Genomic DNA, 105,743 nt, shown 5'->3' with positions numbered 1-105,743 from the left:
TCGGAGGAACTGTCTTAGTGAATCGCCGGAGGACCCGAATCCGCTGGATCGCGAAGGGACCGGGTAAGTACATCTGACCCAATGAATCTGAAATTAACCCTCAGGTTACCAGACATAAAGTGCAATATTGGAAAGTTGTATAAGTATTAAACTACTTAAGTGATTCGGAAAATATGAATAATTTGGGTTCTTAATTGACCCAAAACAGGAAATATTTATTCTGATTTCATGAAAATAAAAACATCTTCTGTGCTTTTATACAGTGGACAAAAACTTTTGGTTTCAGGTGTATAAGAAAAATAAGATTTTGATACAATAGAAAAAAAGAACTTAATATTTGGTCCATTTCCCTTTGTTTGCGGTTCCAGAGGTCGGACATGTCCTGTAGATCTTGCAGTTTGCGGCAGGAATTTTGCTCCACTCTTCTATAATAATCTTCTCTAGATCTTTCAGGTTTCAGGGCCGTTTTAGCTTCTCCATAGATTTTGGATTGGGTTCAGGTCTGGAGATAGGCGAGCTCACTCCAGAACTATGAAGTGCTCTTTACAGGGCTGCTCCCTGGTAGTCCTGACTCTATTATTCAAGTCATTGTCCTGCTGGGAGACCCAGTCACGACTCCACTTCATGCCGGAAGACCCTGCCACGATCCCCTCTTCATGGGGAAAACCCAGCCACCACCACCTTCATGGTGGAGTCACAACCCATCTTAATGATGGAAGACCGAGTCTCGACCCATCTTCATGGGGGAAGACCCAGCCACGATCCCTTCTTCATGGTGAAAGAGGAAGCCACGATCGCCTCTTCATAGGGAAAGACCCAGCCACGATCCCCTCTTCATGCTGGAAGACCCAGCCACCACCCATCTTCATGCCGGAAGATCCACCTACAACCTATCTTCATGGGGGAAGAGCCAGCCACCACCCATCTTCATGGTGGAAGACCACGATCCCCTCTTCATGGTGGAAGAGCCAGCCACGATCGCCTCTTCATGGGGGAAGACCCCGCCACGATCCCCTCTTCATGGGAGAAGACCCCGCCACGATCCCCTCTTCATGAGGGAAGACCCAGCCACCAACCATTTTCATGGTAGAAGACCCAGCCACGATTCAAAACCCAGTCACGACCCATCGTCATGGGGGAAGACCAAGCCACAACTCACATTCATGTTCGAAAATCCACCTATGACCCATCCTGATGGGGGAAGAGCCAGCCACGATCAACTCTTCATGGGGGAAGACCCAGCCACCAACCATCTTCATGGTAGAAGACCCAGCCACAACCCAAAACCCAGTCACGACCCATCTTCATGGGGGAAGACCCAGCCACAACTCATCTTCATGTCGGGAAGATCCACCTACGACCCATCTTCATCATGGAAGAGCCAGCCACCACCCATCTTCATGGGGGAAGACCCAGCCACGATCCCCTCTTCATGGTGGAAGACCCAGTCACGATCCCCTCTTCATGGTGGAAGACCCAGTCACGATCCCCTCTTCATGGTGGAAGACCCAGTCACGATCCCCTCTTCATGGTGGAAGACCCAGTCACGATCCCCTCTTCATGGTGGAAGACCCAGGCACAACTCATATTCATGTCGGAAGATCCAACTACGACCCATCTTCATGGTGGAAGAGCCAGCCATGATCCCCTCTTCATGGGGAAAGACCCAACCACGATCCCCTCTTCATGGGGGAAGACCCAGCCACGTTCCCCTCTTCTTGGGGAAAGACCCAGCCATGACCCAAAACCCAGTCAGGACCCATTTTCATGCCAGAAGATCTACCAATGACCCATCTTCATGGTGGAAGAGCCAGCCACGATCCCTTCTTCATGGAGGAAGAGCCAGCCATGATCCCTTCTTCATGGTGGAAGAGCCAGCCACGATCCCTTCTTCATGGAGGAAGAGCCAGCCATGATCCCTTCTTCATGGTGGAAGAGCCAGCCACGATCCCTTCTTCATGGTGGAAGAGCCAGCCACGATCCCTTCTTCATGGTGGAAGAGCCAGCCACGATCCCTTCTTCATGGTGGAAGAGCCAGCCACGATCCCTTCTTCATGGGGAAAGACCCAGCCACGACCCAAAACCCAGTCAGGACCCATTTTCATACAGGAAGATGTACCAATGACCCATCTTCATGGGGGAAGAGCCAGACACCACCCATCTTCATGGTGGAAGAGCCAGCCACGATCCCCTCTTCATGGTGGAAGAGCCAGCCACAATCCCCTCTTCATGGAGGAAGAGCCAGCCATGATCCCTTCTTCATGGTGGAAGAGCCAGCCACGATCCCTTCTTCATGGTGGAAGAGCCAGCCACGTTCACCTCTTCATGGGGAAAGACGCAGCCACGACCCAAAACCCAGTCACGACCCATTTTCATGGGGGAAGACCCAGCCACGATCCCCTCTTCATGGTGGAAGACCCAGCCACAACTCATATTCATGCCGGAAGATCCAACTACGACCCATCTTCACCATGGAAGAGCCAGGCACCACCCATCTTCATGGTGGAAGAGCCAGCCACGTTCCCCTCTTCATGGGGAAGACCCAACCACAATCCCCTCTTCATGGTGGAACACCCAACCAAAATCCCCTCTTCATGGGGGAAGACCCAGCCACGTTCACCTCCTCATGGGGAAAGACGCAGCCACGACCCAAAACCCAGTCACGACCCATCTTCATGGGGGAAGACCCAGCCACGATCCCCTCTTCATGGGGAAAGACGCAGCCATGACCCAAAACCCAGTCACGACCCATCTTCATGGAGGAAGACACAGCCACAACTCATTTTCATGCCGGAAGATCCACCTACGACCCATTTTCATGGGGGAAGAGCCAGCCACGATCCCCTCTTCATGGGGGAAGACCCAACCATGATCCCCTCTTCATGGGGGAAGACCCAGCCATGATCCCTTCTTCATGGGGGAAAAGCCAGCCACGATCCCCTCTTCATGGTGGAAGAGCCAGCCACGATCCCCTATTCATGGTGGAAGAGCCAGCCACGATCCCCTATTCATGGTGGAAGAGCCAGCCACGATCCCCTATTCATAGAGGAAGAGCCAGCCATGATCCCTTGTTCATGGGGGAAAAGCCAGCCACGATCCCCTCTTCATGGTGGAAGAGCCAGCCACGATCCCCTCTTCATGGTGGAAGAGCCAGCCACGATCCCCTCTTCATGGTGGAAGAGCCAGCCACGATCCCCTCTTCATGGTGGAAGAGCCAGCCATGATCCCCTCTTCATGGTGGAAGAGCCAGCCACGATCCCCTCTTCATGTGGGAAGACCCAGCCACCAACTATTTTCATGGTAGAAGCCCCAGCCACGATCCAAAACCCAGTCATGACCCATCTTCATGGGGGAAGACCCAGTCACAACTCATATTCATGTCGGAAGATCCACCTATGACCCATCTTGATGGGGGAAGAGCCATCCACGATCCCCTCTTCATGGAGGAAGACCCTGCCACAATCCCCTCTTCATGTAGGAAGACCCAGCCACGATCCCCTCTTCATGTAGGAAGACCTAGCCACGATCCCCTCTTCATGGGGGAAGACCCAGCCACGATCCCCTCTTCATGGGGGAAGACCCAGCCACGATCCCCTCTTCATGGGGGAAGACCCAGCCATCAACTATCTTCATGATAGAAGACCCAGCCACGACCCAAAACCCAGTCACGACACATCTTCATGGGGGAAGACCCAGCCACAACTCATCTTCATCCCGGAAGATCCACCTACGACCCATCTTCATCATGGAAGAGCCAGCCACCACCCCTCTTCATGGTGGAAGACCCAGCCACATTCCCCTCTTCTTGGGGAAAGACGCAGCCACGACCCAAAACCCAGTCACGACCCATCTTTATGGGGGAAGACGCAGCCACGATCCCCTCTTCATGGTGGAAGAGCCAGCCACGATCCCCTCTTCATGGTGGAAGAGCCAGCCACGATCCCCTCTTCATGGTGGAAGAGCCAGCCACGATCCCCTCTTCATGGTGGAAGAGCCAGCCACGATCCCCTCTTCATGGTGGAAGAGCCAGCCACGATCCCCTCTTCATGGTGGAAGAGCCAGCCACGATCCCCTCTTCATGGTGGAAGAGCCAGCCACGATCCCCTCTTCATGGGGGAAGACCCCGCCACGATCCCCTCTTCATGGGGGAAGACCCCGCTACGATCCCCTCTTCATGGGGGAAGACCCCGCCACGATCCCCTCTTCATGGGGGAAGACCCCGCTACGATCCCCTCTTCATGGGGGAAGACCCCGCCTTGATCCTCTCTTCATGGGGGAAGACCCAGCCACCAACCATTTTCATGGTAGAAGACCCAGCCACGATCCAAAACCCAGTCACAACCCATCTTCATGGGGGAAGACCCAGCCACAACTCATATTCATGTCAGAAGATCCACCAATGACCCATCTTCAAGGAGGAAGACCCAGCTCCAATCCCCTCTTCATGGTAAAATACTCAGCCACGATCCCCTCTTCATGTAGGAAGACCCAGCCACGATCCCCTCTTCATGGGGGAAGACCCAGCCACGATCCCCTCTTCATGGGGGAAGACCCAGCCATGGTCCCCTCTTCGTGGGGGAAGACGCAGCCACGATCCCCTCTTGATGGTGGAAGACCCAGCCATGACCCAAAACCCAGTAACGACCCATCTTCATGGTGGAAGAGCCAGCCACGATCCCCTCTTCATGGTGGAAGAGCCAGCTACGATCCCCTCTTCATGGTGGAAGAGCCAGCCACGATCCCCTCTTCATGGTGGAAGAGCCAGCCACGATCCCCTCTTCATGGGGGAAGACCCCGCCTTGATCCTGTCTTCATGGGGGAAGACCCAGCCACCAACCATTTTCATGGTAGAAGACCCAGCCACGATCCAAAACCCAGTCACAACCCATCTTCATGGGGGAAGACCCAGCCACAACTCATATTCATGTCAGCAGATCCACCAATGACCCATCTTCATGGAGGAAGACCCAGCTCCAATCCCCTCTTCATGGTAAAATACCCAGCCACGATCCCCTCTTCATGTAGGAAGACCCAGCCACGATCCCCTCTTCATGGGGGAAGACCCAGCTACCAACTATCGTCATGATAGAAGACCCAGCCACGACACATCTTCATGGGGGAAGACCAAGCCACAACTCATTTTCATGCTGGAAGATCCACCTACGACCCATCTTCATCATGGAAGAGCCAGCCACCACCCCTTTTCATGGTGGAAGACTCAGCCACATTCCTCTCTTCATGGGGAACCCGTAGCCAGGACCCAAAACCCAGTCACAACCCATCTTCATGGGGGGAGATCCAGCCACAACTCATCTTCATGGGGGAAGACCCAGCCACGATCCCCTCTTCATGGGAGAAGACCCAGCCACGATCCCCTCTTCATGGGGGAAGACCCAGCCACGATCCCCTCTTCATGGGGGAAGACCCAGCCACGATCCCCTCTTCATGGGGAAAGACGCAGCCACGACCCAAAACGCAGTCACGACCCATCTTCATGGGGGAAGACCCAGCCACAACTCATCTTCATGCCGGAAGATCTACCTACGACCCATCTTCATTATGGAAGAGCCAGCCACCACCCCTTTTCATGGTGGAAGACCCAGCCACATTCCTCTCTTCAGGGGGAAAGACGTAGCCACGACCCAAAGCCCAGTCACAACCCCTCTTCTTGGGGGAAGAACCAGCCACAACTCATTTTCATGGGGGAAGACCCAGCCACGATCCCCTCTCCATGGGGGGGAAGACCCAGCCACGATCCCCTCTCCATGGGGGGAAGACCCAGCCACGATCCCCTCTTCAAGGGCGGAAGACCCAGCCACGGTCCCCTCTTCATGGGGGAAGACCCAGCCACGATTCCCTCTTCATGCGGGAAGACCCAGCCACGATCCCCTCTTCATGGGGGAAGACCCAGCCACAACCCAAAACGAAGTCACAACCCATCTATAATGCATTTACTAAAGGGGAAAAGTCTCCCCCCACAGTACGTTTGCATGGTTGGGATGGTGTTCATGGGGGTCATCCTCATCCTTCTTCCTCCAAACACGGCGAGTGGCGTTGATCCCACAAAGTTCTTTTTTTGTCTCATCTAACCCCATGACCTTCTCCGAATCATCCAGATGGTCATAGGGTCAGGACATGTTCTGGTGTGATCAGGGAGAACTTGTGTTACTAGCGTTAATCTAGGAGACTGTGGGCCCAGATCTTTTTGGGTCACTTGGGTGGTTCTGGGCTGATTCCTGACCTCTCAGATTCATCATGACCCCACGAGGCGAGATCTTACATGAAGGCCCAGGAAGATGGAGATCTTGTGCAACAACAATTCCCAGTTGTTTCTTCTCACCAAGCTGTGGCCTATTGTCCTGTAGCCCATCCCAGCCTCGTGTCCGTGGTGTCCTGATATGTGGTCTTGCCCATGGAGGAGAGGATGGAGTGTGATTGATGAGTGTGTGAACGGGGGCTGATCTTCCAGCTAATGAGCGCAGAGCGGGAGGAGCTACAGGTAATGAGAGCAGAGGAGGAGGGGCTACAGGCAAAGTCTGGAGAGTAGGAGGGGCTTCTACAGGATTGTCGCTGGTTGGTTGATTAGACAATCACTGATTTCCCGTCTGTCGGAGTCTCATTATTTCAGGATAATAACCCTCAGCCTCCGCTAGTAACAGGGAGAAGACGCAGAGCATCGCACCCCCTGCACCCGCAGACTATTTATATTAATATCACGGTTCTGGCGCCGTCATTACCTCAGGGAGAAATAATGGGGAGGGGCAGCGCAGAGAAATATGGGGGGGCCGGGGAGTCACTGCAGGGCGGAGGTGGAGAAGACGAGATACATGACCAGCAGAGGCTGCAGCTGAAATCCTCTGTGCTGCTGGTTCTCCCCTCTAAGCAGCTGCTGGAGGAAAGAGACTGATGACATCATCTCTGCACATTATATTATTATTATTACTATGTAGGAAGATAAAAAGGGAGGAGCATCAGGATTAGCCCCGCCTCTTATTTCATTAAGGTTCCCTGGCTCCTCCCACACGTGCAAAAGTCACAAAAATTCATATAATTAATCCTGTTATGACTTCAAGTAATTTCCTTCCAGGATTCGGCCGGGTGCAGGGGTCAGGGGTCTCCTTTACAGGTCAAAGTCCTGGAGGTCGCCCCAGCTGGGCCCAAACTTCACTTTTACCTTCAGCGTCACCGAGAGCGGAACCGCGTTCTCCATCTCACGTTTTATAATCTGCGCCACCTGCAGGAAGGACGGAGAAACGGCAGTATAGTCACGTGACCTCCGCAAAACAGACCCCCAGTGGGTTCAGTCACGTGACCCTCAGCACCCCCCCAGTCGGTTTAGTCACATGACCCCCTCAATCCCCCAGCAGGTTTAGTCACGTAACCCCTAGCCCCTCCCATCACCTGGATGACGTCGTCCTCTGCCGCCTCGTACAGGAGCTCGTCGTGCAGCTGCAAAATAAAGAAGCCGCCGCCCCTGGGAGGATTCTCTCTTCTAATTGGTTGTTCTAAATGTCAAGGACAGCAAAGGGTTACACCAACCCCCCGATAATACACCCCCCCCCAAGGTGATGCACTGCAGGGGGGGGGGGTGTATTATCCAGGCTTTAGTCACATGACCTGTGAGCACCCACCTGCTGAGTCCCGGTGCAGCAGTCGGTGTCCGTGTGACTTGGGTGCGGAGGGGAAGGCCTCCTCCAGCCGCTCCTGGATCCTCACGGTGGCGGTCTTGACGATGTCGGCAGCGGATCCCTGCACCGTCGTGTTCACCGCCTGACGCTCGGCCTGGACACAAGAACAAAGTTACTGGAATTCAGATCTGACATTTCTGAGGGTTTGCTACAATGTATCGGTGCAGGTAGAAGCCGCCAGCCCTGACTGACACATTGTAGCAGGTTAATCCTCTGCACTCACGTGCGCCCTGGCGTGGGGGTTGGCGTCCTTGATGGCGGGCAGATAGCGGCGCCGGCCCAGCAGCGTCTGCACGAAGCCCCTGGCGGTGCAGCTCTTCACTGTGTCCCGCAGGAAGCGCTGAATACCTGGAAGGTGGAAACATACAATGACCTCTCCACCCACTGACCCCTGACCTCATGACCCCAGAGGCACGTCTCTCACCGCTGTAACGAGCCTTGAAGGATTCTATGTAGCGAGCGGCGTCCTCCTCCTCGATCCCCATCTGCTCCCCCAGGGATTTCGCTCCCATTCCATAAATTATTCCGTAACAAATCTAAAGACGAAGAGAGAGAACAATGTGACAGCGCGACGGCCCCCGCCATGGCTGCGCGGTTCTGTGGTTACTGTGACTAGCGCCCCCTGCTGTCAGATCTGGTGCCACACTACACGTCCCTACGACTTTATGCACATCCCGGGCCTAGAGCTGAAGTTTTGTTACAATGTAACAGCCGGTGGATCACGTCCATGTCCTGCACCTCCCCGAGTATTTGGGGGTCACCTGCTTCGCCTGCTGCCTCGTATCATCCGTCACAGCGTCCGGCTCTATCATCTTCCACTCGGCGGCGATGCTCCGGAAGACGTCGGAGCCGCTGTTCAGCACCTGGATGAGGCGGCGATCCCCGGATAAGTGGGCGAGGATCCGCAGCTCCAGCTGGGAATAATCTGCCGCCAGGATCATCCCCCCTGCAGGACAGAGATAAGTCAGAGCCCGGGACCCCCAGAGACCCCCATCCCCCCTGTGACCGATAACCAAACCTGCAAACGGGATGAAGGCGTGGCGCATGCTGACCGAGAACGACATCCCCTTCCCCTGCGGGATCTGATCCACCGGAACCAGCGGCGGCTTCTGACCCCTGGAAAGCAAAGTACAGGGAGGTCAAAGACCGTGAACCCTGACCCCAATACACAGCAAAGCATCCTTCCACTCGCTATCAACAGTCTCCGTTACCAGATCTCTGCTGGTTGTCAGTGAATAGAAGTAATAACAATCCATCAGCTGTGTGAGCAGGACAAGGTGAGGGAGAAGGGTCACTGTCCCTTGTCTGTAGGTGATGAGGGTCACTTACCTGTGTTTTAGGTTTGTGGCCTGGGACGGGGGACTCTCTCCCACCAGACGCGGCATCTCAATCTCAAAGTCTTTGGGAACATTCTGGATATTCGGCTCGGTGAAGCTCACACGACCTGGAGGACAAGGCGTCTCCAATAAGATGCAGAGATTTCCCCGACCTCCCCCTCTGTCCCCTCAAAGACACCATCATCGCCGACCCCCCAGAATAACGACCACTATCCTCCTCGTCCAAGCATCTCCACCACCTCCAACCTTCCCCACCGTCTCCTTGGGGAGTTCCCCCCCCCCCCCCAGATGCCCCTGCCGCCTCCGCCCCCGACCCCCCCAGATGCCCCTGCCGCCCCCGACCCCCCCAGATGCCCCTGCCGCCCCCAACCCCCCCAGATGCCCCTGCCGCCTCCGACCCCCCCAGATGTCCCTGCCGCCTCCGATCCCCCCCAGATGTCCCTGCCGCCTCCACCTCTGACCCCCCCCCCAGATGTCCCTGCCGCCTCCGACCCCCCCAGATGTCCCTGCCGCCTCCGATCCCCCCCAGATGTCCCTGCCGCCTCCACCTCTGACCCCCCCCCAGATGTCCCTGCCGCCTCCACCTCTGACCCCCCCCCAGATGTCCCTGCCGCCTCCCACCTCCGACCCCCCCTAGATGTACCTGCCGCCTCCACCTCTGACCCCCCCCCCCAGATGTCCCTGCCGCCTCCCACCTCCGACCCCCCCTAGATGTACCTGCCGCCTCCACCTCTGACCCCCAGATGCAAACCTCCTTCTCCACTCCAGACATCTGTATTCCACCATGTCCGGTAGTGATGGGAAGTCCGGCTCCTGAACAGCTCCATATTACAGCCAGCCCCCTGCTCCACTACTTATAACCCGATTCAGGGGGTGGGGTGAGCCGGTTAGGGGTGTGGTTAAGTGATCCATCCATCCACTTACTACAGGGAGCAGACTGACTCCTCCCAAACTTTCAGCCTGGAGACTCCCCAGCGCTCGGCGCTGCTGTCAGGTTCCCCCTCGGTACCTGTGGCCGTGTGCGTCTGGGACACCGGGTAGATCCGCTCCATCTCCAGGGACCGGCAGAAGCTTTTCTCCCGCTGCAGCGGGAACACGACCTTAGTCACAGCGTTAGAGATTCTCTTCCATTCCAGGATCAGTCCCGGGAGAGGATGAAGCGGCTTCAGCTTCTCCAACACATCCTGAGAAGAGACAGTCACAGGGCGACAGCTACAGAGACAGCCACAGGGCGACAGCTACAGAGACAGAGACAGCCACAGGGCGACAGCTACAGAGACAGAGACAGCCACAGGGCGACAGCTACAGAGACAGAGACAGCCACAGGGCGACAGCTACAGAGACAGCCACAGGGCGACAGCTACAGAGACAGAGACAGCCACAGGGCGACAGCTACAGAGACAGAGACAGCCACAGGGCGACAGCTACAGAGACAGCCACAGGGCGACAGCTACAGAGACAGCCACAGGGGCGACAGCTACAGAGACAGCCACAGGGGCGACAGCTACAGAGACAGCCACAGGGGCGACAGCTACAGAGACAGCCACAGGGGCGACAGCTACAGAGACAGCCACAGGGGCGACAGCTACAGAGACAGCCACAGGGGCGACAGCTACAGAGACAGCCACAGGGGCGACAGCTACAGAGACAGCCACAGGGGCGACAGCTACAGAGACAGCCACAGGGGCGACAGCTACAGAGACAGCCACAGGGGCGACAGCTACAGAGACAGCCACAGGGGCGACAGCTACAGAGACAGCCACAGGGGCGACAGCTACAGAGACAGCCACAGGGGCGACAGCTACAGAGACAGCCACAGGGGCGACAGCTACAGAGACAGCCACAGGGGCGACAGCTACAGAGACAGCCACAGGGGCGACAGCTACAGAGACAGCCACAGGGGCGACAGCTACAGAGACAGCCACAGGGGCGACAGCTACAGAGACAGCCACAGGGGCGACAGCTACAGAGACAGCCACAGGGGCGACAGCTACAGAGACAGCCACAGGGGCGACAGCTACAGAGACAGCCACAGGGGCGACAGCTACAGAGACAGCCACAGGGGTGACGGCTACAGAGACAGCCACAAGGTGACGGCTACAGAGACAGCCACAAGATGACAACCAGAGAGACAGCCAGAGAGACAGCCAGAGAGACAGCCACAAGGCGGCTCCCAGACAGAGCTGAGTATGTGGCCCCTGGCCCTAGGAGATGATGGGAGTGCTGGTACCTTGGTGGTGCTGAACTGTTTGCTCAGTCGGACCCTGTTCCCGTTCAGCGCCGGCCTCCGGGTGTAGCCCAGCGTCTTCTTGTTTGCAGATCCCTTTAGGTCTCCATTAGGCGGCAGCTTAAGCTCAAGGAACAAAACCTGAGAACCGAGACCGGGAGAAACTGTAACGACACCTCAGCTCTTCTACTGCAGTCACATCCAGAGCTGCATCATAATATCTCAGTATGAGCTTAAATAGGACAACTATGAATGCAGCTCTGGAGGTGACTGGAGGACGGCACCAGGGGGAGGCAGCTCTGGAGGTGACTGGAGGACGGCACCAGGGGGAGGCAGCTCTGGAGGTGACTGGAGGACGGCACCAGGGGGAGGCAGCTCTGGAGGTGACTGGAGGACGGCACCAGGGGGAGGCAGCTCTGGAGGTGACTGGAGGATGGCACCAGGGGAGGCAGCTTTAGAGGTGACTGGAGGACATGGACACTATACCTGGGCGACGTCGTCGGGGCTGGTGAGGGAGAAGCGGTGTCCGGCCAGCTGGTAGGCCTGGGCCTCGATCTGGCTCAGCTTGGCCTGCATGATGTGTTTCTGGGTCTCGCACTCCTCTGTGCTGAAGCCGATGCCATTGAGCTCCAGCAGTGCCAGGCAGTAGTGTGTGGGCATCTCCACCCGGCTGAAGACCCCTGCAGGACATGAAGAACATGATGATGGTGCCCATCCCTCACCTGCCGCCCCGGGGGGCTCTGACCTCTCACCTCGCAGCTTCTCCTTCTCCAGGATTCCATGTAATGAGGTCATGACACCGAGGACCAGCACGGACTCTATGGCGGCGCGGTACCGGCCAGACTGGTCACCGGCGCTGAGGCCCAGACTCTGCACCCCCTGCCCGCTACCAATCCCATCCAGCAGGGGGAGCTCTTGTGGGAGGAAGTTGGTGACCATATTGTGCAGCGTCCGCTCCTTGGAGCTGGGATCCAGTAACCAGCAGGCGACCTACAAGACAAGACCCAGACGTCACTGCTCCAATCACAGCCCAAGCTGCATTCAGAATTCTGCTGGTACCAGTTACTGAGACAATGGGGGGCGATGTTACACCCGCCGGATTATCGCAGCAGGTCTGGATGAGATTATCAATATGTTATTGTTATTGGTGATTCCCGGATGAGATTATCAGGTTTCTTCCTTTAATTCATCTCCAGATTATGGCGGCCGATCGCTCCGAGCCCTCAGATCCATCGCCTCAGACATGGATGCAGCCAATTATATCCCCAGCGCGGGCACCGGGATTACCGATAATCCAATCACAGATAAGCAGCTCAGGCATAATCCAGAAATTAAGACAGAGACGCAGCGATCATCATCATCCATCATCATCACTGGGAGGTAACAAAAGATAAGACCCCCTCATTCTGTCCACACCGCAGCGGCGGCCCCTCGCCCGATGAGTACGCGACGCAGCTGCCCCTCGCCCCCTCTACCTTTGGGTCCTGGAAGTGTCCTGTTATTGAGGCTCCACAGCCGAGGACCAGAGCCTTGTACTGCTCAATGAAGTTATACATGATGACCTCCGGGGGGCGCATCTTCTGCAATGTGGACTGCAGATACCACAGCCGCTCCTTCACCGTCAGGTTCTGGTCCAGTGGGGGAGGTGCCAGGCTGGAGCTTATATCTACAAGACAGGACACGGATGTGGTGGAGACTACATTGTCTGCGATGTCCGGGTGATTGAGACGCTACGACCGATCTCTTACCCGACTGGTCCTGCTCTCGCTGTAGGGAAAGGTAATAGGCGTCCTTCCCTCCCCAGCACACGGCCAGGCCCACCAGCAGCACGTCGTCCCACCCCGGGATAACGAGGCCGTCATCGTCCTTGACCTGACCTTGTGGTGATCGCACTATGGAGAGAAGGAGGTGACATCACTAGTGAACACATCCCCTTGTGGTCCTACACGTCATTAGACGATTATAATACCTTGTTTAAACCTCCCCCCAATGCAGGACCTGGAGGAGGATCCCCGGGTCCTCCTCTCACAGGCCAAGGACAAGGAAAACTTCTTCTGGTTCTTCCATTCCTTCAGAAATGTGTGGAATAAGGTCAGGTCGCTGGCCACATCGATGATACTGAATCCCTGCGAGCTGGATGGAGGAAGAGGTGAGGACGAGTCCTGAGACAACTGCAAGGAGAAGTCCTTGGCTATAACCGAGGCGTCTGGAATATCTTCCACAACATCCACCACCTCCGCCTTGTTGTCTAGAACCTCACTCTGCGACTCAAACAAGTCTTCTCCATCTTGGGACAGGAAGCTCAGGCTGCTCAGGGATTCTAGTCTTGGTTTCTTGATGGAAGATCTCATGGAGGACATGCTGACCACCCGTGAGGTAGAAGCACTAGAAGGTGTAGGGGGAATGAGCTCTCTGCTCTCTGGCCTGGAGTTGGGTTGTCCATCAGGTGCAGGGTTCGGAGTGGAGTTGCGGTTGGTAGCATCTACAGAACGTCTGGCAGCAGCGGGAGTGTGCAGAAGATCCTCAGGCGCCGGGCAATAAGACCTCTTCATCTCTCGGTGCTGGTCTGGAGCTCCAGGGTCAACGTTCATGGTCACTTCTGGCCACTGATCTAAAATATCTTGCATCCCTTGAGTCAAGCTAAATGAGAGGTCACCCAAATCTGTCCCAACCTTCTCCATCTCAATATTTCCTACCATATCCTTATGGTCTACATTCTCCACTGCTGCGCATGGGAATTCAGGACTTGTGTGTCCTCCTAGCTCTAAGCTGGGAGGATGTTCTACATGATCTAGAACTTCAACCATCTGGAAGGAATCCAGCTGTGAGAACATGATGGAGCCTTCATTGTCTCTCAAGGGTTGGCTCTTATGTTCTGGGGTTATATGAATGGAATCTGGTGGCTTCTCCTGAGGAGGCTCAGTTTTTTTTGGAGAACCAATATTGGTCTCTTCTAGTTTAGAGCAGAAACCAAGGTCATCGTTGAAGCTATCAAATAGGAAGCTGTCGCTCATGTTCAGGCTGGTGTCTCGCTTCTCATTACTTCCCGGGTCATGGTCTTGCTTTGGTGGAGATGATAGATTAGTCATAGGGTCTGGACTCGCCTCGTCAATCTTCACCTGCGTGTGGTAGGACTGGAACAACACCTGAAGTTGTGTATCTGTCAGAGATAGTTCACTCCCTTTGGGCCATGAACCTCCTTCAGTGACTTGAGCTTCTGGCTTCTTGATGGGTGACTCCGGTAACTTTACAGAGTTGTCCACCTGCTGTGGTGGAGGAGTCATGTGGAGATCCCCACCGTCTGCAGGTTTTAGTCCAGTTCTGATGGGACTCGCTCCACCTGCCGGGGTGACTTCTGCCCCATTCTGCTGTCCCGGCATCTCCTGCTGCAGAATTAACCTCTCAGTTTGTGTGTCAAATTGGAAGCTTTCCTCGAAGGTCCTTGAGCCGACGTACAAGTCTGGAGAGTGGATCCCCCCGGGAGAGGGGCCCGCAGAGAGCTGCTTGTTCTCTATAGAATCTCCTTCACCTTTAGGATTAAGGACAACCTCAGGATCGGGGCTCCGCACTATTTGCTCATTGATCGGTTGTGCTGCCGTTTCAAGCACCGGGGCGGCGGGAGGCGGAAGCGCCGTCTGATCACTGACCATCTGTGCACCCGAGCTTCCCCCCACTACTCCTCCGGACCCCTCACTGATCACAGGGGCCGATGCTCCAGCGTTCTCCGCTCTCGCTGGTGGATCCACCACAACAAGTAGCGGGTCACCTGGAACCGGCCCCGTCTCTTGGTCGTTACATTCAGCCGGCAGTAGATTAGTGTTAGAGATGGGGCCAGGAGGACGTCCACCATCACTGCTCAGTGATGCGGGGTTTACAGATGGACCCCCACTTCTCTTATAATTGGTCTCTTGGTTATGAACGTCCTTCGTCTCAAGAACTTTTTCTAAGGAATTTTCTAGGATTTTTTCTCCGCCTCTCGGTCTAATGCTTTCGGTTCTTGGCTTAGGATGAGAGGAACATGGACCTTCAGCAGCCTTAGGAGGATTCCCAGGGTCTGCACTCTCCCCATTAGGGAAAGGGTTAATCCCAGAGGCTCTGGTGGGTGTAGAGGTGGATTCGGAGCTGGTGTTCAGAGATGTGGCGGGTTCTAGGCTGGTATCAGGATTCCAGCGGATGCCCATCAGGGCCAGGTCCTCCTTCAGCAGCCTCCGCGCCTCCTCCACTATCAGCTCCGCCGCCTCCCGCTCGGTAAGTCCCTTCTTCCCAGAGATCCAGATACATCGTGCAGATCTTCTCTCCTGGGCGGCCTCCTCGTCTTCATCTACAGCTCTCCGAGTGCTGAGGAGACAAAGAAACAGGATGAGGAAGGAAACCTAAAAATCCCAAAAACTGAGAATTTCTGTTCTTCCAACCTCTTAAAGGGCACCGCGTTCTTCAGAGCCGTCTCCACGTCACTGACGTTTCCTCTCGCCAGTTCGCTGACGGTGATGAATCCGGCGTTGTACAGCGCTCGCGCCCGCTGTGCGTTCAGCAGATCCAGGCGGACCAGGTCACACAGTTCTCGCTGGACACCGAATGTGAGACGGCTCTGGAACTGGGACAGGAGAAGCTCCATGTTGTGCCAGCCCAGGCGATTGCTGAACACCGTCACCATACCTGAAAGACCCAGGACGACACACTGTAACAGAACACACTGCACACAGCTGTGTAACATCTGCTCATCAAGCCTCATCCCGCACAGTATCTCACCTGCATAGGTAGCGGCCGACTGCTGCAGGGACTGGAGCTGACCCCGGCTGCAGCCATACTTTTTGGTAAGTTCTGACATGGGGACCTCACTGATCAGATCCAGCAGCACCAAACTCGTGTAGAACCTGGACGATAAAAAATAAATAAAAAAAACAAACAAATAACCACCCATGAAGAATCACCCCTGGAAAAGGGGAGGAGGAGCCCCCCCCATACACTCGGGGTCAGAGGAGGAGGAGCCCCCCCATACACTCGGGGTCAGAGGAGGAGGAGCCCCCCCCATACACTCGGGGTCAGAGGAGGAGGAGCCCCCCCCATACACTCGGGGTCAGAGGAGGAGGAGCCCCCCCCATACACTCGGGGTCAGAGGAGGAGGAGCCCCCCCCATACACTCGGGGTCAGAGGAGGAGGAGCCCCCCCAATACACTCGGGGTCAGAGGAGGAGGAGCCCCCCCAATACACTCGGGGTCAGAGGAGGAGGAGCCCCCCCAATACACTCGGGGTCAGAGGAGGAGGAGCCCCCCCCATACACTCGGGGTCAGGGGAGGAGGAGCCCCCCCATACACTCGGGGTCAGGGGAGGAGGAGCCCCCCCATACACTCGGGGTCAGGGGAGGAGGAGCCCCCCCATACACTCGGGGCCAGGGGAGGAGGAGCCCCCCCCCATACACTCGGGGCCAGGGGAGGAGGAGCCCCCCCCCATACACTCGGGGCCAGGGGAGGAGGAGCCCCCCCCCCATACACTCGGGGCCAGGGGAGGAGGAGCCCCCCCCCATACACTCGGGGCCAGGGGAGGAGGAGCCCCCCCCCCCCCCATACACTCGGGGCCAGGGGAGGAGGAGCCCCCCCCCCATACACTCGGGGCCAGGGGAGGAGGAGCCCCCCCCCCATACACTCGGGGCCAGGGGAGGAGGAGCCCCCCCCCATACACTCGGGGCCAGGGGAGGAGGAGCCCCCCCCCCCCATACACTCGGGGCCAGGGGAGGAGGAGCCCCCCCCATACACTCGGGGTCAGGGAAGGAGGAGCCCCCCCCATACACTCGGGGTCAGGGAAGGAGGAGCCCCCCATACACTCGGGGTCAGGGAAGGAGGAGCCCCCCATACACTCGGGGTCAGGGGGGGAGGAGCGCCCCATACACTCGGGGTCAGGGGGGGAGGAGCGCCCCATACACTCGGGGTCAGGGGGGGAGGAGCGCCCCATACACTCGGGGTCAGGGGGGGAGGAGCCCCCCATACACTCGGGGTCAGGGGGGGAGGAGCCCCCCATACACTCGGGGTCAGGGGGGGAGGAGCCCCCCATACACTCGGGGTCAGGGGGGAGGAGCCCCCCATACACTCGGGGTCAGGGGGGGAGGAGCGCCCCATACACTCGGGGTCAGGGGGGGAGGAGCGCCCCATACACTCGGGGTCAGGGAAGGAGGAGCGCCCCATACACTCGGGATCAAGGGGGGGGGAGCGCCCCATACACTCGGGATCAGGGGGGGGGAGCGCCCCATACACTCGGGATCAGGGGGGGAGGAGCCCCATACACTCGGGGTAGTCAGGGGAGGAGGGGGTGTCCGTGCAGCACACATGCAGTCACCTCTTGTGGATGGCGATCTGGCGCTGCTGCCGATCATTCCTGGCGATGATCTTCCCCTTCACGGATCGGGCCAGGAATCCTTCCTCTATCCCCACCAGCTCCGCCACGCGCTTCATGGACACAGAGAGCTTCTCCCACAGACAGAAGAACTGGTACCAGTCGATGGTGGCCCACTCCTCGTACACGGGGGTGACCTGGAGGGACAAGGCGGCTCAGTGACACGTGGTGCGGATAGCCGCGGTCATGTGACCACTCACCAGGTACAGGATGTGCAGGTCGTTCTCCAGGACAAAGCCCTTCATCGCCCTCTGAAGATCCGCAAAAATCCCCAGGGCCTCGGAGGGCGACAGCGAGGAGGAGAGGGTGGCGGAGCCCAGCTTAGAGGGGCGATAAACCTCCGCTGCCAGGAGAAGAGGAGATGTCAGAGAACTGGGTGTCCGCGCTCACATGGAGGTCACATGACCCCGCAGGGGGTGACCGGACAGCGATTACCTCTTGTTCCGTCCCGCTCCTCCTCCACCACTTGTATGAACTCATTCCGCAGCAGCCAGTCCACGCACACCTCTATAGCGCCCCCATCCTTCCGCTCAGGATCCCCGTCCTCCGCTCCGAGGCTCGCGGCCAACAGGGTGCAAGAGGCGTAAACCCGGACATCATCCGGCGTGTCTGCCACCCCTCCAACTATGATCTGGGGTACAATACAAAGAGTCCTCACACTGCTGTGCTCTCTCTGCATGGAGCTTCCTCAGTCATTTAGACCAGAGGTGGAACAGCTCAATGTATAGAGCACAGAGCAAAGCAGTGAGAGGACAATCCTGAAATATAGATCCACAGTCCTGCTGCTACTAACAACATATACAAACGTCTCACCAGAACACCATGAACCAGGAGGCTCAGGATGATAAGGGGGAGTCTGCATTATACATTATTGTGGGGGGAGAGAGGAAGATGATGATGTGGAGTACAATGTGGGGACATTATCACCCACCTCTAGGATGGCGCGGATCATGCTGCCTGTCACCCCGGTCCCCTCTTTCCTCAGGAGGCAACTCTGGACGGGCTTCAGGGAGCCCTGGAGGAGACTGATCCCCTTTGACCTCTCCACCGGCTTACAGACCAGGATACTCTCCCCTACGGAGGACACAAATCGCACGTCAGACCCTGCAGTCACTGCTCCTGTGTGAACGAGGCTCAATCTCTGTGTAATAAGACGTCCTGCAGCTTTGCATTTGCGAGATCTCTGCTTGCTGTCAGTGAAGCCTGAACACTCACCTTCAGTGTCCACCCCTTTGCGTCCGGCTCTTCCCGCCATCTGTTTATAGGTCAGGATGTCCAGGAGACGCCCATTAAATAACGGGGTCCTGATGATGACCCGCCGGGCCGGGAGGTTGACCCCGGAGGACAAGGTGGAGGTCGCAGCGAGGACGCGGACGATCCCCTGCCGGAAGGCGCCTTCTATCACATCCCGCTCATCGAAGGTCAGACCTAGGGGGGCACATACAGGTTGTGGGGTGACGGCTGTGACCGGGAGGGGCATGGGATGGGGGTCACCACATAGGAAAGGTAAGTACCAGCATGATGGAAGGCCACGCCCCAGGGAACGGTGCGTCCCAGGATGGAGTCCAGACCGGCCGGACATCGCTTCAGCTGCCCCATCACATCCTGAATCCCGTCCTTGTCCAGGACCACCGGAGAGACGCTCGGCTCCGACCTGCCCTCTAAGGAAACAGACAAGTAAGGAGCATGACCCGGTCACAGGCGCACAGCACCCGGGTGTAGCCCACCCAGGACACGGGAGACACAGAGTCTGAAAATAAAACTTTACTTTTATTGGAACATTTTAGAGCTAATTTTTGAATGAATCAAAGTGAACTTATTACAAGCGTCTTAAAGGGGTCCTCCAGCCACATCCCCAGGAGAGGCCCTAACCTCCGGATCGTGGGGGTCTCCTGATGGGTAAAGGTGACCCCCGGCTGCTCCGATCATGTGCATTGCAGCCCTGTTGTGCTGGAGCACCATCCCGAGATGCGTGGGACCCCACCAATCAGCAGGTTAGACCCTATACTACAGCAGGAGAACCCCTTTAATATGGCCGCACCCCAGAGGAAGCCGAGTCTCTGGGTGAAATGTAAGTCGGGCGTTTGTCTCCTCTCCAGTACAGGGAGGGTTAGCGACGCCACGGGCTCTTATCCTCCTTGTATCAGGCTGCACCTATCTCGCAGGATTGTGAGTACAGCCAAGATTTTCCCCTTCCTGGGCGCAGTACAGGAGACAAGAGGGAAAGCTGGGAATAGCAACGCAACAGCTCACTCACCCCCAGCGTGCCCGCAGCATTCACATCCGCAGGCTGCACCCTGTAGTGCCGACTCCCTCCTGCCGGCGTGCATTATCACATTATCCGGGGTCAGAGAGGAACCAGCACAGCGCTGCATCCGGGACTGGAGGGACAGGAATCCGGGAAACTCCCCAGGGGACAGGGAGAGACGCGACCTCACACAACATTTTTAAACAGTTTTTGCTTTTACATGTTTCAATAAAAGTAAAGTCTTATTTTGCACATTCACATTAGTCCCATTTCTCCTCCTTCCTGCGCTGACACAGTGTAACGCACCAGAAGGAGGCGCCGCTTATACTCTGCTGCCATCTAGTGGACACAACACAGAAGTGACAGATACGGGATTTTTGGGGCTTTTATACATCGCAATGTATAGATTTTTAACCCTTTAATCTCACACAGGTCCCAATCACAGAATAGAAATACAATCAGGATCGGGGAGATTACAGATTACAGAAAGAAGTCACTTTATTCTGGGAGTTGGAATTATTTTATTTTTCCAATGAAATTATATTAGGGGCAGACTGGGGGGGGGGTCATTGCTGCCAATTTGGAGAATTTATGACATTTTTATCTTTTTTTTTTTTAGAGGTTCTTTTGCTTAACCGAAAACCTTCACATATTACCGGTCAAAGTCGCCCCGTGTCTCGTGTCCTGGGGTAGCGCCCACCTCTCCTGCTGCTGCGCTGCTTTCTTTAGTATTATATATTTTGGCGCCAGGGTCACAGAGCATTGTGCAGTGCGGTCCTACAGGCAGGACATTGGGGTAACAGAGGGACAAGACCCCACAGTGCCGACTCCTCCTGGACTAGTCCCATGGACCCAGTCCTGATCTTACCCGCCGCCTCCTGCAGCGCCCGGTGATACAGGGCATAGAACTCGCGGGCGATGGTGTCCGCCAACTTCTCACACCAGTTCTTGGATGGACAGAAGATGAGGATGGCATGGCCGCCCCGCACCGTCTCATAGCACAGGCTGACAATGTGGTCGTCGTCCCCCTGAGGAGGAACATCGTGGGGGGGAGATCAAGTCCACAACCACCGTAGCTACAATTATTTGCCCCCCCCCCAATAGTCACCCCCATATGACCCCCCCCCAATAGTCACCCCCATATGGACCCCCCCCCAATAGTCACCCCCATATGACCCCCCCCCAATAGTCACCCCCATATGACCCCCCCCCAATAGTCACCCCCATATGTACCCCCCCCCAATAGTCACCCCCATATGACCCCCCCAATAGTCACCCCCATATGACCCCCCCCAATAGTCACCCCCATATGTACCCCCCCCCAATAGTCACCCCCATATGACCCCCCCAATAGTCACCCCCATATGACCCCCCCAATAGTCACCCCCATATGTACCCCCCCCCAATAGTCACCCCCATATGGACCCCCCCCAATAGTCACCCCCATATGTACCCCCCCCAATAGTCACCCCCATATGACCCCCCCCAATAGTCACCCCCATATCACCCCCCCAATAGTCACCCCCATATCACCCCCCCAATAGTCACCCCCATATGACCCCGCCCCAATAGTCACCCCATATCAGCCCCCCCAATAGTCACCCCATATCACCACCCCCCAATAGTCACCCCATATCAGCCCCCCCAATAGTCACCCCATATCACCACCCCCCAATAGTCACCCCCATATCACCCCCCCCAATAGTCACCCCCATATCACCCCCCCCAATAGTCACCCCCATATCACCCCCCCCAATAGTCACCCCCATATCACCACCCCCCAATAGTCACCCCCATATCACCACCCCCCAATAGTCACCCCCATATCACCACCCCCCAATAGTCACCCCCATATCACCCCCCCAATAGTCACCCCCATATCACCCCCCAATAGTCACCAGCCCCAATAGTCACCCCCATATCACCCCCCCATAGTCACCCCCATATCACCCCCCCCAATAGTCACCCCCATATCACCCCCCCCAATAGTCACCCCCATATCACCCCCCCAATAGTCACCCCCATATCACCCCCCCCAATAGTCACCCCCATATCAGCCCCAATAGTCACCCCCATATCACCCCCCCAATAGTCACCCCCATATCACCCCCCCAATAGTCACCCCCATATCACACACCCCCAATAGTCATCCCCATATCACACACCCCCAATAGTCACCCCCATATCACACCACCCCCCAATAGTCACCCCCATATCACACCACCCCCCAAAAGTCACCCCCATATCACACCACCCCCCAATAGTCACCCCCATATCACACACCCCCAATAGTCACCCCCATATCACACCCCCCCCCCAACAGTCACCCCCATATCACACCCTCCCCCATCATTATAACCCATTTCTTACCTTCACATGTAGCAGCGGCTCGACCTCCCGCACTGGGATCATGGAGGAGTCGTAGAGGGTTTTGCTGATCTTGAGCTGCTCCCGGAGGGGCACGGGCCTGTAGTCCGTGTGGTAGAGCTCGGCCTGGAGCCAGGATGCCAGGAGGCTGAGGTTGGGCAGGGTGGCGCTCATACCCACTATCTGCACCTCATTCCTGGGGGCTCCGGGGGCTTTCTTCCTGCAAAGCGAGAAAAACCAAAATACCAAGAATGTACAGAAGCGACACCAGACGCACCATGGAGACGGCAGAGCACAGGGGGTCATGGTGGGGGCCCCGGGGGTCATCACCCGGGGGCTGCACTCACCTGGCAGATGTTTTCTGAGTCACATATCGAATCTTAGTGAGAAGGAGCTCAAGCAGATACCCGCGGTGCGAATCCCCCAACATGTGCAGCTCATCCACCACCATCATCCCTGCAGGAGGAAAGAGCGGCACCCATCATCATCATCAGACATAGCGCGGCACCCATCATCATCGCCCAGCACAGAGCGGCACCCATCATCATCATCGCCCAGCACAGAGCGGCACCCATCATCATCATCGCCCAGCACAGAGCGGCACCCATCATCATCATCGCCCAGCACAGAGCGACACCCACCATCATCATCCAGCACAGAGCGGCACCCATCATCATCATCGCCCAGCACAGAGCGGCACCCATCATCGCCCAGCACAGAGCGGCACCCATTATCATCATCCAGCACAGAGCGGCACCCATCATCATCATCCAGCACAGAGCGGCACCCATCATCATCATCCAGCACAGAGCGGCACCCATCATCATCATCGCCCAGCACAGAGCGGCACCCATCATCATCATCGCCCAGCACAGAGCGGCACCCATCATCATCATCGCCCAGCACAGAGCGGCACCCATTATCATCATCCAGCACAGAGCGGCACCCATTATCATCATCCAGCACAGAGCGGCACCCATCATCATCATCGCCCAGCACAGAGCGGCACCCATCATCATCATCGCCCAGCACAGAGCGGCACCCATTATCATCATCCAGCACAGAGCGGCACCCATCATCATCATCCAGCACAGAGCGGCACCCATCATCATCATCCAGCACAGAGCGGCACCCATCATCATCATCGCCCAGCACAGAGCGGCACCCATCATCATCATCGCCCAGCACAGAGCGGCACCCATTATCATCATCCAGCACAGAGCGGCACCCATTATCATCATCCAGCACAGAGCGGCACCCATCATCATCATCATCCAGCACAGAGCGGCACCCATCATCATCATCGCCCAGCACAGAGCGGCACCCATCATCATCATCGCCCAGCACAGAGCGGCACCCATTATCATCATCATCATCATCCAGCACAGAGCGGCACCCATCATCATCACCATCAGACACAGCGCGGCACCCCTCATCATCATTGCCCAGCACAGAGCAGTACCCATCATCATCATCAGACATATCGCGGCACCCATCATCATCATCTTCTAACACGGCGCGGCACCCATCATCATCGCCCAGCACAGAGCAGCACCCATCATCATCATCTTCTAACACAGCGCGGCACCCATCATCATCGCCCACCCTAGTGCGGCACCCATCATCGCCATCGCCCGGCAGCCATCGTCATGGCTGCGCCCATCAATGTCAGACAAGCAAGACCCCAATAACATCGTCATTATGATCAATACCAGAGATCAGTTCCAGGGAGACTCCTCGTATGGATGAACAGTAACAGATTCTCCACTGCTCACGTGTGAGAAGACCCTCAGCCCACCAGGACTCACCCAGCAGATCCATCCTGTTCTCCTCGATCAGTCGGTTCACCAGTCCATTGGCTTTCTCAATGGTGCAGACAGCGACGTCCAGAGAAGTGAAGCCCCCGGCCGGAGCGGAGCTGCCCATGTATCCCCCGACCCGGACCCCGACATCCTGAAAGAGGTTCTGCAAGACAAGACAATGCGGACCCCTTACATGCCCGGTCTATCCAAGGGGCCAGCATCCCCCCATCCCCCGCCTCCTGTTCCCCAACGTGAGCCCCCCACGCCTTTTGCTCCCCAACCGAACCCCCTTGCTCCCCTACGTGGCCCCTTCCCCCCCTGCTGCCTCCTGCCCTCTATGGGCCCCAAACCTCCTGCTCCCCAGGGTCCCCGCCACAGCCTCCTGCCCTCTAGGGGCCCCACACCTCCTGCTCCCCGGCGTCCCCCTGCCGCCTCCTGCCCCTGCTGCTTGGACCTTCTGGGGGGGATGTGGCAGCTTTGTATTTTGGGGTAACATTACCTGCAGGTAAAAAGTCTTTTCCTTGGCGACGGAGACGAAGGGCAGGATGAATACGGCTTTCTTGCGCGTCTCCAGGACTCTCTTGAGGATGAGCAGTTCGGCCACCAGGGTCTTGCCGGCGCTTGTAGGGGCTGGTGGGAGAGGGGGGGACATTAGGCCTGTGCCGGGGGTCACACAGCTCTCTGCTGGCGGACTACACTTACCAGAATACACCAGGTTCCTGCCCCCCAGCACCTGCCCCTGCATCAGACACTCCGCCTGCCACTCAAACATGTGCCGCACCCCCAGGCCGGCGTATCGGTCCAGGACGGCTCGGGGGAGCCCCCAGCTCTGCAGCAGCAGCTTGTCCGCCAGCTCTGCCGGCGCCGCCACGTGGTGTCCTGCGGGAACATCAGACACGTGAGGAGGTAAGTACTGAGCTCCCCCCGGGTCAGTGTCTCTATACTCACCGGTGGCGGACAGACTCCCGTCCAGCAGGGACTGGTCCAGGCCAGGAGGGGGCGCCAGCACGGACAGGGAGAGGTTGGCGCTGTGCGGGTGTCTGCTGCGTTTCTCCAGGATGGAGGCCTGCTGCGCCGGGCTGAACAGGATGTAGTCTTGCTGGGTGCTGGTCTCTGCCGCCTCTCTGTTGCCCCCGGTTACAGCGCCTCGCAGTCGTGGGGAGGTCCTGCAGTTGGCCGGTCGGGGCTTGCGGTGTGTTTGGAGAGCAGCTTTCTTAGAACGCGAGGGGCTTGCGGAGTCCTCGGAGCCGGGGCTGGACAGGGAGCGTGGACGGATGCGTTTACGGCTGTTGTGGGGCCCCAGGGCCCCCTTGGAGCTCAGTGCCGGGATCTTGGGATCATTTTCTTTAGCCGCCAATCCTCCAAACAAGATGGCGGCCAGGGTGGCCTTGGTAACCGGCGCCTTCTGCGGTTTCTGCATCGCGGCGGTTACGTGAGCGCAATGCGGGCGTCTGCAGGTCACATCCGTGCCCAGAATCTGCAGTTATGAGGCGCAACGTCAGACATTGTCCCTGCCGAGGACATTGTGACCGGACGTGGGGACCTGGAGCCGAACCTGAGGAGAAGACGAGAATAATTCAAAGTTACACAGCGGCCGCTATCGCCGGCCCCAATCACAGGAACCGCAGGCGCCAATCACTGGGGAAAAGGCTATAAATAAGTTATTAACTCCATGAAACTCTCCAACTGCTGCAGAACTACAACTCCCAGCATGCCCTGACTGCCTGCATAGGTGACGTCATCAGAGGACCGTACCACCACCCTTGCCGGGGGATCCCCCTCCCCTGATGCTACAGTAGTGCCTCACATCTCCTCCGTCCGGTGCACGGATCTCCTCACAGCACAGCAGCCGCCGCTGGACAGGTTCAAACTCCGCGCGTGACCGCCCCCCGCCGCCTGACGTCATCACCGCTGCGCCCGGCTGACCCCGCGGCCGCCATCTTTGTTGCGGGCAGCTGCCCTGCAGCACAGAGTTTAGTTTAGTGGCTACAGGAGGAGGATGCGGGGTCTACCAGAAGCGACAGGGTTAATTGTATCAGTCTATGAAGATCCATAATATGAGGAAAACAACAAGAAAGAGGAGGAGGAGCATGAAAGCCTGCAAAGGGTTAACCTGTAATGAGGTCACCTGATCCCTATCTTATAAGTAGGGAGTGAGAGGTCAGACCGGGGTCCAGGGCGCAGGTGAGGAGAGGGGTGGTTGCAAGTGTGTAATCTATGGCTGCTCCAGGAGCCCAAATCCTCATACACAGATATCACACCCAGGATTACACTAGGGTTACTCACTATCCTTCTGCTGGTGCAGTCACTGTGTAGATAGTGAGTGCAGCTCTGGGGTATAATACAGGATGTAACTCAGGATAAGTAATGTCATGTATGTACACAGTGACTGCACCAGCAGCAGAATAGTGAGTGCAGCTCTGGAGTATAATACAGGATGTAACTCAGGATCAGTACAGGATAAGTAATGTCATGTATGTACACAGTGACTGCACCAGCAGCAGAATAGTGAGTGCAGCTCTGGGGTATAATACAGGATGTAACTCAGGATCAGTACAGGATAAGTAATGTCATGTATGTACACAGTGACTGCACCAGCAGCAGAATAGTGAGTGCAGCTCTGGGGTATAATACAGGATGTAACTCAGGATCAGTACAGGATAAGTAATGTCATGTATGTACACAGTGACTGCATCAGCAGCAGAATAGTGAGTGCAGCTCTGGGGTATAATACAGGATGTAACTCAGGATCAGTACAGGATAAGTCATGTCATGTATGTACACAGTGACTGCACCAGCAGCAGAATAGTGAGTGCAGCTCTGGGGTATAATACAGGATGTAACTCAGGATCAGTACAGGATAAGTAATGTCATGTATGTACACAGTGACTGCACCAGCAGCAGAATAGTGAGTGCAGCTCTGGGGTATAATACAGGATGTAACTCAGGATCAGTACAGGATAAGTAATGTCATGTATGTACACAGTGACTGCACCAGCAGCAGAATAGTGAGTGCAGCTCTGGGGTATAATACAGGATGTAACTCAGGATCAGTACAGGATAAGTAATGTCATGTATGTACAGTGACTGCACCAGCAGCAGAATAGTGAGTGCAGCTCTAGGGTATAATACAGGATGTAACTCAGGATCAGTACAGGATAAGTAATGTCATGTATGTACACAGTGACTGCACCAGCAGCAGAATAGTGAGTGCAGCTCTGGGGTATAATACAGGATGTAACTCAGGATCAGTACAGGATAAGTAATGTCATGTATGTACACAGTGACTGCACCAGCAGCAGAATAGTGAGTGCAGCTCTGGGGTATAATACAGGATGTAACTCAGGATCAGTACAGGATAAGTAATGTCATGTATGTACACAGTGACTGCACCAGCAGCAGAATAGTGAGTGCAGCTCTGGGGTATAGTATATGAGTTGTATATTCTGTGATGTCTTTGCTCTGGATTTCGGGGGTAAAGGATTTTGTGTTATTGAGCTCATGTATTGGATACGGGGATTTGCAAGCGAATGAAGTTGTAATATTGTATTTTTAGCATCAATAATGGAGAAGAAATTCCACAACAAATATTCCCGGTTTCCAGCCAAAGACAAGATGGAGAAGAACTCTCACAGGTAAGTACGGGAATATTCCTGCAGTTTTTGCTGCTTTCTTTTCCTCCATTGTTATACATCCCCCCCCCCCCGGTCATGTGATCATTGTTCTGCATTAATCACATGACCAGGACTGACTTATTGCCCCTGGGGGTGAGTATGAAGGGTCCTGAGGATGATGGGTCCTTGTGTCTCCCTCAGACATGGCTGCGGTGACCTGCGGCGGATCAGGCGGACGCAGGGCCTGGACTATCCCCCAGACAGAGCGTCCGTCCATGACTGTATGAAGCTGCTGGAAGAGGTAACTGCCCCTTCTTACCCCGGGGGAGGGGGGGCACGGGATGACCCTGATGGCGCCCCCTATCTCAGCTTCTTGCAGATGGCGGCCGCGCTGGGGATTGTCCTGGATCCTGTAGATGTCGGGAATCTCCGTGTCTTCCGGATTCCCTTGCTCTGGTCTTCTCCAGACGCCACGACAAGGAGCACAGACATCGAGTCGCCCTGAAGTGAGTGTGTGACCCCACGGGGCGTAGTATGGGGGTCCAGTGATGTCGTGTACCCCAATGTCCCCCCCGCCATCCTTCTACACACAGGTCTCCATACCAGCTGTTACGCGGGTTGTTCCTGCATTTGGATGCGATACGACGATGGAATAAGATGGTGATGGCGGCGCCTTTGCTTCATGATCTGCTGGAGGTAAGTCCTGGGGGGAAGACCCCTGAGTCGGAGGACCCCTGGGATAAAGGGGGAAGCATTTACCCCCCCCTCCCACCCCCCATACTATCCTGCCATGGTCCTAGTGGGCCGTGCAGTGTCCTGGTCCTCACCCCTCTGAGATTGGGTAGAGCGGCCTCTCGGCTGATCTGTGTAGGTCAGTGCGTGTCCTGGTGAGGCTCCGCAGGATCTGCAGGACGGTACGGCGAATTTTCTGGTCACTTCTTGATGGAGTCTAATGTGTAACGGCCATTTTTTCTGTTCATTGAATATTTGGCTTCCCAGGTGATTGGACCTGGAGACACTAATGTGTGGTCATCACCATCGCCCTAATCATCCACCATTGCCCTAATCATCCACCATCGCCCTACTGACGGTTTCCCTTGCAGATGTGCTGTACAGTGCTGATTCCTAAGCCGCCGCGGGGGATGTGCCTGTCCTGCAGGGAGCGCCGTGCTGTGGTCCCTGAGGTGAGGACACCATGTCTTATCTTTGGGTTCTGGTTCTGCTTTGCTGTAATATTCCATGTACTGAGTTCTGGTGTTCTGGTTCCTCATCAGGTTTGTGCGTCCCGAAGTCACACATGCGGCAATTGTCATCCTGATAGCTGGAGGTCAGAGGAGCGCGCTATGGACGGATATGGTGAGTGCTGGGGCAGGTCTGGGGTCCATCTATTACACTACTTTCACATCTTGGGTTTTTGGTTCCTTCTAAGCTCCAGGAGCGCTCCCCATGTACATGGACGTGTCCATAGCCGTGTACCGGCAGTGGGGGCATCCAGATTTATTACATTGCATCGAGCAGGAAACGCTGGATAGAGAATCGCAGCAGACTGTTATGTCATCCGGCTTTTTCCTGCTGAGTGGTGGACGTGCTCAGCGGAGGCTTTGAGGGGGACGGATGCCACTGTATGGCCTCCATCCCCAGCTTCTGCTGAGTGTATGCTGAGGGAGGGTCCTAGTGATGTAATTATGCAGATAAGGTCAGTGGCAGCAGCCAATTGGTGCCTGCTCCCAATATTTACTCCTCCCACTCTCTCAGGGGGTGGAGCCATACTACAGTGTATCTTGGTGTATTGGCACAGAGTGGGATATGTTGAGGATCTGCCCGATTTATCCTGACAATGGAGGGTAAAACAATGTGGTGTGAATGAAGCCTTGGTGGTTCAGGGGCTCGGACCTCCAGGGGCTTCATGCAGATCCAATAACATTGTTCTGATAAGTGTCTCCTCCAGGATGTCTGTGTGATCCGGAGCCGACTGCTGACCTATCGGGGAAGGACGAGCGATCTGATCCGAGGCTGGACCCGGTGAGTGACGGCCCCTCTACCCCCTGCTGTAGTCTAGGTGGTCTCCATAGCTCTGTCCCCTCTTCCCGCACCCCCAGGGTCTCCTGCCCTCCATCCAGCAGCTGAAGAACTCTCTGAAGAAGGATTTGGAGACTCATCAGCTTTACCTCCGGGCGATAGAGACCCGGCTGAGCGGCCTGGAGCGTCGGACGCGGGACGTCACCGAACACCTGGAGAGGGCCAGTAAGTGCGGAGTGCACTACTCCCCCCATCATCCTCCACTCTGTAATGTCTGTCTTGCTGTAACCCAGATCTGGAGCTGGAGGCCATCAAACAAGGAAGTGTCACCCTGAAGACCCTGGTGCACGAGCAGATCTCCTCTCCGGGTACAGAAGACTTGGAGGATCTATGGAAGGACAAGGCATGGAGGACCAGGCCTGCGAGGAGCGCGCCCCCTGTACGGCCTCTGCCTGGACGGATACTCAGCATCACAATGTATCCGGCTGCACTCCATATTCTCATCTTCTATTTCTTACAGGAATTCCCTAGGAGCAGCGGCAGTGAGTGTCCAGCAGGGGGCAGTAGGTATTGGCGCGATGATCTGCAGAGCGGACTCTCCACACTCCATGTAGATGTGAGTGTCCGTCCAGGGCAAGGACCTTTATGCTGCTGTGACTTGTAGTCCTCCTGTGCCCAGGCCTCTGGGGTCACTCCCTGATCTCTCATGTGTTTCCTCGCCCTCCAGGTCCTCATACACCAGATAACGCGGCAGATTAACCAGATGGAGAGCGACATACAGAACACCATGAAGCTGCGGCATAATACAAGATAACAAGGAGGCGGGGCTCCAGAAGAGGCGGAGCTCCCATTGTCTGCTCAGTGTGTTCCCGAAATCTCTAATTTAATAAATGTATTTAATAAACTTATTTATAAACTGCAGGAGATGTTTGTTCTGTTCCTATACAATGTGGAGGAGACTCCTCCCATATCGGTGGGAGCTGTATCACCCGGTGCCATCTAGTGGTGACGCATAGAAATCAGAATTTTGAAATGAGTAAAATTTTAGTTCCTGAAGTTTACATGATTCTTAAAGAGAAATCCTGGGGAGGACCGTACCCCGGCCCCATGGATGTTATGATCTTCCGGTGCACAACCCAAGTGCTACTAGAAATGGTGAGACGCGGCCCACGACTGCCGGAGCTGCAGCCAATCACAAAGTGCTCTGCACATTCATAAGGAAAAAAGACAACCCTTTCAATGACATTGGGGCAGATTTACTTACCCGGTCCTGTCGCGATCCAGCGGCGCATACTCCATCGAGGATTCGGGTCTTCTGGCAATTCACTAAAGTCGTGCGCCCGATGCCCACCAGGTGTCGCTGCTGCGCCAAGGTTTGCTGGAGTTCACCATCCTTTTCCTGGGCGTGAGCCAAAAACCCAGGGCATTTCAGGGAAATTCCATAATAAAAAAAAGGCGCAAATCCATAATATTCAGGAATCCCAACGAAAAATAGAGATTCGGCCCCTTAGTAAATGACCCACACTATGTCTATACAAACCTATGGTATAGTGTAAGGAAAGTATGGTGTGGACTCCTATTCCATGCTGGTTCTGATGCTAGTCCCTGCTGCTCTGTCGTGGTTCTGAGGCTAGTCCCTGATGCTCTATACTAGTAGTGGTGCTGGTCCCTGCTGCTCTGTGCTGGTTCTGGTGCTGGTCCCTGCTGCTCTGTACTGGTTCTGGTGCTGGTCCCGGTCCCTACTGCTCTGTACTGGTGCTGGTTCCGGTCCCTGCTGCTCTGTACTGGTGCTGGTTCCGGTCCCTGCTGCTCTGTACTGGTGCTGGTTCCGGTCCCTGCTGCTCTGTGCTGGTTCCGGTCCCTGCTGCTCTGTACTGGTGCTGGTCCTGGTCCCTGCTGCTCTGTACTGGTGCTGGTTCCGGTCCCTGCTGCTCTGTACTGGTGCTGGTTCCAGTCCCTGCTGCTCTGTGCTGGTTCCGGTCCCTGCTGCTCTGTACTGGTGCTGGTTCCGGTCCCTGCTGCTCTGTACTGGTACTGGTTCCGGTCACTGCTGCTCTGTACTGGTTCCGGTCACTGCTGCTCTATACAGGTTACATGGTATTATAGTTAAATGGGTAATGATGTAATAAGCTGCTGTAACGGATACATTGTAACGGCGCAGCTGGGAGGCAGGGGGTTAATATGGGCAGGGGGTGTAAGTGGAGATAGTCGCACGCTGCCCATGGCTATTTATAAATGTCCACATGACCCCCGCGCTGCCTGCACAGGACAATGCGTGCAAACTAGAGACCGCACTCAGGACTGCAGGTGAGGAGACCCCCAGAGACCCCAAGGGAGAGGGGCTAGGGGCAGAGGAGGGGGCTCAGGGGTCACAGAATAAACTCTGAATGTGAGATACTAAAGGGCAAGAGCTACCGATGGACGAGGGGTAACATGGGCACATGGGGGGTACACTATGAGGGGCACAGCATGGGGGTGGGTGTACACTATGAGGGGCACAGCATGGGGAGGGTGTATACAGTATGACCCCTGTAACCCTTCATAGTGTCTGTGCTATGACCCCTACACCCCCTCATAGTGTCTGTGCTATGACCCCTGCGCCCCCTCATAGTGTCTGTGCTATGACCCCTGCGCCCCCTCATAGTGTCTGTGCTATGACCCCTGCACCCCCTCATAGTGTCTGTGCTATGACCCCTGCGCCCCCTCATAGTGTCTGTGCTATGACCCCTGCGCCCCCTCATAGTGTCTGTGCTATGACCCCTGCGCCCCCTCATAGTGTCTGTGCTATGACCCCTGCGCCCCCTCATAGTGTCTGTGCTATGACCCCTGCGCCCCCTCATAGTGTCTGTGCTATGACCCCTGCGCCCCCTCATAGTGTCTGTGCTATGACCCCTGCGCCCCCTCATAGTGTCTGTGCTATGACCCCTGCGCCCCCTCATAGTGTCTGTGCTATGACCCCTGCGCCCCCTCATAGTGTAGGTGCTATGACCCCTGCGCCCCCTCATAGTGTCTGTGCTATGACCCCTGTACCCCCTCATAGTGTCTGTGCTATGACCCCTGTACCCCCCTCATAGTGTCTGTGCTATGACCCCTGGACCCCTCATAGTGTCTGTGCTATGACCCCTGCGCCCCCTCATAGTGTCTGTGCTATGACCCCTGCGCCCCCTCATAGTGTCTGTGCTATGACCCCTGAACCCCTCATAGTGTCTGTGCTATGACCCCTGCGCCCCCTCATAGTGTCTGTGCTATGACCCCTGTGCCCCCTCATAGTGTCTCTACTGTACCTTATTCCCCTTCCCCTGTGACCTTGGGTCTTATTTACAGCACGGATTTGTTAAATACCTTTCTCTGTTCACAGCTGGATGACATCTGAATAATATCACGGGGAGACTGACCATGGTGAGTACACGGCCGTCACCCGCCATGAGAGACACAGCTTCTTATAGGCTAAATCTTCATAGAAAATTGTTCCTACACAAATTTGCACTTATCCCATACAGAACCAGACACATAGAGTAACACACATAATTTGGTGACGAAGGGATGAGCACATAATATGGTGATGAAGTGATGAGCACATAATATGGTGATGAAGTGATGAGCACATAATATGGTGATGAAGGGATGAGCACATAATATGGTGAAGAAGGGATGAGCACATAATTTGGTGATGAAGTGATGAGCACATAATATGGTGAAGAAGGGATGAGCACATAATTTGGTGACGAAGGGATGAGCACATAATATGGTGATGAAGTGATGAGCGTATAACATGGTGATACAGTGATGAGCACATAATATGGTGAAGAAGGGATGAGCACATAATATGGTGATGAAGCGATGAGCGCATAATATGGTGATGAAGTGATGAGCACATAATATGGTGATGAAGTGATGAGCACATAATATGGTGAAGAAGGGATGAGCACATAATATGGTGAAGAAGGGATGAGCACATAATATGGTGATGAAGGGATGAGCACATAATATGGTGAAGAAGGGATGAGCACATAATTTGGTGACGAAGGGATGAGCACATAATATGGTGATGAAGTGATGAGCGTATAACATGGTGATACAGTGATGAGCACATAATATGGTGAAGAAGGGATGAGCTCATAATATGGTGATGAAGTGATGAGCACATAATATGGTGAAGAAGGGATGAGCACATAATATGGTGATGAAGTGATGAGCACATAATATGGTGACGAAGGGATGAGCACATAATATGGTGAAGAAGGGATGAGCACATAATATGGTGATGAAGTGATGAGCACATAATATGGTGAAGAAGGGATGAGCACATAATATGGTGATGAAGCGATGAGCGCATAATATGGTGATGAAGTGATGAGCACATAATATGGTGATGAAGTGATGAGCACATAATATGGTGAAGAAGGGATGAGCACATAATATGGTGATGAAGTGATGAGCACATAATATGGTGAAGAAGGGATGAGCACATAATTTGGTGACGAAGGGATGAGCACATAATATGGTGATGAAGTGATGAGCGTATAACATGGTGATACAGTGATGAGCACATAATATGGTGAAGAAGGGATGAGCACATAATATGGTGATGAAGTGATGAGCACATAATATGGTAAAGAAGGGATGAGCACATAATATGGTGATGAAGCGATGAGCGCATAATATGGTGATGAAGTGATGAGCACATAATATGGTGATGAAGTGATGAGCACATAATATGGTGAAGAAGGGATGAGCACATAATATGGTGATGAAGTGATGAGCACATAATATGGTGAAGAAGGGATGAGCACATAATTTGGTGACGAAGGGATGAGCACATAATATGGTGATGAAGTGATGAGCGTATAACATGGTGATACAGTGATGAGCACATAATATGGTGAAGAAGGGATGAGCACATAATATGGTGATGAAGCGATGAGCACATAATATGGTGATGAAGTGATGAGCACATAATATGGTGATGAAGTGATGAGCACATAATATGGTGAAGAAGGGATGAGCTCATAATATGGTGATGAAGTGATGAGCACATAATATGGTGAAGAAGGGATGAGCACATAATATGGTGAAGAAGGGATGAGCACATAATATGGTGAAGAAGGGATGAGCACATAATATGGTGATGAAGCGATGAGCGCATAATATGGTGATGAAGCGATGAGCGCATAACTTGGTGATGAAGGGATGAGCACATAATATGGTGAAGAAGGGATGAGCACATAATATGGTGATGAAGCGATGAGCGCATAACATGGTGATGAAGTGATGAGCACATAATATGGTGAAGAAGGGATGAGCACATAATATGGTGATGAAGTGATGAGCACATAATATGGTGAAGAAGGGATGAGAGCATAATATGGTGATGAAGTGATGAGCGCATAATATGTTGATGAAGTGATGAGCGCATAACATGGGGATGAAGTGATGAGCGCATAACATGGGGATGAAGTGATGAGCTCATAATATGGTGATACAGTGATGAGCACATAACATGGGGATGAAGTGATGAGCGCATAACATGGGGATGAAGTGATGAGCGCATAACATGGGGATGAAGTGATGAGCGCATAACATGGGGATGAAGTGATGAGCGTATAACATGGTGATACAGTGATGAGCACATAATATGGTGATACAGTGATGAGCACATAATATGGTGATACAGTGATGAGCACATAATATGGTGATGAAGTGATGAGCACATAATTTGGTGATGAAGTAATGTTTATTATATAGTTTTTAAACTTTGGTTATTTTTCTTTCAGGGGAGGACCCAGCGGCCTCCGGTAGGACAGCACAGGCACTGCCAGAACTGCTTCAACAAGCGCTGCAGTGCCCCTGTCAACACTGGCATCTCCTGTGTCGTGATCAACTGCAGACTGCACTGTGGCGCCACTTTCCACCTGTGTAAGGAAGAAGAGCACCGACTGCTGTGCCCCAACGAGTGGGTGCCCTGTCTGAACTCTGTCTTTGGATGCCCTTTCTCAATGTCCCGATGCAAGCAGGCAAGGCACCTGAAGCACTGTCCGGCCAGCGTGGTCTGCTGCTCCATGGAGTGGAACCGGTTTCCAACTATTGACAAGGACCAGACACTCTTTAAGAATCTCCTACAGGAAGACGGTGGAGAGGAAAGTCTGGACGTGGCTCTAACCCTGAGAGACCAGAAGGTCCTGTTCAGTTCCCTCAAAATGGCTGAACTGTATCCTGAGCTCTCTGAGGATCCAAAAGACACAATCACTTCAGGTCTTTTGGAATTGGAGCAGGAGGTTGGTGCAATAGGGGGGACAGATCCGGAGAACGTGGAGAATGTAGACATAAGCAATGGGGAGATTGTTGGACTGACTCAGTACGAAAGAGAGGCCCTGGCTCGGGGACAGGATGATTTGGATTTGGACAAATTTAAAATGTGGGACACTATATTTAGCAAAGAGATGAAGGCGTCCAAGACACTGCAGTCCAATACTGGGCAGGCCAACAGCAGCAGCAGCAAGCCGCCTGACACAAGCAAACAGGCTGGCAACAAACCCAAAGAAGAAGCTGTGGAAAGTCAAGAACCAGATGATGCCAAAGAGTCAGAAGAAGCGCGAAAGCTGGAGATGATCAATCTGGAGAAGACCGGATTCGCTCCATGGCAAGAGGGTGTCCTCGAAAGACTGAAAGCTGAGGTGGATTGTGGGAGTTACAACATGTATCTAGTACATCACGGCAGCATGCTGATACGATTTGGACAAATGGCTGCCTGTACCCCTAGAGATAAAGACTTTGTCTACGGCAATCTGGAGGCCCAGACTGTAAAGACTGTCTGCACCTTCAAAGTACCAACAAGCTACTGCGGCAGAAGAGCCAAACTTGCAGATGATAACATCAAGAAAGAAAAAGCTCAGAAACTGGTGGACACCTCTGACCTTGGGGTCCCAGTGGACAAGTTGCCATTGACCGACACCATTAACACTACTTTGCTGGTGGCCCTCGAGAGAGAACTGAAGGGCCACGCTGTCTCTCAGATGAAGGCCCTTGATGGCTTACTCATTGACTTTGGGACTCAGACCTATGATTTTGGAGCAGATCCTTTTACTAAAAAGTCAGTTTTATTGGACCTTCTGCCGGAGAAGAACATGAGAAGATTAGGTCTATACTTGGACGTAGAGAGTGAGTGTGTGAGCTCAAGACACAACAAATCCAACTCCTCCTTCACGTTCTCCTGTAATCTCTTCTTCCGCCGGGATGAATTTGCTTCACACTTTAAGAATGTCCACTCTGACATGCAGACCTGCCTGGGGGGCTGGTTCCAGCAGCGTTGCCCTCTTTCTTACTTGGGTTGCACCTTTTTACAAAACAGATTTGGGACTGCGGGACAAAGGTCTCAGGTCATCTACTGCAAACACATGAAGACATTTGCCATAAAACCACTGGTGGATGATACTTTATATGAAGGTGTAAGACCCAATCTGTCAAGAAGTCATCGGGGGAAGAGCAAGGACTCTCTGAGCACCCTGCCGTTGGAGGTCCTTCAACATATTGCTGGGTTCCTGGACAGCTTCAGTCTGTGTCAACTCTCACAGGTGTCTTCACTCATGAGAGATATCTGTGCCTTGCTGTTACAGGAGAGGGGGATGGTCCATCTGTACTGGGAGAAGAAGACCTATTCACATGGTGGAACATCATGGAGATGTCGGAAAAAGGTAGGTGCACTTACCAGGGCGTTCATAGAGGAAGACTATGATTCTGCATTCCCATGTTCAGGTCTATGTATCTCAAGTGACTATTACTCCATTATTATGTCTCCCAGTGGACCTTCTAAGTCAATATCACTTTGTCCCTTACTAGTCTCAGGTGAAGACCCTACCAGTGACTAAACTATTGCGGTTATAAGGACCTACCTCTCATATAAATGGCCACTCGAGAACAGTAAAGCAACTTTGCAAGTGGTTGTACAGCAGTCTATCAATTGGGTCCCAGCGCAGTTGGTGATTCCACCCTGGGGCACATTGTACCATCTCAGGTTCTGGTCCTATTATCTGAGCAATAGTGTTTCTGGTGGTGGCATTGTTCTTTTCATGACTTTGTAACCAGCCAAGGATCACCAGGTTCCTACCACAGGATGGTCAATCCACTGTTGTCAGCACCTTCACCCATCAGCTGATCATATGAAGTCTGCCCCCGATAAGAATAAAGGTGGGGGACTCAATCTCTTCCAGTTTATCTTGAGAAGGGGCAGTGCAGATTCTATTGGCTTGTGGGTATTAGTGTCCGTAGTGTAGTGTCTTTAGATCACTGCCAGATTTACGTTAGAATGACTCGTTTTTGTTCCGTTTTGAAAACGCATCCATTTTTGACCAGTTTTAATTAAGATAATTGGTAAAACCTGTCAAAAACACATGCGTTTTTGGACGGACTTCTTAAAAACGGACCAAAAACGGGTTCAAAACGCCATGTATGGCATCACCCTTAGGCTATAGTGCACCTCACCACTTAATGCAGATAAGACCCTGAACACTATGTTCCCAAGTGGAACTCTAGAAGCCGCTCAGTCAAAAGTCTTTTTAGCTCCTGCAACATCTCATCTTCCATTTCACAGCCTTCTCTTTGGTTCCTCAGGACTGTCTCCATTCGGTTTGGCTTTAGCTGGTCCTTTGTCACAACGTCTAGCTGGCAAAATGCTCCTCAAATCCACAGGTCATGGTTGACATTCAATAAGGGTTTGTTGCTGGACTCGTAGACCCTCTCCACTCTGTAGTGTGGCCCCTCTAGCCTCGTACTTTCACCCCCATGTAGCCTTTCTCTGGCTTGGCATTTCTCTCTGCTCTTAGGAGCTTACTTTCTACGGGAGTCGAAGAGCATGACTCTCCTGTAAGGTGACGAGGCTGTATGTTACTCTTCCCTAGGTAGGTTTCGGTCCAGTCCTTTTACATCTGTGAGCTCATGACCCAATGTCACGGAGTTGCATGTGATGTTCTGTGTCCCTTCTCCTGCTCTTCAGACTCTGACTGAGCTGCTGTGAAATATTGGGACTAACTGTCCAGGCCGAGGCCGGGGCCGCCCTAATATCAGCCTCGGACCTTCCTCCTTCTATACTATTACACAATATAACAATAAAACAGAATAAATAGATCCAAACCCATGACGGCCAAGTAGATCTTCTCCGGGCTCCACTCACTACCTGAAAGGTTCAGGGAAACTGAAAGTGGATCTGTCATGGGAATATGGGGTTATAAACTCTGACCTTAATATAATTATCACCTGACCAGAGTCAACGACTTACCCCTCATAACTTATACAGAGGACATTAGAGAAGAGACAAAGCATTGCCTCAATCCAGGAGCTCGGTGGACTTGGTGGCCTCTTCTTCAGGATCTCTAGAAATATCTGGTCGATCACCTGATTTTACCAGTCCAATGACCTTCCTGTCACTGGGTGAAGTAACCACTTTCTCTCCCACTACAGCTTCCTATTAGTCACACAGCTCCACCAATCAGTGGCTGTTGCTAACCCCAGAGAACTTCCCCCTGAAACCACCTATATTGTGAATGGAAAATTTCTCTCTAAAATTTGAAACAATCCAGTAAAGGGGGTCCATATGTTCTAAATGTTATTCCCTTATCTATACAGAGGACAATAAACAAACACCCGGGGGCAGGTTCTGGATGACCAGGGACTATCCTGCGGCCAGTGACCTGCCGGAGGCCATTTTATAGGAGACCAGTAGTGACCCCCGGGAGTCATGGATGCTCCAGTGATTCTCCAGATGTGGACATTATGTATCTGGAGATTCCCAATGTCTTCACAGGACAGAGGCCATTGGCTGTAGGATATTACACCCTCCATTATACACCTACATATATCGGACATTTAGGGGGTCCTGTAATCTGTGGACAGGGTCTAATATCCCACCTGATGTGCCACATGTGACGTCAATGGGGTCTAATGATCTTATTGACCCGTCACGTTATAATTAGCCTCTCTGGATATAGAAGCCACCATGACATTTCACCCCTTGTTGTCTTCCAGGTCTGGAATTTTAGCAGCCTCTTCTCTCCGGTGCGGCAGTGGACGCTCCATGACATCTCCTCCATGTCTCAGCACCTCAAGGTTTGTCCCTTTAACATCCCAGAGCTGAAGATGGATCCGTTCCAACTCCCCAGCGTGTACGACCATGAGAAGGGGCAGAAGGAGAGTCTACTAAACCTGAGGAAGAGGCTGTGACCACAAAGGCCGAGACGGCCCGCACCCACACCGCAAGGGGCGGGGCTTCAGAAAGTCCACGACTGAGGAATCCCAGAGCCCCACCCCTTACCCGCCAGAAGAATTTACTACAAAGAAAATTCATACAAAAGTCTAATAAAAATGCATTCAAATTTGACAAATTTCTGCTATAATATGTGTTTTTATTAAATACAAAATGTCTTCCTGGAATGAGAACATTCTTGTTTACACCCAAATATTAATACATCTCACAGCTGATGGATTTTTACCGTGTATCCACTCTAAACAATTAGAGATGGGCGAATTTGTTAAAATTCGGTTTGTCCCAAATCGCCAAATCTTTCGGAAAAATTTGATTCATTCAGAATCGAATCATGACGAATAGCGAATCACGCAGCAGCAGGAGCCCACAGAGTGGCACAATGATATAGTGTGACAATTTCAGTCCCTGGTAAAGATGGTAGGAGACAGATGGAGCAACTGGCAGCAGATGTGTGGCATCAGGCGGGTGGCAGCATCAGAATAGTGGCTGAGGCAGGTAGTTAGAATCCAGACTCATTTCTCAATGTTTGGAGGAGGCGTCATGGCTGATCTAATCTGATGCATTAGGCATTGGTGATTGGTGAGTTGAAATCCCGGCCGATCCAAGCCTGATTCATCTTGACAAAGGTCAGTCTCTTCACATTACGGGTGGACAAGCGGGTTCTCCTGGGGGTAACGATGGCCCCCGCCGCACTGTAGGCCGTTCTGACGCTGCAACTAGAGGAGGCTGTGCTTGGTTTTGTAAGAATGGCTGAAGTGCGTGCACAGTGTCCTGGCCATTTTTAGAATGTCTTGCAGATGGGTGGAAGACTTCAGGAACTCGTTGACAACATTGTCTGTCACCATGGTTCCGATTTTCAGTTGTCGCAGAGAAAGCCACACATTGATTTCTTCTTGCATGACGCAGAGCAGTTCCTCCCCTGTGTGACTTTGTTCGCCCAGGCAAACCAGGTGTAGAACTGCGTGACACCGCTGCGCCCTGCACATGTGGTATGATGGGGCAGCACTTGTGGAGGCTGAGGTGGTGGTGGAGAAGGAGGCGGACACTGGCGCAGGAGCAGCAGTTTGACAACATGGAGGAGATAGCGCCGTCTCCTGTTGAAGTTGTTGGTATGGCTGGGCGGGAAGCACATTCACCCAGTGGGCCGTAAAGGACATATACTGGCCCTGACCATAATTACAGCTCCACACGTCCGCGCTGCCGTGCACCTTGAAAGAAACTGATAAGCTCAAGGACTGGTCCACCTTCTGTTGTACATATTGGTGAAGGGCTGGCACTGCCTTTTTAGAAAAAAAATGGTGGCTTGGAACTCTTCACCTCAGTTAGGCACAAGCCATTAGTTCTCTGCACGGTGCAGAGTCCACGACTTGGAAAGGGAGAGACTGCAGTACCAACAACTTTGACAAGAGCACGATCAGCTTCTGCACCTTAGGATGGCTGGACGCATAGAGTTGTCTCTTTGTAATCGCCTCTTTCAAAGACTGCATAGGTATTGGAGCCTTGACAGGCTGAAATGGCATATGTGCCACTAGGTTCTGCTGCTGCTGCGGTGGCAAGATGGACCTCCACATCTGTTCCACGTTTCTTCCAGGCCATAGGATGGTGACGCTGCACGTGTTGACGCAGGGCTGTGGTGCCAACGTTAGTTCCCTGGCCACGCTTTACTTTCAGCCCGCAGACACGACATATACCCACGCTCGGCTCCTCTGGTGTCTTAAGAAAAAACCTGCCACACCGCCGAGGTGGTAATTTTACCGCCAACACTCTGCACTGAGAGACTACTACCGCCACTGCCTCGCTGAGCCCCTGTGCCACTGCTTACTTGGACATGCAAATCAGGATTTGTACCCGGCAGACGTTTGGCTCTCATCCTCGCACTGCTGCCACCCTTCTGACTCACGGCAAAAGTAGCGACTTGCAACGCGCAATCTGACACTCTTTTCGCCTGATATGATGATGAATCCCCTGCTACACCCAGCTCCCAAGTGCGATCGGCTACATCATCGTCAATTTGCGTTTCCCGGTCACTGCTACTCTCCTCACCGGTGTCAGTATGCACAGCCTGCCTACTGCAGGAAGCAGCGGATTTCTGCCCCACCTCTTCACTGCCAAGCAGCTGCTCACTGTCCCCAATCACTTCGTCCTCGCTGAATAGTGGCGCGGAGCCCAAACCACCTAGTAGCTCTCTGGCTGCGGGAAAGGAACAGGACAGAGCCTGGTTGAGGACAGGTGAGGGCCGCTGACCTGCCCGTGGGCCATGCCAACTAATTGTTGTATCTGAGGAACCCACGGACTCTTGGCTGAGGTTGTCAGATGTTATATTTGAGGAATTGGATGACCTAGTGAAACTGATTCGCCCATCTCTAGTGAGGAGTGAAAAATGGAAACGCAAAAACAATAAATTGGTTTGAGGCGAAGGGGTTAAAAAGATGTCACATATTTTTTATTGTCTTTTTATCCAGTTATCTTTTCTATCACATGTGGATATGAATCTCCGGCCGTCTTTCTTCTCTTTTCTATGTTTCTCTTCTCCCTCTTCCCTTATTTCTTCTTCTTTGTAACTTTTTGTGCACATTTTCCTATAATTGTTTCTCTCTGTATATTATATTATATTATATCCTGTTCTTTGCTCCTATAAATGGACTTGTTGTGAAGCCTCTGACTGTTTGCGGTGAATGAGTTGAGTCTTTCCTCGTGTTATCTGTAGGATGAGATTATTGGGGAGTGTAAATAACGTTCAGTATTTTCATTATACTCTGCAGTAAAACCGGATTCATTCAGATATTGTACAAATCGCATGATCATTACCTCCGCAGTAGCAACACGTCGCCCACATATCTTAAAGGGGCGGGTCACTTCACCTCATGTTTCTTGTAATGTCTGTGTAAGTGTTGGGGGGGAGGGAGCAGGATATGAGGTGATTTACCTATATCCATCTATTACTAGTCCTGATTCGCTTTCCTGATATGTAAAGTGAAGCCTTCGGTCTTTCACCTCATCAGCCGGAGATTCCTGACCATAAAATGGCCGCAGATGGAGGGTCATGTGATCTCTATCTGTCCATGAGCAATCGCGGGCAGGGCGATTGCTGATGGACAGGTCCGGGCAGGGCGATTGCTGATGGACAGATAGAGATCACATGACCCTCCATTTTATGGTCAGGAATCTCTGGCTAAAAGAGGTAAAAGACAGGAGAAGTCACTTTACATATCAGGAAAGCGAAATATTAATAGATGTATATTGGTAATTATTACCTCATATCCTTCTTTCATCTTACCCTTTTGTTTGATAACTCATTCTGGTTGGAAGCGCTGCCCTTTTTGATATTAAATTATTAAACTTATGCATTCTAATGACTCCATAACTCCGTTACCTGAAGTGATTGCTGAACTAGTGAGTGTAATATTGTATTTGGGCCGAATCTATGCAAAGTGTCTCGACGCCCTTATACATGGCGAGTGGTGGAAGGTAAAATCACTCAGGTTCTGGAGGGCGGGGAGCTGTCAGAGGAAGATCCAGTGTGACCCGATATCTCCCGTCCTGAACCTAATTCTGTGATCCTGACAATCCCACATACACTTGAACCATAGAGGCCTATGGGAGCTGTGCACCTGGAGTCATAGTATCTATAGGGGGAATACAGGCAGTCCCCGACTTACAGCGTTCCGAGATACGAACAACCAAGGTAACTAAGGAAGCGTGAGATCGCACCAGCTAATACTTCCTTAGTTACCAGCAACCCGTGGGCTCTTCTAAATATCTTATCCTATGCCATACAAAACTAAAAAAATTCAACTTAAGTACAAGCCTCCGGTCCCTATCTTGCACGTAACCCGGGGACTGCCTACAGCCCCCTATTAATCCTGGGAGATCTCCTCCAAAATATCAAGAATCTGCAAAATCTGCAAAAAAAAAAAAACGGCCAGGAAATCCGGATCACACATTAAGCACAGAGATAGACTCAGAGCACATTTATGAGACAGGAGGGATCTAGAGCATGTACATGATGCATGGGCAGAGTTCTAGAGCATGAAGATGGTGTATGGGCAGGGTTCTAGAGCATGCAGACGATGCCCATACATGTAGGCATGTATGGGCAGGGTTCTAGAGCATGAAGAGGATGTACGGGCAGGGTTCTAGAGCATCTAGATGATGTATGGCCAGGGTTCTAAAGCATGTAGAGGATGTATGGTCAGGGTTCTAGAGCTTGTAGAGGATGTATGGCCAAGGTTCTAGAGCATGCAGAGGATGTATGGCCAGGGTTCTAGAGCATGCAGAGGATGTATGGCCAGGGTTCTAGAGCATGCAGAGGATGTATGGCCAGGGTTCTAGAGCATGCAGAGGATGTATGGGCAGGGTTCTAGAGCATGTAAATGATGTATGAGCAGAGTTCTAGAGCATGTAGATGATGTATGGGCAGGGTTCTAGAGCATGTAAATGTTGTATGGGCAGGGTTCTAGAGCATGTAGATGATGTATGGGCAGGGTTCTAGAGCATGTAGATGATGCATGGTCAGGGTTCTAGAGCATGTAGATGATGTATGGGCAGGGTTCTAGAGCATGTAGAGGATGTATGGGCAGGGTTCTAGAGCATGTAGATGATGTATGGGCAGGGTTCTAGAGCATTTAGATGATGCATGGTCAGGGTTCTAGAGCATGTAGATGATGTATGGGCAGGGTTTAGCACACATAACGCACAGGGTTAGCTTCAGATCACATACATGTACACAAAATAGAACTTATAACATGCAGATCCCGTGAACTGTGCCCTATGCCCAGTCTTGTGCCAGTATACCCGGGCCGCTGTGCCCATTCTCACGGCTTACACTGGACTCTGCAGGTGATAAAGAGCTGGTCTTATATTACAATGAGTAGTTTTTTTTAGGAGTCATTTTTAATTTCTGGGTGTTGGTCTCTACTGAGGGTCAGTTTTCTGTTTGTGCTTCACGTATCACCAGGGCCGGATTATAGCGGGGGCACCCTGGGTGCGTGCCCCGGAGCCCCCACCACTTGGTACTTAAAGAAGCCCCCACCAAATGTGGGTGATTCAGGTGACTGCATGGCCGCCGGAATCGCCCACAGTATACGTAGGTCCGTCTCCCCGGCCGGTACCCCATAGACTTTAATCTATGAAGTGGAACAATAATTTCCCTGCTCTGCCATAGACCATCGGACCTGTACCAAGACAGTGGTGCCCTGCCGCTGCGCCACTAGTGCCAAAAGGAGGAAGTCACGCGCATCAGGAGAACAGAGGAAGGTGAGTTCAATTTGATTAATTTGCCTAGGGCTGTATATAGTTACTAAGGAGGCTGTATATAGTTATTATGGGGGGGTGTATATAGTTATTATAGGGTGGCTGTATATATTATAGGGGGACTGGATATTTTTATTACTAGCAACAATTGTGGGGAGGGCCACCACCAGTTTGCGCCCAGGGGCCTCCACCACCCATAATACGGCCCTGCGTGTCACCACCACAGCCCCCCCACCACTGTGTCCCTGGTCTGATTGTCACCTCTACCTTGTGTCTGCACCTTGGTGTAATGCCACCAACCACATACAGAGACGTTTCCCATCACCACGGCATGAGCAAACGGGTGACTGTCCTCTCCTCCACCACAACAAGACACCGACGAAGCTCTTCTTCTCCTCAGCATCAGGGACTTACCTCCACCACATTCCCTCCTCCAGGTCAGTGCATGGGGCGGCCCCAGACAACAGATAGAAACATGTGAGGACAGTGAGAGAACATGCAGAATACACAGAGCAGAGAGGTGGCCTCCTACATCAGTGGTGGCCTCCTATATCAGTGGTGGCCTCCTGCATCAGTGGTGGCCTCCTGCATCAGTGGTGGCCTCCTGCATCAGTGGTGGCCTCCTGCATCAGTGGTGGCCTCCTGCATCAGTGGTGGCCTCCTGCATCAGTGGTGGCCTCCTACATCAGTGGTGGCCTCCTACATCAGTGGTGGCCTCCTACATCAGTGGTGGCCTCCTACATCAGTGGTGGCCTCCTACATCAGTGGTGGCCTCCTACATCAGTGGTGGCCTCCTACATCAGTGGTGGCTTCCTACATCAGTGGTGGCCTCCTACATCAGTGGTGGCCTCCTGCATCAGTGGTGGCCTCCTACATCAGTGGTGGCCTCCTACATCAGTGGTGGCTTCCTACATCAGTGGTGGCCTCCTACATCAGTGGTGGCCTCCTACATCAGTGGTGGCCTCCTACATCAGTGGTGGCTTCCTACATCAGTGGTGGCCTCCTGCATCAGTGGTGGCTTCCTACATCAGTGGTGGCCTCCTGCATCAGTGGTGGCTTCCTACCTCCAGCAGTGGCCTCCATTAGGCCCCTCGCTCTTCACGTTGTCTGTACCCGCTCTTCCTGATCCGGCGTTGCCACCATTGCTGGAGACATGAAATATACAGATTGTGTGAAGACCCTGCAGACCATGGGGGAAGGAGATAATGTCTGGGGTATGACAGACATGTCCAGACTGCGGTGCACATAACACCCAGAGTATCTCCAAGATCCGGACCTGAGCACCAAGGAACAGTGACAAATGGTAAAACCAAGGCGAGAGCTTCACCAACCTCCAGATGATGGCCCCAGGAGCTCTCTGATATCAGGGGGCCTACTGCAGAGCCCGATGCAGGCCCCTTCTCCTCGAGGGCGAATGTAGGAAATGTAATTGTATGACTGGTGATGGGGGGCGCTCTAACACCAATATACAGGGTGGGGTCTGTACCTCTGTGTGGAGGGCTCAGGATGATAACCAGGGGATCCCTAAGATGCCACATTTACCCCCTGACCCCATGTTTCTAGCACAGGACAGAGTTGTTATTGTGAGGAGCCTCAGGATGACGGTCTGTGGAGGCTTCTCCTTTCCTCTTCTATCTGTTCAGTAGGAAGTTCTGGAGAACATCTGGAGAACATCCTAGAAGATGGGACTAGATCCAGGCACCAGGAGAGGGAAGGACACTCAGCAGCCATAGCCGGGATCTTCTCCAGTGATGGGAGAACCTGATAGCAAGAGGAAGCTCAACCGAGAGAGGATCAGAGGGAACCCAAAGGAGGAAGAATATTACTCACCAGGAACAAGAGGAAAATAACCTTCACTGCAAGAACAGGAAGAGCAACATAAACCAAGAACTGGAGAGAAGATCCGGAGGCTGCAAGAAGACAGAGACAACGAGGAGATGTACAATATATATATATACCCCAGTAATACCCCTCTTACCTGTAATACCACTACATGGGGTATAACACCCAGTAATACCCCTCTTACCTGTAATCTCCAGTACATGGGGTATAATACCCAGTAATACCCCTCTTACCTGTAATCTCCACTACATGGGGTATAACACCCAGTAATACCCCTCTTACCTGTAATCTCCACTACATGGGGTATAATACCCAGTAATACCCCTCTTACCTGTAATCTCCAGTACATGGGGTATAATACCCAGTAATATCCCTCTTACCTGTAATCTCCAGTACATGGGGTATAATACCCAGTAATATCCCTCTTACCTGTAATCTCCACTACATGGGGTATAATACCCAGTAATACCCCTCTTACCTGTAATCTCCAGTACATGGGGTATAATACCCAGTAATATCCCTCTTACCTGTAATCTCCACTACATGGGGTATAATACCCAGTAATACCCCTCTTACCTGTAACTACCACTACATGGGGTATAATACCCAGTAATACCCCTCTTACCTGTAATCTCCAGTACATGGGGTATAATACCCAGTAATATCCCTCTTACCTGTAATCTCCACTACATGGGGTATAATACCCAGTAATACCCCTCTTACCTGTAACTACCACTACATGGGGTATAATACCCAGTAATACCCCTCTTACCTGTAATCTCCAGTACATGGGGTATAATACCCAGTAATATCCCTCTTACCTGTAATCTCCACTACATGGGGTATAATACCCAGTAATACCCCTCTTACCTGTAACTACCACTACATGGGGTATAATACCCAGTAATACCCCTCTTACCTGTAATCTCCAGTACATGGGGTATAATACCCAGTAATACCCCTCTTACCTGTAATCTCCAGTACGTGGGGTATAATACCCAGTAATACCCCTCTTACCTGTAATCTCCACTACATGGGGTATAAGACCCAGTAATACCCCTCTTACCTGTAATCTCCAGTACGTGGGGTATAATACCCAGTAATACCCCTCTTACCTGTAATCTCCAGTACAAGGGGTATAATACCCAGTAATACCCCTCTTACCTGTAATCTCCACTACATGGGGTATAATACCCAGTAATACCCCTCTTACCTGTAATCTCCAATACATGGGGTGTAACACCCAGTACTACCCATCTTACCTGTAATCTCCACTACATGGGGTATAATGCCCAGCAATACCCCTCTTACCTGTAATCTCCAGTACATGGGGTATAATACCCAGTAATACCCCTCTTACCTGTAATCTCCACTACATGGGGTATAATACCCAGTAATACCCCTCTTACCTGTAATCTCCAGTACATGGGGTATAATACCCAGTAATACCCCTCTTACCTGTAATCTCCAGTACATGGGGTATAATACCCAGTAATACCCCTCTTACCTGTAATCTCCAGTACATGGGGTATAATACCCAGTAATACCCCTCTTACCTGTAATCTCCAGTACATGGGGTATAATACCCAGTAATACCCCTCTTACTTGTAATCTCCAGTACATGGGAAATAATCCCCAGTAATACCCCTCCTACCTGTAATCTCCACTACATGGGGTATAACACCCAGTAATACCCCTCTTACCTGTAATCTCCAGTACATGGGGTATAACACCCAGTAATACCCCTCTTACCTGTAATCTCCAGTACATGGGGTATAAAACCCAGTAATACCCCTGTTACCTGTAATCTCCACTACATGGGGTATAACACCCAGTAATACCCCTGTTACCTGTAATCTCCACTACATGGGGTATAATACCCAGTAATACCCCTCTTACCTGTAATCTCCAGTACATGGGGTATAATACCCAGTAATACCCCTCTTACCTGTAATCTCCACTACATGGGGTATAATACCCAGTAATACCCCTCTTACCTGTAATCAGAAGTACATGGGGTATAATACCCAGTAATACCCCTCTTACCTGTAATCTCCAGTACATGGGGTATAATACCCAGTAATACCCCTCTTACCTGTAATCTCCAGTACATGGGGTATAATACCCAGTAATACCCCTCTTACCTGTAATCTCCACTACATGGGGTATAATACCCAGTAATACCCCTCTTACCTGTAATCTCCAGTACATGGGGTATAATACCCAGTAATACCCCTCTTACCTGTTATCTCCAGTACATGGGGTATAATACCCAGTAATACCCCTCTTACCTGTAATCTCCACTACATGGGGTATAACACCCAGTAATACCCCTCTTACCTGTAATCTCCACTACATGGGGTATAACACCCAGTAATACCCCTCTTACCTGTAATCTCCAGTACATGGGGTATAACACCCAGTAATACCCCTCTTACCTGTAATCTCCAGTACATGGGGTATAACACCCAGTAATACCCCTCTTACCTGTAATCGCCAGTACATGGGGTATAACACCCAGTAATACCCCTCTTACCTGTAATCTCCACAACATGGTATATAACACCCAGTAATACCCCTCTTACCTGTAACTACCACTACATGGGGTATAATACCCAGTAATACCCCTCTTACCTGTAATCTCCAGTACGTGGGGTATAATACCCAGTAATACCCTTCTTACCTGTAATCTCCACTACATGGGGTATAACACCCAGTAATACCCCTCTTACCTGTAATCTCCAGTACGTGGGGTATAATACCCAGTAATACCCCTCTTACCTGTAATCTCCAGTACATGGGGTATAATACCCAGTAATACCCCTCTAACGTGTAATCTCCACTACATGGGGTATAATACCCAGTAATACCCCTCTTACCTGTAATCTCCACTACATGGGGTATAACACCCAGTAATACCCCTGTTACCTGTAATCTCCACTACATGGAATATAACACCCAGTAATACCCCTCTTACCTATAATCTCCACTACATGGGGTATAATACCCAGTAATACCCCTCTTTCCTGTAATCTCCAGTACATGGGGTATAATACCCAGTAATACCCCTCTTACCTGTAATCTCCAGTACATGGGGTATAATACCCAGTAATACCCCTCTTACCTGTAATCTCCAGTACATGGGGTATAATACCCAGTAATACCCCTCTTACCTGTAATCAGAAGTACATGGGGTATAATACCCAGTAATACCCCTCTTACCTGTAATCTCCAGTACATGGGGTATAACACCCAGTAATACCCCTCTTACCTGTAATCTCCACTACATGGGGTATAATACCCAGTAATACCCCTCTTACCTGTAATCTCCAGTACATGGGGTATAACACCCAGTAATACCCCTCTTACCTGTAATACCACTACATGGGGTATATTACCCAGTAATACCCCTCTTACCTGTAATCTCCACTACATGGGGTATAACACCCAGTAATACCCCTGTTACCTGTAATCTCCACTACATGGGGTATAATACCCAGTAATACCCCTCTTACCTGTAATCTCCAGTACATGGGGTATAATACCCAGTAATACCCCTCTTACCTGTAATCTCCACTACATGGGGTATAATACCCAGTAATACCCCTCTTACCTGTAATCAGAAGTACATGGGGTATAATACCCAGTAATACCCCTCTACCTGTAATCTCCAGTACATGGGGTATAATACCCAGTAATACCCCTCTTACCTGTAATCTCCACTACATGGGGTATAATACCCAGTAATACACCTCTTACCTGTAATCTCCAGTACATGGGGTATAATACCCAGTAATACCCCTCTTACCTGTTACTACCACTACACGGGGTATAATACCCAGTAATACCCCTCTTACCTGTAATCTCCAGTACATGGGGTATAATACCCAGTAATACCCCTCTTACCTGTAATCTCCACTACATGGGGTATAACACCCAGTAATACCCCTCTTACCTGTAATCTCCAGTACATGGGGTATAACACCCAGTAAAACCACTCTTACCTGTAATCTCCAGTACATGGGGTATAATACCCAGTAATACCCCTCTTACCTGTAATCTCCAGTACATGGGGTATAACACCCAGTAAAACCACTCTTACCTGTAATCTCCAGTACATGGGGTATAATACCCAGTAATACCCCTCTTACCTGTAATCTCCACTACATGGGGTACAATCCCCAGTAATACTCCTCTTACCTGTAATCTCCACTACATGGGGTATAATACCCAGTAATACCCCTCTTACCTGTAATCTCCAGTACATGGGGTATAACACCCAGTAATACCCCTCTTACCTGTAATCTCCACTACATGGAATATAACACCCAGTAATACCCCTCTTACCTATAATCTCCACTACATGGGGTATAATACCCAGTAATACCCCTCTTACCTGTAATCTCCAGTACATGGGGTATAATACCCAGTAATACCCCTCTTACCTGTAATCTCCACTACATGGGGTATAACACCCAGTAATACCCCTCTTACCTGTAATCTCCACTACATGGGGTATAATACCCAGTAATACCCCTCTTACCTGTAATCTCCAGTACATGGGGTATAATACCCAGTAATACCCCTCTTACCTGTTATCTCCAGTACATGGGGTATAATACCCAGTAATACCCCTCTTACCTGTAATCTCCACTACATGGGGTATAACACCCAGTAATACCCCTCTTACCTGTAATCTCCACTACATGGGGTATAACACCCAGTAATACCCCTCTTACCTGTAATCTCCAGTACATGGGGTATAACACCCAGTAATACCCCTCTTACCTGTAATCTCCAGTACATGGGGTATAACACCCAGTAATACCCCTCTTACCTGTAATCGCCAGTACATGGGGTATAACACCCAGTAATACCCCTCTTACCTGTAATCTCCACAACATGGTATATAACACCCAGTAATACCCCTCTTACCTGTAACTACCACTACATGGGGTATAATACCCAGTAATACCCCTCTTACCTGTAATCTCCAGTACGTGGGGTATAATACCCAGTAATACCCTTCTTACCTGTAATCTCCACTACATGGGGTATAACACCCAGTAATACCCCTCTTACCTGTAATCTCCAGTACGTGGGGTATAATACCCAGTAATACCCCTCTTACCTGTAATCTCCAGTACAAGGGGTATAATACCCAGTAATACCCCTCTAACGTGTAATCTCCACTACATGGGGTATAATACCCAGTAATACCCCTCTTACCTGTAATCTCCACTACATGGGGTATAACACCCAGTAATACCCCTGTTACCTGTAATCTCCACTACATGGAATATAACACCCAGTAATACCCCTCTTACCTATAATCTCCACTACATGGGGTATAATACCCAGTAATACCCCTCTTTCCTGTAATCTCCAGTACATGGGGTATAATACCCAGTAATACCCCTCTTACCTGTAATCTCCAGTACAAGGGGTATAATACCCAGTAATACCCCTCTTACCTGTAATCTCCAGTACATGGGGTATAACACCCAGTAATAACCCTCTTACCTGTAATCTCCAGTACATGGGGTATAACACCCAGTAATACCCCTCTTACCTGTAATCTCCACTACATGGGGTATAATACCCAGTAATACCCCTCTTACCTGTAATCTCCAGTACATGGGGTATAATACCCAGTAATACCCCTCTTACCTGTAATCTCCACTACATGGGGTACAATACCCAGTAATACCCCTCTGACCTGTAATCAGAAGTACATGGGGTATAATACCCAGTAATACCCCTCTTACCTGTAATCTCCAGTACATGGGGTATAATACCCAGTAATACCCCTCTTACCTGTAATCTCCACTACATGGGGTATAATACCCAGTAATACCCCTCTTACCTGTAATCTCCAGTACATGGGGTATAATACCCAGTAATACCCCTCTTACCTGTAATCTCCACTACATGGGGTATAATACCCAGTAATACCCCTCTGACCTGTAATCAGAAGTACATGGGGTATAATACCCAGTAATACCCCTCTTACCTGTAATCTCCAGTACATGGGGTATAATACCCAGTAATACCCCTCTTACCTGTAATCTCCAGTACATGGGGTATAACACCCAGTAATACCCCTCTTACCTGTAATCTCCAGTACATGGGGTATTACACCCAGTAATACCCCTCTTACCTGTAATCTCCAGTACATGGGGTATAACACCCAGTAATACCCCTCTTACCTGTAATCTCCACTACATGGGGTATAATACCCAGTAATACCCCTCTTACCTGTAATCTCCAGTACATGGGGTATAATACCCAGTAATACCCCTCTTACCTGTAATCTCCACTACATGGGGTATAATACCCAGTGATACCCCTCTGACCTGTCATCAGAAGTACATGGGGTATAATACCCAGTAATACCCCTCTTACCTGTAATCTCCAGTACATGGGGTATAATACCCAGTAATACCCCTCTTACCTGTAATCTCCACTACAAGGGGTATAATACCCAGTAATACCCCTCTTACCTGTAATCTCCAGTACATGGGGTATAATACCCAGTAATACCCCTCTTACCTGTAATCTCCAGTACATGGGGTATAATACCCAGTAATACCCCTCTTACCTGTAATCTCCACTACATGGGGTATAACACCCAGTAATACCCCTCTTACCTGTAATCTCCAGTACATGGGGTATAACACCCAGTAATACCCCTCTTACCTGTAATCTCCACTACATGGGGTATAACACCCAGTAATACCCCTGTTACCTGTAATCTCCACTACATGGGGTATAATACCCAGTAATACCCCTCTTACCTGTAATCTCCAGTACATGGGGTATAATACCCAGTAATACCCCTCTTACCTGTAATCTCCACTACATGGGGTATAATACCCAGTAATACCCCTCTGACCTGTAATCAGAAGTACATGGGGTATAATACCCAGTAATACCCCTCTTACCTGTAATCTCCAGTACATGGGGTATAATACCCAGTAATACCCCTCTTACCTGTAATCTCCACTACATGGGGTATAACACCCAGTAATACCCCTCTTACCTGTAATCTCCAGTACATGGGGTATAACACCCAGTAATACCCCTCTTACCTGTAATCTACACTACATGGGGTATAATCCCCAGTAATACTCCTCTTACCTGTAATCTCCACTACATGGGGTATAATACCCAGTAATACCCCTCTTACCTGTAATCTCCACTACATGGGGTATAATACCCAGTAATACCCCTCTTACCTGTAATCTCCAGTACATGGGGTATAATACCCAGCAATACCCCTCTTACCTGTAATCTCCACTACATGGGGTATAATACCCAGTAATACCCCTCTTACCTATAATCTCCACTACATGGAATATAACACCCAGTAATACCCCTCTTACCTGTAATCTCCACTACATGGGGTATAATACCCAGTAATACCCCTCTTACCTGTAATCTCCAGTACATGGGGTATAATACCCAGTAATACCCCTCTTACCTGTAATCTCCAGTACATGGGGTATAATACCCAGTAATACCCCTCTTACCTGTAATCTCCAGTACATGGGGTATAACACCCAGTAATACCCCTCTTACCTGTAATCACCACTACATGGGGTATAATACCCAGTAATACCCCTCTTACCTGTAATCTCCACTACGTGGGGTATAATACCCAGTAATACCCCTCTTACCTGTAATCTCCAGTACATGGGGTATAATACCCAGTAATACCCCTCTTACCTGTAATCTCCAGTACATGGGGTATAATACCCAGTAATACCCCTCTTACCTGTTATCTCCAGTACATGGGGTATAATACCCAGTAATACCCCTCTTACCTGTAATCTCCACTACATGGGGTATAACACCCAGTAATACCCCTCTTACCTGTAATCTCCACTACATGGGGTATAACACCCAGTAATACCCCTCTTACCTGTAATCTCCAGTACATGGGGTATAACACCCAGTAATACCCCTCTTACCTGTAATCTCCAGTACATGGGGTATAACACCCAGTAATACCCCTCTTACCTGTAATCGCCAGTACATGGGGTATAACACCCAGTAATACCCCTCTTACCTGTAATCTCCACAACATGGTATATAACACCCAGTAATACCCCTCTTACCTGTAACTACCACTACATGGGGTATAATACCCAGTAATACCCCTCTTACCTGTAATCTCCAGTACATGGGGTATAACACCCAGTAATACCCCTCTTACCTGTAATCGCCAGTACATGGGGTATAACACCCAGTAATACCCCTCTTACCTGTAATCTCCACAACATGGTATATAACACCCAGTAATACCCCTCTTACCTGTAACTACCACTACATGGGGTATAATACCCAGTAATACCCCTCTTACCTGTTATCTCCAGTACATGGGGTATAATACCCAGTAATACCCCTCTTACCTGTAACTACCACTACATGGGGTATAATACCCAGTAATACCCCTGTTACCTGTAATCTCCACTACATGGGGTATAACACCCAGTAATACCCCTCTTACCTGTAATCTCCAGTACATGGGGTATAATACCCAGTAATACCCCTCTTACCTGTAATCTCCAGTACATGGGGTATAATACCCAGCAATACCCCTCTTACCTGTAATCTCCACTACATGGGGTATAATACCCAGTAATACCCCTCTTACCTATAATCTCCACTACATGGAATATAACACCCAGTAATACCCCTCTTACCTGTAATCTCCACTACATGGGGTATAATACCCAGTAATACCCCTCTTACCTGTAATCTCCAGTACATGGGGTATAATACCCAGTAATACCCCTCTTACCTGTAATCTCCAGTACATGGGGTATAATACCCAGTAATACCCCTCTTACCTGTAATCTCCAGTACATGGGGTATAACACCCAGTAATACCCCTCTTACCTGTAATCACCACTACATGGGGTATAATACCCAGTAATACCCCTCTTACCTGTAATCTCCACTACGTGGGGTATAATACCCAGTAATACCCCTCTTACCTGTAATCTCCAGTACATGGGGTATAATACCCAGTAATACCCCTCTTACCTGTAATCTCCAGTACATGGGGTATAATACCCAGTAATACCCCTCTTACCTGTTATCTCCAGTACATGGGGTATAATACCCAGTAATACCCCTCTTACCTGTAATCTCCACTACATGGGGTATAACACCCAGTAATACCCCTCTTACCTGTAATCTCCACTACATGGGGTATAACACCCAGTAATACCCCTCTTACCTGTAATCTCCAGTACATGGGGTATAACACCCAGTAATACCCCTCTTACCTGTAATCTCCAGTACATGGGGTATAACACCCAGTAATACCCCTCTTACCTGTAATCGCCAGTACATGGGGTATAACACCCAGTAATACCCCTCTTACCTGTAATCTCCACAACATGGTATATAACACCCAGTAATACCCCTCTTACCTGTAACTACCACTACATGGGGTATAATACCCAGTAATACCCCTCTTACCTGTAATCTCCAGTACATGGGGTATAACACCCAGTAATACCCCTCTTACCTGTAATCGCCAGTACATGGGGTATAACACCCAGTAATACCCCTCTTACCTGTAATCTCCACAACATGGTATATAACACCCAGTAATACCCCTCTTACCTGTAACTACCACTACATGGGGTATAATACCCAGTAATACCCCTCTTACCTGTTATCTCCAGTACATGGGGTATAATACCCAGTAATACCCCTCTTACCTGTAACTACCACTACATGGGGTATAATACCCAGTAATACCCCTGTTACCTGTAATCTCCACTACATGGGGTATAACACCCAGTAATACCCCTCTTACCTGTAATCTCCAGTACATGGGGTATAACACCCAGTAATACCCCTCTTACCTGTAACTACCACTACATGGGGTATAATACCCAGTAATACCCCTCTTACCTGTAATACCACTACATGGGGTATAACACCCAGTAATACCCCTCTTACCTGTAATCTCCATTACATGGGGTATAATACCCAGTAATACCCCTCTTACATGTAATCTCCACTACATGGGGTATAACACCCAGTAATACCCCTCTTACCTGTAATCTCCACTACATGGGGTATAACACCCAGTAAAACCCCTCTTACCTGTAATCTCCAGTACATGGGGTATAACACCCAGTAATACCCCTCTTACCTGTAACCACCACTACATGGGGTATAATACCCCGTAATACCCCTCTTACCTGTAATCACCACTACATGGGGTATAATACCCAGTAATACCCCTCTTACCTGTAATCTCCACAACATGGGGTATAACACCCAGTAATACCCCTCTTACCTGTCATCTCCACTACATGGGGTATAATACCCAGTAATACCCCTATTACCTCTTATCACCAGAACATGGAGTTTAATACCCAGTAATACCCCTCTTACCTGTAATCTCCATTACATGGGGTATAATACCCAGTAATACCCCTATTACCTCTTATCACCAGAACATGGAGTATAATACCCAGTAATACCCCTCTTACCTGTAATCTCCACTACATGGGGTATAAAACCCAGTAATACCCCTCTTACCTGTAATCTCCACTACATGGGGTATAATACCCAGTAATACCCCTCTTACCTGTAATCTCCACTACATGGGGTATAATACCCAGTAATACCCCTCTTACCTGTAATCTCCAATACATGGGGTATAATACCCAGTAATACTCCTCTTACCTGTAATCGCCACTACATGGGGTATAATACCCAGTAATACCCCTTTTACCTGTAATCTCCAGTACATGGGGTATAACACCCAGTAATACCACTCTTACCTGTAATCTCCACTACATGGGGTATAATACCCAGTAATACCCCTCTTACCTGTAATACCACTACATGGGGTATAATACCCAGTAATACCCCTCTTACCTGTAATCTCCAGTACATGGGGTATAAAACCCAGTTAAACCCCTCTTACCTATAATCTCTACTACATGGGATATAATACCCAGTAATACCCCTCTTACCTGTAATCTCCACTACATGGGGTATAACACCCAGTAATACCCCTCTTACCTGTAATCTCCAGTACATGGGGTATAATACCCAGTAATACCCCTCTTACCTGTAATCTCCACTACATGGGGTATAATACCCAGTAATACCACTCTTACCTGTAATCTCCACAACATGGGGTATAACACCCAGTAATACCCCTCTTACCTGTAATCTCCAGTACATGGGGTATAATACCCAGTAATACCCATCTTACCTGTAATCTACACTACATGGGGTATAATACCCAGTAATACCCCTCTTACCTGTAATCTCCACTACATGGGGTATAACACCCAGTAATACCCCTCTTACCTGTAATCTCCAGTACATGGGGTATAATACCCAGTAATACCCCTCTTACCTGTAATCTCCACAACATGGGGTATAACACCCAGTAATACCCCTCTTACCTGTCATCTCCACTACATGGGGTATAATACCCAGTAATACCCCTCTTACCTGTAATCTCCACAACATGGGGTATAACACCCAGTAATACCCCTCTTACCTGTCATCTCCACTACATGGGGTATAATACCCAGTAATACCCCTCTTACCTGTAATACCACTACATGGGGTATAATACCCAGTAATACCCCTCTTACCTGTAATCTCCAGTACATGGGGTATAAAACCCAGTTAAACCCCTCTTACCTATAATCTCCACTACATAGGGTATAATACCCAGTAATACCCCTCTTACCTATAATCTCCACTACATGGGGTATAACACCCAGTAATACCCCTCTTACCTGTAATCTCCACTACATGGGGTATAACACCCAGTAATACCCCTCTTACCTGTAATCTCCACTACATGGGGTATAATACCCAGTAATACCCCTCTTACCTGTCATCTCCACTACATGGGGTATAATACCCAGTAATACCCCTCTTACCTGTAATACCACTACATGGGGTATAATACCCAGTAATACCCCTCTTACCTGTAATCTCCAGTACATGGGGTATAAAACCCAGTTAAACCCCTCTTACCTATAATCTCCACTACATAGGGTATAATACCCAGTAATACCCCTCTTACCTATAATCTCCACTACATGGGGTATAACACCCAGTAATACCCCTCTTACCTGTAATCTCCACTACATGGGGTATAACACCCAGTAATACCCCTCTTTCCTGTAATCTCCAGTACATGGGGTATAATACCCAGTAATACCCCTCTTACCTGTAATCTTCAGTAAATGTGGTATATTACCCAGTAATACCCCTCTTACCTGTAATCTCCAGTACATGGGGTATAACACCCAGTAATACCCCTCTTACCTGTAATCTCCACTACATGGGGTATAATACCCAGTAATACCCCTCTTACCTGTAATCTCCAGTACATGGGGTATAATACCCAGTAATACCCCTCTTACCTGTAATCTCCAATACATGGGGTATAATACCCAGTAATACCCCTCTTACCTGTAATCTCCAGTACATGGGGTATAATACCCAGTAATACCCCTCTTACCTGTAATCTCCACTACATGGGGTATAATACCCAGTAATACCCCTCTTACCTGTAATCTCCAGTACATGGGGTATAACACCCAGTAATACCCCTCTTACCTGTAATCTCCAGTACATGGGGTATAATACCCAGTAATACCCCTCTTACCTGTAATCTCCACTACATGGGGTATAACACCCAGTAATACCCCTATTACCTGTAATCTCCACTACATGGGGTATAACACCCAGTAATACCCCTCTTACCTGTAATCTCCAGTACATGGGGTATAATACCCAGTAATACCCCTCTAACCTGTATTCTCCACTACTTGGGGTATAACACCCAGTAATACCCCTCTTACCTGTAATCTCCACTACATGGGGTATAACACCCAGTAATACCCCTCTTACCTGTAATCTCCAGTACATGGGGTATAATAACCAGTAATACCCCTCTTACCTGTAATCTCCACTACATGGGGTATAATGCCCAGCAATACGCCTCTTACCTGTAATCTCCAGTACATGGGGTATAATCCCCAGTAATACCCCTCTTACCTGTAATCTCCAGTACATGGGGTATAACAATCAGTAATACCCCTCTTACCTGTAATCTCCAGTACATGGGGTATAATACCCAGTAATACCCCTTTTACCTGTAATCTCCACTACATGGGGTATAGTACACAGTAATACCCCTCTTACCTGTAATCTCCACTACATGGGGTATAGTACACAGTAATACCCCTCTTACCTGTAATCTCCACTACATGGGGTATAACACCCAGTAATACCCCTCTTACCTGTAATCTCCAGTACATGGGGTATAACACCCAGTAATACCCCTCTTACCTGTAATCTCCAGTACATGGGGTATAATACCCAGTAATACCCCTCTTACCTGTAATCTCCACTACATGGGGTATAATGCCCAGTAATACCCCTCTTACCTGTAATCTCCACTACATGGGGTATAACACCCAGTAATACCCCTCTTACCTGTAATCTTCAGTACATGTGGTAAAATACCCAGTAATACCCCTCTTACCTGTAATCTCCAATACATGGGGTATAATACCCAGTAATACCCCTCTTACCTGTAATCTCCAGTACATGGGGTATAACACCCAGTAATACCCCTCTTACCTGTAATCTCCACTACATGGGGTATAATACCCAGTAATACCCCTCTTACCTGTAATCTCCATTACATGGGGTACAAAACCCAGTAATTCCCCTCTTACTTGTAATTGTGGTATTACTGGGTGTTATACCCCATGTAGTGGAGATTACAGGTAAGAGGGGTATTACTGGGTTTTATACCCCATGAAATGGAGATTACAGGTAAGAGGGGTATTACTGAGTACTATACCCCATGTACTGGAGATTACAGGTAAGAGGGGTATTACTGGGTGTTATACCCAATGTAGTGGAGATTACAGGTAAGAGGGGTATTACTGGGTATTATACCCCATGTAGTGGAGATTACAGGTAAGAGGGGTATTACTGGGTATTATACCCCATGTAGTGGTGATTACAGGTAAGAGGGGTATTACTGGGTATTATACCCCATGTACTGGAGATTACAGGTAAGAGGGGTATTACTGGGTATTATACCCCATGTACTGGAGATTACAGGTAAGAGGGGTATTACTGGGTGTTATATCCCATGTAGTGGAGATTACAGGTAAAAGGGTATTGCTGGGTGTTATACCTCATTTGGTGGAGATTACAGGTAAGAGGGGTATTACTGGGTGTTATACCCCATGTAGTGGTGATTACAGGTAAGAGGGGTATTACTGGGTATTATACCCCATGTAGTGGAAATTACAGGTAAGAGGGGTATTACTGGGTGTTATACCCCATGTAGTGGAGATTACAGGTAAGAGGGGTATTACTGGGTGTTATACCCAATGTAGTGGAGATTACAGGTAAGAGGGGTATTACTGGGTATTATACCCCATGTAGTGGAGATTACAGGTAAGAGGGGTATTACTGGGTATTATACCCCATGTAGTGGTGATTACAGGTAAGAGGGGTATTACTGGGTATTATACCCCATGTACTGGAGATTACAGGTAAGAGGGGTATTACTGGGTATTATACCCCATGTACTGGAGATTACAGGTAAGAGGGGTATTACTGGGTGTTATACCTCATTTGGTGGAGATTACAGGTAAGAGGGGTATTACTGGGTGTTATACCCCATGTAGTGGTGATTACAGGTAAGAGGGGTATTACTGGGTATTATACCCCATGTAGTGGAAATTACAGGTAAGAGGGGTATTACTGGGTGTTATACCTCATTTGGTGGAGATTACAGGTAAGAGGGGTATTACTGGGTATTATACCCCATGTAGTGGTATTACAGGTAAGACAGGTATTACTGGGTACTATACCCCATGTAGTGGAGATTACAGGTAAGACGGGTATTACTGGGTGTTATACCCCATGGACTTGAGATTACAGGTAAGAGGGGTATTACTGGGTGTTATACCCCATGTAGTGGAGATTACAGGTAAGAGGGGTATTACTGGGTATTATACCCCATGTACTGGAGATTACAGGTAAGAGGGGTATTACTGGGTATTATACCCCATGTACTGGAGATTAAAGGTAAGAGGGGTATTACTGGGTATTATACCCCATGTACTGGAGATTACAGGTAAGAGGGGTATTACTGGGTATTATACCCCATGTAGTGGAGATTACAGGTAAGAGGGGTATTACTGGGTATTATACCCCATGTATTGGAGATTACAGGTAAGAGGGGTATTACTGGGTGTTATACCCCATGTAGTGGAGATTACAGGTAAGAGGGATATTACTGGGTATTATACCCCATGTAGTGGAGATTACAGGTAAGAGGGGTATTACTGGGTGTTATACCCCATGTAGTGGAGATTACAGGTAAGATGGGTATTACTGGGTGTTATACCCCATGTAGTGGAGATTACAGGTAAGAGGGGTATTACTGGGTATTATACCCCATGTAGTGGAGATTACAGGTAAGAGGGGTATTACTGGGTATTATACCCCATGTAGTGGTATTACAGGTAAGAGGGGTATTACTGGGTATTATACCCCATGTACTGGAGATTACAGGTAAGAGGGGTATTACTGCGTATTATACCCCATGTAGTGGAGATTACAGGTAAGAGGGGTATTACTGGGTGTTATACCCCATGTAGTGGAGATTACAGGTAAGAGGGGTATTACTGGTTGTTATACCCAATTTAGTGGAGATTACAGGTAAGAGGGGTATTACTGGGTATTATACCCCATGTAGTGGTGATTACAGGTTAGAGGGGTATTACTGGGTGTTATACCCCATGTAGTGGAGATTACAGGTAAGAGGGGTATTACTGGGTATTATACCCCATGTTGTGGTGATTACAGGTAAGAGGGGTATTACTGGGTATTATACCCCATGTACTGGAGATTACAGGTAAGAGGGGTATTACTGGTTGTTATACCTAATTTAGTGGAGATTACAGGTAAGAGGGGTATTACTGGGTATTATACCCCATGTAGTGGTGATTACAGGTTAGAGGGGTATTACTGGGTGTTATACCCCATGTAGTGGAGATTACAGGTAAAAGGGGTATTACTGGGTATTATACCCCATGTAGTGGTATTACAGGTAAGAGGGGTATTACTGGGTGTTATACCCTATGTACTGGAGATTACAGGTAAGAGGGTTATTACTGGGTATTATACCCCATGTAGTGGTGATTACAGGTAAGAGGGGTATTACTGGGCGTTATACCCCATGTACTGGAGATTACAGGTAAGAGGGGTATTACTGGGTATTATACCCCATGTAGTGGTATTACAGGTAAGAGGGGTATTACTGGGTATTATACCCCATGTAGTGGAGATTACAGGTAAGAGGGGCATTACTGGGTATTATACCCCATGTACTGGAGATTACAGGTAAGAGGGGTATTACTGGGTATTATACCCCATGTAGTGGTGATTACAGGTAAGAGGGGTATTACTGGGCAATATACCCCATGAACTGGAGATTACAGGTAAGAGGGGTATTACTGGGTATTATACCCCATGTACTGGAGATTACAGGTAAGAGGGGTATTACTGGGTGTTATACCCCTTTTAGTGGAGGTTACAGGTAAGAGGGGTATTACTGGGTATTATACCCCATGTACTGGAGATTACAGGGGTATTACTGGGTATTATACCTCATGTACTGGAGATTTCAGGTAAGAGGGGTATTACTGGGTATTATACCCCATGTAGTGGAGATTACAGGTAAGAGGGGTATTACTGGGTGTTATACACCATGTACTGGAGATTACAGGTAACAGGGGTATTACTGGGTATTATACCCCATGTACTGGAGATTACAGGTAAGAGGGGTATTACTGGGTATTATACCCCATGTAGTGGAGATTACAGGTAAGAGAGGTATTACTGGGTATTATACCCCATGTGGTGGAGATTACAGGTAAGAGGGGTATTACTGGGTATTATACCCCATGTATTGGTTTTACAGGTAAGAGGGGTATTACTGGGTATTATACCCCATGTAGTGGTTTTACAGGTAAGAGGGGTATTACTGGGTATTATACCCCATGTAGTGGTAGTTACAGGTAAGAGGGGTATTACTGGGTGTTATACCCCATGTACTGGAGATTACAGGTAAGAGGGGTATTACTGGGTATTATACCCCATGTAGTGTTAGTTACAGGTAAGAGGGGTATTACTGGGTGTTATACCCCATGTACAGGTAAGAGGGGTATTACTGGGTATTATACCCTATGTACTGGAGATTACAGGTAAGAGGGGTATTACTGGGTATTATACCCCATGTAGTGGAGATTACAGGTAACAGGGGTATTACTGGGTATTATACCCCATGTACTGGAGATTACAGGTAAGAGGGGTATTACTGGGTATTATACTCCATGTAGTGGTAGTTACAGGTAAGAGGGGTATTACTGGGTATTATACCCCATGTACTGGAGATTACAGGTAAGAGGGGTATTACTGGGTGTTATTCCCCATGTACTGGAGATTACAGGTAAGAGGGGTGTTACTGGGTATTATACCCCATGTAGTGGAGATTACAGGTAAGAGGGGTATTACTGGGTATTATACTCCATGTAGTGGAGATTACAGGTAAGAGGGGTATTACTGGGTGTTATACCCCATGTAGTGGAGATTACAGGTAAGAGGGGTATTACTGGGTGTTATACCCCATGTATTGGAGATTACAGGTAAGAGGGGTATTGCTGGGCATTATACCCCATGTAGTGGAGATTACAGGTAAGAGGGGTATTACTGGGTATTATACCCCATGTAGTGGAGATTACAGGAAGGAGGGGTATTACTGGGCATTATACCCCATGTATTGGAGATTACAGGTAAGAGGGGTATTACTGGGTATTATACCCCATGTAGTGGAGATTACAGGTAAGAGGGATATTACTGGGTATTATACCCCATGTAGTGGAGATTACAGGTAAGAGGGGTATTACTGGGTATTATACCCCATGTAGTGGTAGTTACAGGTAAGAGGGCTATTACTGGGTATTATACCCCATGTACTGGAGATTACAGGTAAGAGGGGTATTACTGGGTATTATACCCCATGTATTGGAGATTACAGGTAAGAGGGGTATAGCTGGGTATTATACCCCGTGTACTGGAGATTTCCGGTAAGAGGGGTATTACTGGGTGTTATACCCCATGTAGTGGAGATTACAAGAAAGAGGGGTATTACTGGGCATTATAGCCCATGTAGTGGAGATTACAGGTAAGAGGGGTATTACTGGGTATTATACCCCATGTAGTGGTAGTTACAGGTAAGAGGGGTATTACTGGGTGTTATACCCCATGTACTGGAGATTACAGGTAAGAGGGGTATTACTGGGTATTATACCCCATGTAGTGGTAGTTACAGGTAAGAGGGGTATTACTGGGTGTTATACCCCATGTACAGGTAAGAGGGGTATTACTGGGTATTATACCCTAGGTACTGGAGATTACAGGTAAGAGGGGTATTACTGGGTATTATACCCCATGTAGTGGAGATTACAGGTAAGAGGGGTATTACTGGGTATTATACCCCATGTACTGGAGATTACAGGTAAGAGGGGTATTACTGGGTGTTATACCCCATGTAGTGGAGATTACAGGTAAGAGGGGTATTACTGGGTATTATAGCCCATGTAGTGGAGATTACAGGTAAGAGGGTTATTACTGGGTGTTATACCCCATGTAGTGGTAGTTACAGGTAAGAGGGGTATTACTGGGTGTTATACCCCATGTACTGGAGATTACAGGTAAGAGAGGTATTACAGGATATTATACCCCATGTAGTGGTAGTTACAGGTAAGAGGGGTATTACTGGGTATTATACCCCATGTACTGGAGATTACAGGTAAGAGGGGTATTACTGGGTGTTATACCCCATGTAGTGGAGATTACAGGTAAGAGGGGGATTACAGGGTATTATACCCCATGTAGTGGTATTACAGGTAAGAGGGGTATTCCTGGGTTTTATACCCCATGAAGTGGTAGTTACAGGTAAGAGGGGTATTACTGGGTGTTATACCCCATGTACTGGAGATTACAGGTAAGAGGGGTATTACTGGGTGTTATACCCCATGTACTGGAGATTACAGGTAAGAGGGGTATTACTGGGTGTTATACCCCGTGTAGTGGTAGTAACAGGTAAGAGGGGTATTACTGGGTATTATACCCCATGTAGTGGTGATTACAGGTAAGAGGGGTATTACTGGGTGTTATACCCCATGTAGTGGAGATTACAGGTAAGAGGGGTATTACTGGGTGTTATACCCCATGTACTGGAGATTACAGGTAAGAGGGGTATTACTGGGTGTTATACCCCATGTAGTGGTGATTACAGGTAAGAGGGGTATTACTGGGTATTATACCCCATGTACTGGAGATTACAGGTAAGAGGGGTATTGCTGGGTATTATACCCCGTGTACTGGAGATTACCGGTAAGAGGGGTATTACTGGGTATTATACCCCATGTAGTGGAGATTACAGGTAAGAGGGGTATTACTGGGTATTATACCCCATGTACTGGAGATTACAGGTAAGAGGGGTATTACTGGGTGTTATACCCCATGTAGTGGAGATTACAGGTAAGAGGGGTATTACTGGGTATTATACACCATGTAGTGGAGATTACAGGTAAGAGGGGTATTACTGGGTGTTATACCCCATGTAGTGGAGATTACAAGAAAGAGGGGTATTACTGGGCATTATAGCCCATGTAGTGGAGATTACAGGTAAGAGGGGTATTACTGGGTATTATACCCCATGTAGTGGTAGTTACAGGTAAGAGGGGTATTACTGGGTGTTATACCCCATGTACTGGAGATTACAGGTAAGAGGGGTATTACTGGGTATTATACCCCATGTAGTGGTAGTTACAGGTAAGAGGGGTATTACTGGGTGTTATACCCCATGTACAGGTAAGAGGGGTATTACTGGGTATTATACCCTAGGTACTGGAGATTACAGGTAAGAGGGGTATTACTGGGTATTATACCCCATGTAGTGGAGATTACAGGTAAGAGGGGTATTACTGGGTATTATACCCCATGTACTGGAGATTACAGGTAAGAGGGGTATTACTGGGTGTTATACCCCATGTAGTGGAGATTACACGTAAGAGGGGTATTACTGGGTGTTATACCCCATGTATTGGAGATTACAGGTAAGAGGGGTATTGCTGGGCATTATACCCCATGTAGTGGAGATTACAGGTAAGAGGGGTATTACTGGGTATTATACCCCATGTATTGGAGATTACAGGTAAGAAGGGTATTACTGGGTATTATACCCCATGTAGTGGAGATTACAAGTAAGAGGGATATTACTGGGTATTATACCCCATGTAGTGGAGATTACAGGTAAGAGGGGTATTACTGGGTATTATACCCCATGTAGTGGTAGTTACAGGTAAGAGGGGTATTACTGGGTATTATACCCCATGTACTGGAGATTACAGGTAAGAGGGGTATTGCTGGGTATTATACCCCGTGTACTGGAGATTACCGGTAAGAGTGGTATTAATGGGTATTACACCCCATGTAGTGGAGATTACAGGTAAGAGGGGTATTACTGGGTATTATAGCCCATGTAGTGGAGATTACAGGTAAGAGGGTTATTACTGGGTGTTATACCCCATGTAGTGGTAGTTACAGGTAAGAGGGGTATTACTGGGTGTTATACCCCATGTACTGGAGATTACAGGTAAGAGAGGTATTACAGGATATTATACCCCATGTAGTGGTAGTTACAGGTAAGAGGGGTATTACTGGGTGTTATACCCCATGTACTGGAGATTACAGGTAAGAGGGGTATTACTGGGTGTTATACCCCATGTACTGGAGATTACAGGTAAGAGGGGTATTACTGGGTGTTATACCCCGTGTAGTGGTAGTAACAGGTAAGAGGGGTATTACTGGGTATTATACCCCATGTAGTGGTGATTACAGGTAAGAGGGGTATTACTGGGTGTTATACCCCATGTAGTGGAGATTACAGGTAAGAGGGGTATTACTGGGTGTTATACCCCATGTACTGGAGATTACAGGTAAGAGGGGTATTACTGGGTGTTATACCCCATGTAGTGGTGATTACAGGTAAGAGGGGTATTACTGGGTATTATACCCCATGTACTGGAGATTACAGGTAAGAGGGGTATTGCTGGGTATTATACCCCGTGTACTGGAGATTACCGGTAAGAGGGGTATTACTGGGTATTATACCCCATGTAGTGGAGATTACAGGTAAGAGGGGTATTACTGGGTGTTATACCCCATGTACTGGAGATTACAGGTAAGAGGGGTATTACTGGGTGTTATATCCCATGTAGTGGAGATTACAGGTAAGAGGGGTATTACTGGGTATTATACCCCATGTACTGGAGATTACAGGTAAGAGGGGTATTACTGGGTGTTATACCCCATGTAGTGGAGATTACAGGTAAGAGGGGTATTACTGGGTATTATACACCATGTAGTGGAGATTACAGGTAAGAGGGGTATTACTGGGTATTATACCCCATGTACTGGAGATTACAGGTAAGAGGGGTATTACTGGGTATTATACCCCATGTACTGGAGATTACAGGTAAGAGGGGTATTACTGGGTATTATACCCCATGTAGTGGTAGTTACAGGTAAGAGGGGTAGTACTGGGTGTTATACCCCATGTACTGGAGATTACAGGTAAGAGGGGTATTACTGGGTATTATACCCCATGTACTGGAGATTACAGGTAAGAGGGGTATTACTGGGTATTATTCCCCATGCAGTGGAGATTACAGGAAGGAGGGGTATTACTGGGCATTATACCCCATGTAGTGGAGATTACAGGTAAGAGGGGTATTACTGGGTATTATACCCCATGTAGTGGAGATTACAGGTAAGAGGGGTATTACTGGGTATTATACCCCAGGTACTGGAGATTACAGGTAAGAGGGGTATTACTGGGTATTATACCCCACGTACTGGAGATTACAGGTAAGAGGGGTATTACTGGGTATTATACCCCACGTACTGGAGATTACAGGTAAGAGGGCTATTACTGGGTATTATACTCCATGTACTGAAGATTACAGGTAAGAGGGGTATTACTGGGTATTATACCCCATGTACTGGAGATTACAGGTAAGAGGGGTATTACTGGGTATTATACCCCATGTACTGGAGATTACAGGTAAGAGGGGTATTCCTGTGTATTATTCCCCATGTAGTGGTAGTTACAGGTAAGAGGGGTATTACTGGGTGTTATACCCCATGTACTGGAGATTACAGGTAAGAGGCGTATTACTGGGTATTATACCCCATGTAGTGGTATTACAGGTAAGAGGGGTATTACTGGGTATTATACCCCATGTAGAGGAGATTACAGGTAAGAGGGGTATTACTGGGTATTATACCCCATGTACTGGAGATAACAGATAAGAGGGGTATTACTGGGTATTATACCCCACGTACTGGAGATTACAGGTAAGAGGGGTATTACTGGGTATTATACCCCATGTAGTGGATATTACAAGTATGAGGGGTATTACTGGGTATTATACCCCATGTAGTGGTGATTACAGGCAAGAGGGGTAATAGTAGGTGTTATACCCCATGTAGTGGAGATTACAGGTAAGAGGGGTATTACTGGGTATTATACCCCATGTAGTGGAGATTACAGGTAAGAGGGGTATTACTGGGTATTATACCCCATGTAGTGGTGATTACAGGTAAGAGGGGTATTACTGGGTGTTATACCCCATGTAGTGGTATTACAGGTAAGAGGGGTATTACTGGGTATTATACCCTTTGTAGTGGAGATTACAGGTAAGAGGGGTATTACTGGGTATTATACCCCGTGTAGTGGTAGTAACAGGTAAGAGGGGTATTTCTGGGTATTATACCCCATGTAGTGGTGATTACAGGTAAGAGGGGTATTACTGGGTGTTATACCCCATGTAGTGGAGATTACAGGTAAGAGGGGTATTACTGGGTGTTATACCCCATGTACTGGAGATTACAGGTAAGAGGGGTATTACTGGGTGTTATACCCCATGTAGTGGTGATTACAGTTAAGAGGGGTATTACTGGGTATTATACCCCATGTAGTGGAGATTATAGGTAAGAGGGGTATTACTGGGTGTTATACCCCATGTAGTGGAGATTACAGGGAAGAGGGGTATTACTGGGTGTTATACCCCATGTACTGGAGATTACAGGTAAGAGGGGTATTACTGGGTGTTATATCCCATGTAGTGGAGATTACAGGTAAGAGGGGTATTACTGGGTATTATACCCCATGTACTGGAGATTACAGGTAAGAGGGGTATTACTGGGTGTTATATCCCATGTAGTGGAGATTACAGGTAAGAGGGGTATTACTGGGTATTATACCCCATGTACTGGAGATTACAGGTAAGAGGGGTATTACTGGGTGTTAAACCCCATGTAGTAAAGATTACAGGTAAGAGGGGTATTACTGGGTATTATACCCCATGTTGTGGTGATTACAGGTAAGAGGGGTATTACTGGGTATTATACCCCATGTACTGGAGATTACAGGTAAGAGGGGTATTACTGGGTATTATACCCCATGTAGTGGTAGTTACAGGTAAGAGGGGTAGTACTGGGTGTTATACCCCATGTACTGGAGATTACAGGTAAGAGGGGTATTACTGGGTATTATACACCATGTACTGGAGATTACAGGTAAGAGGGGTATTACTGGGTATTATACCCCATGTAGTGGAGATTACAGGTAAGAGGGGTATTACTGGGTATTATACCCCATGTAGTGGAGATTACAGGTAAGAGGGGTATTACTGGGTATTATACCCCATGTAGTGGAGATTACAGGAAGGAGGGGTATTACTGGGCATTATACCCCATGTAGTGGAGATTACAGGTAAGAGGGGTATTACTGGGTATTATACCCCATGTAGTGGAGATTACAGGTAAGAGGGGTATTACTGGGTATTATACCCCACGTACTGGAGATTACAGGTAAGACGGGTATTACTGGGTGTTATACCCCATGGACTTGAGATTACAGGTAAGAGGGCTATTACTGGGTATTATACCCCATGTACTGGAGATTACAGGTAACAGGGGTATTACTGGGTATTATACCCCATGTAGTGGAGATTACAGGTAAGAGGGGTATTACTGGGTATTATACCCCATGTAGTGGAGATTACAGGTAACAGGGGTATTACTGGGTATTATACCCCATGTAGTGGTAGTTACAGGTAAGAGGGGTATTACTGGGTGTTATACCCCATGTACTGGAGATTACAGGTAAGAGGCGTATTACTGGGTATTATACCCCATGTAGTGGTATTACAGGTAAGAGGGGTATTACTGGGTATTATACCCCATGTAGTGGAGATTACAGGTAAGAGGGGTATTACTGGGTATTATACCCCATGTAGTGGTGATTACAGGTAAGAGGGGTATTACTGGGTGTTATACCCCATGTAGTGGTATTACAGGTAAGAGGGGTATTACTGGGTATTATACCCCTTGTAGTGGAGATTACAGGTAAGTGGGGTATTACTGGGTATTATACCCCATTTACTGGAGATTACAGGTAAGAGGGGTATTACTGGGTGTTATACCCCATGTACTGGAGATTACAGGTAAGAGGGGTTTTACTGGGTATTATACCCCGTGTAGTGGTAGTAACAGGTAAAAGGGGTATTTCTGGGTATTATACCCCATGTAGTGGTGATTACAGGTAAGAGGGGTATTACTGGGTGTTATACCCCATGTAGTGGAGATTACAGGTAAGAGGGGTATTACTGGGTGTTATACCCCATGTACTGGAGATTACAGGTAAGAGGGGTATTACTGGGTGTTATACCCCATGTAGTGGTGATTACAGGTAAGAGGGGTATTACTGGGTATTATACCCCATGTAGTGGAGATTATAGGTAAGAGGGGTATTACTGGGTGTTATATCCCATGTAGTGGAGATTACAGGTAAGAGGGGTATTACTGGGTATTATACCCCATGTACTGGAGATTACAGGAAGGAGGGGTATTACTGGGCATTATACCCCATGTAGTGGAGATTACAGGTAAGAGGGGTATTACTGGGTATTATACCCCATGTAGTGGAGATTACAGGTAAGCGGGGTATTACTGGGTATTATACCCCATGTACTGGAGATTACAGGTAAGAGGGGTATTACTGGGTATTATACCCCACGTACTGGAGATTACAGGTAAGAGGGGTATTACTGGGTATTATACCCCACGTACTGGAGATTACAGGTAAGAGGGCTATTACTGGGTATTATACCCCATGTAGTGGAGATTACAGGTAAGAGGGGTATTACTGGGTATTATACCCCATGTACTGGAGATTACAGGTAAGAGGCGTATTACTGGGTATTATACCCCATGTAGTGGTATTACAGGTAAGAGGGGTATTACTGGGTATTATACCCCATGTAGTGGAGATTACAGGTAAGAGGGGTATTACTGGGTATTATACCCCATGTACTGGAGATAACAGATAAGAGGGGTATTACTGGGTATTATACCCCATGTAGTGGAGATTACAGGTAAGAGGGGTATTACTGGGTATTATACCCCATGTAGTGGATATTACAGGTATGAGGGGTATTACTGGGTATTATACCCCATGTAGTGGTGATTACAGGTAAGAGGGGTAATAGTAGGTGTTATACCCCATGTAGTGGAGATTACAGGTAAGAGGGCTATTACTGGGTATTATACCCCATGTAGTGGAGATTACAGGTAAGAGGGGTATTACTGGGTATTATACTCCATGTACTGAAGATTACAGGTAAGAGGGGTATTACTGGGTATTATACCCCATGTACTGGAGATTACAGGTAACAGGGGTATTACTGGGTATTATACCCCATGCAGTGGTATTACAGGTAAGAGGGGTATTCCTGGGTATTATACCCCATGTAGTGGTAGTTACAGGTAAGAGGGGCATTACTGGGTGTTATACCCCATGTACTGGAGATTACAGGTAAGAGGCGTATTACTGGGTATTATACCCCATGTAGTGGTATTACAGGTAAGAGGGGTATTACTGGGTATTATACCCCATGTAGTGGAGATTACAGGTAAGAGGGGTATTACTGGGTATTATACCCCATGTAGTGGAGATTACAGGTAAGAGGGGTATTACTGGGTATTATACCCCATGTAGTGGTAGTTACAGGTAAGAGGGGTATTACTGGGTATTATACCCCGTATACTGGAGATAACAGATAAGAGGGGTATTACTGGGTATTATACCCCATGTAGTGGAGATTACAGGTAAGAGGGGTATTACTGGGTATTATACCCCATGTAGTGGATATTACAGGTATGAGGGGTATTACTGGGTATTATACCCCATGTAGTGGTGATTACAGGTAAGAGGGGTAATAGTAGGTATTATACCCCATGTAGTGGAGATTACAGGTAAGAGGGGTATTACTGGGTATTATACTCCATGTACTGAAGATTACAGGTAAGAGGGGTATTACTGGGTATTATACCCCATGTACTGGAGATTACAGGTAAGAGGGGTATTACTGGGTGTTATACCCCATGTACTGGAGATTACAGGTAAGAGGGGTATTACTGGGTATTATACCCCATGTACTGGAGATTACAGGTAAGAGGCGTATTACTGGGTATTATACCCCATGTAGTGGTATTACAGGTAAGAGGGGTATTACTGGGTATTATACCCCATGTAGTGGTAGTTACAGGTAAGAGGGGTATTACTGGGTGTTATACCCCATGTACTGGAGATTACAGGTAAGAGGCGTATTACTGGGTATTATACCCCATGTAGTGGTATTACAGGTAAGAGGGGTATTACTGGGTATTATACCCCATGTAGTGGAGATTACAGGTAAGAGGGGTTTTACTGGGTTTTGTACCCCATGTAATGGAGATTACAGGTAAGAGGGGTATTACTGGGTATTATACCCCATGTAGTGGAGATTACAGGTAAGAGGGGTATTACTGGGTATTATACCCCATGTACTGGAGATAACAGATAAGAGGGGTATTACTGGGTATTATACTCCATGTAGTGGAGATTACAGGTAAGAGGGGTATTACTGGGTATTATACCCCATGTAGTGGATATTACAGGTATGAGGGGTATTACTGGGTATTATACCCCATGTAGTGGTGATTACAGGTAAGAGGGGTAATAGTAGGTGTTATACCCCATGTAGTGGAGATTACAGGTAAGAGGGGTATTACTGGGTATTATACCCCATGTAGTGGAGATTACAGGTAAGAGGGGTATTACTGGGTATTATACCCCATGTAGTGGTGATTACAGGTAAGAGGGGTATTACTGGGTGTTATACCCCATGTAGTGGTATTACAGGTAAGAGGGGTATTACTGGGTATTATACCCCATGTAGTGGAGATTACAGGTAAGCGGGGTATTACTGGGTATTATACCCCATGTAGTGGAGATTACAGGTAAGAGGGGTATTACTGGGTATTACACCCCATGTAGTGGAGATTACAGGTAAGAGGGGTATTACTGGGTATTATACCCCATGTAGTGGAGATTACAGGTAAGAGGGGTATTACTGGGTATTATACCCCACGTACTGGAGATTACAGGTAAGAGGGGTATTACTGGGTGTTATACCCCATGTACTGGAGATTACAGGTAAGAGGGGTATTACTGGGTGTTATACCCCATGTAGTGGTAGTTACAGGTAAGATGGGTAGTACTGGGTGTTATACCCCATGTACTGGAGATTACTGGTAAGAGGGGTATTACTGGGTATTATACCCCATGTAGTGGAGATTACAGGTAAGGGGGGTATTACTGGGTGTTATACCCCATATAGTGGAGATTATAGGTAAGAGGGGTATTACTGGGTATTATACCCCATGTACTGGAGATTACAGGTAAGAGGGGTATTACTGGGTATTATACCCCATGTACTGGAGATTACAGGTAAGAGGGGTATTACTGGGTGTTATACCCCATGTACTGGAGACTACAGGTAAGAGGGGTATTACTGGGTATTATACCCCATGTACTGGAGATTACAGGTAAGAGGGGTATTACTGGGTATTATACCCCATGTAGTGGAGATTACAGGTAAGAGGGGTATTACTAGGTGTTATACCCCATGTAGTGGAGATTACAGGTAAGAGGGGTATTACTAGGTGTTATACCCCATGTAGTGGAGATTACAGGTAAGAGGGGTATTACTGGGTGTTATACCCCATGTACTGGATATTACAGGTAAGAGGGGTATTACTGGGTATTATACCCCATGTACTGGAGATTACAGGTAAGAGGGGTATTACTGGGTATTATACCCCATGTAGTGGATATTACAGGTATGAGGGGTATTACTGGGTATTATACCCCATGTAGTGGTGATTACAGGTAAGAGGGGTATTACTGGGTATTATACCCCATGTAGTGGAGATTACAGGTAAGAGGGGTATTACTGGGTATTATACCCCATGTAGTGGAGATTACAGGTAAGAGGGGTATTACTGGGTGTTATACCCCATGTAGTGGTATTACAGGTAAGAGGGGTATTACTGGGTGTTATACCCCATGTAGTGGTATTACAGGTAAGAGGGGTATTACTGGGTATTATACCCCATGTAGTGGAGATTACAGGTAAGCGGGGTATTACTGGGTATTATACCCCATGTAGTGGAGATTACAGGTAAGAGGGGTATTACTGGGTATTATACCCCATGTAGTGGAGATTACAGGTAAGAGGGGTATTACTGGGTATTATACCCCATGTAGTGGAGATTACAGGTAAGAGGGGTATTACTGGGTATTATACCCCACGTACTGGAGATTACAGGTAAGAGGGGTATTACTGGGTGTTATACCCCATGTACTGGAGATTACAGGTAAGAGGGGTATTACTGGGTGTTATACCCCATGTAGTGGTAGTTACAGGTAAGATGGGTAGTACTGGGTGTTATACCCCATGTACTGGAGATTACTGGTAAGAGGGGTATTACTGGGTATTATACCCCATGTAGTGGAGATTACAGGTAAGGGGGGTATTACTGGGTGTTATACCCCATGTAGTGGAGATTACAGGTAAGAGGGGTATTACTGGGTATTATACCCCATGTACTGGAGATTACAGGTAAGAGGGGTATTACTGGGTATTATACCCCATGTAGTGGAGATTACAGGTAAGAGGGGTATTACTAGGTGTTATACCCCATGTAGTGGAGATTACAGGTAAGAGGGGTATTTTTAGGTGTTATACCCCATGTAGTGGAGATTACAGGTAAGAGGGGTATTACTAGGTGTTATACCCCATGTACTGGAGATTAGAGGTAAGAGGGGTATTACTGGGTATTATACCCCATGTACTGGAGATTACAGGTAAGAGGGGTATTACTGGGTGTTATACCCCATGTACTGGAGATTACAGGTAAGAGGGGTATTACTGGGTATTATACCCCATGTACTGGAGATTACAGGTAAGAGGGGTATTACTGGGTGTTATACCCCATGTACTGGAGATTACAGGTAAGAGGGGTATTACTGGGTATTATACCCCATGTACTGGAGATTACAGGTAAGAGGGGTATTACTGGGTATTATACCCCACGTACTGGAGATTACAGGTAAGAGGGCTATTACTGGGTATTATACCCCATGTAGTGGAGATTACAGGTAAGAGGGGTATTACTGGGTATTATACTCCATGTACTGAAGATTACAGGTAAGAGGGGTATTACTGGGTATTATACCCCATGTACTGGAGATTACAGGTAAGAGGGGTATTACTGGGTGTTATACCCTATGTACTGGAGATTACAGGTAAGAGGGGTATTACTGGGTGTTATACCCCATGTACTGGAGATTACAGGTAAGAGGGGTATTACTGGGTATTATACCCCATGTAGTGGAGATTACAGGTAAGAGGGGTATTACTGGGTATTATACCCCATGTACTGGAGATTACAGGTAAGAGGGGTATTACTGGGTATTATACCCCACGTACTGGAGATTACAGGTAAGAGGGGTATTACTGGGTGTTATACCCCATGTACTGGAGATTACAGGTAAGAGGGGTATTACTAGGTGTTATACCCCATGTAGTGGAGATTACAGGTAAGAGGGGTATTACTAGGTGTTATACCCCATGTACTGGAGATTACAGGTAAGAGGGGTATTACTGGGTATTATACCCCATGTACTGGAGATTACAGGTAAGAGGGGTATTACTGGGTGTTATACCCCATGTACTGGAGATTACAGGTAAGAGGGGTATTACTGGGTATTATACCCCATGTAGTGGAGATTACAGGTAAGAGGGGTATTACTGGGTATTATACCCCATGTACTGGAGATTACAGGTAAGAGGGGTATTACTGGGTATTATACCCCACGTACTGGAGATTACAGGTAAGAGGGGTATTACTGGGTGTTATACCCCATGTACTGGAGATTACAGGTAAGAGGGGTATTACTGGGTGTTATACCCCATGTAGTGGTAGTTACAGGTAAGATGGGTAGTACTGGGTGTTATACCCCATGTAGTGGAGATTACAGGTAAGAGGGGTATTACTGGGTGTTATACCCCATGTACTGGTGATTACAGGTAAGAGGGGTATTACTGGGTGTTATACCCCATGTAGTGGAGATTACAGGTAAGAGGGGTATTACTGGGTATTATACTCCATGTAGTGGTAGTTACAGGTAAGAGGGGTATTACTGGGTATTATACCCCATGTACTGGAGATTACAGGTAAGAGGGGTATTACTGGGTATTATACCCCATGTAGTGGAGATTACAGGTAAGAGGGGTATTACTGGGTGTTATACACCATGTAGTGGAGATTACAGGTAAGAGGGGTATTACTGTGTATTATACCCCATGTAGTGGTATTACAGGTAAGAGGGGTATTACTGGGTATTATACCCCATGTAGTGGTGATTACAGGTAAGAGGGGTATTACTGGGTATTATACCCCATGTACTGGAGATTACAGGTAAGAGGGGTATTACTGGGTATTATACCCCATGTACTGGAGATTACAGGTAAGAGGGGTATTACTGGGTGTTATACCCCATGTACTGGAGATTACAGGTAAGAGGGGTATTACTGGGTGTTATACCCCATGTACTAAGTTCTCTAATGGCGCATTCCTATGATGCGTTGCGTTACGTTTTTTTTATACACATTCCAATCGCTTCAGCCTGGATCACGCGCTGAGGTTACATTACGTTTTAGCTGATGCTGTGGAAACGTATTGTAACCTTATCATGTGATCAGGTCTGAAGCCTATGTAATGCATCAAAAACGCAACAAAAAACGTGACGCAACGCATCATATGAATGCGCCCTTAGAGAACTTAGTCACTGCAGCTGTAGCCACTGCCTGGTAAGGGCAAGAGTCAGGTCGCGGTTACACGGGGCATTTTGGCTTTATTTGTGTTTGCAAACGCAGACCAAACCACACCCACCGGTGCGGGCCTGCGTTTTCGTTGAGTTGGATACGCATTACAACAGCTGAGGAGAGGTGATTTGCCTAATTACTTTACAGTTAACATTTCCGTTTACAAAAAGCATTGTAAACGCAATGTTTAAACAATGCTTTAACGCATGCGTTTTGTTAACGTGCATGTTAACATTGCGTTAACAAGCGCAAACAAGCTCTGCTCAGCTGTTTCAAACGCAATAAAAACGCAAGCAAAACATAACGTGTGAACGCGCCCCAAGACTTTGAGACTTCCTAGAGAGGGGATCAGTCTCCCTAGCAGCTCCTGACATGGAGGGGGCGCTATTCACCGTGCCTGTGCATTGGCCGGGGTGTTGCACATTTTGGACATGTATAATGTTCTCACTGTTATCACAGATTATTAAGCAGCAGATTGTGGAATATTATAACTGTACATATAATTTATGATACATTATACGTCTCCAGTGGAGGTTCCATTAGTCATCAGTCCCTGTGACATCATAAAACATGACAGATACTCTGAGCAGAACTGTTCTAGAACCCCACGGCAACCAATCAGAGCTCAGCTTTAACTTTTACAGCCGTGGGAAAATGAAAGCTGAGCTCTGATTGGCTGCCGTGGGGTTCTAGAACAGTTCTGTTTTATGATGTCACAGGGGCTGATGACTAATAGGACCTCCACTAATACGCCCTCCACTATGATGGATGACATGACATCACAGTGTGCAGCCGGCCAATCAGAAGCCAGATAGAGGCGACCACACCCATCCGCTTGGCTATGAATGTGGGCACCCGGTGCCCGTGCGGCACATGCGTCAGTATGGAGATAGCGAGTAGTATGACGTGTGCTGCTATGGCCATCCCTGACCTGGATGAAGATCCGTGGGAGACTGTTGACAGCTCAGCTCCCCTGCTGCCCCCGGACAGCCATGGACACTCCAGAGGGAAGACCCCTATGCGAAGACTTCGATTATTGTTTGCGCGGCTGCGCAAGCCATTTAAATGGATAGCTAGTATCCACCACAGAGGGACCTACTACCTCAACGAGGACCCTGAGGACACTGAGACCCCAGCACGCAGCGGTAAGAGAACCTTCACCATTGTGAGGTGCCAAATTGTGTTATTTAGCACTATAATATGCCATGTCCGGTCACTGACATTATATGTATTTGCTTCTCCATAGGCGATGCTGCAGAGCAGTGCCCAGTGCCAAGCACCAGCCCGATGCCAGGATCCCCTGCTCCAGGAGCCTCCTCCTCTACAGACCCTGAGGACACTGAGACCCCAGCACCCAGCGGTAAGAGAACCTTCACCATTGTGAGGTGCCAAATTGTGTTATTTAGCCCTATAATATGCCATGTCTGGTCACTGACATTATATGTATTTGCTTCTCCATAGGCGATGCTGCAGAGCAGTACCCAGTGCCAAGCACCAGCCCGATGCCAGGACCCCCTGCTCCAGGAGCCTCCTCCTCTACAGACCCTAAGGACACTGAGATCCCAGCACCCAGCGGTAAGAGAACCTTCACCATTGTGAGGTGCCAAATTGTGTTATTTAGCCCTATAATATGCCATGTCTGGTCACTGACATTATATGTATTTGCTTCTCCATAGGCGATGCTGCAGAGCAGTACCCAGTGCCAAGCACCAGCCCGATGCCAGGACCCCCTGCTCCAGGAGCCTCCTCCTCTACAGACCCTAAGGACACTGAGATCCCAGCACCCAGCGGTAAGAGAACCTTCACCATTGTGAGGTGCCAAATTGTGTTATTTAGCCCTATAATATGCCATGTCTGGTCACTGACATTATATGTATTTGCTTCTCCATAGGCGATGCTGCAGAGCAGTACCCAGTGCCAAGCACCAGCCCGATGCCAGGACCCCCTGCTCCAGGAGCCTCCTCCTCTACAGACCCTGAGGACACTGAGACCCCAGCACCCAGCGGTAAGAGAACCTTCACCATTGTGAGGTGCCAAATTGTGTTATTTAGCGCTATAATATGCCATGTCCGGTCACTGACATTATATGTATTTGCTTCTCCATAGGCGATGCTGCAGAGCAGTGCCCAGTGCCAAGCACCAGCCCGATGCCAGGATCCCCTGCTCCAGGAGCCTCCACCTCTACAGACCCTAAGGACACTGAGATCCCAGCACCCAGCGGTAAGAGAACCTTCACCATTGTGAGGTGCCAAATTGTGTTATTTAGCGCTATAATATGCCATGTCCGGTCACTGACATTATATGTATTTGCTTCTCCATAGGCGATGCTGCAGAGCAGTGCCCACTGCCAAGCACCAGTCCGATGCCAGGACCCCCTGCTCCAGGAGCCTCCACCTCTACAGAGCTGCTTAGTCTGGACTCCTTCGACTTCCACCAACTCCTGGGTGCCGGAAGTTTCGCTAAAGTTTACTTGGCTACTGACTACAAGCGGAAGGAACGAGTGGCTGTCAAAGTGGTAGATAAAAGAGACCACACAGATCACGGACTGAGCTTCATTGAAAACAATGTGCTGAGAATCTCACACCAGAGCCCTTTTTTGATCCAGGGCCTGGCTGCCTTTCACAGCCTTAATAACATCTATTATGTCCTGGAGCTGGCAACCCGGGGGGATCTTTTTGACCTCATGGTGCAGGACCTTCCTTTGGATATTGCAGCAATTAAGTTCCTTACCGCAGAGATCTTCTTAGGAACCGACTTTCTACATCTCCATGGCATTCTCCATAGGGATCTAAAACCTGAGAACATTCTCCTCACAGGTGATGGACATATAAAAATATCTGATTTTGGGCTAGCAGTAGGTGGCGTTTCAGATTTCACCAAAGATCCTTGCAGAGGAACATCCGGTTACGCTCCTCCAGAGATGATTTTGGGTATGCCCCATGGCCGTGCTGTAGATTACTTTGCTATCGGAGTAATTCTATACAATCTCCTGCTACACAAAAGGCCATTTCCTGGAAGAAATCCAGTAGAATTTGATAATTCCGTCCTTTATCTCACTCCTGTGTACCCAGACTACCTCAATGCAGAGACCGTGTGCCTCCTCCAAGGACTTCTACACAAAAACCCATTGAGGCGCCTTGCAAGAGACAGTGTCAGGATGCACCCGTTCTTCTATCAGCTGAACTGGAGAGCCATTGAGGCAAGGAAAGTCACCCCACCGGCCGTCCTGACCAGCAATGCGGTACACATGGAAGTGAAGGACACACTGGAATATACCGAGAACCCATCTCTGCACATTAAGTATGCTCAGCAGGATATGTTTACTAACATCAGCTTTGTCTCACCAGCTTGGTCCCATGATTATTATGTAGAACTCCACAGGGCCAACAACGTCTGCAAGAGAAAAAACTGGGTGAGCAGGACCGTCAGCAGATGGTCCCCCCACAAGTAAGAGGCCTCTTCACCCTCCACCGTTGGCTAAACTGTAGACTTGCGTCTTGCGGCTTCAGTAAATGGCCAAAGAGTTAATCATCGCGTATGGCTCACCTAAAGAGTAGCGACTTGCGCCTTTAGGCAGAAGTCATGGTCACAGACAGGTGCGTCTGGCGCCTTCTGTGATTAGCGTTGATTTTAGAAGGCTGCACCCGCACCTTCACCCTTCCGAATATGACATGAAGGCTGCGCCCGCACCTTCACCCTTCTGAATATGACATGAAGGCTGCGCCCGCACCTTCAACCTTCCGAATATGACATGAAGGCTGCGCCCGCACCTTCAACCTTCCGAATATGACATGAAGGCTGCGCCCGCACCTTCAACCTTCCGAATATGACCTGAAGGCTGCGCCCGCACCTTCAACCTTCCGAAAATGACTTGCTGGCTGTTCCCTACACACCGCAGTCATAGACTTTTTACCGGACATGACCAAAAAAATTCAATAAAAAAAAAAACTAATTTAAAACTGATGAAAGTCTTTATGTGTTTTGTTATTATGTAAGTGGATATAATTGGTGGGAAGGGGTAAAGGTCTCACACATCTAAGGTAAAGGGGGCGTCAGTTCCCCATATAATATCAGGTAACACACATCTAAGGTAAAGGGGGCGTCAGTTCCCCATATAATATCAGGTAACACACATCTAAGGTAAAGGGGGCGTCAGTTCCCCATATAATATCAGGTAACACACATCTAAGGTAAAGGGGGCGTCAGTTCCCCATATAATATCAGGTAACACACATCTAAGGTAAAGGGGGCGTCGGTTCCCCATATAATATCAGGTAACACACATCTAAGGTAAAGGGGGCGTCAGTTCCCCATATAATATCAGGTAACACACATCTAAGGTAAAGGGGGCGTCAGTTCCCCATATAATATCAGGTAACACACATCTAAGGTAAAGGGGTGTCAGTTCCCCATATAATATCAGGTAATGGGGGTGAGTCCTGGGCAGAGCTGCACATTTGGGGAACATTTGTTTTGTAGAGGTTCCTGGACGTCCTACAGATCAGAGACACCACATAGGAGGGTAATACCAGGAGACAAGGCTGGTCTGTAATACCACACACAACCCATGGGCAGGGGGGGGGCGCTGTTTCTAGAGTAAAGTGTACATATCTCCTTATCCTGGACAAACCCCTTATAAGAGTTACAGTCACCTGAGACCACAGCAGAGGGAAGGGGGACACAGAGGGATTCTGGGAACAACCCCAGTACCTCAGGCTCATTAGCATAATTATAAAGGTTGATTTTGGTATCAAGGATATCAAATATTAGAAGATACTCATAGATCCAGGCAATGGGATTGCGGTTAAGTGCTCTGGTTAACAGAGTCACATCTTCCATGAGGCGAGAGGGGAATCTTGCCTCAGGCAGCAGATGTCGGAGCCCTAAGGGAGCGGCAAAAAGAGAGGAGCAGACCAGAGAGGAGTGGTGTAGAGAGGAGCAGAGAAGAGCCGTGCGGAGACAACCTGTGCAGAGAGGAGCAGAGCAGAGAGGACAGGAGAGGAGCAGAGCCAGTCATCAGTGGGATCAGGTACGTCCTTCCAGTCCACCTATCTGCACCCCAATATACTTGTCTCAGGTCCCCAGGCCCTCAGGCAAGTATCAGACACAGTACACCAAAAAGTGAGCAATGAAGCCCTGGTACTCTAAAGGTTAACAAAGCAGGCACCTTCAGTGGGGCAGACATAGCCCCTGCTGCTTTTGTTAACCCTTACAACGCTGGGACTTCAATGCTTACTTGCTTCTACATTGTTAGGTTGGCCTGGCAGTATATAAAGTGTATATATATATATATTATCTACTAGGGATAACGTGATTAGAATTTATTAGAATATCAAAAAGTTAAAATATCAAATTCATGAGATTGCTTGTATTTCCTCATGATGAATTACAATCCTATGATTTAAATATTTTAACTTTTTGATATTCTAATAAAGATTTTTTGGGATTTTAACCACGGATTAAACCAAGTCACTTGCCGCAGCCTGTGCCGGAAGCTTCTCTTCTAATGACCTTATCCACAAACCTGGGTGTCTGGCTGTATATAGTATCTACTGTGGGGTAGTGGCTATATATACCATCTAAGGCAGGGTAGTGGCTGTATATACCATTTATGGTGGGGTAGTGGCTGTATATACCATCTATGGCGGGGTAGTGGCTGTATATACCATGTAAGGCGGGGTAGTGGCTGTATATACCATGTAAGGCGGGGTAGTGGCTGTATATACCATGTAAGGCGGGGTAGTGGCTGTATATACCATCTACGGTGGCTTAGTGGCTGTATATACCATCTACTGCGGGGTAGTGGCTGTATATACCATCTACTGCAGAGTAGTGACTGTATATACCATGTAAGGTGGGGTAGTGGCTGTATATACCATTTATGGTGGGGTAGTGGCTGTATATACCATCTATGGTGGGGTAGTGGCTGTATATACCATGTAAGGCAGGGTAGTGGCTGTATATACCATGTAAGCTGGGGTAGTGACTGTATATACCATGTAAGGCGGGGTAGTGACTGTATATACCATGTAAGGCGGGGTAGTGGCTGTATATACCATGTAAGGCGGGGTAGTGACTGTATATACCATGTAAGGCGGGGTAGTGACTGTATATACCATGTAAGGCGGGGTAGTGCCTGTATATACCATGTAAGGCGGGGTAGTGGCTGTATATACCATGTAAGGCAGGGTAGTGGCTGTATATACCATGTAAGGCGGGGTAGTGACTGTATATACCATGTAAGGCGGGGTAGTGGCTGTATATACCATGTAAGGCGGGGTAGTGCCTGTAGATACCATGTAAGGCAGGGTAGTTGCTGTATATACCATCTACTGCGGGGTAGTGGCTGTATATACCATGTAAGGCGGGGTAGTGGTTGTATATACCATCTATGGCGGGGTAGTGGCTGTATATACCATCTAATGTGGTGTAGTGGCGAATATATCATCTATGGCAGGTAGTGGCTGTATATACCATCTACTGTGGGGTAGTGGCTGTATATACCGTCTACTGCGGGGTAGTGGCTGTATTTACCATCTATGGTGGGGTAGTGGCTGTATATACCATCTACTGCGGGGTAGTGGCTGTATATACCATCTACTGCAGAGTAGTGACTGTATATACAATGTAAGGCGGGGTAGTGGCTGTATATACCATCTACTGCAGAGTAGTGGCTGTATATACCATCTACTGCGGGGTAGTTGCTGTATATACCATGTAAGGCGGGGTAGTGGCTGTATATACCATCTAATGTGGTGTAGTGGCTGTATATATCATCTATGGCGGGTAGTGGCTGTATATACCATCTACTGTGGGGTAGTGGCTGTATATACCGTCTACTGCGGGGTAGTGGCTGTATATACCATCTACTGCGGGGTAGTGGCTGTATATACCATCTACTGCAGAGTAGTGACTGTATATACAATGTAAGGCGGGGTAGTGGCTGTATATACCATCTACTGCAGAGTAGTGGCTGTATATACCATCTACTGTGGGGTAGTGGCTGTATATACCGTCTACTGCGGGGTAGTGGCTGTATATACCATCTACTGCGGGGTAGTGGCTGTATATACCATCTACTGCAGAGTAGTGACTGTATATACAATGTAAGGCGGGGTAGTGGCTGTATATACCATCTACTGCAGAGTAGTGGCTGTATATACCATCTACTGCGGGGTAGTGGCTGTATATACCATCTACTGCGGGGTAGTGGCTGTATATACCATGTAAGGCGGGGTAGTGGCTGTATATACCATCTACTGCAGAGTAGTGGCTGTATATACCATCTACTGCGGGGTAGTGGCTGTATATACCATGTAAGGCGGGGTAGTGGTTGTATATACCATCTATGGCGGGGTAGTGGCTGTATATACCATCTAATGTGGTGTAGTGGCTGTATATACCATCTATGTCGTGTAGTGGCTGTATATACCATCTACTGTGGGGTAGTGGCTGTATATACCGTCTACTGTGGGGTAGTCGCTGTATATATCATCTACAGCGGGGTAGTGGCTGTATATACCATCTTCTGCGGGGTAGTGGCTGAATATTCCATCTACTGCGGGGTAGTGGCTGTATATACCATCTTCTGCGGAGTAGTGGCTGAATATTCCATCTACTGCGGGGTAGTGGCTGTATATAGTATCTACTGCGGGGTAGTGGCTGTATATAGTATCTACTGCGGGGTAGTGGCTGTATATAGTATCTACTGCGGGGTAGTGGCTGTATATAGTATCTAATGCAGGGTAGAGGCTGTATATACCATATACTGCGGGGCAGTGGCTGTATATACCATCTACTGTGGGGTAGTGGCTGTATATACCATCTACTGCTGGGAAGTGGCTGTGTATACCATATACTTCGGGGTAGTAGCTATACATAGGATCTACTGTGGGGTAGTAACTGTATATAGTATCTACTGCGGGGTAGTGGCTGTATATAGTATCTACTGCGGGGTAGTGGCTGTATATAGTATCTACTGCGGGGTAGTGGCTGTATATAGTATCTAATGCAGGGTAGAGGCTGTATATACCATATACTGCGGGGCAGTGGCTGTATATACCATCTACTGTGGGGTAGTGGCTGTATATACCATCTACTGCTGGGAAGTGGCTGTGTATACCATATACTTCGGGGTAGTAGCTATACATAGGATCTACTGTGGGGTAGTAACTGTATATAGTATCTACTGCGGGGTAGTGGCTGTATATACCATCTACAGCGGGGTAGTGGCTGTATATACCATCAACTGCAGGGTAGTGGCTGTATATACCATCTACTGTGGGGTAGTGGCTGTATATACCATCTACTGTGGGGTAGTGGCTGTATATACCATCTACTGTGGGGTAGTGGCTGTATATACCATCTACTGCGGGGTAGTGGCTTTATATACCATCTACTGTATCTCCAGTACATGAGGGTATAATACCCAGTAATACCCCTCTTAACTGTAATCTCCACTACATGGGGTATAATACCCAGTAATACCCCTCTAACCTGTAACCTCCACTACATGGGGTATAATACCCAGTAATACCTCTCTTACCTGTAATCTCCAGTACATGGGGTATAATACCCAGTAATACCCCTCTTACCTGTAATCTCCAGTACATGGGGTATAACACCCAGTAATACCCCTCTTACCTGTAATCTCCACTACATGGGGTATAATACCCAGTAATACCCCTCTTACCTGTAATCTCCAATACATGGGGTATAATACCCAGTAATACCCCTCTTAACTGTAATCTCCACTACATGGGGTATAATACCCAGTAATACCCCTCTTACCTGTAATCTCCAGTACATGGGGTATAATACCCAGTAATACCCCTCTTACCTGTAATCTCCTGTACATAGGGTATAATACCCAGTAATACCCCTCTTACCTGTAATCTCCACTACATGGGGTATAATACCCAGTAATACCCCTCTTACCTGTAATCTCCAGTACATGGGGTATAACACCCAGTAATACCCCTCTTACCTGTAATCTCCAGTACATGGGGTATAATACCCAGTAATACCCCTCTTACCTGTAATATCCAGTTCATGGGGTATAATACCCAGTAATACCCCTCTTACCTGTAATCTCCACTACATGGGGTATAATACACAGTAATACCCCTCTTACCTGTAATCTCCAGTACATGGGGTATAACACCCAGTAATACCCCTCTTACCTGTAATCTCCAGTACATGGGGTATAATACTCAGTAATACCCCTCTTACCTGTAATCTCCACTACATGGGGTATAACACCCAGTAATACCCCTCTTACCTGTAATCTCCACTACATGGGGTATAACACCCAGTAATACCCCTCTTACCTGTAATATCACTACATGGGGTGTAATACCCAGTAATACCCCTCTTACCTGTAATCTCCAGTACATGGGGTATAATACCTAGTAATACCCCTCTTACCTGTAATCTCCACTACATGGGGTATAATACCCAGTAATATCCCTCTTACCTGTAATCTCCACTACATGGGGTATAATACCCAGTAATACCCCTCTTACCTGTAATCTCCACTACATGGGGTATAACACCCAGTAATACCCCTCTTACCTGTAATCTCCAGTACATGGGGTATAACACCCAGTAATACCCCTCTTACCTGTAATCTCCAGTACATGGGGTATAATACCCAGTAATACCCCTCTTACCTGTAATCTCCAGTACATGGCGTATAATACCCAGTAATACCCCTCTTACCTGTAATCTCCAGTACATGGGGTATAATACCTAGTAATACCCTCTTACCTGTAATCTCCACTACATGGGGTATAACACCCAGTAATACCCCTCTTACCTGTAATCTCCACTACATGGGGTATAACACCCAGTAATACCCCTCTTACCTGTAATCTCCACGACATGGGGTATAATACCAAGTAATACCCCTCTTACCTGTAATCTCCACTACATGGGGTATAATACCCAGTAATACCCCTCTTACCTGTAATCTCCAGTACATGGGGTATAATACCCAGTAATACCCCTCTTACCTGTAATCTCCACTACATGGGGTATAATGCCCAGTAATACCCCTCTTACCTGTAATCTCCACTACATGGGGTATAATACCCAGTAATACCCCTCTTACCTGTAATCTCCACTACATGGGGTATAATACCCAGTAATACCCCTCTTACCTGTAATCTCCAGTACATGGGGTATAATACCCAGTAATACCCCTGTTACCTGTAATCTCCAGTACATGGGGTATAATACCCAGTAATACCCCTCCTACCTGTAATGTCCAGTACATGGGGTATAACACCCAGTAATACCCCTCTTACCTGTAATCTCCACTACATGGGGTATAATACCCAGTAATACCCCTCTTACCTGTAATCTCCAGTACATGGGGTATAACACCCAGTAATACCCCTCTTACCTGTAATCTCCACTACATGGGGTATAATACCTAGTAATACCCCTCTTACCTGTAATCTCCACTACATGGGGTATAATACCCAGTAATATCCCTCTTACCTGTAATCTCCACTACATGGGGTATAATACCCAGTAATACCCCTCTTACCTGTAATCTCCACTACATGGGGTATAACACCCAGTAATACCCCTCTTACCTGTAATCTCCAGTACATGGGGTATAACACCCAGTAATACCCCTCTTACCTGTAATCTCCAGTACATGGGGTATAACACCCAGTAATACCCCTCTTACCTGTAATCTCCACTACATGGGGTATAATACCCAGTAATACCCCTCTTACCTGTAATCTCCACAACATGGGGTATAATACCCAGTAATACCACTCTTACCTGTAATCTCCAGTACATGGGGTATAATACCTAGTAATACCCCTCTTACCTGTAATCTCCACTACATGGGGTATAATACCCAGTAATATCCCTCTTACCTGTAATCTCCACTACATGGGGTATAATACCCAGTAATACCCCTCTTACCTGTAATCTCCACTACATGGGGTATAACACCCAGTAATACCCCTCTTACCTGTAATCTCCAGTACATGGGGTGTAATACCCAGTAATACCCCTCTTACCTGTAATCTCCAGTACATGGGGTATAACACCCAGTAATACCCCTCTTACCTGTAATCTCCACTACATGGGGTACAATACCCAGTAATACCCCTCTTACCTGTAATCTCCACTACATGGGGTATAACACCCAGTAATACCCCTCTTACCTGTAATCTCCAGTACATGGGGTATAACACCCAGTAATACCCCTCTTACCTGTAATCTCCAGTACATGGGGTATAACACCCAGTAATACCCCTCTTACCTGTAATTTCCACTACATGGGGTACAATACCCAGTAATACCCCTCTTACCTGTAATCTCCACTACATGGGGTATAATACCCAGTAATACCCCTCTTACCTGTAATCTCCACTACATGGGGTATAATACCCAGTAATACCCCTCTTACCTGTAATCTCCACTACATGGGGTATAATACCCAGTAATACCCCTCTTACCTGTAATCTCCACTACATGGGGTATAATACCCAGTAATACCCCTCTTACCTGTAATCTCCAGTACATGGGGTATAATACCCAGTAATACCCCTCTTACCTGTTATCTCCACTACATGGGGTATAATACCCAGTAATACCCCTCTTACCTGTAATCTCCAGTACATGGGGTATAACACCCAGTAATACCCCTCTTACCTGTAATCTCCACTACATGGGGTATAATACCCAGTAATCTCTTACCTGTAATCTCCACTACATGGGGTATAATACCCAGTAATCTCTTACCTGTAATCTCCACTACATGGGGTATAACACCTGGTAATACCCCTCTTACCTGTAATCTCCACTACATGGGGTATAACACCCAGTAATACCCCTCTTACCTGTAATATCCAGTACATGGGGTTTAACACCCAGTAATACCCCTCTCACCTGTAATCTCCACTACATGGGGTATAACACCCAGTAATACCCCTCTTACCTGTAATCTCCACTACATGGGGTATAATACCCAGTAATACCCCTCTTACCTGTAATCTCCAGTACATGGGGTATAACACCCAGTAATACCCCTCTTACCTGTAATCTCCACTACATGGGGTATAATACCCAGTAATACCCCTCTTACCAGTAATCTCCACTACATGGGGTATAACACCCAGTAATACCCCTCTTACCTGTAATCTCCAGTACATGGGGTATAACACCCAGTAATACCCCTCTTACCTGTAATCTCCAGTACATGGGGTATAATACCCAGTAATACCCCTCTTACCTGTAATCTTCACTACATGGGGTATAACACCCAGTAATACCCCTCTTACCTGTAATCTCCACTACATGGGGTATAATACCCAGTAATACCCCTCTTACCTGTAATCTCCACTACATGGGGTATAACACCCAGTAATACCCCTCTTACCTGTAATCTCCACTACATGGGGTATAATACCCAGTAATACCCCTCTTACCTGTAATCTCCACTACATGGGGTATAATACCCAGTAATACCCCTCTTACCTGTAATCTCCACTACATGGGGTATAACACCCAGTAATATCCCTCTTACCTGTAATCTCCACTACATGGGGTATAACACCCAGTAATATCCCTCTTACCTGTAATCTCCACTACATGTGGTATAACACCCAGTAATACCCCTCTTACCTGTAATCTCCACTACATGGGGTATAATACCCAGTAATACCCCTCTTACCTGTAATCTCCAGTACATGGGGTATAACACCCAGTAATACCCCTCTTACCTGTAATCTCCAGTACATGGGGTATAATACCTAGTAATACCCCTCTTACCTGTAATCTCCACTACATGGGGTATAATACCCAGTAATACCCCTCTTACCTGTAATCTCCACTACATGGGGTATAATACCTAGTAATACCCCTCTTACCTGTAATCTCCACTACATGGGGTATAATACCCAGTAATATCCCTCTTACCTGTAATCTCCACTACATGGGGTATAATACCCAGTAATACCCCTCTTACCTGTAATCTCCACTACATGGGGTATAACACCCAGTAATACCCCTCTTACCTGTAATCTCCAGTACATGGGGTATAACACCCAGTAATACCCCTCTTACCTGTAATCTCCAGTACATGGGGTATAACACCCAGTAATACCCCTCTTACCTGTAATTTCCACTACATGGGGTACAATACCCAGTAATACCCCTCTTACCTGTAATCTCCAGTACATGGGGTATAATCCCCAGTAATACCCCTCTCACCTGTAATCTCCAGTACATGGGGTATAATACCCAGTAATACCCCTCTTACCTGTAATCTCCAGTACATGGGGTATAATACCCAGTAATACCCCTCTTACCTGTAATCTCCACTACATGGGGTATAATACCCAGTAATACCCCTCTTACCTGTAATCTCCAGTACATGGGGTATAACACCCATTAATACCCCTCTTACCTGTAATACCACTACATGGGGTATAATACCCAGTAATACCCCTCTTACCTGTTATCTCCACTACATGGGATATAATCCCCAGTAATACCCCTCTTACCTGTAATCTCCACTACATGGGGTATAATACCCAGTAATACCCCTCTTACCTGTAATCTCCACTACATGGGGTATAATACCCAGTAATACCCCTCTTACCTGTAATCTCCACTACATGGGGTATAACACCCAGTAATACACCTCTTACCTGTAATCTCCAGTACATGGGGTATAATACCCAGTAATCTCTTACCTGTAATCTCCACTACATGGGGTATAACACCTGGTAATACCCCTTTTACCTGTAATCTCCACTACATGGGGTATAACACCCAGTAATACCCCTCTTACCTGTAATTTCCAGTAAATGGGGTTTAACACCCAGTAATACCCCTCTCACCTGTAATCTCCACTACATGGGGTATAACACCCAGTAATACCCCTCTTACCAGTAATCTCCACTACATGGGGTATAACACCCAGTAATACCCCTCTTACCTGTAATCTCCACTACATGGGGTATAACACCCAGTATTACCCCTCTTACCTGTAATCTCCACTACATGGGGTATAACACCCAGTATTACCCCTCTTACCTGTAATCTCCAGTACATGGGGTATAACACCCAGTAATACCCCTCTTACCTGTAATCTCCACTACATAGGGTATAATACCCAGTAATACCCCTCTTACCTGTAATCTCCAGTACATGGGGTATAATACCCAGTAATACCCCTCTTACCTGTAATCTCCACTACACGGGGTATAATACCCAGTAATACCCCTCCTACCTGTAATTTCCACTACATGGGGTATAATACCCAGTAATACCCCTCTTACCTGTAAAATCCAGTACATGGGGTATAATACCCAGTAATACCCCTCTTACCTGTAATCTCTACTACACGGGGTATAATACCCAGTAATACCCCTCCTACCTGTAATTTCCACTACATGGGGTATAATACCCAGTAATACCCCTCTTACCTGTAATATCCAGTACATGGGGTATAATACCCAGTAATACCCCTCTTACCTGTAATCTCCACTACATGGGGTATAACACCCAGTAATACCCCTCTTACCTGTAATCTCCACTACATGGGGTATAACACCCAGTAATACCCCTCTTACCTGTAATCTCCACTACACGGGGTATAATACCCAGTAATACCCCTCCTACCTGTAATTTCCACTACATGGGGTATAATACCCAGTAATACCCCTCTTACCTGTAATATCCAGTACATGGGGTATAATACCCAGTAATACCCCTCTTACCTGTAATCTCCACTACATGGGGTATAACACCCAGTAATACCCCTCTTACCTGTAATCTCCACTACATGGGGTATAACACCCAGTAATACCCCTCTTACCTGTAATATCCAGTACATGGGGTATAACACCCAGTAATACCCCTCTTACCTGTAATATCGAGTACATGGGGTATAACACCCAGTAATACCCCTCTCTTACCTGTAATATCCACTACATGGGGTATAATACCCAGTAATACCCCTCTTACCTGTAATCTCCAGTACATGGGGTATAATACCCAGTAATACCCCTCTTACCTGTAATCTCCAGTACATGGGGTATAATCCCCAGTAATACCCCTCTTACCTGTAATCTCCACTACATGGGGTATAACACCCAGTAATACCCCTCTTACCTGTAATATCCACTACATGGGGTATAATACCCAGTAATACCCCTCTTACCTGTAATCTCCAGTACATGGTGTATAATACCCAGTAATACCCCTCTTACCTGTAATCTCCAGTACATGGGGTATAATCCCCAGTAATACCCCTCTTACCTGTAATCTCCACTGCATGGGGTATAACACCCAGTAATACCCCTCTTACCTGTAATATCCAGTACATGGGGTATAATACCCAGTAATACCCCTCTTACCTGTAATCTCCAGCCGGTATTCCCGGGTCTCCTCACTGATTGGGTTTGTGATCCGGACACGGAGTCTCCTCCCGGCATCCTCTCTCTGGGCGCTCGGGATAATCATTGTCCTATTGTCATTTATCAGCCGGTACCGGTCCGGGAGACGACCCCCGACCACATCCCAGGTCACAGCCGCCTCCTCTCCAGAGAACTGGACACTCACAGCAATATCCTGACCCAGAAGGATGGAGGTTCTGGTTATGTTGTAGAATAGAATCGGATCTGGAAGTATAAGAAGAAGTTTGGTCGCTATCAGTCATTTGACATCACCTTGTCTAGTCACTGGTATAGAGCGCTAGCTCTGCAGTCCGGGACAGTCTCTTACCTAGTACAGTGATGTCTGTGGAGTGTAGGGAAGTTTCTTACCTAGTAAAGTGCTGTCTATGGGGAGTAGGGAAGTTTCTTACCTAGTACAGTGCTGTCTATGGAGTGTAGGGAAGTTTCTTACCTAGTACAGTGATGTCTGTGGAGTGTAGGGAAGTCTCTTACCTAGTACAGTGCTGTCTATGGGGTTTAGGAAAGTTTCTTACCTAGTACAGTGATGTCTATGGAGTGTAGGGAAGTTTCTTACCTAGTACAGTGATGTATATGGAGTGTAGAGAAGTTTCTTACCTAGTACAGTGATGTCTATGGAGTGTAGGGAAGTCTCTTACCTAGTACAGTGATGTATATGGAGTGTAGGGAAGTCTCTTACCTAGTAAAGTGCTGTCTATGGGGAGTAGGGAAGTTTCTTACCTAGTACAGTGCTGTCTATGGAGTGTAGGGAAGTTTCTTACCTAGTACAGTGATGTCTATGGAGTGTAGGGAAGTCTCTTACCTAGTACAGTGATGTATATGGAGTGTAGGGAAGTCTCTTACCTAGTACAGTGCTGTCTATGGGGAGTAGGAAAGTTTCTTACCTAGTACAGTGCTGTCTATGGAGTGTAGGGAAGTTTCTTACCTAGTACAGTGATGTATATGGAGTGCAGGGAAGTTTCTTACCTAGTACAGTGATGTCTATGGAGTGTAGGAAAATCTCTTACCTAGTACAATGATGTCTATGGAATGTAGGGAAGTCTCTTGCTTCCTGTGAAATGTGACGTTATACACACAGGAGTCGTCCTTCCTGGCATCTGTTAGGGTCCAGCACCCGCTGCTTGTGTCCAGGTGGAGTCTGGGCTCATATTTATTCTGGATATGGAGACGATGACACCATAGAGATATCAGATCCACCTCTTGATGTTCACACTCTTTGGAGAGCGTCAGGATGCCATCTGCTTGAGGACATTTCATGCTGCAGTCAGAGATGTCTGAACCTCTCTGCACATAGACTCTTCCTGATGAGAGTGGTAGTTCAGTCAAGACGATGAGGATAGCTGTGTAGACAATGGAGGAGAACAGTACCTGTCTCAGTAACAAATCTTCTAGCAGTACTATGGGAACATGAAGTTATGATGTTTGTTTACGAGATGCTGGTTGTATGAGATGCTGGCTGTACGAGACGCTGGCTGTACGAGACGCTGGCTGTACGAGACGCTGGCTGTACGAGACGCTGGCTGTACGAGACACTGGCTGTACGAGACGCTGGCTGTACGAGACGCTGGCTGTACGAGATGCTGTGCCACCTAAATGCTTTGACTTTTGGCTTCCCCCAAGTAAATATAATTGTCCCTATTGGGATTCATCCTATTACTATGAGACAGGGAACTGTGAGGGGACCACTAGGCCTTCATCACTTGGAGTCGTCCAGGAATACGGCCGTCCCAGAACAGTAAAAGTCCAGTATTCACGAAGCACCAGGGGATCAGGCAGAGGACTAAGCCGGAGACAGGCCAAGTGAGACAAGCTTCAGGCCAAGGGTATGGACTGGCAGCTTCAAAGTCAGGTGCCGCTGGGGTCGTCACTAGAGATGAGCGAGCACTAAAATGCTCGAGTGCACGTATGGAATAACGAACCCCATTGAAGTCAATGGGAGAATCACGCATTGCAGATGTTCCGTACATCTGCTAACTTATCTGACGACAGGCGTGCTGAACGGTGTTCTTCACAACAGTATGTGAAGAACAATGGGGGTCATTTACTAAGGGCCCGATTCGCATTTTCCCGATGTGTTACCCGAATATTTCCAATTTGGGGCGATTTTCCCTGAATTGACCCGGGTTTTTGGCGCACGCGATCGGATTGTGCCGAATCGGCGCCGGCGTGCATGTGGGGGAAATCGGGGAAGTGGCCAAACGAAAACCCGACGGATTCGGAGAAAACGCAGCATTTAAAAAAAAAAAAGTGGCGCTGGACACGCGCTTACCTTCACCCGGCAATGGATCGTGAACTCTGGCGGACCTCGGCGGACTTCAGCGCAGCAGTGGCACCTGGTGGACGTTGGAGGAACTGCCTTAGTGAATCGCCGGAAGACCCGAATCCATCGCAGAGAACGCACCGCTGGATCGCGAATGGAAGGGGTAAGTAAATCTGCCCCAAATATGTGTGAAGAACACATTGCAGATGTATGCGGTGAATTGCCCCGGGTATTTGGCGCACATGACCGGCTTGTGGCGCTTCGGCGCCGGCTTCCATGCGAAGTTGGGGGGCGTGGCCGTCAGACAACCCAATGGATGCGGAGAAACCGCGGAATTTAAAAAAACTTATTGTGATGCAAGGAAGAAGATGGTGAACTCCGGCGGACCTCGGCGCTGCAGCGACACATGTTGGATATCGGGCGCACAATATTAGTGAATTGCGACGGACCCGATGCCCCGTCGGACAACGCGCCGCGGGTTCGCGACACGACCAGGTAAGTAAATGTGCCCCACATGTCTAGGTGAGCAGAGCAGCACATCCAGCTTAAAATACTGTTACATGTCCTTAGCACTTCTTGATTTGATAAGAAATGCCGAGAGTGAGCTCAGATAAAATATAAGAGTTTTAGTTGAATAAAAATGGTTTAATTAGCACCAAAAGGAAAAATATTACAAAGTATTTAAAGAAATAAAATAACACAGCAAAAAATAAGAGACGATAAGAAATTCAAAAGCAAAATAAAATAAAGTTCCCAAAATACATGAATGTATGTGTGAAGAGAGCTCAGTGTGTGCAGCTAAAGCTCCCCCTGACCCCTTGAATAGGACCCTTTTTTAAACCCTAAACTCCCATAGACTTGCATTGTAAGTCAAATTAATCCATTGGCCTTGTTCACATGCAGACAACGCGTGTGAAAAGACTGATGACTGTGCAAACCTAAGAAGGTGAGCTAGTGCAATGCTCACAGGTGCAGTGCTCACAAGTGCAATGCTCACAGGTGCAGTGCTCACAGGTGCAATGCTCACAAGTGCAATGCTCACAGGTGCAATGCTCACAGGTGCAATGCTCACAGGTGCAATGCTCACAGGTGCAGTGCTCACGGGTGCAATGCTCACAGGTGCAATGCTCACAAGTGCAATGCTCACAGGTGCAATGCTCACAGGTGCAATGCTCACAGGTGCAATGCTCACGGGTGCAGTGCTCACGGGTGCAGTGCTCACAGGTGCAATGCTCACAGGTGCAATGCTCACAGGTGCAATGCTCACGGGTGCAATGCTCACAGGTGCAATGCTCACAAGTGCAATGCTCACAGGTGCAATGCTCACGGGTGCAATGCTCACAGGTGCAATGCTCACGGGTGCAATACTCACAGGTGCAATGCTCACAGGTGCAATGCGTTTTTGATGTGTCCCCATTAACTTGAATGGGACATGAAAGCCGAACGCTACTTCAAATAAAAGCACGCTTACATTTTAAAGTACGATAAAACCCCGCAGCCGTGTGCGTGACAAAACCATTGAATACAATATCTCTGAGTGTAACACGAGTTCTGCGCCTCAGAAGAGCATGCGCAGAACACGGGCGTGAGAAACGCAAGTCTGACAGGGGCGAACAGTGAAAATGGTCCAAAGTAACTACGACATTTATCAGAGCGTCCACGGACTCCTCATAGGAAGTAATGGCGACCTCGTGTCCTCTATTAACACCTTCAGGGGGATGTACCTGTTTAGGCCATTATTACTGGGGTGACAAGTATTGTTGTATTTTGTGTGATTATATAGAATAATGGCGATGAGAGACGTGCAGCACATCCGTGTGTCATGTACTTCCTATGACTGATGGTGGGTGATAACGACTAATCATAGAAGATCTGAGGAACAGGAAAAACTCATCAAACCACAAACCTCCCGCAGTGTTACTGACCATATGTGTCCCCTCCTCCACATTAGAGACATGAGACTTGGGTCTATATATCCTCCATCTCCTGTCTATATATATCCTCCATCTCCTGTCTATATATATCCTCCATCTCCTGTCTATATATATCCTCCACCTGCTGTCTATATATATCCTCCATCTCCTGTCTATATATATCCTCCATCTCCTGTCTATATATATCCTCCATCTCCTGTCTATATATCCTCCATCTCCTGTCTATATATATCCTCCATCTCCTGTCTATATATATCCTCCATCTCCTGTCTATATATCCTCCATCTCCTGTCTATATATATCCTCCATCTCCTGTCTATATATATCCTCCATCTCCTGTCTATATATATCCTCCATCTCCTGTCTATATATATCCTCCATCTACTGTCTATATATATCCTCCATCTCCTGTCTATATATATCCTCCATCTCCTGTCTATATATCCTCCATCTCCTGTCTATATATATCCTCCATCTCCTGTCTATATATATCCTCCATCTCCTGTCTATATATCCTCCATCTCCTGTCTATATATATCCTCCATCTCCTGTCTATATATATCCTCCATCTCCTGTCTATATATATCCTCCATCTCCTGTCTATATATATCCTCCATCTCCTGTCTATATATATCCTCCATCTCCTGTCTATATATATATCCTCCATCTCCTGTCTATATATATCATCCATCTCCTGTCTATATATATCATCCATCTCCTGTCTATATATATCCTCCATCTCCTGTCTATATATATCCTCCATCTCCTGTCTATATATATCATCCATCTCCTGTCTATATATATCCTCCATCTCCTGTCTATATATATCCTCCATCTCCTGTCTATATATATCCTCCATCTCCTGTCTATATATATCATCCATCTCCTGTCTATATATATATCCTCCATCTCCTGTCTATATATATCCTCCATCTCCTGTCTATATATATCATCCATCTCCTGTCTATATATATCATCCATCTCCTGTCTATATATATCATCCATCTCCTGTCTATATATATCATCCATCTCCTGTCTATATATATCCTCCATCTCCTGTCTATATATATCATCCATCTCCTGTCTATATATATCCTCCATCTCCTGTCTATATATATCCTCCATCTCCTGTCTATATATATCCTCCATCTCCTGTCTATATATATCCTCCATCTCCTGTCTATATATATCCTCCATCTCCTGTCTATATATATCCTCCATCTCCTGTCTATATATATCATCCATCTCCTGTCTATATATATCCTCCATCTCCTGTCTATATATATCCTCCATCTCCTGTCTATATATATCATCCATCTCCTGTCTATATATATCCTCCATCTCCTGTCTATATATATCCTCCATCTCCTGTCTATATATATCCTCCATCTCCTGTCTATATATATCCTCCATCTCCTGTCTATATATATCATCCATCTCCTGTCTATATATCATCCATCTCCTGTCTATATATCATCCATCTCCTGTCTATATATATCCTCCATCTCCTGTCTATATATATCCTCCATCTCCTGTCTATATATATCCTCCATCTCCTGTCTATATATATCATCCATCTCCTGTCTATATATATCATCCATCTCCTGTCTATATATATCCTCCATCTCCTGTCTATATATATCCTCCATCTCCTGTCTATATATATATCATCCATCTCCTGTCTATATATATCATCCATCTCCTGTCTATATATATCATCCATCTCCTGTCTATATATATCCTCCATCTCCTGTCTATATATATCCTCCATCTCCTGTCTATATATATCATCCATCTCCTGTCTATATATATCATCCATCTCCTGTCTATATATATCATCCATCTCCTGTCTATATATATCCTCCATCTCCTGTCTATATATATCCTCCATCTCCTGTCTATATATATCCTCCATCTCCTGTCTATATATATCATCCATCTCCTGTCTATATATATCCTCCATCTCCTGTCTATATATATCCTCCATCTCCTGTCTATATATATCCTCCATCTCCTGTCTATATATATCCTCCATCTCCTGTCTATATATCCTCCATCTCCTGTCTATATATATCCTCCATCTCCTGTCTATATATATCCTCCATCTCCTGTCTATATATATCATCCATCTCCTGTCTATATATCATCCATCTCCTGTCTATATATATCCTCCATCTCCTGTCTATATATATCATCCATCTCCTGTCTATATATATCCTCCATCTCCTGTCTATATATATCATCCATCTCCTGTCTATATATATCCTCCATCTCCTGTCTATATATATCATCCATCTCCTGTCTATTTACATCCTCCATCTCCTGTCTATATATATCCTCCATCTCATGTCTATATATATCCTCCATCTCCTGTCTATATATATCATCCATCTCCTGTCTATATATATCATCCATCTCCTGTCTATATATATCCTCCATCTCCTGTCTATATATCCTCCATCTCCTGTCTATATATATCATCCATCTCCTGTCTATATATATCCTCCATCTCCTGTCTATATATATATCATCCATCCCCTGTCTATATATATCCTCCATCTCCTGTCTATATATATCATCCATCTCCTGTCTATATATATCATCCATCTCCTGTCTATATATATCATCCATCTCCTGTCTATATATATCCTCCATCTCCTGTCTATATATATCATCCATCTCCTGTCTATATATATCCTCCATCTCCTGTCTATATATATCATCCATCTCCTGTCTATATATATCCTCCATCTCCTGTCTATATATCATCCATCTCCTGTCTATATATATCCTCCATCTCCTGTCTATATATATCATCCATCTCCTGTCTATATATATCCTCCATCTCCTGTCTATATATATCATCCATCTCCTGTCTATATATATCATCCATCTCCTGCCTATATATATCATCCATCTCCTGTCTATATATATCATCCATCTCCTGTCTATATATATCATCCATCTCCTGTCTATATATATCATCCATCTCCTGTCTATATATATCCTCCATCTCCTGTCTATATATATCCTCCATCTCCTGTCTATATATATCCTCCATCTCCTGTCTATATATATCCTCCATCTCCTGTCTATATATATCCTCCATCTCCTGTCTATATATATCATCCATCTCCTGTCTATACACATCCTCCATCTCCTGTCTATATATATCCTCCATCTCATGTCTATATATATCCTCCATCTCCTGTCTTTATATATCCTCCATCTCCTGTCTATATATATCCTCCATCTGCTGTCTATATATATCCTCCATCTCCTGTCTATATATATCCTCCATCTCCTGTCTATATATATCCTCCATCTCCTGTCTATATATATCCTCCATCTCCTGTCTATATATATCCTCCATCTCCTGTCTATATATATCATCCATCTCCTGTCTATATATATCCTCCACCTCCTGTCTATATATATCCTCCATCTCCTGTCTATATATATCATCCATCTCCTGTCTATATATATCATCCATCTCCTGTCTATATATATCCTCCATCTCCTGTCTATATACATCCTCCATCTCCTGTCTATATATATCATCCATCTCCTGTCTATATATCATCCATCTCCTGTCTATATACATCCTCCATCTCCTGTCTATATATATCCTCCATCTCCTGTCTATATATATCCTCCATCTCCTGTCTATATATATCCTCCATCTCCTGTCTATATATATCCTCCATCTCCTGTCTATATATATCCTCCATCTCCTGTCTATATATATCATCCATCTCCTGTCTATATATATCCTCCATCTCCTGTCTATATATATCCTCCATCTCCTGTCTATATATATCCTCCATCTCCTGTCTATATATATCCTCCATCTCCTGTCTATATATATCATCCATCTCCTGTCTATATATCATCCATCTCCTGTCTATATATATCATCCATCTCCTGTCTATATATATCCTCCATCTCCTGTCTATATATATCCTCCATCTCCTGTCTATATATATCATCCATCTCCTGTCTATATATCATCCATCTCCTGTCTATATATATCATCCATCTCCTGTCTATATATATCCTCCATCTCCTGTCTATATATATCCTCCATCTCCTGTCTATATATATCATCCATCTCCTGTCTATATATATCCTCCATCTCCTGTCTATATATATCCTCCATCTCCTGTCTATATATATCATCCATCTCCTGTCTATATATATCATCCATCTCCTGTCTATATATATCCTCCATCTCCTGTCTATATATATCCTCCATCTCCTGTCTATATATATCCTCCATCTCCTGTCTATATATATCCTCCATCTCCTGTCTATATATATCCTCCATCTCCTGTCTATATATATCATCCATCTCCTGTCTATATATATCATCCATCTCCTGTCTATATATATCATCCATCTCCTGTCTATATATATCATCCATCTCCTGTCTATATATATCATCCATCTCCTGTCTATATATATCCTCCATCTCCTGTCTATATGTATCATCCATCTCCTGTCTATATATCCTCCATCTCCTGTCTATATATATCCTCCATCTCCTGTCTATATATATCATCCATCTCCTGTCTATATATATCCTCCATCTCCTGTCTATATATATCCTCCATCTCCTGTCTATATATATCATCCATCTCCTGTCTATATATATCCTCCATCTCCTGTCTATATATATCCTCCATCTCCTGTCTATATATATCCTCCATCTCCTGTCTATATATATCCTCCATCTCCTGTCTATATATATCATCCATCTCCTGTCTATATATATCCTCCATCTCCTGTCTATATATATCCTCCATCTCCTGTCTATATATATCATCCATCTCCTGTCTATATATATATCCTCCATCTCCTGTCTATATATATCCTCCATCTCCTGTCTATATATATCCTCCATCTCCTGTCTATATATATCATCCATCTCCTGTCTATATATATCCTCCATCTCCTGTCTATATATATCATCCATCTCCTGTCTATATATATCCTCCATCTCCTGTCTATATATATCCTCCATCTCCTGTCTATATATATCATCCATCTCCTGTCTATATATATCATCCATCTCCTGTCTATATATATCCTCCATCTCCTGTCTATATATATCATCCATCTCCTGTCTATATATATATCCTCCATCTCCTGTCTATATATATCCTCCATCTCCTGTCTATATATATCATCCATCTCCTGTCTATATATATCCTCCATCTCCTGTCTATATATATCCTCCATCTCCTGTCTATATATATCCTCCATCTCCTGTCTATATATATCCTCCATCTCCTGTCTATATATATCCTCCATCTCCTGTCTATATATATCCTCCATCTCCTGTCTATATATATCATCCATCTCCTGTCTATATATATCATCCATCTCCTGTCTATATATATCCTCCATCTCCTGTCTATATATATCCTCCATCTCCTGTCTATATATATCATCCATCTCCTGTCTATATATATCATCCATCTCCTGTCTATATATATCCTCCATCTCCTGTCTATATATATCATCCATCTCCTGTCTATATATATCCTCCATCTCCTGTCTATATATATCCTCCATCTCCTGTATATATATATCCTCCATCTCCTGTCTATATCTATCATCCATCTCCTGTCTATATATATCATCTATCTCCTGTCTATATATATCCTCCATCTCCTGTCTATATCTATCATCCATCTCCTGTCTATATATATCATCCATCTCCTGTCTATATATATCCTCCATCTCCTGTATATATATATCCTCCATCTCCTGTCTATATATATCATCCATCTCCTGTCTATATATATCATCCATCTCCTGTCTATATATATCCTCCATCTCCTGTCTATATATATCCTCCATCTCCTGTATATATATATCCTCCATCTCCTGTCTATATCTATCATCCATCTCCTGTCTATATATATCATCCATCTCCTGTCTATATATATCATCCATCTCCTGTCTATATATATCCTCCATCTCCTGTCTATATATATCATCCATCTCCTGTCTATATATATCCTCCATCTCCTGTCTATATATATCATCCATCTCCTGTCTATATATATCCTCCATCTCCTGTCTATATATCCTCCATCTCCTGTCTATATATATCATCCATCTCCTGTCTATATATATCCTCCATCTCCTGTCTATATATATCCTCCATCTCCTGTCTATATATATCATCCATCTCCTGTCTATATATATCATCCATCTCCTGTCTATATATATCATCCATCTCCTGTCTATATATATCATCCATCTCCTGTCTATATATATCCTCCATCTCCTGTCTATATATATCCTCCATCTCCTGTCTATATATATCATCCATCTCCTGTCTATATATATCATCCATCTCCTGTCTATATATATCATCCATCTCCTGTCTATATATCATCCATCTCCTGTCTATATATATCCTCCATCTCCTGTCTATATATATCCTCCATCTCCTGTCTATATATCCTCCATCTCCTGTCTATATATATCCTCCATCTCCTGTCTATATATATCCTCCATCTCCTGTCTATATATATCATCCATCTCCTGTCTATATATATCATCCATCTCCTGTCTATATATATCATCCATCTCCTGTCTATATATATCATCCATCTCCTGTCTATATATATCCTCCATCTCCTGTCTATATATATCATCCATCTCCTGTCTATATGTATCCTCCATCTCCTGTCTATATATATCATCCATCTCCTGTCTATATATATCATCCATCTCCTGTCTATATATATCCTCCATCTCCTGTCTATATATATCATCCATCTCCTGTCTATATATATCATCCATCTCCTGTCTATATATATCCTCCATCTCCTGTCTATATATATCCTCCATCTCCTGTCTATATATCATCCATCTCCTGTCTATATATATCATCCATCTCCTGTCTATATATATCCTCCATCTCCTGTCTATATATATATCCTCCATCTCCTGTCTATATATATCCCCCATCTCCTGTCTATATATATCCTCCATCTCCTGTCTATATATATCCTCCATCTCCTGTCTATATATATCATCCTCCATCTCCTGTCTATATATATCCTCCATCTCCTGTCTATATATATCATCCATCTCCTGTCTATATATATCATCCATCTCCTGTCTATATATATCATCCATCTCCTGTCTATATATATCCTCCATCTCCTGTCTATATATATCATCCATCTCCTGTCTATATACATCCTCCATCTCCTGTCTATATATATCCTCCATCTCATGTCTATATATCCTCCATCTCCTGTCTATATATATCCTCCATCTCCTGTCTATATATATCCTCCATCTCCTGTCTATATATCCTCCATCTCCTGTCTATATATATCCTCCATCTCCTGTCTATATATATCATCCATCTCCTGTCTATATATATCCTCCATCTCCTGTCTATATATATCCTCCATCTCCTGTCTATATATATCCTCCATCTCCTGTCTATATATATCCTCCATCTCCTGTCTATATATATCCTCCATCTCCTGTCTATATATATCCTCCATCTCCTGTCTATATATATCATCCATCTCCTGTCTATATATATCCTCCACCTCCTGTCTATATATATCCTCCATCTC

General features: G+C 47.8%; 5 protein-coding genes across 5 annotated transcripts; 3 read left to right on the top strand and 2 right to left on the bottom strand.

Moving 5' to 3' along the window:
• Positions 1-6,924: 6,924 nt before the first annotated feature.
• Positions 6,925-25,945, bottom strand: LOC140108512 (DNA polymerase theta-like). The gene is made up of 31 exons (XM_072131780.1): positions 25,864-25,945; positions 25,005-25,611; positions 24,759-24,935; positions 24,556-24,686; positions 24,063-24,219; positions 22,602-22,710; positions 22,258-22,474; positions 20,756-20,915; positions 19,154-19,300; positions 18,855-19,067; positions 18,571-18,713; positions 18,075-18,270; positions 17,840-17,982; positions 17,583-17,776; positions 16,002-16,126; positions 15,665-15,908; positions 13,222-15,590; positions 13,001-13,144; positions 12,728-12,918; positions 12,005-12,242; positions 11,739-11,932; positions 11,256-11,393; positions 10,035-10,209; positions 9,018-9,132; positions 8,707-8,804; positions 8,450-8,634; positions 8,113-8,224; positions 7,912-8,036; positions 7,632-7,782; positions 7,402-7,505; positions 6,925-7,234 (listed from the first exon to the last, which is right to left on the bottom strand). The coding sequence occupies exons 2-31, from the start codon at positions 25,474-25,476 to the stop codon at positions 7,121-7,123; spliced, it is 7,281 nt and encodes a 2,426-aa protein (XP_071987881.1). The 5' UTR covers positions 25,477-25,611; positions 25,864-25,945; the 3' UTR covers positions 6,925-7,120.
• Positions 25,946-25,979: 34 nt separating this feature from the next.
• On the top strand, positions 25,980-30,594 carry LOC140108514 (uncharacterized). The gene is made up of 12 exons (XM_072131781.1): positions 25,980-26,240; positions 27,613-27,691; positions 27,872-27,971; positions 28,040-28,176; positions 28,264-28,366; positions 28,774-28,854; positions 28,945-29,026; positions 29,619-29,692; positions 29,770-29,914; positions 29,983-30,128; positions 30,210-30,305; positions 30,417-30,594. The coding sequence occupies exons 2-12, from the start codon at positions 27,621-27,623 to the stop codon at positions 30,501-30,503; spliced, it is 1,122 nt and encodes a 373-aa protein (XP_071987882.1). The 5' UTR covers positions 25,980-26,240; positions 27,613-27,620; the 3' UTR covers positions 30,504-30,594.
• A 1,337-nt stretch (positions 30,595-31,931) lies between these two features.
• Positions 31,932-40,307, top strand: LOC140108516 (F-box only protein 40-like). Its single transcript, XM_072131783.1, has 4 exons — positions 31,932-31,996; positions 33,048-33,088; positions 35,464-37,380; positions 39,707-40,307. The coding sequence occupies exons 2-4, from the start codon at positions 33,086-33,088 to the stop codon at positions 39,899-39,901; spliced, it is 2,115 nt and encodes a 704-aa protein (XP_071987884.1). The 5' UTR covers positions 31,932-31,996; positions 33,048-33,085; the 3' UTR covers positions 39,902-40,307.
• Positions 40,308-42,294: 1,987 nt separating this feature from the next.
• LOC140108515 (uncharacterized) lies at positions 42,295-95,276 on the bottom strand. Its single transcript, XM_072131782.1, has 4 exons — positions 94,944-95,276; positions 93,880-94,143; positions 47,028-47,107; positions 42,295-42,645 (listed from the first exon to the last, which is right to left on the bottom strand). Exons 1-4 carry the CDS (start codon positions 95,191-95,193, stop codon positions 42,577-42,579), a joined length of 663 nt encoding a protein of 220 aa, XP_071987883.1. The 5' UTR covers positions 95,194-95,276; the 3' UTR covers positions 42,295-42,576.
• LOC140108511 (uncharacterized) lies at positions 79,371-82,440 on the top strand. The gene is made up of 7 exons (XM_072131779.1): positions 79,371-79,632; positions 79,734-79,847; positions 79,949-80,062; positions 80,164-80,277; positions 80,379-80,492; positions 80,594-80,707; positions 80,809-82,440. The coding sequence occupies exons 1-7, from the start codon at positions 79,371-79,373 to the stop codon at positions 81,936-81,938; spliced, it is 1,962 nt and encodes a 653-aa protein (XP_071987880.1). The 3' UTR covers positions 81,939-82,440.
• Positions 95,277-105,743: the final 10,467 nt, after the last annotated feature.

Source organism: Engystomops pustulosus, unplaced genomic scaffold (assembly GCF_040894005.1).
Source record: "Engystomops pustulosus unplaced genomic scaffold, aEngPut4.maternal MAT_SCAFFOLD_142, whole genome shotgun sequence".
Classification (NCBI taxonomy): domain Eukaryota; kingdom Metazoa; phylum Chordata; class Amphibia; order Anura; family Leptodactylidae; genus Engystomops; species Engystomops pustulosus.
The sequence above is the reverse complement of the archived record's forward strand: the minus strand, read 5'-3'. Positions and strand labels throughout refer to the sequence as shown.

Excerpts from the sequence above, each read along its gene's own strand:
- LOC140108512 (XM_072131780.1), bottom strand. The coding sequence starts at position 25,476 with ATGCAGAAACCGCAGAAGGCGCCGGTTACCAAGGCCACCCTGGCCGCC. Across the intron at positions 9,133-10,034 it reads CCAGACGCACACGGCCACAG|GTCGTGTGAGCTTCACCGAG; the intron begins GTACCGAGGGGG and ends CTTGTCCTCCAG. Across the intron at positions 8,635-8,706 it reads CGCCTTCATCCCGTTTGCAG|GGGGGATGATCCTGGCGGCA; the intron begins GTTTGGTTATCG and ends TCTGTCCTGCAG.
- LOC140108514 (XM_072131781.1), top strand. The coding sequence starts at position 27,621 with ATGGAGAAGAAATTCCACAACAAATATTCCCGGTTTCCAGCCAAAGAC. Across the intron at positions 29,915-29,982 it reads CGAACACCTGGAGAGGGCCA|ATCTGGAGCTGGAGGCCATC; the intron begins GTAAGTGCGGAG and ends GCTGTAACCCAG. Across the intron at positions 30,306-30,416 it reads TCTCCACACTCCATGTAGAT|GTCCTCATACACCAGATAAC; the intron begins GTGAGTGTCCGT and ends CTCGCCCTCCAG.
- LOC140108516 (XM_072131783.1), top strand. Across the intron at positions 37,381-39,706 it reads CATGGAGATGTCGGAAAAAG|GTCTGGAATTTTAGCAGCCT; the intron begins GTAGGTGCACTT and ends GTTGTCTTCCAG.
- LOC140108511 (XM_072131779.1), top strand. The coding sequence starts at position 79,371 with ATGGAGATAGCGAGTAGTATGACGTGTGCTGCTATGGCCATCCCTGAC. Across the intron at positions 79,633-79,733 it reads TGAGACCCCAGCACGCAGCG|GCGATGCTGCAGAGCAGTGC; the intron begins GTAAGAGAACCT and ends GCTTCTCCATAG. Across the intron at positions 79,848-79,948 it reads TGAGACCCCAGCACCCAGCG|GCGATGCTGCAGAGCAGTAC; the intron begins GTAAGAGAACCT and ends GCTTCTCCATAG.
- LOC140108515 (XM_072131782.1), bottom strand. The coding sequence starts at position 95,193 with ATGAAATGTCCTCAAGCAGATGGCATCCTGACGCTCTCCAAAGAGTGT. Across the intron at positions 94,144-94,943 it reads CATAGACATCATTGTACTAG|ATCCGATTCTATTCTACAAC; the intron begins GTAAGAGATTTT and ends TTATACTTCCAG. Across the intron at positions 42,646-47,027 it reads TTATTTTCCTCTTGTTCCTG|ATAACACGAGGAAAGACTCA; the intron begins GTGAGTAATATT and ends CTCATCCTACAG.